Genomic DNA, 141,140 nt, shown 5'->3' with positions numbered 1-141,140 from the left:
TCTTTTTGTTTTTACTTATACTTATAAGCTAAAATTTAAATTTTTAATATTAAATTTAGAGTAAATTTTGGGATTTTTTATTATAGTTTACTTTTTAGTCTTGAATTTTAGATCGTTAAGAATACATATATAAAATTTTTATTCCTAGATTATTTTTATTTGTAAATATTTCATTTGAGTTTTTTTCCAAAACAATCACCCTTATGGTTAGATGAAATATGATTAGTGAGCTAGCAGCTAAGGCTTTGCAAAGGACAATGGGGATTATTTTTTGACGTACGGCACTGAAAACTATCATTCCTACCTGACAAAATTATCTAACGTGTATTGGTTAATCCTAACTAAGGTTTGATCCTAGGAATATACCCGATCTCCTGAGAAGAGTATGTGTCATTTGGCTGTTATTTAATCCAAGTCAACTGTTCCTGAATGCCGTGTTCCATGTAGCTTAACTAGTTAGTTCCCAGCACTACTTGCACACTCACAACAGAACAAAGTTCATTAATTTTATGAAAATGGAGATTCTTTTTCATTTCTGCAACTTACAAGTCTTTGAACTCCAAGCTTCAGTGAATTGATATGATCCGCCATAAGTTCGAGCTAGGGTGATCTAACCATAAATGGGCAAAAATGCTATTGACCTTTGTGCATGTCAGTTAAGGAAATTAATTGTGAGTTAATCACGTTGATCACATAGGTAACAAGTGGAAACGGCCGTGCATAATCTTCTCCCGTTTGTATACCAAGATATCTGTCACGCCTGAATCCCCGTGGCCGCTCACTAGGACATCACACTTAACCTCAGGGTTCTTTTAAGATAAACTTTTGAAAAAGAACTTATAACTTATTGGTATGAGTATTCTATCAAATCCTACTAATTAAGCCTTGGGATAAGATGTTACAATATCAGGGGTTGTTTAGATGGGGATAAATTTTTTAGCCCCATGCCACATCGGATGGTTAAACATTAATTTGAAGTATTAAACATAGACTAATAAAAAAACTAATTTCATAAATGAGTGGTAATCCGCAAGACGAATTTTTTAAGCCTAATTAATTCATAATTAGAGCATGTTTACTGTAGCATCGCATATGCTAATCATGGATTAATTAGGCTCAATATATTCGTCTCGCGAATTAGTCTAAGATTATGTATGAGTTTTATTAATAATCTATGTTTACTATTTATAATAAACGTCCAAACATTCGATGGGACAAAAGACTAAAAATAAGTTTCTCGTCCCAAACACCTCAACAACAGTAGGAGATACCAGCTTTGAGAAAGAATCAATGGATAGAGAATTGACCCCGGTGGAGCATCATTTGATGCCAGTAAGCAGATATGCCTTGCCTGGTCATCCAAGTCATCCGTGTCTGCAACTCATGCATATTGCAAGTCAGATTCGTAGGTACTGTCTTTCATATGATAAATGACAGCTTGGATCCAAATTAAATATTGTGCTGATGTGATTTAATTACGAGTCTCTTGTGTCGAATCATTTACTATGAGTTTGGGCAGTGAGGACCCATGAAATTAAGACCTACTACCTCCGTACTATAATAACTTTATTTTTAAAATTTATTAAAAAAACTTTAGAAAATTAGTTACACATAAAATACTATTTATGTTTTATCATTTAGTAAATATTAATCGCAAAATAAGACGAAGAATCAAAGCATTATATCTAAAAACTGAAAAATAATCTTATTTCGGGACGGAACTAGGAGGATGGAACCCATATGATATGGAGGCCGCGTTCATTGCCCTATATAAATTATCTTATCCTCTCGTTTTTCCCGCGCATATTTCTCGAATTGCTAAACAGTATATTTTTTATAAAAAAAATTCTATAGGAAAGTTGTTTTAAAAAATCATATTAATACATTTTATATTTTAATAATTAATAATTAATTACTCGTGTACTAATATATTACTACTGTCCGTGCCAGGGATAAGTTAACTTACACCCCCCATGCCGAATGTGGCTGGAGTAATGGAGAGAATGATACAGCACTAGCTTGAACTTGAGAGTATTTACCATCACAAGTTCACAACCTGATATAAAATAAGATAGTGTCATTTTTTTCATGATTTATTAAAAATGCTTAAACAATAAAAAATTCTAAAATCTACTACTACAAGGGTACCTTAGCATTCATTTTGTTATCCACCGTTTATTAATTTACCGTTTTTGAATTTATATTTGATTATTTATTTTATTTAAAAAAATATAATTATTATTTTTTTATTATTTGATTTATTGCTAAAGTAACTTTAACCCGATTTATAACTTTTCATAATTGCAAATAAAAATTTAAATAAAACGAACAATCATCAAATATATATCCAAAAGTTAACGATATCAAACAAAACAAAGCAGAGTGAGTATCTTCTTTTGTCATTTTGAAGGAAAATTTAACTTTTTGTCACTCTTACATATCAATGCCAACAAATTTGCCACTCCTCTCTCACATGTTCTGTGAGAGGGAATAAACTCATTCATTAAAGAGTGACAAAAAGTTGTGACTAATGGTTGGCAACAATGATAACCAACAAACGCTATGCGACCCATTGAAATTTTTCAGCATCACATTGCCATAGAGCAAAGTTTGACCGGGCATTAATTTTTTTCTACTGCTACAATGTTATGTTTATATATTTACCACTTGATGTGTCTATGACATGTGGGTCCATGGTCCACATCGATTAAATGCCAAATCTAAGGATGGCAATAATTAAATATCCCTAACAATGCATGGTAGTGGTGGTGGTTCAATTATCTTTTTGTGTACTCATTTGCATCTTATTGAACCAAAAGTGAAGTGAGTGTAGGTTATGTTGAAAAAAAGCCGGTTATATATTATTTTAAAATAAGATCTCTCATTCTCAATAATATAGGAACCAGAGTCTCCATTGCCGATGGAAAGAGGCATCTGAAGAACAAGGACCTCCCCAACGTGATCTACGAGATGGGGTGACGGATGGCCCTACACCCGAACCTGCCAAATCAGCAAAGGGGGCAACGAGCCGGTTGCTGCTCAATGCTTATCGCCACGTGCCCCAAATGAGTAAGGGCATGAACAACCGATTACCTATGCATCGGGTGTTAGATTGACACCACAGGGAGCCCCTATCTGCCTATGCTAATGCATTTCAATGGGTGTGTGCGCACAAAAGGAGATTTGGTGCACGCACACCCCTAAAACACCCATCCTACCAATTCCATCATCATTATTATTCGTATGTGTAAGGATAACATCTATCTTATCTAGTGAATGTGACATGACAAAGATGTCCGGTTTTGGGAGCTATGTTGACTGCCAAGAACTAGAATAGGGAAGGAATGTTAGATGACGTGTAGGCTCATTAAATGCTTCAGCAGCAACATCTCGGCTCATTAAATGCTCCCTAGGAGACCATAAGAAGCATTTATGATGTCATTGTAGTCTTCCCATCAATTGGGCATTGGACATTTATTGTTTTCATATTGCCATTTTTCATCGAGTATTGTGAAAACACTTGTAGTGTTAAAAGGAGTGCTTAGCCGGGGGGGGGGGGGGAGGGGGGACCCTATTCAGTTCATCATCATCATCATGATAGGAGCAGAGTATTATTCATCTGCACGACCTGATCTGAATACTTGCCAACTCAAATTTTTCCACTGCATTCACCTTTCTTCTCCAAAATCCCTCCTAACACCTTTTTGACCGCGTCCCTTGGGCCAAACCATAAAAGAGGGTCTAGCACGATCCCTTGTTCAAGGAGTTATCCTCCAACACTTATGAATTAATTAATATTTGTTTTAGTTCTATATTTTCTTGTAATCTTGGACATAATATCAATTACCAAGGAGTTATTAATTTATTAGGGTGTTTATTTCATGTTATGCTTATATTAAATTAATTTGATTGTTATACCTATTCAATTTAGGAGTATACCTTAGTTGGCTAGAGGCTAGAGCTCCTCTCATGAACTAAAAGGTGTAGGTTCGATTTATATCACTTATCTCATGTTAATCTCTCCAACTATGGAAATTTTTACCCAACCAACAAAAAGCTTCAAAGACATAAAAAAGATCTAGGGGAAATAGAAGATGCCATTTTCCAAGAAAGGAAAAAGTGCATACTGTCTTGTGCTTATTTCTATCTATTTCTCGGTGGATGTCTTCTTATTTGAATTGCTCTTTATTTATAATTCTTTCAAACTCATAATTTTTAGAGACGGTCTATATTACATTTAACTTAAAACTCTATGAATTCTTGCAAATCCTAGGCAGTTGGATTAAGATACCACACTCCACATGCCTACATATCTTCTTATTATCTATTTCTACCTTATTGTGGCAATGTGCAAGCACGAGGAGTTGACATTACGAGCCCTCCACAGTGCGCCCGCTTCTTCCTGAGGTCTGGCCAGATACCCATACCCTCTCCTCCACCATTGGTGAGCCATCAGATCCATCACCACCTAATCATTTGGTCGTCTTCTCGAGCCCCGGAGTGTTCTCCTGCCCTGCCCTCCTTCTCTATCCCTGGTAGCTCGCATTGCCAAATCCACCAGCGTTATCCTTTGCCTCCTAACCTCTCTATTCCCCTCGCCCCTACCTATGATGCTAGCCCACCACCCTCCTCCATCCCGGCAACTTTGGCAGCATCGACACTGCCTCATCGCCTACCCCTTTCCACCATCACCAACAATCCACTACCTCCCATGGTCATCTCTCTAAGCACGGATAAACCCTCTCATCTTTCCTGCTCTTCAAACCCCTTCCTCCCTTGATCCCAACCTCAAACCCTAATTCGTAGGTTCTTTGTGGAGTTTGGGGGTCGTTGCTGCCGCTGGTGAAGAGATGGAGATTGCCAAAGTTGGAGAAGAAGGGCACTAGAGCACGAATAGTGAAACACATCCAGTAGCCTAAAATCTGCTAGATTTGGGGATAGATTTTATGCGGAATGATGGTTAGCAATTCTATAACTTTTACTATATAATAAAGACAAAGCTTAGGGAATAAGTGCTGAATATATTACGAAAAGTGAAAAACCATCCTTTCGGAAGGTAAAGTAATGCTAATTGAACTAAGAAAACCAAATTCCAGATGAAACCCATGCATAAGTAATGGATAAAATTAATAGGGTGATGCAACATTGCCGCTAGGACAACATATTTGATGTGTACACCACTTGTTAACGGATAATCTTCTTCATTTGCCTCTATGGGAATGACATATGTTGAAGGTTTGTTTTTCACTCATGGATTTTAGTACGAGCTTCACTAGACTTCACAACAAATTTCCATGGAGTCCATCATGGAATTTAAGAAGAACTAACTGTGATCATGTGAACCTAGATTACACACGTTGTCTAACACTCAATTCGAGAACATCAAGAAATAAGTCCTTAAAATACAACCAACCTTAATCAAAAGAGGATTAGGATGCCCTAGAACTACTATGTTGCTAGAATGAGTCTAAGCTCACCAGAGGACGAGGAAAAAATAACCTAGCGCATGACTCCATCTCCTTAACAAACAATCCTCATAATCTTAGGGGGTGAATGTTTTTTCTGACATATTTACAAATAAAAAATAGTTTATGAATAAAAATTTTATATACATATTCTTAACGATCTAAAAACTAAGGTTGAAAAACAAATTTCGGTAAAATTTAAGATTAAAAATTTAAATTTTAGGTTATAAACATAAGCAGAAAAAAGATTAGGATAAGTAAATGTTATACCGACCCATCCTTTTTATTTCCTCCGTTTAATAATGTAAGATATTTAACTTTTTGGTTGCAATGTTTGACTATTTGTCTTATTCAAAAAATTATAGAAATATCATTTATTTTGCTTGTGGCATACTTTGTTATCAAAAGAACTTTAAGCATGTCTTACCTTTTTTATATTTAAACTAAATTTTTAAATAAAACAAATGATCTAATTAAAAAAATCAATCATCTTACTTTATCCCACAGAGCTAGTATCTCTCGACAATGTCAAATGCGAGTACAAACTTGTTGTGCGGCCGCCATTCTGCCATAACTCTGCCCAAGCTAACATCGACACCCACTTCATCTCCGATCCAACGGCTGACGCAGCCTCCCATCGCTCGCACACCGAACCCCACCGCGGCCGCCGTCGGCGCCGCTCCTCCAACGCACTTCCCTCCTCCGCCTCCTCCGCCTCTCTGCCCCTTCCACGCACTACCGCCGCCACCGACCCGCTCCTTCTCCGCCCTCGACGCTCTACACCGATCGACTTGGGCGTCCTCATGCTGTGGGCCGGCGGCTGGCCATGGGGCTGTCCCGCTGGCAGCCGGCCGCCGCGCCCCACGCCGTCACGTCTCGAAGTCCACGGCCTCGTTCCTTCTCGCCTTCTCTGAGGCAAAGCGTCGAGCACCACCCGTGTCCTTATGACCTCCACCATGAGAGATCAGTGCCGCAGTCTTCTCCTCCTCGACCGCCTTCTCCGCCGCCGAGACGCCCTTCGACGCTGCGCCTCAGCGGCCGGCCTCACCTCCTGCGTCGAGGACACCCCCGTCCCCGCCGCCTCCACCGGCCTCCGCGGCACTCTCGATCGCTTGGATGCTGGCGAGCTCGCCGCCACCCAACGCCTCTATCACTCGCTTATCATCGCCTGCGCGCAGTACAAGAGCCTGGGCGATGCCAGGACGATCCACGCCCACCTGGCCGGCTCCCAGCTCGCGGGCAGCGTCTTCCTGGAAAACTCGCTCATCCACCTGTACTGCAAGTGCGGCGGTGTGGCCGACGCGCGACGGGTGTTCGACGAAATGTCGAGGCGCGACATGTGCTCTTGGACCTCTCTCATTGCGGGGTATACGCAGAACGACATGCCCGATGAGGCCCTTGGGCTGCTCCCTGGGATGCTTAGAGGGCGATTCAAGCCGAACAATTTCACATTTGCAAGTCTCCTCAAGGCAGCTGGTGCTAGCGCAAGCAGTGGTATCGGGGAACAGATCCATGCACTCGCAGTGAAGTATGACTGGCACGATGATGTCTATGTTGGGACTACACTTCTTGACATGTATGCGAGGTGTGGAAGAATGGATTTGGCCATTAAGGTGTTTGACCAGCTTGAATCAAAGAATGGGGTTTCTTGGAGCGTGTTGATTGCTGGATTTGCAAGAAAGGGAGATGGAGAGACCACACTGTTAAAGTTTGCTGAGATGCAGAGGAATGGATTTGAGGCAACACATTTTACATACTCAAGTGTGTTTACTGCCATTGCTGGTATAGGTGCACTTGAACAGGGTAAGTGGGTGCATGCACACATGATTAAATCTGGGCAGAAACTGAGTGCATTTGTTGGGAACACAATACTTGACATGTATGCAAAGTCAGGGAGCATGACTGATGCAAGGAAAATTTTTGACCGTGTGGACGAGAAGGATTTAGTTACTTGGAACTCAATGCTCACAGCATTTGCACAGTATGGGCTTGGCAGAGAAGCAGTCACCCATTTTGAAGAGATGAGGAAATGTGGCATTCACCTGAACCAGATTACTTTCGTTTCCATTTTGACTGCTTGTAGCCATGCAGGGCTGGTGAAGGAAGGCAAGAGGTACTTTTACTTGATGAAGGAGTACAACTTGGAACCAGCGATTGACCACTACGTGACGGTTGTTGATCTCCTTGGCCGAGCTGGTTTACTGACTAATGCTCTTGTCTTTATATTTAAAATGCCCATGAAGCCAACTGCTGCTGTTTGGGGAGCCTTGCTTGGGGCTTGTAGAATGCATAAGAATGCCAAAATAGGGCAATTTGCAGCCGATCATGTATTTGAACTTGACCCAGATGACACTGGTCCACCTGTGTTGCTTTACAACATATATGCTTCCACAGGCCAATGGGATGCTGCTGCTAGAGTGAGGAAGATGATGAAGGCAACTGGTGTGAAGAAGGAACCTGCGTGTAGTTGGGTGGAGATAGAGAATTCAGTGCACATGTTTGTGGCAAATGATGACACCCATCCAAGATCAGAAGAGATATATAAGAAGTGGGAGGAGATAAGCATACAGATTAGGAAAGCAGGGTATGCTCCTAACACAGATTATGTGCTTCTGCATGTAGATGAACGAGAGAGGCAGGCAAATTTACAGTATCACAGTGAGAAGATAGCGCTCGCATTTGCACTGATCAACCTGCCTTCAGGGGCAACCATTCGGATCATGAAGAATATTAGGATATGTGGGGATTGCCATTCTGCATTCAAATATGTCTCCAAAGTTTTCAAGCGGGAGATTGTTGTCAGGGATACAAACAGATTCCATCATTTCAGCAGTGGCTCTTGTTCATGCGGAGATTACTGGTGATTTCGCTAATCTCAGGTATTTATGACTTAACAAATTAACTAATGGGCCATTGTGCTTATCAATCATGTTTAATGTAGCTACACCTAACAAAACTGTTTATGCAATATAAAGAATTTTGAGGCATAAATCCACTCGGGATGATTTACTTGATAGTGGAAACAGCATTTTTCACAGCTAATCAAGATCATTCATGAGACCGTAGCTCTTGGACTCTGTTGTGGCATATGGGACTCTGTTTTGGAGTATGGTGGTGCGTACAGTCTCTAGTTGGTTACACGTTTGAGATGGATTTGTTCCAGGTAAATTTTGCTAGAGTCCTGCAGATAATCTTGTATATTGAAAAATAGATAAAAAAGATTAAGACAATACTATGCATATCTGTGCGACGTATAAACAGTGCTATGATTGATTTTTCATTTTACGCATGGTGAGGTCTTTTCGTAATGAAGCCACACCTTTAAAGGCTGAATTACTTTGAACCGTTTTATTCATAATTTGCAGTAGTCCTCAGAAGTTATCTCCTTCATTTGCTCGTGGTCATCGTAAGCATCTGGGAATAGGGAATAGGCACAGGCATCGCTATTCAGCTACAGAACAGAAGGTTATCATGGAACGGGAGGATGCAGCTCTGACCATGACAAAGGAATAATACGACTGCGGACAATCTTATGCCATCACAGCTATATACGGTAATTTTCCGGACGAAACTTTTGTGAAAAATGCATGTTTGGCTACAAGATTATTTATTGTGTTTTGTATTGGCCTTGAAAGTTTGCCTCTCGATTAATGAACTTAGGTGGTGTTTGGGACAAGAGACTTATTTTTAGTTACTTGTCCCATCGAATGTTTATACGCTTATTATAAATAGTAAACGTAGACTATTAATAAAACCTATCTATAATCTTGGACTAATTCGTAAGATGAATCTATTGAGCCTAATTAATCCGTAATTAGCCTATATGATGCTACAGTAAACATGTTCTAATTATGAATTAATTAGGCTTAACAAATTCATCTCGCGGATTACCACTTATTTATGAAATTAGTTTTTTTATTAGTCTATGTTTAATACTTTAAATTAGTGTCTAAACATCCGATGTGACATGAGGCTAAAAAGTTTAGCCCCATCTAAATAATCCCTTAATCTTCTAGTGCTAGGTGTTTCTCTGCGCACACTAAACTAACTGGAAGTGCAGAGCGAAGTCGAATTGTTTGTCATTTTGTCTATAAAACATATAACAAGTTCTCGATACCCAATCCTGATGATAATACAAGATAATATTTCACAATTTTATGGCACAAGACATCACTGCTTGGAGGAACTTGAACTGTTCTACAATAACACTGATGCACCACTACCTTTATTTGGTTATACAAAATGAAAATATACAAACGGAACTTTCCTTCCCGAAAAGGTCGAGAAACAAAAGAATGGAACAAAACGACTTAAATTAGATGCAAATGAAAAAAAGGGAGCATTAACATGTAATACTGGTACAAGGAAGATCAGAAGGCAGAGTGAAGTAAGAACTAATGAACTTTGGACAGCAGAAACATCCATATCAACCAGACGGCCTCTGATAAATGTGTTTTGTTCTTGGGTCAACAATTAGGCCTCTCCCACCGTTCACCTCCAAATCATGCCTATAAAATTAAGTAGATAAATATTGCATGATTTCCAGCAAGTGCGGCAATGTGCCAAAGTCTGGAATTTGTGTAAGGGTACTTACTGGAAGACAAAATCAGGAATAGTTAGTTGTTCACGTGGTACATATCTGAACAGATGCACAAGCCTATCCACATAGACAACCTTCTTCCAAACCTAGTTTTATTGTTTTTAAAAAATGCAATGATCTCAATAAAATATTAATAAAACATAAAAGCAAAAAACAGCATGTGTTGAGCTAGGAGGTACCTCTCCATCAACAAACATCTGCATAGCCAAAATAGCTGTTCTCAAACCCAGCGTTGGGTGGAGGACATATATTGCCTGTAACAGTGAGTTCTGTTAGAAGAATGCACTTACTAGCGGATAAATGGGTTACCTACAGCACACAGACAAGATACTGACTTGAAGGTTACGCTGATGTTTCCGACCCAATATTTGTTGTATGCGCTTCATGAATCCTAAATCTGGTTGCCTGAAATAGAACAAAAGGCTCCTTTTACATACAATGCACATATGCAACAACCAAACAATAAGGAATGTCCTGACTGACATTTACTGAACACTTACGGTTGTAATGATGCAGCAGAATGAAAATAGACAATGGTATATGGCTTCTGAATCAAAGGCTCAAACTCCTGCAAAGAGTAAATAATATGAGCTTTTCAAGATTAAACTGCAACCACCAAAACAGGGTATGGCAGAAGCACATCGAGAACACCACGGCCATAATATTTTGGTAAAGCTGATATAACTGCCTAACTGAAACATGTAGTTCAAATATTTACTTACTACTGCCATCCGAAACATCAAGGCATTTTTGATATACATTATAACAAATAAAATATGACAGCATAACAACTTCAGGACAGGGCAATTACTTTTACTACGTGTAGAACAAACCGTTCAAGATCCAAGCAGCGAAGAAGAAAATGTGCACCAACAACAACCATAACTGGGCGTCCTTCACTATCAACTCCACCTCGATAACTGCAAGAGTCAATATAAAGCATCAGACTAAGGCAAGGAGCAACACCACACTGGCAGAAGAAGTAACATTAGTCAGAAGTAAAAAAAAACTTAAAGCATGAAAGACATCACATACATTATTTTCATTTCAGCAATCTCTGAAAGGTTAAGAGAATTTGCTTTAGCAAGGTATCTTGAATGAAGTGAATATTCCTCTGCAGCAGATAATGAAGGGCAAGCTAGATCTCCATATCCAAGCAACTTAGCATAATTAAATCCCTTTTGAGCTTGGGCAGATTTTTCCCACTGTTCCTTGCGCCGCAAATCTGGATCTTTGATTAACGACATAAATGAAGGATCCAAATACGAGTCCAACTTGAAAGAACTCCTGTTGAATAGATAAATAAGTTAAAAAAGATCATTCACGATTAATACTTTACTATTTTATGGTATGTATAAAACAGTAAGTTAAAGAAGTAAGGGTGAATAGCCAATCTAGTCTCTCAATTTTCACCAAAGGCTCAATTTAGCTCTTGAGGTTTCACTTTGTCCACACAAGTCCTCTACATATTTGTTTAGGCTTAAAACTGTCCTTAGACCCACATGACATGCTATATCGCTAATCACACTCTGACACTCAATATTTGTATTAGAAAATGTCCCTTTTGCCCTTAGCTAGTAATAGAAAATTTTCAGTTGTCTCTAATCAAGAAAACAGTATATTTCTGCTGAAAATTGGCTGATTAAAAAGATGAAAATGGTTGAGAAATTGATTGGCACAAATGAAAACCAAAGAGATGTGAGTTGTTATCTCAGACCACCAAGGCTACATAATGCTTAAAGTATGATCAGCAATTCAGCATTAGGGGCATATCATGTATTTGGGTCTCTGCTGGTGAACTGTGAGTCCATCTACTGTAAATAATGCAATAAAAGATTTCAATCAGACCTCTTCGATGCCAATCCAGAATCAAAAGGAAGGTCTATAGGAGCAGTAGTCGCAGTTCTGTCTGCTGCACCAGCAGGCAAAGGTCTTATTCTTATTTTCCTTTCATCTATTACAGTTTCGCCATTCTCATCCCCAACATCTGCTGGAAGTTTAGATACCGCAATCTCTTCCTCTTGTCTGTCCCGAGGGAAATATAATGGGAGCAATCTGCCAAATGCTTATTATTAGTGATGCATGAAAAACCAATACAAATCTGGGGGTTTAAGCTTAATTACCGCTTGTATATCTCTGTATCAGATGATGATACAGTACAAAAAACAACACCAGCAATTTTGCTTTTTTGTTTCTCCAGAAAACGTCTAACAGTTCCTGCATGGATAGGGTAGAGCAAGTTCATGAGTAGAACATAAAACTATCCATAACTAATATTATACTAACAGAGTAACTATGGCACAGTTTTTTTTTCTTTTGTGCAGTTCACAAGCATTTAGTTCTACATTTTTGCCAGTCAACATAAATAATATAAAATCAATAGCATGAATAAAATTAACAAATGAAGCAATGAATAGAAATAACTCACTTATTGCCACATGGGCAGCTGGCTCACGTGGGTAGTTTTTAGCCTCCGTGTAGATGCAACCCATTGCAATGCTAATGAAATAAAAGATCAATCAGAAATTACTAACCAGATGTGTTGACTCAAAACCAGCACAGTGTATGGATTTTTAAACCCAGAAAATGATGCTAACTAAGGATTAAAGCATTTGATCCAAATGATCCAACAAGTACCTTTCAAGGCCATTCTCAATGAGGAGTTCTAGACAAGAACGATAGCAATGACTAAGTGCATTCTCCGCAGCTGTGTGATACTTGACAGCATATTTGGGGCCAACTGTATGAATGACCTTCCTGGTAATAAATTGAGAAACATTTTAGTATAACAAAGAAATCACACCATTGTGAAACAGTAATCAACATCTTTTTCATGTATGTTAGATTTTTATTAAAATTGAAATTTCTAAAGTAACATCCAAACTCCACTATAATTTCAACTTTCAGGTTATGTGATTTTAACAGCCATTTGTATGATATAATTTGTACTGACAAGCAAAATTGATAGCTGGGTGAGCATATGAAGTTAGGAACTTCCAATATACATAATTGGGTACCATCTTAGTAAAATTATTCAATTGAATATTGTGGAATCAACAAAATTGAGGTCTTTTTAAATCTGGATACACAACATGCTGGAACCACCAACCTTGCAGGCAGATCATACGCATTGGTCATCTTCGCCATACCGGTTCTGCACCCTCCCTGAAAAAATTGACCAAAAAGAAAAACAAATGGCACTTCACAAACACCGCAAATTGAACAGAATCCTCTAAAATTTCAACTCAGGGTCACAATTTCCAATCCGTACCAAGGTGGAGCATTCCTCTGCAAGCCCAGACCCTGCTGCGGCGTGCAGACCAGGACTGCTGTGTGTCTCATCCAAGCTCTGCAGCAATTCCCAAAACAACAACCTTAGCATCACAGCTCCAATTCTCTTCAATTGACAACAAGCAAAGCAGAGAATCGCGACCTCGTTAGTGGAGTTGACGACGGCGTCGACCTCGAGGTTCCATGGGTGGCCCCTCCAAAGGTAGATCCTGGAGTTGATCTCGTGGTCAACAGGGAACCGCGAGGCGCCGCCGCGGCCGCCGCCGGAGACCCCACCGCCGTCGTCGCCGGTGAGGGGGTCGCAGAATGAGAGGAACGCGGACGCTGAGGGCTCGGATCCGCCACCCTCGCCGGCGTCCGCTGCCCCGGGGACACCCGAGGACGAGGACGAGGACGGCGCGTACAGGCGCTGGTCGGGGTCGCTCCATCGCGGCACCTGGTCGAGCGTCACGGCCGGCTCGACGCCGCCCACGCCTGGCGCCATGGCGGCGGCTTCGCCCGAACCCGTGGCCGCCGCCGGCGAGCGGTGCTGCATGGCGGCGGAGGCGGGCTCGATCGCGCGGAGGATTAGGCGGCTGGGGCGGCGGCGGGTGGTGGTGGCGAGGGAGAGAGGTCAAGCGGCCGTTAAGAGAGGACGAGAGAGAGAGAGATAGAGAGAGACGGAGACACCTCGTCACCGACACGTGGGCCTCAAGCCCACGCCGGTCCCACCGTGTCAGCCGGGGCACTGCCGTCTGGGTTCACGGCTCGGGTGGGCGTAGCCGCACGAGATACTCCGCACCTGTCCTCCGACCGTCAAGGGGACCCCACCATGTCTGGGTCCCTACCCTGTCAGTGCCTATACCTCCGCCTCAGGTGCACACCACGCGTGTGCGTAGCTCAGCTCCACCCCGTACGGGCTCGGGGAGCGGGATGCGATCCGGAGGCGTGCTGGACGGCCCCTGGACTCTATCGCCTCTCCCCGCTAGGCTCACGTGGCACCTCCACGTGGCTGACGTGGATACCAGCTCGGATTTGATGGGTGGGCCCACCTATGCAGGAGGAGAAGATGCTAGTGCTAGCACTAGGATGCGTTCCGCGTGAACGTAGGTTACCGGCGCGAAAAACATGAATATATAATAAATTTAAAAACGTTAATTTAAATTTTTAAAATAATTTTTTATATTTTTTTAAAAAAAGTATTGTTTACTCGTTCGGGAAAACAAGCTAATATAGTTACAATCGAACACGGCCTACGGCCTAGGCGTGAGACAACGACGACAAAGGGAAACGAGTCCGGAACAGCATGGGCCTGGGGCAACCGTGGGATCTGTCCGGAATCCTTTGGCTAGAATCTTTGAGCAGACCAGAGCATAAGATGTGATCGTCTCGTCGTCGTCAAGCTTGGGGATGGATGTCGTGCAAAGTCCAGGACAGGAACAGTTCATCGTCGATCATGCTTCTGCGTGCAAACTGATTGGGGATGGTTTGGATGAGGATGGAAGGATCTAAGGATAAAGACAATTCATGGTAGGGGGAGGACCCCTGGCCTTAATTTGATGTGTAGGTGCATTGAATTTCAGCCCTTGGTTAATACTAATGTCTAGTGCATTTTTTGGTCTTTGTCATCCGAAATGGCACATAGATTTCCTCTAAAACCATGTTCCAATTGTTCGTTAGAGCATCTCCAACAGGTTTTTCATCTCACTCTTTAAGCCAAAATTTAGTCATTTTGAATAAAAACAGCACTCCAACAGTCTCTCTATCTGACTCTTCAAGCCATCCGGATGGCTAAATCACTTCCCTCACTAGCCAAATTTGGCTAGTCCACTCTACTTACCATTCACTTGCCAAACATGGGTTCCACACATGGGTCCACAATCTTCATCTCTCTCCCTGGCCTCCACCGACGCCACCGAAAGACAGCGACAGAGCAAGACCATCTCCGCCTCCCAACGCCGCCTCCCCGTCGTCGAGGTCGCCGACGCCACTCCGCGCCTCCCCGCCTGCCTCCTCGCGTCGGCGTCGCACCGTCGCCCCGGCGCCTCCCTGCCTGCCTCCTTGCACCGACGTCACGCCGCCCCGGACGCGGTCGTCGGGTCGTCGAGGGCGTCAGCGCCGGCGCCGCGCCACCTGCCTCCTCGCACCGGTGCCGTCCCGCCGTCGAGGTCGCCGGCGCCTCCCCACTCCGCCTCCTCGCCCCGGCACCAACGCCGAGCCGGGCGGCGCCTCCCCGCCTGCCTCCTCACGCGGCGTCGCGCCGCCGCCCCGGCACCTCCCTGCCTGCCTCCTCGCGCCGGCGCCACGCCGCCCCGGACGTGGTCGTCGCTGGGTCGTCGAGGGCGCCGACATTGGCGCCGTGTTGCCTCCTCGCCCCGGCGCCGGCGTCGCTCCGGCTGCCTCCCCCCTCCGCTTGCCTCAGCCCGTGTGAGAGGAAGGAAAGAGACCAAGAGAAAAGAAAAGAGAGAGAAAGAGATTAAGAAAAAGAGAGAGAGGGAGACAAGGGGCTGACAAGTGGGGTTCTAATGTATTTATAGAGAATGAATGAAGAGATTGTTGAAGTAAAAACGAAATTTAACTTGCTAAATGGAATGGGGAGTGGCTAAATAGACATTTGGAGAGTGAAATTTGACCATACTGTTGGAGATGCTCTTTAGAGAGAGCGCGCGTGTCATATGCATACATAATTAATTTATTAAAGTTTTAGAGATACGTTGCTATGGAGTACCGTATGTCACTAGTGTATAATGCCATTTTGGATCCCAAGGTAGTAGAACTTGCTGTAGGGTGTACAGTAAAGGCAGACAGTAAGTTCGGTCCTAAATAATTAAAATATCGTATCTCTCCTTAACTGCCGCTTGCTTTTCTCTCATTCGATCCCCTTCCTGCTCCCCCTTTTTTTTTAATTGCTTATGGGCATGGCTTATGGCTAAATAGTCACTTGTAGTTTTTCTGCCATAATGTATAAGCAAACTTTATGATGCTTAAGACCCCTCATATTCATTGTGGATGCCTTAAATATAGTGTTGCAAGGCTCTGGTTGGTGGGGCTACGGCTGATGAGCAGTAAAATAATAAAGAATGAACCAAAAACAAGTCGTTAGTAAAATTATGTGTAATATTCATGATTTAAAAAGTTAAAGTTGAAAAAAGAATATAATAAAAAACCCAAAATCAACTTTAATTAAGCTTCAAATTATAAACTTCACCTACTGTTAATAAACCAACAAACAGACGATGAAAGTCATGGACATACGTATGTAGTTATGGTATTAAAAATGATCAGTAAACCATCATCTTTCTCGGCCTTTCATTTCATTTATTTACACGGCATCACGCATTTCCGTCTCTCACAGGACAGAGCATTGTTCAGTTCGCACGTTCTCAACGAAGATAATAACCGGCCGTGAGTTTGATCCCTAGGATCTGCTCATGAGCATCACCGTTAGTTTTTTATTCACTAGAGGTTAGATTCCTGAACGAGAGGGTTGGGTTAGATCCATCCTATATCGTACGATGGATTGGTTTTATTTTTCTATTTGGTTGGATGGATCGGTTGGATTTAGGGATTTAGGGCAGTACAAAGTGTCTATGGTAGCATGGAGCATGATTCTTGATATATATATATATATATATATATATATATAAAAGATATGTCTAGCCATATATCGTATACCTGTCTTAAAATATATTTTTTTCTAGGATGTTTAGCATATAGCTAAGAAAATGTTAAACAATTTTCTTTAGTTATTTGATTTATCATTTTTGAATTTATTAGATTCTCTTTCTAAGTATCTGATTGTCTATGTAACCATTAGAGCGATTAAAATCATAGGAATCAGTATATACATAAAGTTTAAATGTTAGAAATATTTATTTTACGGACGAATAGAGTTGGTCGCAGGTTTAGCATATGTACAGAAGGCATGAGTTAGCATGTGGGAGAAGTGTGTGTATGTGTGTTGTGCATGTATTAAGATAATATGGGCGCGTTTGCAGCTGCCGGCCAAGGCTAATTTTTCTTTTTTTGATGCGCACATTTTTTGAACTGTTAAAAAATAACGAGTTATATATATATATATATAATTTTGACTAATCTAATTTTTAAGTTTACAGGAGCTAGTCATGTGTTAATAACTTTTCTACGTGTGCTAATTAGCCAAAACGTGCACTTGCCAACACACCCCTTAACTTGTACCTTAGTATCAGGCCTTAAAGAAAAGTTTGTCACCTATGGCATGAGTTAGCATGTGGGAGAAGTGTGTGTATGTGAGTATGTGACTATGTGTGTTGTGCATGTATTAAGATAGTATGGGCGTGTTTGCAGCTGCCGGCCCACGCTATTTTTTTTTCTGCACGCTCTATCTAAACTGTTAAAATGTACGTTTTCAGAAAAAAGAAATTATATGAAAGTTGCTTAAAATTTTTATTAATCTAATTTTAAGTTTACAATAGCTAATACTCAATTAGACATGTGTTAATAACTTTTTTTATTTTGCGTCTGCTAATTAGCCAAAACGTGCCGTTGCCAACGCACCCTGTAACTTGTGTACCTGAGTGTTCAGGCCTTAAAGAAACGTTTCTCACCTATGGCACCATCTAGAAGTAGGATTATATAAGGCTAGAGTTGAGTGCTTGTGTATGATCTGGATTCAAAGGAGAAGGGCAAGGTGGAGTTGAACAAGTTTGCAGACAATTGAATCTAGTATTACTTTATATTCTAATAGATGACATGGTTAACTTTTTTTACACACCTTTGATCATTAGTCTTATTCAAAAAACTTTCATAATTATTATTTATTTTCTTATGATTGGATTTGTTACTGAACATATTTTGGTTATGACTCATATTTTCAAATGTTTAAACAAAAGTTTTGAATAAAACCAATGATTAAACATGCAAAATAAATCAATGACGTTATCTATTAAAATTAAAATATGGAGGGATTAGTAAGATAGCTAACTGCTATAGCGAATGGTTGGTGATTTGAGTTGAGCCAACAATCACATCTTACACCATACAGGTGATTTCCTTAATGGACATTTTCGGTGATTTCGAAGGGGCCGTGAATCATGATCATCGGAGTGTTTAGTCCAAATTGGTGCTTTAGTAGAATACTCTCAAATTGGTGAGACAAATCTTTAAAGCCTAATTAGTGCATAATTAGCTATAAGTAATATAGTAACCAACCTATGTTAATGACGGATTAATTAGGCTCGAAAGATTCGTCTCGCGGTTTTCAGATGAGCTGTGAAATTCTTTTTTTAATTTATATCCGAAAACATCGGGACTTTAACTTTTTGTCACTCTTAGTAATGACACCTAACATATTTACCACCCGCTGTCTATGATATCTGGGCCCTCATGTGTCTATAACATGTAGGCCTAGTGGTAAATGTGTTAACACCATTTTTAAAAGTGGTAAAAAATTAATTATTCCCTTAAACTCCGGTTTCGTGCGACGGCTCGAGGCATGGTCGCTTTCAGGTTTCAGCTCGGCACCGTCGTTGGGCTGCGAGCCTGCTACTCACCATGCGTCCACAAGGCGTACTGTCCGACTTCTAACAGCGCTGCCCGCACGCGCGTGTGTTTCGTGCCTTCGTACTTCGATTGTGCCGAATTTGCTTGGAGTACTGTCAGAAAACGGGTTTCCACAATCACAGAATTACACAACCACACGACCGAGAGAGGGGGCGTCGTCGTTCGAACGCTGCGTCCAATATCCAACCAAACAACGTAGGGAGGCGCGCTGTACTTTGGTCCCGCTCCGCAGGCCAAATCGCATCCACGCGACCCAGCTTTCGCCTCCACGGCCCGCGACCAAGACAAGACTTCGCCCTACGCCGCAACAGAAGTCCTCGGCCCGCTCCGCTCCGAGCCGTGCGGTGCACGTACTCTGTCGCAGTGTCGCGCCGTCCACTTCGCCCATGTCGGAGACGCGCGTCTTCAGAGTTCAGACAGGCACGCGTCTCTCGACGGAGACCGAACCCCTAGACGAAGGCCTCGACTCTCGCCCGTTCTTCGCTGCGTGGCTCTATGCCTCTATCACCGCGCGTTGTTGCACGGCAAAAACCGTGCGCGCCGCCCGCCCTTTCAGTTCGGCCCGTGCGCGCGGAAGCCCCGTTCCGCGGCCTGCCTCGCGGCTTGCAAAGCTCTTCGACGACAGCGGCAAAACTCCGCGTTCGCGCGGCACGGGTCGCTGCGCCGGCGGACGCCTTCCCGATCCGAAAGACTCGCGCGCCCTTCGACCGCGTGGCCCAACGCGACTCTGCCTTCGACGGCTCAAGGGATCGAGAGGCGAGATGCATTCGCCTCCGCCCTTCATTTCGATCGGGTTTCGACTCCGACTCTGCGGACCGCGAGGCTGCGACCACGCGTCCGCCTACAACGTTGGCCGTAACTCCGTACGTGCGGCTTGGTCCTTGGATTGCGCAGGATTCATGCAGAATTTGCTACTGCTTCCAGATAGACATGCAGTATTCCGAAAATTTATTCATTAATTAGCTGGATTACTTATACTACCTTTGATTCAAGTTACTTATTATTATACTTAAATTATGGTGTTATCTTATAGTAGTAATAACTTCGATCATAGGTCACGATTCAGATCCTCTACACTAATACTGAAGCTCTATGGAACGTGGGGCCAGATCTCATTTGCATCAGCTGTGGTCGCCTGACCTGGACGCTACGCTAGTGTTGCACAGTACCTGCCGCTAGAGATTCGTCATGATCTGAACATCAGATAGGCGTCTGCGTCTGGCAGTTCAGCTTCCAACTTGAAAAGTGTCCGATTCGTCGGTTTGGTCATTTTGGTGTAAGCTGCACCATGCAATGCAACCGGCCGGAAATCGGATGGAACAGGCCACGAGATCACAGAGACGGACACGATGCTGTTTGGTGCGTTTCTGCAAGGAATTGTGTGGCTTCACACCGACCTGGGCCTACCAAGCTGGGTGGCTACAAGAAGGCTGCTTTGTTTTGTTGTAAAAAATAAAAGATAATATATTTTTTATGTCAGTATTTAATATTATAACAGAAAACCTACCGAACGGAATGCAGCAAGAGCGCGTGGAGACATGCAACGTCCAGACGCTAGCGGATATATGGACGGTGATCTGTTTTAATTTTTACGTACTACAACGGGATTCCGTAGGGTAGTCATTCTCATATTATAAATAATAGCATTAATCATTATAAAGTTAAAAATATATGATAAACTTCTACAAAGAAACTTTTTACAAAATACATATTGTTTAACATTTAGAAAGTATGCATGTAAAACCAAGGAAAAATATGAGAAAATTCTACCAAAAAACGCAGCCAGAGAGTAATAAGACCGAAAAATGTTCTCGTGTCTAGTGACTCTAGTCATAAACATTGCGGCAATAACTATAAGCATTAAATGTAAAAGTAAGGTATAAGCTTATGGGTAGCCATAAAAATATAGTACGGAGAAACAATTGCACACTGGGAAAATGAAGCAAAGCAAGGAAATCATAGCTATCAAATAGAGGACACCAGTTAATACAAACTATCCTCTCCTTTCTAAACCTAGTATTATATTTAAATATAATTTAAAACGGGGAGAGCATTTTTTTATAACACTATGGACCCCGCCTTAACAGTTGCACCTGCTATGAACAATAAGAAATGCTTGAGAGCGTTTAAGAATCCAAGTTAGTTCCAGCTTAAGAACATCTTAGTTTTACACACGTTGAGGATGTCCCGAGCATTTTCAAGTAGTTTAAGATATTGTGGTTAAAGTTAAACTAGTTTCACGCCCTTGGTTGAATCACATCTTTTTCTCGATGGAAAGTAGATCATTAAAATAATTAAATAAGTCAAGATTGAGATATGTGTAATAAATTTCAATATACTCAATTTTGTATATATATGTGTACCATCTTTTTCTTCATATACTCCTTTATTTTTATAATAAATTGACATTTTTAGTAAATTAGTATTGGTGGTAGGTAGGTAAGTGTTGGTGATGTGGAGACTAGGTACCTTTGCTAGGTAACTTATGACGCCTAAGGCATATACAAGAAGACAGAAAGCTAGACGATGCGAGACGGTGAGCAACCTGACGGCCAACGATAGTCGGACCTTGTCGAAAGAGGTTAGACTATGTTGACGCCTTCACTCAAACTAGGGGTGTTAAGGCTACCCAATGCCTTCCACCTTGGCACGTGGCCAAAGGTTAATGGGGACCCACTAAAAAAAGGCTTCGACGTGAAGGGACCCCTCACCTACCATATTTAATATTGTGTATGCATCATGCCAGGTACGCGCCATGTCTAACATGCTCTATCCCACGCAACCGCATTAAAGGAGACAGGAAAGGAGCCCTACTTAGTCCCATCGATCCTATCATCATCATCAGCATCATCATCCCAAGCGCAAAAGGGCAAATAAGCTGGATAACGGCCAATTGATCACGTACCACTAACCGGTGGACCTCGATCAAAGATTTCTCAATGGTTGATGATGCCGTCCACCCTTTAATGAGCAGCGCATGTGGGGCCAACAAGTCTCCATGGGTTGCCCACCGACTCCCAGTGTCGCTAGTCCCAGCACCGTTAGTAGGAGCATGACGCGCCTATTAATGCCCCCTAAAAGACACAAGACACTTCTATTAGGCTCATGTAGTCATAATATACTCCCTCCACGATGTTGTGGTATCCCATTAAAACTATAAAAGAAGGCTATCGCCTAACGAGGAGGGGATCAAGAGGATTCAAGCATATCAAGGAGGTTGAGCTTTTAGCTTGATCCCTCACTATTTGTAATCGACCAAACCATAAGAACACAGGAGTAGGCTATTGCCCCGTTGTACGCCTCAAACATGTATACTCGCTTTATCCCCGTGACTTCTTTGTACATTTACTTCAACATATTTGAGCTTGCAACTTTTTCTGTGCTCCCTGGGCTAAATGCAAAAGGAAGGTCCCATAGTCTCCCTGAGGGGCTCACACTCCAACAGTGAGGGTACTGAAGTCAAAAAACTTCTTGATTTATAGACTAGCAATAAAAAAGAACTTATTTTTGGAATAAACGTTAGAAGTAAAAAATAACTTTATTTAATACCCTCATTAACTTTGATGTGACGCATCACTTGGAGTACGCAAGTTTTACGGTAGAAGTGCATCTAGTTTAATCCACGTCATCCACTTATTAATTGAAAAGTTAATATATACAATACATTACCTCTAACACACTAGGACCAATATACTATAAATTTATTTTATTCATTTGTAGCCAATCAATTTTCCTGTTTATTTATATTCATACTCTTCTTTACGTTTTAGAGAGGTTGCTCCTTGCATAAGGAGTAACTCGTCTCTTTTCTCCCTTATCTCCTCAACCTCATCATATAATCCTAATTACATCTTGGAGCGTGTTTATAGGGTCTATAGTACCTGCTCTTATACTCTATCTTAAAATATAAGAGCTTCAGAGCTAGACAAGGGTACTAATAAAGTTGGTAGTAGGAAAATATTATGCTAAACTTGTTAGTATATTTTAGAACAAGGGAAGCTGCTTATATTAATTTGGTGAAAGGGGAGACTATTGGTTGATTTTGGTATTTATTTGCTGACATATTTGTAGATGTGAAGTTTACTTAAAGATAATGTTTTTAGCGTTTAAAATTTGTTAACAAACAAAAGGATGGCTAGAGTAATACTTTCTCCTTCCAAACCATCCCCATTTATGTTTTTACTCAATCACAACCTCAACGATCCTCTATCGACAACTACCTCTTATTTAACGAGGAGCATCGCACGTTTTTCTATTTTATTCTTGATTAAGAAAAGCTCAAAAGTAATTTTATTTATTCATGAATGAAGGAACTGCAATCCTTGCTTCTGCACCATGCAAGCTAGCAGCATATAGTAAGTTGGAGCGGGTTGGCTCGTAAATAAACTAAATTTTATGTTTTAAGGTTAAAACATAAAATTTAGTTTATTTAGCAGAACTAAGCGGTCATAGTTATCCACGTAAACCGGCCCATCCATGCCTAGCTAGCATGCAATTATTGCATGCACTGTGATAGCGACAAAAGAAGGAGTTAGATATATGATTTGTGAGATAACGACGTGCGTCAACCATGTAGTCTACATAACCCATGCAGCCACGTCGATCAGTCTTTTCGTTCACGTCGGTTTCGGGCTGGATGTAAAGCATCGAACATTACTGTACCTTTTGAGCGTATAAAGAAAATCGTCCTTCTCATCAGCGAGCTACGCCATCGATATCTGAATACATCTAATGATATGATGTGACTAAATACACACTCCCGTTAACAGCCCAACTAATACGTTGTCCATTGCTAGCTGCCATGTTTCCCGGTTAATTAATTCCCTAGCAACTAATCTCAGCAATCCACGTGTTCTTGCAAGAATTATTTTTGGTGACATCCTTGATTGATTTTGTTGGGAATACTGGAAGCGGCATCCATCTTGGCCGTAGTTGATCACCACTCTATCAGTAGGAAAGTTGATATAGGAGAGTCTCTCTAAAGTCATGTTTAGTTTCCAAAATTTTCTCCAGAAAACATCACATCAAATCTTTGAACACCTAAATAAAATATTAAACATAGATGAAACAAAAAACTAATTGCACAGTTATGCAAGAAATCGTGAGATAAATCTTTTGAGTCTAATTAGTCCATGATTAGCCATAAGTGCTACAGTAACCAACATACGCTAATGATAGATTAATTAGGCTCAAAAGATTTGTCTAACGTTTTCTAGGTGAGCCGTAAAATTCGTTTTTTCATTTGTGTCCGAAAACCCCTTTCAACATCTGATCAAATATCTGATATCTGATGTGACATCTAAAATTTTTAAATGTGGCGACCAGTGTATGTAAGTAAATCTTTTCAGTCGGTACATACTACTACTGCCAGTGTCTGTGTGCACGCAGTGCGTGCATGCTAATAAAATTTGAATGTAAAATTCTTTCTTTATCAAGGGTGATTTTGAAAAAATCAAATGGTATATTCGTAAATAAAATATAATTTACGATATGTGATATAATTTTTATATAAGTATTCTCGGCGGTTTAAAAGTCAAGGCTGAAAAATAAACTTCGGCCAAAAACTCCCAAAATAACTCTAAATTTAAGATTGAAAAATTAAAATTTAGCTTATAAGTATAAATAGAAGCGGAAAGATGTGAGGTGATCTTCTCTTTAATGAATTCTCGTGGTAAGACGAATATTTTGTACAAGTTCATGCAAGGCCACTTATCTATCAAGTGTTTTGTTCGTGTTGAGATAGTGTATCTAATCATATCGTCACTCTGACACAAAAGCCAGATATAATTTTGAATTTTAAATTCTGGTTTCACAAAGTAATTTTAGGTACTCCGGCCGATACATCCGGTCACAAATATATTCGACTGTATAAGAAGATCCGGTAAGATTTTTTTTTTAGAAAATTGATGGTTACATGTTTAAATGTTTGACAAAATCTTATACTCCAGTAAACACCAAATATTTAATACAAGAGTGAGTATTTTTTTTGTATATAATTACTTCCTGGTAATGCTGAAATAAGCACATGGCAAGGAAAGTGATATGAATAACTTCTGAAATGAATCATAAAATTAAATTGTAGAACTAAAAAATTAACTGGATTACATATGATTAATCATATTATAAAGTTGTGGACAAGACGTTTGATAGAACAGAACCTTCCTAGTGCCAACTGAGAACACCTGAACCTCTCTAGAACCTAGATTATATTCCAACACACACCAACAATATGTAGTCGATTCCAGCACATCCAAAACCTCAACAGAGCCACTTGCTTCCTGCAAAGATGTAGGGGGAGCTGATTTCATCGTAGGGGTGATTGATTGATTTTTTTAATAGAGTAAGTTAAACAATATATTTATAAATAAATAATAATTTATGAATAAAAAATTTTATATACGTACTCTTAATGATTTAAAAGCCAATACTGAAAAATAAACTTCTGTGAAAAAACAAAAATCAACTCTAAATTTAATGTTCAAAAATTAAATTTTGGCTTATAATTAAACACAAGGATAAGCGAAAAGATAAGAGTTATCTGCACAATTAGAAGGCACAGTGGCAGGGTTGTCTACACAACTAGATAAAACCCCACACATCGCTACATGCAAAATGTTTCTACTTTCAACAAGAATCTTGCTAGTGGTTCCTAGTACAAACGGATTTCTCTTGGTGTTTGAGTCTAATAAATTAGTCATGTCTAAACATATGTATTTTACTGGTAATTGCTATAAGTACAATGGATTGTTTTATTTTCTTTCTGATTTTTGTGAATCATATTTGTGGTGGTGTGGATGATGAAGTCAGTGTGTAGCACTCACATTTATTTCATGTTAATTTCAGTTTAATATCTCGGCTTTCCAATAAGAATTTGATTCCAAGTTTTTTTCATTATCAAAGATTCTAAGTGTCCTATTTGTTTTCAATCAAAGCAACCTCTCAAGTCTCGTAAGGCTACCGAGGAGAGAACCTTGGTATCATTAGAACTCCTTTGTCCATATCTTTGTGAAATAAATAGGGTATTGGCGAAGGGTGAAAAACAATATTTCATGACTTTGATTGATGATTCTACGAGATTGTGTTATGTGTATTTATTGAAATCGAAATATGAGGCTCTAGACTATTTTAAAACTTAAAAAAGGCTGAAAATTAACTTGACAAAAAGATAAAAAAAGACTTAGGTTATATTATGGTGAAGAGTTTTTCTTAAATAAATTATGCAAGGATCGTGACATTATACATGATAGTACACCTCTATTTTATCATGAGTCAAATGGAATTACTAAAGAAACCGTACACTAATTGATTAAGTGAATGTCTAGTTAGATATCACGTGATTTCCTTAAGGCATGGTTGGAGATGGCCCTATTAACCTAAAATGGCGTATTAAATAGAATTCTTATCAGAAATATGGACAAAACATGAGTTGGGAGAAAACCATCACCTTTTTACTTACGCACATGAGCGTGCTGGGCAAAAGTCAATTTATCAATGAGCTTCGATAAAGACTGACGATGGTGTATTTTCGGGATACGCTCACCATAGCATTGCTTATAGTTTTTTAATAGCTAAATCTGAGATATATGACATAAATGTTAGTACCATTATATATTGATTCTCGTGATGCTACATTTTTGAAAGTTTTTTTTCAGTGAAGGATATACAAAACGTTTGAATATACTTTTGGTGATGAACATATATATGAGCGTGTCACTGAGGAGGATCAAGATGAAGCTCCTTGAAGGAGCAAGCGACAAGGATAGCTAAATCCTTTCGCAATGGCGCTGTATACCTTGTAGATGACACTCCCAAGTCAATTTCAGAAGCTTATGCATCTCTTGATGCCGACTACTAGAAGGAGGGAGGATGTCCATAGTTTGATGGATTCTATTATCCTAACGGGAATACCTGTGGTTTGTATGCGGGCGTTAAAAAGAAGACTTTATGGTACTATAAAATACAAGTCTCAACTCGTGACTAAGGGCTATACTCGAAACAAGGCGAAAATTTCTCACACTTACTCATGTGTTGCTAGATTAACCATAATTCGCGTACTATTTTCTTTGGCCTCTTTGGCCATCTCACATGGTCTTCTCGTTTATCAAATGGACAATAAGACAACTTTTCTTAATGGAGAGTTGTATGAAAAAATTTATATGGAGCAAACAAATGAATTTGTAGTAAAAGGTCAAAAGGTCAAGTACTACCTCTATTTCATAATTTAAAACTTTTTAGTATTACCTAAAATTATATGGATACTAATAAATCTAGATATAATACTTACTGTATTAAAATGAGGGAGTAAATATTTACAGTTCACTACGAAATTACAAACGAAGCTGACAATGTAAACATTAGGGAGGGGATAAACGGCTCCCCTCTTGATTGTCCTGCACTAAAATCTACTCTACTATTCATCACCCTCTATGCACTGACCTTTTGCTTTGTATTCCAAAAATAATGAATTTTCTACCTGTTGCTAACTCTTTTCTAGCACTTAGAACCCCAAATAGTAACGGTTCTTAGGAGTACTTTGGCCTTGGGTAAGGGTGTTTAGATGCTACCTGCTTGATCTGTTCAATTAACCGCGTATCCAGAGGCCGCAGCATTGTCTTTTGTGTCTTTCCCTGGTGCAAGTTAGAGAAACGTCAGACAATGAATCCTGCGGTGCTCCAAGAATGAATTCCAGAAAAACATAATTACTCACTCCGTTTCACAATATAAGACTCTCTAGTCTTACCCTGATTTATATATATATATATATATAAACTATATACATTCATCAATTTAGGGGCGGATTTGGCATGGGGCAATGGGCTCGAGCCCCTGCTACCTCTGTTAAAGCCATTAGAGCTCCCACGAATACCCCCGTAAAATTTATGGTAAGATCAATAGAAATGAGGCTGAAACTCTATCTAACTTGTTCAGACCCCTCTAATATCATTGACTAAATCCATCATTGCATTAATTGATGAATTTAGACAAGACTGGAAAGCCTTACAATATGAAACGGGTGTAGTACCTTTTTTCTAGAGGTGATGTTGATCCCACAAGCTTTCAATAAATTCCTCCATTTATCCTAGATCATGAAACAATATGAAACTAATATTGGACAACACATGATTTTTTTTCGGTGCAGTATATCACAAATAAGAATGAGTAATATAAGACATTATACCTTCAAATGAACAGCCGTTCGAAGAGATTCCGGAAAGTAGTCCCTCTTCAGCTTAGTCCACCGTGAAACCCCATACTTTGAAATGCCTTTTACTAACTTGGCCACTTCATTCAATGTCCAGTGAGCATTATTTTTTCTTTGACAATGTCTTTTTCCTCTAGCAGGTTTAGAGCAAAGGGATTTCTGTGAAAATAAAAGAAATTGTTATAAAAACACTATCCATTCATGGGTGATAATAGATCGAATTAATCAAACTCAAGGATGGTATAATGGAAAACATAAGACTCCACGATTAGAGTTCTTTGTTAACCGATCGAATGGGTTAATATCTAAGAGCACCCATTGGCCTAAGTACGATACAATCCGGTTTCAACAATGGTTTTCATAGCGTTGAAATCGAATAGTATATTTCTTGTACTCCCTCCTTTTCAAATACATGATAGAGTTAACTCTTCCACATGATATTTGACCATACGTCTTATAGAAAAATAGTGTAAACACAGCAAAATATAGGTTATGCTTAAAGTTTTTTAATAGAATAATTTTACCATTATTGAAAAATAATTGGATGTATAATATTTCCTTTTATAAAATTTGGTAACTATAGGACTTTTTAAAGGATGATAAAACTGCCATTTTTAAAGATAATACAAGTCACACAAAAAAATAATGTTCCCTTTTGTTTCACATTATAAAACTTTTTAGTTTTACCAATATTCATATGAATATTAATGAATCTAGACGAATATATGGAACATATACATTAATTTATTAATGAATCAAGACAAAATCAGAAAGTCTTATAATATGGGATTACTTCCCACTCCCATATTATAATATAATATAAACACTTCTAGCATTATTAATAATTTTATGTGTCTCATCAATCATTTCTCATTCAAATTTATTTCATGAAAATCATGGTAAGCGCATATTCCGGCTCCTACTTCACCAGAAAATTTATTTCCCATTCAACTCCATTGTCTGCTGCTTGCACGGTGAGCCCATGTGCCCTAAGCTTCATCTACTTACCTAGAATCTATAGTGGCCGAGCTGGAAGAAATCACGGGAAGCAGTCGGCCAGATAAATATTTGATAGTTCAAAATTTTGATAATGTATCCTAATTTTTCATGCAATGCCAATACATAAAAGTGCAAAATTTCCAAAAAGTGATCAATATATCTTACATGTCCATTTAAATTTTACTACACGATTCTTCACCGTATTAAAAATCATTGATAGTCGAATCTGTCGTCACCTTCGTTATAATCTCTCTCAATATATAAAGTACCAAACAATCTCTTAAAAATATATCTTCCATTTTGTTCCGTAGCCCACTCTTGCTGAGTTTCATTGCAGAAAATGCTAGCTCTATGATTGCAGCTCAAAATGACAAAATAAGAATAAGATGAACCTACAAATGAAAAAGGATTTTTTTTTTAATTGGGAGGGGCCGTGGCCCCTGCTGCCCCCCCCCCCCCAATTCGTTTAACTTTTTTGACTCTAAGTTTGACCACTCGTCTTATTCAAACATTTGTGCAAAATATCATTTTTTTTGTTGTGGTTTGCTTTATTAATAAAAGTTCTTTAAAAATGATTTAAATTTGTTTATTTTTGCATAAATTTTTTAAATAAGACTAGTGGTCAAACTTAAGGTTAAAGTCAAACAAAATATATTTTAGAACGGAGGAAGTACTATGTTGACAGAGATAGCTATGGATGTACCCTCCAATGCTACTTCTGCCCAACCACAACCGGCAAGAGGTTGCCGCAACCCAAGCCACCCCCTTGGAGGGTGCCTATCACCCTCGCCCCGTCCTAGCCATGACCCACTGTGCTTCTCATTGCCATGTGCCTAGTCCTGAGGTTGAAAACAACCTTAGTCAAAGTTCACCCAAGTGAAATGGTTTGAGCCCACCTGTGGTTGACACATACATACAATGCCCATTCCCTAAGAAAAATAGCCATTGCCACTGTGGGTTATATGTGTGTATATATATAATGTTTCTCTCTACATCTACATCTAGTTATGAAAAATAAAATAATATAAAAATGTCTATCAAATAATTACTCATATTTTGCAGTGTTCTAGAGTCAATTCATGTCTCTACGGCGTTCCACGGCTAATTATATTTCTTTGGTTCTCCTGTAGAATATTTGTATTTTTATACAAACATTTTTCTTACCAGTGGAAATATCTTTCTCTTGCGAGCACGTCGCATGCCACATCTTCTCCCATCCTTAGGTATGAAATCTGAAGCATTAGTTTGTCTCAGTGAGTCCATTTTGTGAAAAAAATTCGCTAGACAATAACAAAAACAAAAGGGCAATTACAAATTTGCCACTGGTTTAAAATGTTATTGTAAAACTATCATTACAAAATTGTAAAAATGGCACTAGAATTGTTGTTCAAGTGTCATCCTTACAATTTTTTTAAAAAAGCATGGCAAATTTGCAAAAGCCCCAAAACAAAATGTCAGGAAATGAATGCAAGAACCCATGTAGTGTATATTAACCATACCTAGAAGATTTAGTATAGGGTCTGGAGATGCTTGGACTGTCACGTGGTCTCTCATAGTGAGCGAACAAGCTTCACCTGCTAAGGCCAGTCTCAGTGGAAGTTTTATGCGCAATAAATAGGCTGTCATATAAACATTTTTGATGATGTGACAATGTATTAAATAAAGAGAGATGAAACCACGTATGTACCATTACCTAAATAGCTTGTGTCTTGCATTTAACCTAGAAAACAATAATAGATAAAACTATGCATTGAGAGAGATATTTTATCCTAGTTTCAAATATTTTTAGATGACACGTTACTCTAGATAATCGTGTCAACGAAACTTACATTGAGAATGGCCTAAGAAAGTTGTATCGATCTGTTTGGCACGTGTAAAGTTTGAAAATAGGCAATGCTTCCTAAACATAATACCTGCCAAACATTTGCTTAGGTCTCTTTCATCTCGAGGCCCATGTAACAACTGTAGGATGTCAGGCTCATGGGCTGGATAAAATATGTCCTCCATCTGCAATGAAGAAAAAAATATCAGTATATAAATAAACACTTGATAACATCAAAATAATAGTGCATATAATCATAATATGTTGATCCTGGACAAAAATTGCTTCAAATACTACTGAACACTCGGCAAAAATGTGCTTCAAATACCACTAAAGAAAAGTTTCCTATATGCAGGGCTGGTCTACGATGGGAGCGGTGGGGCCCACGACCTCCGTTAGGACCTTGGATGTCTATACTAAACCCTCCCTAAAATTTTATACCAAATACTAATAGAAAAGAATGAAATTCTATCAAGCTTATTTAGACCCTCTAGTATGTTGGTTAGATCCATACCGCCTATATACATAAGTTTTTTATATATACACCTTAAACACCAACTAATAATGTCAAAAAAATCTAAAAAGTTATGCATATACTTCCAATAATATTACATCTATGTATGAAGTACTTTCACCAAAGTTATTATATTTTAGCCGCAACAAAAAAATAAAAAATCTGGTAGTTTTAAAAGCAAAATATGTAAGAATTTGGTCGTTCTTGATGGCCCCTGTATATAACGAATTTATTTTGTGGTTTGTTTCAGTTCGAAAGGTTGGACATAGATCAGCCCAGTCGGTCAGGCCCTAGTACAGGCACAGAGCCAACGTGCTGCACCTCTGCTGCATCTCCACGCAGAAATCTAGCTACATGGGCTTGCGTGATTAGGCCATTCACGACGCAAAAAACCTCAACAAGTGGTCCCGTAGTCCATAGTGGATTAACAGCCTTGAGATCACTCCCCACATTGCATGTATTCTTAGGTGGGCCTAGGGTGTCAGCTGGCTGCTCGACTTTTCCACCCACCAACGCCTCCCTCTCCCCTCCACCGCAGACCGCACCCTCCTCTCTCGCGGCGGTAGGATGAGCACGATGGCATCCACGGCTCGGCGACAGCGGCAGGAGGATGAGCTCGGCGGTGGCGGGGGATGAGCGCGGTGGCCTCCACGACACGACGAAGACTGCTCGACGATGGCACAAGGATGAGCGCGGCAGCCTCCAGATCTAGACGACAGCGGCATAGAGACGGGCTCCCCGGTGTGGACCTGCGACGTGTCCCTCGCGACCCTCTTCCTCCTCCATGGTGGATGACGGGGGACATGGCGAGTTAAGACCACTCGCCATGTCCCCGCAGTGGAAATGGCCTTAGAGGTAGGCACATCCATGGGTTTCCACAAATATAGATAGGGGTGGATAGAAAACTCGTGACTCGTTAGCTCGCTCGATTCGTGATAAATTCGGCTCGGCTCGACCCGGCTTGTTTTAGTTTGCTAGCATTTTAGCTCGTTAGAGATAACGAGCCAGCTCGAGCTGGCTCGTGAGCTGCTTGCAAGACTAACGAGCTAGACCAAAGACACAAAATTCATCGGCGTTCATTGATTTCACCCTGAAATGCATGTGTTCAGTACTTCATAGGTTCATCATGTGATTTGTTGGTTCAAACTTTAATATTTAAATACAATTTCATATGATTTGCATGTTTGAAATAAAAATTTGCTCGTATAACCTATTGAAAAATTATTTAGATTAACTTTTTATGCATGGCTCACGAGCCTAACGAGTCAGCTCGAGCTTTATAACGAGTCAAGCCGAGCTGGGTTTTTAGCTCGTTACGATAACAAGCCGAGCCAAGCCAGCTCGTTATCTTAACGAGCTGGACCGAGCTGAGCCGAGCCGAGCCGAGCTGGGTCGTTATCCAGCCCTAAATATAGAAGAGGTTAACATGTGCTATCTTAGATAAATAAGAAGTTGTTGCTTTATCAACAAAACAACTTTTAGAGTTTAAAGTTTTATCTAAATAAAGAAGTTGTATCTTTGTCTACTTACCAATCAACGGTAATTTCATATTAATGAGGGGTATTTTAGTCTTTTTTTTCTTTTACAATATCCTTCTACCTCCCTACCAACATTAATAATAGATATTTTAGTCTTTTTTTTCTTTCCCCGCTAGTCTTGTATTGGAACTCTACAAAGCTTATTTGTTTTGGGACAGGCGCAGGCTGCGTTCTTTCTCTCCCCTTTCTAACCAGATTATCTTGTTTTCCACGAGCATATTTCCCAAACTGTTAAACAATGTTTTTTACGAAATTTTTAATAAAAAATTATTTAAAATATCATATTAATCTATTTATATTTTTTATAATTAATAATTAAGATACCGTACGGCGAAAGCGGCCGCAATATGCGACAGAAAGTTTTATCAAATATAAGTGTTAGCGAAAACATTTTTATTGGCTGGCTGGCTCCTTTATCACTGATGTGATGCAGTGATCAGAAGCTCCAATCTCAGGAGCATCACAGCAAAACATATATGAGCAACCCATAGTAATCACAATCGCATGCTGGATTTGTTTCACCAGCATCCACAATTTTTTTTGTTGTGCGTTCACCAATGACAGTGCACGCAAGCCACCTTAAGCAAATCCGTACAGGATCAAGAGGTGTGTCTCCGAGGGAGTCGCCATGTACTACCCTTTCTATCTTTTATCTCCATTTTATATAATAATATGTTTTAACTATGTTTGAATTTATCTATTAATAAATATATATATTTTTATACGTATAAATAAATTTATTATCATTCATATAAATATAACAAATGCTATAAACTCTTATATCATAAATTAGAGATAGCACTACACACAGTAAAAGCAATATTCGTAGGAGGGGAGCGATGGTTTCTTGCCTTGCTTTGAGGAAGAAAACCAGCGGCAGCAGCAGCAGAAGGATCGTCCCAGTAGCGGCGAGGATCCGGCAGAAGGAGCGCATCAACCGCCGCCAAGTGCATCGTCTCCCACTCCGGCTCGCCCTCCTCAGGTCTCCTCTTCCTCCACCCAGCTGAAGCAATGTTCTGCTCCATGGCCGCCAAGTGAGGAGCTAGCTACCCTGCTTCAAGGCTGCAAATGCAGAAAGACGAAGAAAAGACTTAATCTTTTTCACCACTGTGTGACAAAAGTGGCAACCCTCATCCATCTCCATCTGAGTTTTAGGATTTTTTTCCATAGAAGTTTATTTTTTAACCAGAACTTTTAAATTAATAAGAATACGTGTATACGGGGCTTATTTATAAATTATTTTTCGTTTACGTTTTACCCGTCATCCCATCGAATCAACGAGAAGCAGCGGCTACCTAAAGAAAAAAAAAGAATCATTTTCACCTCTCCCCATTAGTAAAGCCGAGAGCTGGGAGTGTAGGTTTCCACAAGTGGAAACAAGAGCGAACAGCAAAGCAAACCACAAATGAACAGATACCGTGGGGGAAAAGATCAGAGAAAGAGAAAAAGAAAAATCACCCGGTCGATCGATCGAGCGATCCCCTTTCACCGCGTGAGCGCCGGCGGCGGCGTGAGCGACGAGCGGCAGATCGGCGAGGAAATGCGGCCGGGGGTTCACGCCGGGAGAGGGAGGACTGGAGTGGAGAGAGAGCTCGGTTTCGGAGAAGAGCTCACGCGAGCTCGCGGGTATAAATAAGCAGCGCGATGAGGCGTGCTGACGCTGGCCGGGGTGGGAAGAGAGCAGACGAGGAGTCCCCGGCCCCGTCGGACGCCACGGCCTCCCACGGTCGGATTTAATATACCCGCCAGACGTCCATGTCGTCGGTTTATTGTCCCTATTTTCAAAGACCTATACCGGTTTTTGATATTATATTTTGAACATTAATTTTAATTTTTCTTAAAGCATAATTAATTTTTAGAATTTAAATTTGTTTTAAATATCGCTTCAACTACTTAGTTTTAAACTTTAATGATTTGTTATTTTGATCTTGAATTATAACCATTAATCTCAAAAACTTGCTAGTTAACTATATTTTTGAAATGGTGTAAAATATTAATAATAGTTATAGTCAACGGCTAGTTACACACATATGCCATATCGTACAAAACTATGCCGCGTTCGCTACGGAGGGAGATAATTTAACTTATCCCGTGCGGAAACGTAGCAATGAATTAGTACATGATTAATTAATTATTAATTATTAAAAAAATATGAAATAGAGTAATATATTTTTTGCAAAAAATACACAGTTTAACAGTTTGGAAAACGTGCGCGTGAAAAATGAGAGAGATAAGATAACTTATCTAGCTGCTGAACACGACCTAGCTATATAAGTAGACCTAGCTATATAAGTAGAGCATAGGAGGGTCATCTTTAGGGTTGTAAAAACATGACAAACAACATATTTGTAAATAGAAAATAATTTATAAATAAAACTTTTATATACATATTTATAAAAGCCAAACTAAAAAATAAACTTTGGTAAAAAATCCAAAATTAGCTCTAAATTTAAGGTTAAAAATTAAATTTTATGTTATAAGTATATCCAAAAACAAAAGATAGGGCTGTATAATGGTTAGCTCCTCATACAATAAACAAAATATATATTTTATTAATATATTTTCAACCACACCCTCGTACTCATATTTACACATAGTGACCTATAACATGTATTAATGTATTAGTGGTGTATCATATTTTCCTAGAGCTCGTGTGTTGATGTCTATGATTTTGTGTTCTTTTACACAGATTTTTCCTCAATATTTGCACGGTCGCTTTCCGATCTACTTTTAATGGTGTATTTTTTAAAAAAATATTATATATAAAAGTGCATTATCTCATATACATATATAATATTTTTTAACTTTGTAGCGGTTAATTCTATAACTCATATCGTTAAATAGATATCACAAAAATCCTAAAATTTTTCATCTTCATCCTCATCAATACAAAGAATGCAGCCCACTCAGGTCGTGTTCGTTGCTTATATAAGTTAACGTATGACATGGCACAGATGGCACAGAAAACATAGTAATAGATTAGTACATGATTAATTAATTATTAATTATTAAAAATATAAAAAATAATATGATTTTTTAAATAATTTTTCTATAAAAAAGTTTTAAAAAAATACACCGTTTAGCAGTTTAAGAAGAAAAAACGAGACAGATAAATTAACTAGCGGGGGGCTGCCGAATGCGGCCTCAATCTCTTTTCTCCCCTCTTCTCTTGTCCACGCAGACATCTTCTTACTATACTTGCTCCAATGTAACAAGAGATCACACGGAACTAGGCAGAATATCAGGAGCAAACGCGTTGCAGCTACAGCTCAACCATGGGGCATGTACGCACAAAAGAACTGTAAATCCAATGTCTTGTTTTAATTGATGTTTTTCTTTTTTTGCTATGGGGCTGTTTAGTTCCTAAAAATTTTCACCCAAAAATAATACATCGAATCTTTAGACACCTAAATAGAGTATTAAACGTAGATAAAACGAAAAACTAATTACACAGTTATGTAAGAAATCGTGAGACGAATTTTTTGAGCCTAATTAGTACGTGATTAGCCATAAGTGCTATAGTAACCAACATGCGCTAATGACGGATTAATTAGACTCAAAAGATTCGTCTCGCGGTTTACAGGCCAGCCATAAAATTCGTTTTTTCATTTATGTACCAAAACCTCTTCTGATATCCGGTCAAACGTCTTATGTAACATACAAAAATTTCATTTTACCAACTAAACATCCCCTAGATGGCTTGAATTGGTCTTGATCCATGTGATCGCTGGCTTATGCAAATGCAGTGCGTGCATAATGACTTGATGATGTGTATGTCTGTTTCACTACCTTTTTTACTTTGGTAGATGGCTTGACTTGGCCTTGACCTATGTAATAGCTGACACATCCATGAGTATGTGACACTATCATCTTCTCCCATCTACTAGTATTTGTTCATAATATGTTTTGCCTTAATTTGGTATTCCTTGTTGTACACACTAGCTATATGCCTATAGGAACATGTAGTGTGTCCTATGAGGTATGAAGCAACTTCCATGAAGCTTCCTACCTAATAGCAAGTATACGCAGAAAAGAAAATCAACAAAGAGGTGTCTCTACTCTCTACTGCTACTTTAATTAGGTAAGGGTCATATGAATTTTTTTGGTAGTTTGAATGGTAAATATGATAGTTTGGTTTAAAGCCAAATAATTGGTAATGCATATGTTCAGATTTATTAGCATTTATATGACTCTAGACAAGACTAAAAAATCTTCTATTATGAAATGAAGAGAGTATTTAATTTATCATTCACTAATTACATATCTTGTTTAGTGTGATCTTTTTCTTCTTCCATCGCTCCCGATCTCACCCTTAAGCTACCAATGGTTTATAAAGTTTGGCAAAATAATTAAGTCAACAATATAATGTATTTAAATAAGGAGGAAGTATATGGATCTGCTAACCATAAGATGAGATTTGTTTTGATCTTGAAATTGCACATTCATACCTTGCAGCTCCCTCGAAATTCTAAAGCTGGGACAACTCAATCGCTTCCAATTTGAAACATGGTTCGAGATGTAAACCTTGGCCCTACATGTCACTCCCAATTTCACGATTATAGTCACTCTGTCTCAAGTATAGCAATATTTAATGCTTAGAATTTATCCTGGAATATAATAATATCTCCACCAACTTTCTTAACTCAACTCAACCAATCTAAAACCATCTCTTGTTGAATTTTATCATCTAGTGCTTAATCTCGACCACCATCCGCTACTTGATTTTACCCCTCTCCTTAACTGTGCTTATAAATTTTAAAACGGAGTGTTTACTAAATTCTCTCAGAGGTCGACACCTTTTCATCCATTTGATCTTTCGATGAAATAGGATCCTTCGCAGTAATGTGGATGCGATACTTGCTCACTAGCATGTAAACCCCACGTGCTATTGTACTGACATATCACTAATGCAAAAGCATTACTGAGGATCTGATCCTTATATCTCGATAACTCAACACCACAAACATAATGTAAGATGGTGCAAATTCAGAACCTAAGTATAGTCCTTCGAGACTCTCTTCAAGAGCTGCAGAAAAGTTGTCTAGCAATCTTTTGCATTGGCTATCAGTCGGTCGCCATGATCACAAACTAATCGCTAGTCCAGATCGATCTTTTTCATTAGAACAGTTCTGAATATATTTGTCATGTGCGTGCCTATTTTTAGCAGGGTTCGGATAAATTTTGCAGCACCTTAAAAGCAATACTGCAGTAAGCCAGTCAGCATTAGAAAATCCAGATGAGTTTAGCCAGGGGGTCAGGAGAACACATGATGAGTCTCAAATGCCAAACCACGCGGCATAATACACCTCCTAAGCTGCCTCTTGCTTGGACTCCCCTGGTACAAGTCCTCTAATTTTCACATCATAATAAACCTCCTCTACCCTTCTCAAATCATACTTCATCCCTGCAAAACAAAGTACAAAAAGTGAGAACAGCATCACAAGGAATACCATGATAAAAGTAATGCTCCAAGTAAATAGCAAGAGTGAGTCAATTTATCATGTGATGCCCAATAATTACTACTTGACAGTTACACAGTTACTGTTATGGCAAGAGCAGAATGCACAAAACTCACCATCAAATTTCTTACGCAAGAAGTCATTTCGCAGGTTCAGCATCCTAAATGAAGCATGAAGATCTGTCAAAAATGTCAACACCTTTCTTGGACAGTCATAGTCTCCAGCAGTGACACGATTCACTACATATCTAGGCTGTAGAAAACCCATCAAGCAGTCATTAATAATTTAATACCACATCCTGGCGATTAAGCATTATATTCATGTAATACTCCCTCCAGCATTATACGTAGTAATGTATTACATAAATCTAATCTGGCAAAACCATACACATTATAAAACATTCAGTTAGAAAAACAGACAGCATCATGCAAATTGCAAAGTTCACAGATATGCTTGGCACACACAGGGTCATCTATAAGTACACCATACAGACATCGGTCTGGTACAACTGACCAAGTTTAAATGATTGGTGACTATATTTACAATTTTACATGTGTTTCTTTTGCATGCAGGTAGAGATTAGTTTGTAGGTACATAAAATGAATGAATGTATAATTCAACATTCACCAAGTTTAAATATTTAGTGTTATAGGCCTGTTGTTGTGTCTCGCAAGAAAAAGTGTTATATCACCTCAAAAGGAAAAAAGACATTACTATATTCATTTGTTCCACTCTTGATGTCAACTAGCATTTGAAACTTTAAACAAGAAAAATCAGTGTAGAATACAACTACATGACGAAAATTCAAAAGGAGGATGTGTGGGATGCTAGGATATAATATAAGATTTGACAGAACAAAATCAACAAATCTAGGAAGCATTTCAATCAAAAGTACAAATCAGAATTCACAAATTATGGATTTGGCATAACAGTCATATACTCGTATGACTGATCTTTTTTGTTTTCGAAGCAAGAAATATGCAAGAAAAAATTGGTAACCATCAATTTCATCCAAGAAATGCATTGTCGTTTCCTTATTCTTGGAAATACTCTGTTTACTTTATTGTATCTAACTTGTGGTAATTCACAGGCCTCGCAAACATGCAGTACATCAATGTCATGGAATTGCATAACCAATATCCATTTGCAGTAATAAAGTTGCAACCATAATGTTCTCTATTCTTTACATACTAAGTAGAAAACTCGAAGTTATAATTGTGAACTGAAAAGTATCAAGAACCCACACATCAATGTTTATTTTCAATGTCCATACATTATCAGCTAGCAGCCAACCAGAAAAAACTAAAAAGAAACATAATTTTTTAAAATCATCCTTGAAACCAGAGCACAGTTCAACCAGATCACATGACAATAGTTAAACTTTATCAAGCAAAAGCATAAGCGAATAATTTGTGGGTAAAACTTTTATACACGTGTCTGTAGATATTCAAAAGCAAATGTTGTAATAGACTAAGGTGAAAAAACCACAAAACTAACTTCAAAATTAAGTTCTGAAATTCATTTTTTTCCTTATAAGCATAAGTGAAACGATGAGGCCAGTGTTACCAATTTTGATCAATCCGAACTTACACAACTGCACCAGTACTATACATTGTATTTACACTTTTAGTATTCGTATGAAGTCAATAATCAAGATAAACATCTATCGCTCCCTCCATCCCAAAATATAGCAACTTCTACCATTCAAAATTCGTCCCAAGATATAGCGACTTCCCCCACATACTCCCTCATCTCAAGCAATTACCACCATCCCCCATTTAATTTCTCCACCTACTTCCTCATCTTAACCAATCACAACCATCCCTTGTTTAATTCCACCCAACTCCTTAATAGCTCGTCTAACGGCTAATGCATGGTTGGAGAACAAATGATTTTCCACACACAAAAGAAAAAAGGTGCCAAGAGGCCTATCTACCATAAAAGTACCAAGATGCAATGACCAGCTTAAAATGATTGTGATCCTATACAACAAGCAAAGGATAAAATGATTAGGCACTTAAGCTATCCAAAGTTGTATATATCGATTGATCATTTTCGATATATGATCTGGTTCTCAGATTATCTGATCAAAGTCAAATGCAGCATTCTCTCATGTTGGATATGAACTGGTATTTTATAACACCAAGTAAACAAACCTTTGGCACTATGCCGACTAGTCAAACTTATTATTCTTTCCCGATGCATGGGCAATGAAAAGGTAACCTGTTACTGAAAGATAGAATTACAAGAACAATGTGCGGAAGTAAGCAAAAAAAAATAGTTGGTGATGAACTTACAAAATCATTGGACATGAAGCACAATCCTGCAATGCAAACAAATTCTTCATGTGAGCAGGCAGTGAAATTTCCACACAACATGTCTCACCAAACATGAGTATAATAAATATTGAAGCAAATTAGTTTTTCGACACAAGCAGGTTCTGATATTTTTAGCAATTGTGTACCGCATAGTTTTCAATACCAATAACATGCTAAATGAAGCTTTCTGCATAATAATTAAAAACCAATTCCTATTCAAAAGGAGAGATTAACTCCCATTCTATTTCCCTTGTATAGTCCTGGCCCGGTTTTTCCCCATTAACCAATTGTGCTGTATAGCTCGTGAGAGAGACATTTGCCCAATAACTATGACCATTGACCAGTAGATTCCATGAATAACATCCAACCCAGAAAGCAATGATAAGAGAAGATAGCATATAGGAAACTAACCAGTAAGGTAATCTTCAACATCCAGACCAAACTCCCCCGAGCTCACTGCAAAGAGTAAAGACAGAAAACACCATCAGATTCATCACATACAAGTATACACCGCACCACCATCACAGTTCATGCCATACATCCTAGCTTCTCCTGGGCCTCGGCGTGCATGAGGAGGCCGCCAGTCTCAAGCCAGTGCATGAACGCGAGCATCGAGACCACCGCCTGCGTCTCGCTCCTCCAATCACCGTGGTACCTAACCAACAAATCCCACAAGCACAATGAGGCATTGAGCAATTCCCGCGAAATCCTACCCCCAGCATCCTCGAAAAAGGAGGAGACGAAGGGTCACCTGTAGTACTGGCCCGGGCACTCCTTGAGGATCTCCGCGAGCTGCGAGTAGAGCCCATTGATCACCTCCACCTGCGCCTTCGCCTTCCCGAGCACATCTACACACACGAGAGGGGGAAGAGGGGAGAGGAGACCACTGCGGAATCAGCAACGAGGCCAATCACCAGGAAGGAAGTGACAAAACCCTAGTGGGCGAAATGGGGGAGGAACCGGAACCTGCGAGGGGGACGGGCTGGTGGACGAGGAGGAGCGCGGCGGAGGCGAGGCGGGAGGCGGACTCGACCTCGGAGACGACGGCGCGGATGCGGTCGCGGAGGGTGGACGACTCGTCGAGCTGCGCGCGGAAGGACTCGAACTGCGCGTCCATGACGGGGGACGCCTCGGAGCGGCCGGAGGCGGCTGCCGCGTCGCGACGGGGAGGGGCGGGGGCGGACGAGCAGAGGCGGCGCAGCGGGAGGAGGAAGGTGGAGTGGCGAGGAAGGAACCTGGAAACCGCGGCGGCGGCGGCGGGAGGAGGAGGAGGAGGAGTGGAGAGGAAGGAGGCTCGGAGTCGAAGCGCGGCGGTGGCGGTGGCGGTGGCTGCGGGTCTCATCGCGGCGGAGAGGGGTTTTGAGGTGTTTTGTGCGAGGCGGCGAAGCTGGAGAGACGAGCGACGTGTCTCCGGTCTCTCGGGAGGGGGTTTTGGGCCTCGATGTGGTTGGAATCTGAAGCCCAATTGACTAGTAGGCCCATCACAGCCCATCTCCTAGCCTGAAGCATGTATTTTCTGTCTTAAATAGTTTTTTATTTTGAACTTTTATTTTTTTAAAAAAATTAGACACTAATTTTATTTTATTTTTTATATTGAACTCTACCAGAAGTTATTTCCGGTTCAAATCTGAACCTTTGGTCAAGCCAGTCTAAACAACACGACAAAATCACTGCCACACTAAATGAAAATAAGATTTGGTGAAGTTTAGTTTTAGAATTCAAAAATAGAAAAAAAATCTCTGAAATATATACTCCGTATTTATTCTACTGCTGCTGGAAATTAAAAACTTCCATTTGTCCGTTTCAAAATTTGACACAAAATGGCACGTGAAAATGTATCTCCCAAATACTCAGGAAATAAGGTTTTAACATGTGAAAAAATATTATTAGTGTAGAGGCAAATATACATGTATAACCCCTCGTGAAAAAATTGACATGTATAACAGTGTCATTTCTGTAGTATATACAAACATTTGGAAAAGATTGGGTGGTGTTCCAACTCTAAACATTTTGTAAATCTGTACAAAGTTTCTATCAGTTGCAGCAACCTTTATGTACAAATTCCACAGTGCTCCTCTGTTGTTCGGTGCTCAAGATAACAAAACGCAATCCTTGTCTTTACCTGTCAAGTCCATAAGATGATCCAATTCACATGCTCAAGATTTTTTATCCTTGTCAGTAAAAAATGTACTCTCTCCAGTCGGTAATACAATTTAGTACTCCCAATGTCAAATATTGGCGACTGGAAGGAGTAAACCATAGTGGAATGGAGATGATCTGATGATTTGCATACTTACATCTATTTTAGCTTCAACAGACTAAGCAGCGCAATAAACCGGAAGAGTACACCCATGAGCATGATAATCTCGATGCAAAGAATAAAATTATTGATATCATAACCACCTTTTAGCAATGCTCCACATCGAGTAATCAGCCATACTCCAGAATATCTGAAGGGTAAAATGCGTTAGAAAAATGTTCATATAGCTTGTGGCACATACAGACTTAATAAATATACCCATCGAATGCTGATTAGAGGACAGAACAGTACTAACTTTTTGGCTCCTGCAATGATGAAAGCCTCTAGTGTCCACTTGGGATAGCATAATCCCTTTATAAAATTTGGAATGTTTGCTTGAGTGCCTACCAAGACCAGTACCACAGGTATTAACGCAGAACACTGCAAGAGCAAAGTTCATTTAGCCTAATGACGTGATTTGGAATTGCACGCATATGCCATGATGAAAATATTGAAATTATTCTACTTACCAATTGAGCTAATCCTAGCTCAAACCAAATAGCAAAAGTATATCCTATGCCAGTTACACAATAAACTAGTGCCAAGAACACCACGTAGTTGTCAATAAATTTAGATCGTGGGTTGTTGAAGAAATAAAATGTCGAGAGGAAGACAATTGGCTTCACCAAGGTGTTGAAATGATCAATTGTATCTCTTGCAAGAAAATAAGCTAGAGTGCTCATGCCAGATTCTCTCTCCCTCCAATATTGCAATCTTTCTGGTGAAAATGACCGCAGTGCCGCAAGCTGGCATAACAATGCTGTACAAAACACAGTAAAGTTAGCTAAAATGTTACTGTACCTTTTTCAGGGAGTGCTGTGTATCATTGTCTTAAGAAGAAGAGAAATATATATGACCTGTGTGTGACTATAGTTTATTTTGCAAGGAAATACAACACTATTGTTGTATAATCATTATGTTGCAAAAATGGAACTGCTAAATTCTGGTATATCTTTATGTGACAAAAGAAAAGGTTGAGATGTATTATCCCCTATTTTTCTAACAATTCACTTTTTATGTTATCCAGGTACATGTTCGAGGGTGAACTGTGTATGTTGCTACTTGATAATTTGATACAGTTAGAAAGGTAATGATATAATGTTTTAATAAAGGATAAAGGTTCTAAAGTACGGTTAAGCAGTATTCAGGTGGTCACCTACCAGAAGTGATTTTATAGCCCAGCTACAAATTATGTGGTAGTGATATATTCTGTCCTCTATAAAGATGCATTACTTGATGGAAAATTAAGAGGTTACTAAAAACAGCTAAAAAACTGACTTACAAACTGCAATTATGGTATATCCATATGAAGCTGCACCGAATGTATCATCACTAACTTTAGCAATTGTTCCAATGCATATGCCAGCAATACACAGTATTAAGTAATCAACAGCTTGTAGTGTAGCTTCACGTAGGCGTTGCTTAGCTACCCTGAAAATATCATTTTGATTGTAGAGTTACTGATTCACCCAAGCAAATAAGAGAAATTAAAGAAATTGATTTACCTTCCTAAATAATATTTGTATTGTGCAAGTACACCGGGTGTTTTCCTGTCCAGTATACCATATGATTGCCTAACATTTTGGTGCACTGAATCTGCGGTCTCTGACTGATCTGCAAAAGACTGTTCCCTAGACATGGATCCAACGGTATATAACTCATGAAGATTATTAATATCCTCAAGATCTTTCTGCATATCTTTTGGAATTTCATATCCGTTACGTAGCATCCAAAGAAGTGGCAAGTGTTTAGGAGCAGCATGTCCCCTCATTTTAGTCTTTGCTATTCCCTCTAAGATGTCAATATAGTAGTCTGGAGGATTCTCACGCTCAGGCACTTTAATCCCCAGGCTTGAGAAGTATGTTTCAACTTCACTTATAGGACCAAGGTAAGCAATAAGACCACCTCTTGCCAAAAGAACAAAGTCATCAAACATGTTGAACAAAGTATAGCTGTGTAACAAAAAATAATAATTGTCAGATCCAAGTTTGTATTTGTGTAAAGTAAAAACAGTTTTTAAAACAAAATATTTTAGTTCACGGGGGGGGGGGGGGGGGGGGGGGGGGGGGGGGGGTAGGTAAATGACAGGTTGACCACTTCTCTTTTTCTTCTGACTATGGTATATAAAGGTTAGAATTACTATGTATGAGATTTTTTTTCCTAAATTTCGTGATACCTACTGATAGGTGACCTGGACACTGAAAAGCAGTATATCGGATGAACTAATTCATAGTAATACTTTGCTTCTGTATATCATTAGTAATGAGTCATTAATTATGTCATTTGAAGAACTGAGTGCTGATTCTTTATGAAAGGAGACAAATTAATAATGCAGTGTTTATAAGCAAACCTTGGTTGGTGAATCACTGCACAAACATTTACGCCTTGGAGTGCTTCGTGGCGAAGAGCTCTTAAAAGTAGTTGAGAGGAAGCACTGTCCAAGCCTGTGGTTGGCTCGTCTAAAATAAGAAGAGAAGGCTCCATAACCATTTCAATCCCCACATTTACACGCTTCCTTTGTCCTCCAGAAATACCCCGTTTCTCCACTGTCCCAACAAGGGAATTCCTGATTTCTTGAAGCCCTAATGATCCAATAACCCGTTCAAGAACTATAATCTTATCAGCTTTGGACATGCCTTTGCTTGACCTTACTCCAGAAAAAAAAAGATGTTTGTATAAGAAAATTAATTACTTTTATGACAATGTAGAGTACATTCATGAAAATAACTGCTAAAATAAATTTGATGGTATCATTTCTTTTTATTTATAATACTAAAGAGCATATACAGCTATCACTTGAAGTCATTAGGCAAACAATATATTTTATCTGAGAGCTAAGGCTAATTATCTATCAGGGAGGGTGGTTGGCAAAAATGAATCCCAAACATAGATGACAGATCATATTTAATACTAGGCAAATTACATTAGTCAATGATAAGTCTTGCAATGCTGTGTCATAGCTCATAAGATCTGATCTAAGCGTGCTTAATGGCATTTAATGGAGGAAAATAATGAATTATGAAAGCAAACAAGCTATACACTATATGCATGTATATAATAGTACCTGCAACATGCACTAAACCATAGGTTTTCTTCAACCGTCAGGTTCCCATGGACAATGTCATCTTGTGGCACAAAACCAATGATCTTCTTATATGACTGCATTGATCCCGATTTTCCATTTATAAGAACTAACCCCTCCTTCTTATATCCTGCTGTTTTACCTAAGACAGCATTGAGAAAAGTAGTCTTCCCTGCTCCAGAAGGACCCATGATAGCCGTTACCCTGCCTGGTGAAAGTTTCCCAGTAACACATTGCAGAAGTTTCTTTTTTCCAATGGATAGTGTTAGACCTTTGAAAACCACTTCAAACATTGGCCTTCGCTGTCTGTCTTCGGCAGCTAGATACACTACTCTGGACAGTGTTAATTTATCATTATCTGGCTGCAGAACTCTTTCCCTGCCAATTTGACTATATGCACGCCTGTACCTTTCAGTGCGCGCATGTGCTAGTTTTTTGCGATTTTTAGATCTTTTACCGTTACCTTCAGTAGCATGCCGCACCCCATTAGATGATGCAGCTATTTGTTCGGGCGTATCAAAAGACTCGGACATTTCTAACTCATGACTTAGTACAAGTTCTTTTGCTAATTTCCATCTTTCACGTGCTGTTGCTGATTCTTGTGCAATTGTTGCAGCCTTTCTACGAGATTTAGACAATATTTTAGCTCGAATTCTGATGAATTGATCAGAGCAGTTGTACACCAGTAGCAAAACAGTGGTCAAGATAACCTGCAAAAGGAACATGAAAAATAGAGAAATTTAGCACAAAATAGTAAACATTGTGCACCTTCTTTAAAATACTCTTTAAAAAATAATAAATAAATATTCATGAACATCCATCTCTCTCTTTTTTAGGTGATATTTGATGAAAGCTGACATGTGAGAGAAACTCAGATACTAAAATAAATTCATGTATTGCAGAAACCTGCAACTTATATCATTTGCATGCATTATAATGAAACAGAAGTAATGGTCATATCTACATGAAAGGAGATAGGACTTCTGTTCAAAAAAATATGAGGCGCAGATTATAAACTCAACCAGAGAACAACTATATGAATAAAAAGAAATTGAGTTAGTGATATCAAAAGGCTGTTGCTGAGAAAAATATTTCCTGCCAAAACACAAATTTTAGGACTTTATATACATTTGTGTAAAATGTCTCATCTCAAATTTGAACCATGGGAGGCATCCTTTGGGTGTAGGGTAAAAACATGCCAATTTTCAGGTAACACATAATAGTCAACACCCAAAGACAAACAGAGAGAGAATAGGAAAAGGGGTAAAAGCTGGTACATACAATTAATATGCCACCGAATAAAGCGGTCTGTTCTTTTGTTGAATTTTTCTTACATGTATTTTTCCAAATACACTCTGCAAATGTATATGAAGTTGTTGAGATTCCAACAATATATTCCAAAAGGAAACAATAGCAAATCTAATTTGTATATATGTTTATCAGAAAGTATTGCAGCAGCATTACCTAAAGAAATTTGAGACAATATTTTTTCACTAGACAATCTAAATTTAATTAAATAAATCTATATTAGACAGTGAAATTGGAATTTTGTACTTGGAGTAACTGCAACCCAGTTATTATGATTTCAAGCGATAGTTCAACTCTAGAATAAACATTAAAGTGTTAGATTTGATGTGGAGGTTTACTGATAATACAACTTTGAACTAAATCACCATAAATTAGATAAGTAATAGTTCTAAATCATGCTTCCCAATCAAGATGATGTGGAGACAAGATATACATACTATATTCATCTGTGGAACCTTTACGGCAATAGTACCTGCAAAAAGATAGTTATAAATAGCAATCAGCAACAGAACAATGTAAAAATATACTGCAGATATATCATAGAGGGGGTAAAGGGTAGAGACAGCACCCCTCAGTACAGTTAAATTTTTGGGTTGTTGTTGGACAGTAATGCCCTGGAGGGCAGAAGACATCATCAGTTGTAATCACATCTGCCCAAGAATCTGCAGTGCCACATGCATGGTTCGATCCTGGAGTTATTTGGTAAGAGTACCTGGCATTTTTTTCAAACACAAAAAAAATCAGTCATGTGCTATGAAATTATTATGAAGTGAAGAACATTTAACTGGTGATGTTGTTATGTAGTTTTGCCAATGAAAATCCCCTTACGGATCACAAAGCCCAGTAGTTTCATTCAATGTTGCTAGAGGACAATAAGCACCCAACGGACAAGCTGTGACAAAAAAGAGTGAATGTTAGCTAATCAGCAAAGAATAAGAAACTATGAATACCAACAAAAGAAACAAGGGGGGTGATTTACTATATATGATATGTAATTTCGATGAAAATAAGATGTATATTCTGTACCTATAAAGTTTCCCTAATAGGCAACGGAAAATAATAACCAAGTGCATCAAAAGAATTCCAAGGACTCTTTGCACTTACAATCTTGAACATTTAGCATTCAAAAGTCTTAGCACATTTTATAACAATGATCGACTTTGCAGGACCTTACAGAGTACAATAACATCTAGTCATGTAAAACTGACTTAATGCTGGAGTATTTGTTGGAAGGAAAGAACTTACGTATCATACAGGTCAGACCACGAGGGCAGAAGAAACCTGGACAGCATGGCCTGCAATTAACCGCACTGGATGGGACCACTCCTGATGATGAATTAGCATCCTGTCTTGAGCAAGCCCAGCCAGGCTGACACCCTAGTGCCCATGAGTTTTGGTCACAGTTCTTACTAACCCTCGTGCTGGGTTTTTTACCCAAGCTTTTAACATATATCTCTATGTCCGCTTTCTCGCACAACATTCCAGTCATTTCCCCTGCATGTATACAATATTTTGAGGGGTTAAATCATAATACATTTGCTTTGAGAAATTTTAGCATTTACCAGCACCCTAACGCTACCTCCAAAACGTTGCAGCATCAGATAAAAGAGAGAGTACAATATAAGCCAGAACTGAACTCAAAAGTCTCAAACTCCTGGATTTCGCCTTTTTCTATGGCACTAACACTTTATATCATTCTACAATCTTGATTGTGATAGTAAACTGTAAATTCCTATATTGCCTGCTTCAGTTTCATTAAGGAAAATTCAGATGAGTATTTTACGAACACATCGAACAATCACTTTGTCATCACCTAGTTAACTGTTTCAGTAATCCATTGCCTTACTCAAATGTTGGCATCAAGCTGAGCTTGCCGCATAACATAAACAGAAATTAACGACAACTACATCTTCCAGTCCCCTACTAAATTCCTAATCCCCTTCCACCATCTCACGGAGAGGACCAACGCCAACACAAAGGAACAAACCCTAAACCGTTCACCGAAGGAACTCCCAAAAAGTGCATTCCTCTCCTCGTCGCCGCTACTGCCAACCCTACTCGTGCCGAGGATTTAAGGAAATGAGGGGATCGACGGTTGGGGTTCGAGTTTACCACGGCGCGCGAGGAGCCACCGCGATGCTCTCCATCACGAAGACGAGCTGCGGTCGGGGAGGAGGGTTGGAGGCCTGGAGCGAAAGCCTCCGCCCAGCGCTTGAAGGCCGCCGCGGCCGCGCCGGCGACGCCGTGGCTGCCGGCGCATTTCCCCGCGGCAAAGCAGAGCGGCGATGTGTTGTGCTTTCCCTACTGCGGTGGTTGGTTGATCTCTACCGTTCGTTCGCGATCCAACGGCCCAAAATCACCCATACTCGTACATGCAGCAAGCTAAAAATGCTAACTCTCCTGTCCCGAGAGCGTATTTATTGAATTGTTAAACGGACATATTTTTAGAAAATATTCTTATCTAAAAGTAAAGTTCGTAACAGCTAAGGCTTAATTATTTATTATTAATATAAGAAATCTCAATTTACGTTATCATCTTCTCTTCGATCATCGCCAAACCCTACCTAAATCTATAAACAATTTGAGTTGTCATTCAAAAGCAAAATTCCTACTGAACAATTCGTTCACGGCATCCAAGTTTCAGCGTTTTCGAACAAATTAAAATACAACCAAAAATTCCTGCAACACAATCACGCGGGAACTTGACCGAGACAAACAAGAGGCAACGCCAACTACTAGCAAAAGTCGCTGGTTTTCTTGCCCAGAAGCAAATCCATTCGATCTAAGCCAGATTACGATGTGTTTTCATTCTTTCTTGCTTAATTAAATCAAAGCCAAAAATTAAATTTAACCAAGCCGAGAGAGATTACGACACCTTGAGTCTGCTCCGCGCAGTCGGAGACGAAGGCGGTGTCGGGGAAGCTGAACGCCTGGCTGAAATCCTCCTCCCTGCGATCGAACCAATCAATCAATCACCCTCTCGTCTCAGGATGGACGGCGCAAAATATATACGGCGGCGGCGGCGGCGGCGGCGGCGGCGAGGGGACACGTACACGTTGGCCATGCAGAAGCCGTACTTGGCCTGCACCTCCGCGGCGAGCTCGGCGCGGACGGCGTCGATCCTGGACATGAGAGCGGCGGGCGGGACCTGGTCCAGCGGCGGCAGCGGCGGGGCGGGCGGCAGCCGCACCGGCGGGGTGGAGTTGGACGGCGGCGGGATGACGACCTGGCACCGCGCCGCCGGGGGCAGCAGCAGCGTTGACGCCGCCAAGAACAGCGCCGCTGCCGCCGCGGCGAGGGAGCCCGCCATGGGAGCTGGCCGGTGGGGTGGTAGGTGATGACTGACAGGCACTGACCCCGTCGAGGCCAAGCCCCAGCTAGCGTAGCTTTTGTACCTTGCGTGGAAGACCAAGACCATGGCTTTAGTGGCTGCTGGCATCCGGTGACTTTTTTTTCTTGACGTTAATTAGGAGTATTAAATATAAACTGGTAATAAAATTAATTGTATAAATATAGGCTATTTTATTAGATAAATTTTTTAAGCCTAATTAAGCCACGGTTAACAAATGTTTAATGTAGTATCACATCCACTAATCATAGACTAATTAGGCTCAATAGATTCGCCTTACGAAATAGTCCAAAATACCGGTTGGGTTTTATTAATAATATATATTTAATGCTTCTAATTAGTAGCCAAATATTCGATATGACATGGACTAAAAAAAGTCAAGGGGATTCAAACACCCCCTTAGGCTCCGTTTAGTTCCCAAAATATTTTCTCAAAACAACTCATCGAATTTTTGACACATAAATAGAGCAATAAATATACATAAACATTGAACTAATTACACAATTATAAAAGAAATCGTGAGACGAATTTTTTGAACCTATTTAGTACGTGATTAGCCATAAGTGTTACATTAACCTATTTAGTACGTGATTAGCCATAAGTGTTACATTAACCTATATGTGTTAATGACAGATTAATTAGGCTCAAAAGATTCGTCTCACAATTTTTTGATGGAATCTGTACTTTATTTTTCAGTTAGACTTATGCTTAATAGTTTAAATATATGTCCGTATATCTAATGTAATGTTTTTTAAAAAGATTTTACAAAAGGAACAAGGTCTTAGTTTGTACAGTCGCTGGACGAGACACGGTCAGAGTATCACGCGAGCTTGCCTTGCGCGCGCGTGTACGTCAGAGAGAGAGGGTTTGGTTGGGTTAGGATCGGAGGGAGGAAGACGACGACATTTTCTTTCTCTGTACTTTTCTTCTTTTAAGATGAAGTGGAGCCGAGGCAATTTAATTCTGTGAGGAATTATCAGCAGGATGATGTGATTGGAGCAGCTGCCCCCACGGGATTATTTGCAAAGCCGTCTATATGCTCACGTCCTGCTCGATTGGTTAATGGGACAACAAACATTGAAAAATATGCTATGCGAAAAATCTAAAATCAACTTTAAATTTAGGTTTTTCAAATTTGTTATTAGTTTTTTTTTCTAAATTACAAGAATATCACTGGAATGACCGTTCGTAATTTTCTAGTAGCAGTCTTACGATAACGTTTCAAACCATTGATAAATTTATAATTGTCTAAAATCTAAGGTTGAAATTTAATAATTTAGCTTACAAGTATAAGTGAAAATAGCAAAATGAGGAGGTCGCATGATTTGTTTTTCCGTTTATCTCAGGTTTCATTAGCTCAATCAGTCAACCTACTCTTCTATAAAATCGTAAAGATTAGTAGTATGCATCGACTAACTAGCAGATTAAGCCTTAAGGCAGGTAAGCAGACGTACGCTGATTAATCAGTGTCCGTGAGCTTGGGAACAGAAAAGAAAAGTAGTATTAAGGAGAGAGAAAGCAATACATGGGCCTGAATGGCGGAATAGCGTAATGATAAGGAGCAAACTCTGCTTTCTTAGGGCCAGTCTAGTTTAGTATTAAGGAGAGAGAAAGCAATACATGGGCCTCAATGGCGGAATAGCGTAATGATAAGGAGCAAACTCTGCTTTCTTAGGGCCAGTCTAGTTGCCAAAATTTTTTTGATAAAAACATCATATCGAACGTTTGACCGGATGTCGAAAGCGGTTTTTGGACACGAATGAAAAAACGAATTTCACGGCTAGCCTAGAAACCGCGAGACGAATCTTTTGAGCCTAATTAATCCGCCATTAGCACATGTTGATTACTGTAGCACTTATGGCTAATCATGGACTAATTAGGCTTAAAAGATTCGTCTTAAGATTTCTTCCATAACTGTGCAATTAGTTTTTTGGTTCATTTATGTTTAATGCTTTATTTAGATGTCCAAAAATTCGATGTGATTTTTTTAGAAAAGAATTTTGAAACTAAACAAGGCCTGAGTATGGGTAATAGGACCGCGCTCCAGAGACTAAGAGAGAGTGGCATATATTTATATATTTCCTCTATCCCTAAATGTTTGATGCCGTTGACTTTTTTTATACATGTTTGACCGTTCATCTTATTTAAAAAAATTACTTAATTATTAATTATTTTTATATCATTTCGTGTATTGTTAAATATATTTTTATGCATATATATAACTTTATATATTTGACAAAATTTTTTGAATAAAACGAATGGTCAAACGCGTATAAAAAAGTCAACGGCGTCAAACATTTAGGGACGGAGGTAGTATTTAATTTTTAAAATATTTTATAAAGAGTGTATTTTTCGTTTAAAGTATTTACGTATCTATGTCCCAATACTTTCTAGGAGGGTCTTTTATTAAAAAAAACATCCTCCCATGTACCATATTTTATAATATGGTAGACGATCGTTGGAGAAGGTTGATGCAAAAGGTTATTGTGAGTGGATTTTTGCATGTGCCCCCTTAACAGCTTAACAGAGGGTGTGTTTTTTTTTCCATGAAGGGTTACACCGCTAGAGTGTCTGTTCAGAAAATGTTCCAAGGGAGGTTTTTTGCATGTTTTTATATATTAAAAGGCCATTGTCGTATTTATAAGAAAAAAAAAGAAACTCAATTTTTAGAAGCAAATGTGTATGGGCCATTTGTCCAGTTGAGATACTTTAAAAGTTCAATAGCACATATTTCAATAGAACTTATTTTTGGACCTTATATGCTTCAACCTCAAATATATTACTCCTAATGGTCCAAGATATAAGTATTTTTAGGATTTAAATTTTGTATCATAATATAAATATTTTTGCACTGAGTGATTTTAATCACCACAATTATTGTAGAGCCAATCGGATGCTTAGAAAGAAAATCTAATCAATTTAAAATTCAAAAATAACCATTAAAGTAACTAAAAGAATTTTTTAACATATCTTTAGATTAAATAACCTTAAAATATTTATATTCTGTAACAGATACAACACACCTAGAAAGAGAGCACTTATTTTGGGATGGGACGGGACGGAAGTAGCAGTAATAAAATCAAGCATGGTTGCAGGGAAGTTCATCATATTCAGTGTCCTGTCTCTTGCTGGGGCGCCAAGACATGCAGCGTCTAGATATCATTATGATACCTTGATTTGCTGATAAGATCAAACAAATTAGATGGGCAAATTAAACAAGCCATAATTTATCCAAGTTCTGGTACTAATCAAGATTCCTTGCCGGATACAAAGTTGACCAACAAAGCAGAAGCAACGGCAGCAGCCGCTGCAACTTACAAATTGAAAGATTCGATGATAGCCCATGTCCGTCTGAATCTAACAGAGTTGTTATTATTAAGGCTCACTATTTACCAATTGATCTCACCAACTACTTACCATGTGTTCTTCCTCAAAATTTTAATGCAATGAATTTGATAGTTCTCCTACCATTCTTTAAATAAGAACTAAATGGCATGTTTCGCCAATGGAATTGTAGGACTGCTGACAGTGCAATATTGTACTGGTATATAAATATTTCAGATATACGCCAAAAGAAGTGTTTTGGGCAGATCGTTTTGACCACAGCAGTTTTAAATGACTGTAGTATTAATTAGTGCCATGATTTAGTGCTTAGTTCATAGCTAATACTACATCCGTCCCAAAATAAAGTCATTTTCAGTTACTCTTCGTCTTATTTGAAATATTTTTGCGATTAATATTTTTTTACTACATGATAAAATATAAATAGTACTTTATGCGTGACTAATTATTTTAGTTTTTGTTCAAAATTTTTAAATAAGGCGAATGGTCAAACATTGGATACGGAAAAATAAAAAATAAAGTTATTATGGGACGGAAGCAGTAACAAATATATTCCAGTAAAATTGCAGCTATCTATGAAGGATTGCATATCATATATTATCATGGTCCAACTGATTTTCTATGTAATTTACTCTCTTTGTAACCATTTCAATATCTGAGCACGGGTAGTAAGAAAATATTTAAGAATGATTGAAGTGAGGTTATGAACTTATGATTAGTTGAGAAAGTAATATACATGGAAAATTTGAATAGAGAGTGATCATAACATTATGGTTGGTTAAGATGGGAAAGCAGGTAGAGAAATAGGTCTATTTTGAAAGAAAGGGTGGTTGGTACAAATAGTTTTATTTTGGAATAGGGGGCGGAGGAAGAAATAGGCAGGAAACAATGGTGGAGTAGAAGTATTCATCTATACTATTTTAAGTAGTGGTGGAAGTGAATCTGTCATCCATAAACTATATTATTTTAAAGTAGTCCTATATATTGGCTCTATTTTTCATCTCTACAAAACAAGTTCCAAACAATACTAGCATCATCTCTCTCCATAGCAAAGTACGGGTATTTAGCTAGTATACATAAAATTTGTAGAACTTCAACTCTTCAAAACTATCTGTTCAAAGACAAACAGTAAGTTTTTTTAATAGCATATGTTCCGACATCAAAAGTGAGTTTCAGGAATGCCACAATTTTCAGTTAAAAAAGAGATGGAGAATTCTTTATATGCAACTGAAACTAGACCGATTTCCTTATATGCCACTTGAAACTGGCTCTTTCTCTCCATACCATTTTTTAAATCTATCAACCTCATAATTGTTGGTTGATTTATCGACTTTGCTGAGAAACAGGACGAGATATAACCACCTAATTTCAATAATGTCACTATCGTTAATGAAACATTAGTTGACATTAAGTAAAAGGAAAAAAGGTGCATTTGCTCTCAAGGAAAATTTTATATGTGACTATCAGAATTTTATTTCTCATATGTTATATCCAAAAGTCTTATTACTTATAAATTGTTCCATACATATGCATGCAACTGTTATATTCTACCCAATTGCTATCGTTGTACAACACAATTTATTAACGGTTGGATATAACCTATGAAAAATAAAATTTTGACAATCACACATGAATTTTCTTAAGGGAAAATACGCCTTTTTCCCCGTTGATTTATTGGCCAATGGATAAATTTAAAACAATGGCATGGAGGGGAAAAGCTAACTTCAACCAGCATATAAGGAAACCTGTCTAATTTTAGTGGCAAAGAGAAAAGTCAGCAGAGACCACCAAAACACACGAGGGAGGAAGTCATCGAAAGCAAAGGTGAAAGATGGAACAGAGAGAAGTTTTGACTTTGCTGGTTGATTATTAGCAGTCATAATCGTTGTTAAAACCTGCGCAACTTGCAATAACCAGGTCAGAGCATACCGCAAGTTTTTCTCCTGAAGCGAGTACAGTGTCATCTAGTATCCAAATCATTCAGACAGGGCTGTAGCGATTAGGTAGGTAACCTGAAATCACAGGATGTAATTAATAATGTACTTTACTAGCGGAGAATATGACTGACAGACCCTCCTTTGCTTGTGCTTATAAGCAAAATTGAATTTTCAACCTTAAATTTGGAGTAGATTTGGAGGCTTTTATCATAGCTTATTGTTCGGCCTTAGCTTTTAGATCACTAAAAACACGTATAAAAGAATTTATTCATAAACTATTTATTATTTGTAAATTTGTCGTTTGGTTTTTTCGCTAAATAAGCCAAAAATCACCCCCGAGTCTCAATGAAACAGTTTCTTACCAGTAATTAAATATTGACGGTCTCCACTGATTGCTGATGAACCTAATTAATTATAGTCGGTATGGTAGCTCTCCAAGCCTCATGATAATATTATCTTTATTAGATATGTCACCCACCCAACAAAAAGAGAGAACCTACTTGGCAAGTGTTCATTGGATGAGAAGTTGATGCCTGCAAGTTTCATCAATGGACAAGTGTCTAGGTTCATTGTTCACATGCCTGGTATCACCGTATCACATGTCGCGTTTTATAATTTAGGGAACAACATGGCATGCATTATTATTATTTACTATCTAGCTGTGCATATCTAAGGAAAAATCAGCATTGTTATATATGGAGCAAAAGATAGTTTAGCGCTAAAAGCTTTGCACTTTACGATTAGGTGGCTGGGATAGAGTTGCTTTCGTACTACTATCGATTACATTGTTTATTCTCAGCAATTTGCAGCAATTGGACCAAAAAAATTCCAAATATATGGTTTATATAGTTCTTTTACAGAAATTATAACTAGTACCAAAAACATGTCGATCTAAAAATCTAAACAACTAATGCAGAAAACTACAACAATAGTGCATGTTACTTTCTTACAAATCTATATGCCTAGCATATCTGATCAGGTACGGGTGACGTTAATATTCCACCCATGACTTCACAACTAGGACCACGTGCTATATGTTGAGCAAGAATTTTAAGCAATATGACAATTTTAGTTCCTAAAGGTACACAAAAGTACTCAAAAGAAAATTCTATGCAATCTTAGGTACTAATAATAATAGTAATACCTTCATAAAAAACAGCGCGTGATACCTTGCAGGTACCGCAGAAAAAAACACGCTTCGTAAGGGCATAATTCTACGTCCACCCACCTTAGGCCTTCAGATAACCGAGATCGAAGGATTAAATAACTTTTTGCAGCTATTTGGGGTATAAACGAAAGAATTAACTGCTGCTACAAAGTTAATGTTTTGTTTTTAAAAATTTATAAGAAACTTTCATAACGAAAGGCACTGTTTAATAGCTTGCGGAGCTTAACCGTGAAAAAACCAAAACCTATCATGGGAAGCCTAGTCCATCTCAGTGGCCGGTCCAAACTAAAACCACTGCCGCTGCATCCTGCCTCCCACAGATGAAAGTTCTTCTCCTGTTGGTGAGCCCCTCCCGTTCAACTCCTTCGCCTCTGCTTCGTCTCCGCACCACACCTCGTTTTCGCAACATTTAAGCCCTCTCGCTGTCCAATCACCTCACATTTCTCTCGCCCCAAAGCAAGCAAAGAGACCAACCAAACGGAAAGAGACAACCAGAAGAGAGGCCGTGCGCTCTGGACGATCTGGACAGCGGCCGGTAAACAACCCCCCCCCCCCCCCTCCCTCCTCCATTGTTGACCCGTTAATCGCACACAAAGCGCGCCATCCTCCTCTCCCACACCTTCGCCCTCCTGGCGAGGCGAGATCCGACCATCCACGACGCCGTTCGCTGCTGTTCGTCGTCTTTTTCTTCTTCTTCTTCTCTTCCATGCGGAGGCGGCTCAGCTAGCACATGCCACACAGGTGAGCAAAGAGAGGAAGGAAGCTTTTGGTTGGTTAGTTGCTTGCTTGCTTGGGTGGGATGTGATTCGTCTGTTGGGGGTGGGTGACGGTGACGACGCCATTGACGATGATTGGCGTTGGTGTTGGAGGCTGGGCTTGAAAAAAAAAACTGGGAATTCTTCTGCCATGGCTGATTGTGTTCGTTTTCTTCTTTCCTCTTCCTTCGAGATTTGGTTGCTGTGTGATTGGTGATCGATCCGTTTCTTTGTTGGCACTCAAATGATTTCCCTTTCTCCAATCAAAATGAGATTATTATTTTTTGTTTGTTTCTTTGGAAATCATAAACTTGATTATTGGCAAATGGAGAGGTATATTGTATCATGTTCTAGAATCAAGTACTTTCCGGTTCGATTAAAACTAAAAACTCTGGGTTTTCAGTTGTGCAAGAATGGCGGTTTAGTTGTTAAATGATTGATTTGTGCTGTGTGGAAATTTGGAAAAAACATGAATTAGAATTAGTACTGTTCGGTTGGCGCGAATGGACAAGAACTGACCGTCTTCCGGTGACGCTGGTGCAGAGCAGCGGAGGCGTCTTCTCCGGGGAGCATGTCGAGGGCGATGCAGTGCTTCGGTTTCGCGGCCTGGGAGAGGGAGGAGCGGCGGGGCCGGTCGGCGGCGTCCGTGGTGGCGGCGACGACGCGGTCGCTGTCGGCGCGGTCCAACAGCAGCACGTCGACGGACCGCGACGCGCGGCGGTCGGGGTCGGAGTGCTCCCTCAACGTGTCGTCGGAGATCAGCGCCGAGTCGTTCGGCCGGTACCGGCAGCTGTCGCTGCCGCAGCGGTCGAACAACCTCCGCATCTTCACCTTCCAGGAGCTCAAGAGCGCCACCCGGGGCTTCAGCCGCTCGCTGGTGCTCGGCGAGGGCGGCTTCGGCTGCGTCTACCGCGGCACCATCCGCAGCGTCCTCGAGCCTCGCCGGAGCGTCGAGGTCGCCATCAAGCAGCTCGGCCGGAAAGGCCTGCAGGTAAATTTACCCACAACGTGACACCAGAGCTCGATAAATTCCGGCAATGCGACTATGCGAGCAAGGTGAGCTGAGGTGGTTTTCCGACGGTGGTGGTGGTGCAGGGGCATAAGGAGTGGGTGACGGAGGTGAACGTTCTTGGGGTGGTGGATCATCCGAACCTGGTGAAGCTCATCGGCTACTGCGCCGAGGACGACGAGAGGGGGATGCAGCTGCTGCTCGTCTACGAGTTCATGCCCAACGGGAGCCTGGCGGATCACCTGTCGTCGAGGTCGCCGAGGCCGGCGTCGTGGGCGATGCGGCTCAGGGTGGCGCTCGACACCGCCCGCGGCCTCAAGTATCTCCATGAAGAATCTGAAATCAAGGTCAGTGTCAGAAATGGTCTGATTTCTCTGCCTCACCTGTTTAATTTCTCCCACTTGCCTGGCATCATCAGCATTGACGTAATTGGTCTTCTCTCCAGATAATATTCCGCGATCTGAAGCCTTCCAACATTCTGATCGATGAGAACTGGAATGCGAAACTGTCAGACTTCGGCTTGGCTAGATTGGGACCTCAAGAAGGCAGCCATGTCTCCACTGCTGTACGTGATTAGACGAACTATCCTTTTTTTGCCCAGCATTTACAGTTCCTTGAGGCATCTCTTCTCACTGCAACATGCCGGCATATTTTGAATGACATATATACTATGGTTTCAGAGGTGGCACATTGGATGTTGCTCAGTAGGCAATCCACAGTAGAGCAAGCTTCGATGTAGTTCTTCCAATCTTTCTTACCTGTCATACAAAGCAAAATTAGAATGGCTATTACTGTTAGAACATAGAACAATTCTGTCGTCCTGATCTGATCGAGCAGTTTCGGTTAATGGCCTTGTGGAAACAAAAGAAATTGACACAACAGAACAATCCAAACACAGGACATGGATAGGCACTTTCGGTTAGTCTGTGTGCAAGTGCACAAGGACCGGTCAGAAAAGGCAGGTGCCTTTCTTCTGACTGGTTAATATCAACTTAGCTTTCTGGCTGTTTCCCAATTCCAACGTTTGATCACACGTGTTGCTAAGATTCTAAAATCCACTATTTTTTTCCATAGCTTCAACTGCTAGGTGTGTTTGTTAATCTCTTCTGAAAATGCTCTTTTTGTCTGACAAACCAAACAGGTGGTGGGGACTATTGGGTATGCAGCTCCTGAGTATATCCATACAGGACGCCTCAGCAGCAAGAACGACATATGGAGCTATGGTGTGGTGCTCTACGAGCTCCTCACAGGCCGGCGACCTCTAGACCGGAACAGACCAAGGGGTGAACAGAACCTTATAGAGTGGGTGAAGCCTTACTCTTCTGACGCCAAGAAGCTTGAAATTATAATGGATCCAAGGCTTGAAGGGAAGTACAGCTTGAAGTCAGCAGCCAAGCTTGCCTCAGTGGCAAACAAATGCCTGGTACGCCATGCTAGGCACCGCCCCAAGATGAGCGAGGTGCTGGAGATGGTGCAGAAGATCATCGACAGCAGTGATCTCGGAACACCAGAGCATCCCCTGATCAGCAAGTCAAAAGAATTGGTACGTGATGAAAAGAAAAGAAAAGGGATTGACCTGAAGAGAAGATTTGCTGATATTAAAGCTGGGGATCAGAGATGGTTTACATGGCAGAGATGGAGACCCAAGCTTGTGAGAACACAATGACACGGTATCAAGAGATAAAATGTTTTCTGCACTCTAACTTGCTTAGTTAGTAGCAAAAACAGCAAGGGTGAAACGTCACCTGGTATTGCCATTTACAACACAAGTCAGAGAAGACAATAACTGCAAACAAACGGTTTGGTGTAGCCCAGTGCTGGCGCCACTAAATTATGGGTAGGTCTGCATATTGTGGGTCAAATGAAGTTGGTTCTCTATACGGTTTGAGGCTACAAATTTTTACCAGAGCTGGAGAAATCAAGCTCAGTTAGTCCTTTTTGGAGTAGAAATACTACTGTACAGTCTAACTTTGCTTTGCTGAATGACTTTGAGCTGTATTTATACACCAAATAAGAATTTTCAGGCGGGGCCTGAAGCTCAGTAGTTCCACTTTGCTAGGTTTACCACTTGGTGCATCTCTTGGGATCTAGTTACATTTTTGTATATGTGTAGTTATGCAAAGTTGCATTTTCCTTTCGTAGTAGAACAATGGAGGAGCAGAATTTGCCAACGAATTATATTTGAATATGTTAGTTTGATAATCAGAGAAAAGTTCACTCTGAAAATAAAAGAAAGAAAAGATAATGTAAAGAAAAGCATGGAGGCATTGACCATGTTTCCTGACTGCTCTTTGTGTACCATTCTCTATAAGCAAGCATTGTTTGTTTAGTTAAATATCACTTGCCATTCTTTGTAAGTTATTTTATTAGGATGACACAATTCACCAATCTAACATACATGCTGTGGATGCCAAGTACGAAAATCGCTCCATGTCCAAACAAAGGCTAGGCCAAAGGCCCCATCTCAGTTACTTGTTATAAGCATTGAAAATTTAAGTTGCACTAGAGAAACACAGTAATCAGAGTGCAACATCACCTTTGCATGATGCAAACAATCAGAGGACCCAGCCATATTTGTATGAGTGACATATCAGACTTGTATGGTTTTCAAGAAACTAAAGTCCCGTCTGTTGCAATAGTCCACAAATTTTCATACTTGAAATATTCATTTGTCCTGTCTGATGATCAAATAGTCCATACAAGTTGCAGTTGAAGCCATCCATAGAAACACAGTAATAAGAGTGCAACATCACCTTTGCATCATGCAAACAATCAGAAGACCCAGCAATATTTGTATGAGTGACATATCAAACATACTTGTATGGTTTTCAAGAAACTAAAGTCCCGTCTGTTGCGGTAGTCCACAAATTTTCATACTTGAAATATTCATTTGTCCTGTCTGATGATCAAATAGTCCATACAAGTTGCAGTTGAAGCCATCTATAGAAACACAGTAATCAGAGTGCAACATCACCTTGTGCATCATGCAAACAATCAGTGGACCCAGCCATATTTGTATGAGTGACATATCAGACATACTTGTTTGGTTTTCAAGAAAGAAAAGTCCCATCTGTTGCAATAGTCCACAAATTTTCATACTTGAAATATTCATTTCCTGTCTGATGATCAAATAGTCCATACAAGTTGTCGTTGAAGACACAAGTTACTGCTCCTGAAGAAAGCTGATCCAGATGCTTTATGTTATCTGTTTTGTAACAGAAACAACCATGGAGTTACTGTGATTGTAAATGTTTTCTCGGTGCTCTGATTAGCTTATACTGAAAGGCAGCTCAGAAACATCTAAGACTATTGTCGCACCCATACTTCGATATCTCTGTTGTCATTAGCAAACATGTCTCACATGCATTTCTTCTCAAAATTCAATTATCTGCCTCCGATGTTTGCTCACAATTAGGCCGTAGCTGGTAGTTTTACTTCCTCAAAGCAATATAAAATTATAAATTCAGTGTATGCAGCCAGAATTGGGAGCTGCAAACACCCTTGCACAATTCAAATTGTGTGTGATTCTTTTAGAGAGAAGTCCACAGTTGCAACCATCTTGCTAGCAGTACATACAGGTATAATCTGGAATGGTGATATCATCCTTCATTTTCATATCCACTGCTATGAGTTTCAGCAAAGCATAAATCTCTTCTGAGCTGGGGTGAGTCTTATCTCGGGCAATGAATCTGCAGAGCCCTCTGCCAACATCAATCTCACTAAATCCAGGAACCTTTTTGACACCTCTCTCCTCCATCACCTTTCTCGCTTTTTTTGCCTCTTGCCACCGCCTAGCAACAGCATAGATATTGGACAGACCAATGTACCGGCCATCATGGTCTGGCTGCAACTGGACAAGCTGCCTGCCGACTGCCTCCCCCAGCTCCACCCATCCATGGAGATGACAGGCATTCAAGAGAGCACCAAGTACAGAAACACTGGGATTCATCGGCATAGACTTAACGACACCATATGCTTCCTCCAAACGACCTGCTCGACCAAGCACGTCGACAAGGCAAGCATAGTGTTCAACATGTGGTCTCAGCCCTTGAGCTTCAAGCGAGCGAAAGAACCTCCAAGCCTCATCCACCAAACCACCATGCACACAGGCACTTAACAGACAAAGGTATGTGATCTCGTCCGGTGCAACCCCAGAATGCTCCATCTTCTGGAACATCTGCACTGACTCCCGGCTCATCCCATGAACTGCGAGACCACCAATCACAGCGTTCCATATCAAAACATCAGTACTCTTCACCGGCACAGCTTGGAAAACCTCGAGTGCCTCAACGATTGCCCCACATTTCGCGTACATATCGATGAGGGAGGTTGCGAGTCTGAGGTTGAATGGAAACCCATTCTCCTCCAGGTACCGGTGCATCTGCCTCCCCCGCACAAGGTCCCCCAGGTGCGCACAAGCCCCCAGAACGCTGATCATTGTGACATCGTTCGCCCTGACCCCATGGCGGGCCGCTGACGCCTCCATCATCTCAAACACCGCAAGAGCCTCCCGGTGCTCGCCGCACTTGACGCACCCATCGATCATGGCGCTCCACGAAACCACGTCCCGCTGGGGCATCCCCGCGAACACCCGGCGCGCGGCGGGGAGGTCGCTGCACTTGGCGTAGCCGTCGAGGAGCGCGTTCCAGGAGACGACGTTCGGGCGGGGGATTTCGTCGAACAGGCGGCGCGCGAGGGCCGGGAGCGCGCAGGCGGCGTACGCGTGGACGAAGGAGTTGGCGACGTGGAGGTCGGCGGGGAGGAGCCCCCTGCGGAGCGGCTGCGCGTGGAGCGCGAGCGCGGCGCGCGGGGAGGCGAGGCGCGCGGCGGCGCGGGCGAGGAACGGGAAGGTGAGGTGGGAGGGGCGGAGCGCGGAGCGGAGCAGGAGGAGGAAGAGGGAGAAGGCGCGGTGCGGCGCCGAGGCGGAGGCCGCGCGGATGAGGGTGTCGAGGAGGGGAGTGGAGAGCGCGGCGCGGCCGTCGAGGCGGCGGAGGAGGAGGAGGTGCGGCGGCGGCGGCGGCGGCATCCGGCACAAGAGATCCCCGTCGAACAAAATTTATCATGCGATGATGATGTCACGGAACGATGAAGCGATTACACATCATCAGTTCAATTCAGCCGATGACCTGCTGTGAAGATTGCATGAACGAATTTAAGCAAAGTGCTCCAATGTGGTATGGTTTGAGAGCTGATGCATGCTCCAACGGTGATATTGGTTTCAGCTCGATGTGCACTGAACCAAGGTTTACAATATCGTGATTATCACCATAATAATTGGCTCTAACGTGGTTGGATACACAGAAAGTCTATATAAGAATAGATAAAGATTGGTCTTTGATTTTATAAAAATAATTTTATCCGTTAAATTAAAAAATAATAAATTAAGGATTTAAAATGAGTAGAACATGTTGGCGTCCTGTTGAGTACGTGGCAAAAGAGCATTAGCAAATATTTAGTTTCAAATTAAACCATAGTCACTTTAAATTATCGAATAAATAAGATCGAGAGATTTATAAAAATGGATCTCCAAACATATGACGTTTGCAGCTATGCTTTCCGTTCGTAAACCAACCAACAACTAAATTTTGCTTTAGCCCTCAACCGGTCCTATCTTGTCAGAGCATAGCTTCCATATCTCAAGAGCATTTAATAGTATAGCCAACTACTAGCTTTAATTTATCTATAGTCAATCTAATAGTCAATTTATACAATAGCTAGCTACAAGAAGTCCACGTGCAGCTGACTATAAATTAGTAGCTCACGTCTCTTCTCTCTTCCCTCTCCCTTCTTATCTATTTAAAATATTCTTACAGCTGTCTTCTAGCCCTGCTATTTGTACCTGCTCTGATGCGATTTTCTTTCCTGCTAGACGCAAGAAGCGGCGGCGATATCCTGTGCGCGTCGCCGCCTCTGCCGCTGCCTTGTTTCCTGCGTTCGTCGCCGCCGCCGGGCTCCTTCCTGTGCGCGCCGACGCCGAGCGCCATGCTAGCCTCAGCAAGATTTTCCCGGCAAAATTGCCGTTGATGCTAGCCCCATCCTTTTCCTAATAAAACTGGAAAAGTTGGTGTTTTGCAATATTTAGTAGATTCGTGCAATTAGGTCTTAAAATCTGAGGGAGGCCATGGAAAAAAATTTCCAGCGAGGGTGGGAAGCCGGGAAGACTACAAAACAATGCTGAAAATTAAAATTTTATGACTACTAGGTTTCAGAAGAACCAAATATCTCCGGTTTATATTTGTGCCTGTGAGAATGGTAGAATTTTGTCCTCTGTTATGCTTAAGTACTATACATATTTTTAACGATATAAAATCTAATACTGAAAAATGAATTTGGTGAAAAAACCTAAAATTAAATTAAAATTTAACAAAAGAAATTTAAATTTTGGCAGTAAACACGAGAAAAACGAAAAGATTAAGGTGATTGATTCTAATTTTGATCGGCGAGAAGTTCAATCAAGAATTCACAACAATAATGGCAACGACATCCACCTAGTACCTATTCATGCCAATTAAAGTCCTCTTTATTTGGATTTATAAGCCACTTATATAGGCCAAAAACATAAAACTAAGGAGTAAATTGTATTTTTGTTATATTTTATTATCTAGGTTTCACTTTAGAGCCTCTTAAATATTTATTTTAATTTAGGTAAAATGGTTTCGACTACCCAAACGATTTTTTATGTGCATATTAATGACTTTAATATATATATTGGCTTGAGTAAACCGAACTCCAATTTATCTCCATTTTGAAAAGTTATTTACGGTTATCCAAATCACGAAAAAATTAAGAAAGTGAAAAAATGGTCACAATTTACTCAAAACACTACGTAAACATAGACAAGTGGTTTTTATTGAGCATTCTTAAAAGCATAATCCACGCTTAAACTAATAAACTTAGGCTTGGCGCTCTTGAACCAATAAAATTACCAGTTTAAGACGTTTTTTTCTTCTAGATGGGGTTGATGTTTCCTTTTATCATTAGGGAACTTTCTAAACTGTTATTATTGTGTAAATAAACAAATAAATCTATTTTCTAAGTCCGCAGTAGCCAATACATAATTTAGCAAACCTAGTTTCATGTGGCAAGAAAAATTGGTCCAAACATTCACTAAAGAACGGTGCCTAAGTAGCTAGCGTGATTTTTAAAACTCCCATCTATATTTTGTACCTGAACCTGAATAAATTGAAGAGCAATCTCATTCTCGCCAAAATAAACTTTGACAAGTTTAATAAAAAAAAATAGGTGTATATCGTTGAGAAATTCAGAAATTGTCACCGTCCAATAGCCAGCCACAGGACTACAGACCGAGGACATCGTCATCAGCCAAGCAGCTCCCTATTTGCATTGTAAATAAATATAACCGGAGGGCTTTGCCGCGTTCTGGAGTATGATTGATTAGTTCAACAAAGGGCATGGCAAATGGAACCAATATTGAACACAAACGAGAGGCGACGAGCAAACGACGGACATAACAGGCAACCTAACTATATAAATCGTCATCATCGGCGACGGCGGCGGCAGACGCAAAAGGATCAGCCGCGGCTCCGGCGCCAGCCTCTGACCGCTCGAAGCGGAACTCGCTGCCGAATCCGCGAGACTGCTGCAACGTCTGGGCGAACGCCTGGTATTTGCGGATGTCGGCGTCGCTGACACTGCGGCGCGCGTACTTCATGGACTCCTCGAAGTGAGCTGCCTTGATCTCGGCAATTTCGTCGACTTCGTCCTCCTCCATTGCTTCTGGGTTGTCCTTGTTCCGCCTCTCCCTCTCGATGTCCTGAAACAAACATAACAGAAAAAGGTTAGAAGTTGCATGAAACAATTTACTATAACATAGTTAGAAGTTGTATGAAACAATTTATCATAACATTGCATATTCTTAATAGGCCTGTTTATAGAAAGATAAAATGTTAGAACATCCCAGGCACAACTACAAATCCAAACCTGCCCAAGAAAGAGAGAGCACTAGCATAGACAAAATTCGATTAGATCTTATCATATAATTGTGATCCTAGAAGTGGCAAATCTCAGAAAGGTAGTACCGAAAGCATGTCCTTGCATCTAGTTCGTAATAAGAATGAAATAAAAAAACTGTGCATTGATAAAAATACCTTCTCGATGTTCTCTCTAATTGCATATTTGCATGCACGCTGACAGATTTCTGTAATATCTGCACCACTGAAGCCTTGGGTGTACTTGGCAAGAGCATTCAAATCCACATCCTTTGCCACAGGGGACTTCCTCAGACAAGCTTTGAAAATTTGGTGCCTAGATTGCTCGTCAGGAAGTGGAATATAAATTAGCTGATCAAGACGCCCTGGCCTGAGCAAGGCTGGATCAATGATGTCAGGCCTGTTTGTAGCCCCAATAATGAAAACAGTCTTCTTGGCATTCATGCCATCCATCTCTGTCAGTAGCTGATTCAGCACTCTGTCAGCTGCACCTCCAGCATCGCCCACACTACTTCCTCTCTGCAACAGGGCAAGGTCATCTGTAACTCATGGAACATATGATAACAAATAAATAATAGTAGTATGGGCAAGGCAAAGTATACCTGAGTAGCAATTGAGTCAAGTTCATCAAAGAAGAGCACACATGGTGCAGACTGGCGTGCCTTGTCAAATATCTCACGAACATTGGCTTCACTCTCTCCAAACCACATGGTGAGCAACTCTGGCCCCTTCACACTGATGAAGTTAGCCTGGCATTCATTGGCAATTGCCTTGGCCAACAATGTTTTACCACAGCCAGGAGGGCCATAGAAGAGAACTCCTTTGGAGGGAGACATTCCAAATTTCTCAAACTTCTCTGGGTGCTCCACTGGATATTGAACAGTCTGCAAGAATATAGGTATATTGATAGGCTGTACAGCACAAACCAGAAGCAGCAAAGCATATTATATAAGATAAAGAAGCATGTATACCTCCTGCAGCTCCCTCTTGACATTCTCCAGCCCACCAATGTCCTCCCAAGAGACATTAGGAACTTCAACAACCTGAAGACATAAAGAAACTTTAGCACCTCCAAACAGGAAACAGAACAAACATGTGAGTAAATAAATATAACAGTACAAAGAGTGTTCCTGAAGAAACTCACAGTTTCACGAAGAGCAGACGGGTTGCTTGTACCAAGTGCAGTCTTGAAATGGTCATTCGTGACAGCCATCGAGTTCAATATCTCAGCATCTATTGTCTCATCCTCAAGATCTATGATATCCATCTTCTCACGAATGCATTGAAGAGCTGCCTCAGTGCAAAGAGCAGCAAGATCAGCACCAACATATCCATGGGTATCCTTTGCAATGAGTTCCAAATCAACCTGTCCATCAAAAACAGTGATATGTAACCAGCAAGCACTTATAAAAAGAGAAATACGAATAAATAGCACAAGATGGATGGAATCATGATTGAGCATGCTTACATCTTCAGCTAGTTTCATGTTCTTGGTGTGAATACGAAGAACCTCAAGCCGCCCAACTTCATCAGGAACGCCAATGTCAATCTCACGGTCAAACCTTCCAAACCTCCGAAGAGCAGGATCAATGCTGTTAGGACGGTTTGTAGCACCCATAACAATAACATGGGAACGTGCTTTGAGTCCATCCATAAGAGTCAACAGCTGTGAGACAATACGCCGTTCGACTTCTCCATTGGTCTTCTCTCTCTTGGGAGCAATGGAATCAATCTCATCTATGAAAATAATAGATGGTGCATTCTTCTCTGCTTCCTCAAATGCCTTCCTGAGATTGCTCTCACTCTCTCCGGCTAGCTTTGACATGATCTCAGGTCCATTAATTAAAAAGAAAAAAGCTCCAGTCTCATTAGCCACAGCACGAGCAATAAGGGTCTTTCCAGAACCAGGTGGTCCATACAGCAAAATGCCCTTTGGTGGTTTCACACCAATAGATTTGAACAGTTGAGGATGACGTAATGGAAGCTCGACAAGCTCTCTGATTTGAGCCATCTGCTTTCTAACTCCGCCAACGTCATCATAACCAACATCATCAAGCCTTTCCTCATCCTCCCTCTTAACAGGCTCCCCATCACAGAAAATTTCAGTATCCGGTGCAACAATGCAATATTCAGTAGGGTCAGTCTCTATGACTTTGAATTCCACACTTCTCATTCCACCCCTAACAAGGAAGAGATCTCCCTTTCGCACAGGGCGGTAAGCTTCTAGGAAGTATGCTGCATATTTTCAGAAGAGGGATAATAATCAGTAATAATACTATGATCTGGTTGTGTCACGTTCACGTCATACTTAAACATGTTCTGAGAAAAACAGGTTTCCATGAACATGGGTAAAAATGCAAGAATTGAGTTCATGAGTGAAAAGGCAAAGATTCTATGTCAGGAACTCACGCTTCAAAAAGGCATCAAACAGGTTCCCAGTAATGCCTTCAACTGTGTCATCAATCGGAAGGATGTGCACACGTTTCCCGTATTTCACATCCTGGCACTGATGGACAGAAACGACATCACCAAGTCGCACCCTCAGGTTCTTCCTAACAACCTTGTTCATCCTAATCTTGGGCTCCTCACAGGTTTCGTCAGCAAGGACAATGCAAATAGTATCCTTCCTCTTCTTTCCCTATAATGCAAAATATAGGAAAATTGAAAACAAAAATCAGATATCAACAGCAACAGCAGCAACTGTTGACAAAATTAGCTGCAAAGTCCATTGTCTGCTAAGATGTATAGATTAGCCTGGTCATAGAGACAAACTTGCAAACAGATGGCCCTTTACATGCACATGTTAGAGAGAATTACTCTAGCTTATTCACACCTTATATGAAATTTCTTTACTACTATAAAAGCTCTAGTGGTGGTGGCAGTGAATCTGCCACCACCATCTACTCCCATTGCCTTTTCACAATTTACCCCCTTAACTACGTAATATTAAAAATCAATCAAATCGATATGGATATCCACATAAAATCAAATTGATATGGATATTTCCTATATAAAAAAGATGGTCACATATTTCATGAAAAATATCTTTCTATTTATTCTAGGAATAATATAATATGTTTTTATCCTTTGCAAAGCACATGCATTCAGCTAGTCAACCAATATATTAAAACATGTCCAAATGTGCAAATATAATTCTTGGTCAGTTGCACACCAAAAGCGGCATTGAACACAAGTTGCAACATAATGCACGGTATCAAATTGAGAAATATCTTGCAGAAGAATTTAACAAATGGCTATGTACCAAGAACTACAACATGCAGGTAAATCATCGCCTAATATTTCAATCACTCATTCACACTGAAGCACCGCACTTTTAACCAAAGCAAGAAAATTATGGGCTGCAATCTGACTGACATCTAGCAGATAGTAGTACAAAAACTAACATCATTCTACTCAAAATCCCATCTAAACAGCGTATTGTGAGTTGTACTATGCATCAAACATGGTGGCAAAATTATGTTTTTTTTTCTCAATAGATCTGTAATCAAGACTAACTAATTCTAATTTCGTCAACAGCGGGGGCAGATCGATTCTCTGCCAACCAAAAACATATACCACGAGTTGCAACAAAGTCATCGACTAAATAGCTCCCAATCCCTAGATGGACAAAGCTCAGATCGGCCTGTCTCTTACCTTGAGAAGGACAGTGTCGCCGCGGAAGAGCTGCAGCCTCTCCATGGTGTCCGGGTGCAGCGCGACGACGGAGTTGTCGTCATTCGTGGCCTCGTCAACCACGAGCCTGTTCGGCGACTTCTTCCTCTCCAGGATCGCCGTCGAGTAGTCCTTCTTCCCCTTCCTGCACCCATCCAAAAACAACACACAACTCTCAGATCAACCCAGGGAGAAAAAAAATCCCGCCAGATCGGGAACGACAAACCCTAGCGCCCCCACACGGAGCAGAAAACAGCCCAGATCGGGGCTGGGATCTTACGGATCGGCCGACGACGAGGGCTCCCCTTGGCTCGCCATGGCAACGCCCCCGCGCCCGAGTGCCCCCCGCGCGCAGGTCTCGGCGGCGGCGGCGGCGGCGTTAATCCAACCGCGTCGCGGTGGCGGAGAAGGCGATGAGATTGGAGGAGGAGACGAGGAGGGGTGGGGGAGGGGGGGATTAGTGTTCTTTTATAAGCTTCTTTCTTGCAGCGGGGGGCGGGATTCGGTTACGGCTCGGCGTCACGGTATCCGTCACTGATGAGTGGGGCCATCGGGGAGGTGGTGGCCCACCTGGCATGGACCGGCCGGGGCTCCCCCCGAGGTCACGGTCGGTCATCGGGCCGACGTGGTGGGGCCCACGTGGAAGTGAGAGAGGCGCCGTGATGGTTGCTTCGCTGGTGGTGGATGGGGGCGTGGTTGGGTTGGGGTTGGGAAAAGGATAGCGAGAGGAGGCGGGGGGAGAGGGGTTTGGTATCTGTCTGTCCCGAACTTGTACCGGAAGGAGGGTTGGTGACGCAAAACTGAATCGAATTTTCGAGAACGGAAATGTAAATCGAATCAAACAAAATTTATACAAGTTTGACAGGGAAAGGGAGCGAGGTTTCCCTGGTAAAATAAGTGGTGTTTTTGGGATTGGTTGATCTATAGAAGTCAGAACATACGTAGAAATCAACAAACCGGTTATGATTGAACCGCATAACCATAAACATAAATGGTCTCATCTTTTTGTTTTTATACAATTAAAATAAATTTAAATTTTTTACCTTAAATTTAGAGTTAATTTTGGATTTTTTATCTTAGTTTATGTTTCCGTCTTTGCGATTATATCTTATATAACATTTTTATGCATAATTTTTTTTGTCTGTAAATATGTTGTTTAGCTTTTTTTTAGCAAAACGATGGCCCTGTAAATTTTATAGATTGGATTTTTCTAAGGGTATTCTTAATGCAAAACACCATTTATAATTTCTATATCCTCCATGTCACCAAGAAATTAGTACATGCATAACTCTTACAATTCAAACATTTTATTATTAAAGTTCTATTTGCATCATCTAGGGTTCTAGCTCTAGTTCGGTGTCTCTATTTGCATGGATCGATTTCAGTGCGTGAACTAGAGGCAGAGGTTTAGGTATAGACCAGTAGAGCCGCTTGCCGAGGAGGAAGAAAAGCTGGTCATCGTCGTCGTTGTTCGGTGTTCGAGCTGACGGCGGCAACGCTGATCGACGATGTCCCGGTGCGAGGTGGCAGTCGGCGTAGTCCCCGGCAAAGTGGCGGCGCAGCGGTGGCGTTCACGTCACTGGTTGCGCCCCCTTCTGATCGGATTAGGGTTTTCTGGGGTGGAGTGGCGACGGCAGCGAATCTCGTGATGCCTGCCGTGCCGGCTCTCCACCCTCTTTTATGGCGTAGGGTGACATGGGGCCCACCAGCCTATTGGGCTGGATGCCCCCGATGAGGACGCGGTCAAGGCCCCCTTGAGCTCTTGGGCTCAAGAGGAGGAGAACAATTTAACAGTTATTTGATATAATTTAATGTTACTTGGTTATCTCTCGTTATATCTTGGGTGTTGTTTATATAACATGTCACATGCTTGGATATTGTTTTCTTCTTTTTTTTATTTACTCGCTTGTTACATTGTATTCTGTCATACGTGGTAACTTATTTAATCTTATAGACATCATTATATTCATTGCATCGTGAATGCCCTGAACCGGTCTTCTCCAAGTTTTTTTATCTGTGCAGATAGGATTTGAGGTTCTTTTTTCTTGAACTTTGATTAGCTTTGAATTATTTGCCATTGTATATTCCCGTTACCGTCATCCTTACATAGATCAGTGTGTCCTTTTCCTCAACAACATGGATTCGTGACTCAAGCGCAGGAATATGCGGCTTTTGGGCTGGCCCGTTAAGAAAAGTTAGTTAGCTATCCTTTTCTTTTCTCCTTTTTCTTAATTTGACATGGCAATGATGGGGGTAGAACCAATTCTTCTTCTAATTGACAAAGATGAGGTACACCTTATAGAATTCGTTCACAGATTTGTTTCAAATAAGCTACGGTCAATTCTTACCGAGGTTATAAGATGAAAACCATGAATTAAAATGATGCTTAATTGTGAAGTGGTCTTAGCTTAACTAAGAGCAAGTTCAATAGTATAGTCAACTACTAACTCCAATTTATCTATAATCAATCTAATATCCAATTCATACAATAGCTACCTACAAACATATACTACCTTATTCTACATGTCATATACACATTGTGTCTTGGAGTTTATGCTGCAGTTGGCTACAAATCTGTAGTTTACTGCTCTTCTCTCATCCCTTATCTCCTTAAAATATGTTTATAACTGGCTTATAGTCTGCTATTGTACCTGCTCTAATCAAGTTACTTGTGGACCAGTCCGTCCAGATTCAAATCCTACATTTGACATGGGTACCCACGTTTATGGATTCTTTCAACAGTAGGTTCATAATGGTGAGTATGGGTAACCTGAGTCTTTGGATGTGCTTATAAGAGTAAGGTGTGCGCGCGTACGCGTGTGCATTTATAGATGTGAATATGGGCGAATGAGACATCCGTGATAAATTTATCAATCTCACAATATGAAAGACCCAGTCTTCGGGGTGTTCATATGGATAGGATGTGGGTGTGTGTTCTTCAAATATGCTCATAGGGACAGAGTTCATGTATGTGCGTTCTTTAGATGTGCTTATATGGGTAAGGTGTGAGTGCGTGCATTCATAGAGGTGAATATGGTCGGCTTAATCTTCAAAGGTGCTTGAAGGATAGGGTGTGCATATGTGCACTAAAAGAGTGACTATGTATCTATTATGAGTATCTACGTCTATATTATGTTTCGTAAAATAAATAAACTACTTACAGTACCACCTTAGATAAAAAATAATACTTATGGCTAACTACCTCCATATGAAGATAAAGCTTTGTGGCGGCAACGATATAGGTGGGAGCTTATGACAGTGACGACGACCTCAACCTTATTCCCATTGCGACCTATGGTGGAACGTAAAGCTCGTCGACCGTGACTACCAAAAGTAGATTCTATGTCACCAACGTCTTTTTCCTAACACTATCTTTGCAAAGGTGCTATAAGATAATAGTATCTTGTCAAAGACACTATGATCACAATGAAACCACCCTCTGCCCCTCTCTCCTAGATGATAGCACTATCCCTATGAGACTAACTCGGCCGACTTCTTTTCATCCGGTTACTAATATATATATATATATATATATATATATATATATATATATATATATATATATATATATATTAAAATCCTATAAGAAAGTTGTTTTAAATTCTCATCAATATAATTTTCAATTTACTATAGTAAATAATTAATAAAATGATAATTCGCTGCTATGTTTTCTCTGTTGGTTAAAAAACTACTCAATAACACGGCCAAAGTGAAACTAATTGACACACAGTATCGATGAAACAACTCTCTGCGCGCCGCACTGTTTGACTAGGCGATGCGCCCGAGCAACATCAACACGTGTGCAACGGTAACCCCTATCCCCAGGCACAGATCTCTCTAGAATCGAAACACCCCTCCTACATGCAGCCAACTCTTGGCTCCTCAAAGCAAGGCTAATAAAATAGTCAGTAAACTGGTCGTAAGACTCTTTACGGTCTTATCTTCGCTCACTCATATAATAGTTAGCTCTTTAATACATGACTTACTTTACCCTCTCACAAAGTTTACTATTCTTGTGTTTGAGCCGGCTATAAGCTTACAGCTCGTTTCTACTCTCTCTCACCTAATCTCTTTTTTATCTCAGCATTTAGCCGGCTTTCACCCTACTATTATACTCGCTCTCAGCACGGTTAAAAAGGGAAGAAAGAACCTCGCTCCCAGCGTCCCGCGACCGCGTCGGAGCCCTGCGTCGGCGCTAGCCCCAGCCATCGATCAGTAGCAGCCTAGCAGGCTAGCGGCAGCGCGCGCGGAAACGTGCACGTGCGTGTGTAGTGTAGGTACAGGGGCTGGATCGGCAGCACAGTGCCGCGTGACCGTGACAGGCGTGCGATCGACACGGTTATTCCATGGCCGAGGGCCGAGGCCAACCACGAACTGTGCATCGATGACGATGGCCGCCGGACAGCTGACCGGCCGATCGCCGTGTATATCGATTGCTGGCGATGTCTTGGCCATCATTTTCAGTTTCAATGCATCGCCTGCGTAATTAACACCCGGGGGGCTCGTGATCGTGATTCTCATTAGTTTCCCAAAACTGGCACAACCTACTGCTATATAAACTATACCTCTCTGGAATATGTTGCAGCATGAACACTTTAGTGACCATCTCATCGCTTTTATAGACAAAATATTAAAATTTAAATTTAAAGTTAATTTTACGATTTCTTTGTCATAATTTATTTTTTAGATTTGGGCGTCCTTATGGTATCTTCTAGTAGAAAGGGGAGTAGTGTAGTAAATTTAAATCTAACCATATATTTTTATAATTATGTTAAAAAATTATTTGAAATGTTGATAAGATATATTTAGTAATTCATCTATTTTAATATAAAATATATACACAAATTTATTGCAGTGTTATATATTTTAGTTTAAATTTTACTCATATAAAATTTCTACTACACTACTATCAAGAAAATCAGATCCGTTAGATCCAAAGTAACGGACGGAACACAATTATGAAATGGTACCTTCAAAATCCTTTAGTTTTTGCTTTTATACTTAATTTCAGCAAAAAAAAAAGTTGTTTGTTCTGTTCAAGTGATCACATCGGTATTAGCACACTGATTATTTTTCGGAATCAACCCGTCCAGACTGATTATTTAGCATCGACCACTCAGTTAAGCTAGAGTAAGACGAGAATCAACCTCTGTGGCTCTCTCTTGTTGCACGGGCATATCTCATACCTTACTTTCGCTGAGCGTTATTGTCGGCTTGCTTATACTGGCTTATTAGTGAAAAGAATAATTTTAATCTCAATTTTATAGTTAATTTTAAAGTTTCTTATCGAAGTTTATTATTGTCATTGGCTTTTAATTTGCTAATTATAGTAGCATGGATATAAACTTGTATCCATAATTTTATGGGTTCCCACTACTTATCGGCTATAACCCAAACAATCAGAGCATAGGGATCCGTGTTCAATCTGAGCAAATATCGAATGGCCAAAAAATGTTTCAGTTGACAGCAAGACAAATATCAAACAAAGTTATAAATAAAAAAAGTTCTACAAGCGCACAAAATATCGATGGATTGCCATCTGACCATATATATTGTATTTCTATATGTACGGGATAAATGTGATATGATGTTGCAAATGATCATGTACGGATAAATGGACTTTGTTTTACACGATTTATGCTTCTATGCTCTCCAGTAGAGTGCATAGCATGAATTATAAAAGCAGTACCCACCGGTGGAAAAACCGTACTTACCTCTTCATATTTGCCTTGAGATTAGTGCTAAACACACTATGCTAAATATTTTTATATAGGTCCAAGCTCCTTAGAGGTGATAAACTTTCACCTATTTATGTAGAAGACGGATTGTTTCCAATGTATCAATAGTTGTAAGTACAAAATAGAACCCTAATATGGTTTACTATGAAGTCGAGGTACAGTTACGGCATGGTAGCCGGCAATGAGCTATATCCGGGCTCCTCCAATATTGACTTAGGCCGTGAGATCAGTACATCATTAATTAATATTAATTATTAAAATAATATAAAATATATTAATGTGTTTTTAAAATAACTTTCTTATAGAAAATTTTTATAAAATATACACAGTTTAACGGTTCAGGAAACGTACGTGCAGAAAAGAGATTAGTTAACTTAGCAGGGTAGCCGAACGCAGACTCAATAAGGTTGGATAGCTGGCTTGTGTTTCTTCTGCTTCAATTGTGTTGGCTTGTGTTGTGTCTCACTTCCTAGGAGGCCTCGTATGTATGTGTCAGTTGCTTCTTGTCTAATAAGTAGATTTGGGGGCCAAATCAGGATGTGCATCCCAACATTATTGATTAGGTTTGAGTAGAACTTTTTCTTTCTTATCCGTGACTCCTTGCTTATCTACCATGGACTCTATTCATACACATAAGATTTGTTTTCATATAGAAATTGATATGTTGTGCTTTACCGAGGTATATGCATGTCTGTAGAATATCTCATATTTAGTACACTGACATTTTTTTTAAAAAAAACAATACATGAGAAAAACTAACATACAATAAAGTAGCATTAGAGATATATGTATCAGACACTTTGGACAAGTACTTACTCTATCTCAAAAGACTTTAACTTTTAATTTATTTTAGGGTAGAGATTAAGGAAATGAGTAGAAGTATAAAAATGACCCCGTTAAAGCTCCGAGCACAGCTGATCTCCCTGCAGGGCGTGTTTAGTTGGCGAAATAAAATTTTTTGGGTTTCATATCTAACGTTTGACCGGATGTCGGAAGAGGTTTTAGAACACGAATAATAAAACTAATTTCATAACTCGCCTAGAAACTACGAGACAAACTTTTGAGCCTAATTAATCCGTTATTAGCATATATGGATTATGGTAACACTTATGGTCAATCATGGACTAATTAGACTTAAAAAATCCGCCTCACGGTTTTCTCCCTAAATGTGCAATTAGTTTTTTTATCTATATTTATATTTATTGTTCTACGTATATATTCAAAGATTCTATGTGATGTTTTTGAGAAAAAAAATTGAGAACCAAACCAGTCCGCACTCTGCCGCCCGTGCCCTACCGCCCTTATGGTCAAACTTAGGAAGAAGATTTTTAGTACATGAGTGTATATACACCCATTGTTTGCACGTCATCTAAATAATCATAAAAAATTATGAAAAAATTGACAAGATAGTTTGATATGAGTTATATCGCTCCACCAACATGCAAGTTTAAATTTAACTTCTATAAGTTGTAGCAAAAATAACAAAAACAATTATGAATATGCGTATACTTAGTTTCAGTTTTGTTTATTTTTTTGCTACAACTTGTAGAAGTTGAATTTAACATTGCATGTTTGTGAAGTGATATAAATCATATTAATCTATCTTATCAAATTTTTTAATGACTATTTAGATGACATGCAAGCACACGGGTGTACATACACCCGTGTGCTAAAAACTGTTTCCCGTCAGACTTAGTGCAGATCAAATGGTGGGTGGAGAGAAAACCGATGAGAGGTATATTTGATCATTCACCCTATGAAAGAAGCATATTCTGTTTCAAGCTGAATGACTCGTCTTATCGATTCGTCTTATGCTTATAAGCTAAAATTTTGATTTTCTTACCCTTAAATTTAAAAATAATTTTTAGATTTTTTAATTATACTTTATTTTTTAGTATTTATTTTTAGATCATGAATAAATAAAATATTTATTTAAAAACTATTTTTCGTTTGTGCTCATTCGTTTTTTTTCAAAGAAAAAGCTAAGTAATGACCCTCAGTAATTTAAGACGGAGGAGTGGAGTATGACACCAATAAATTTCTTTATGATTGGATCAATCATGTCTGATGGTTGAAAGATGGAGAGAGAGACAAGTAGGCTATTCCACCCATCACTTTCCCACACAATAACATGCTATTGGAGTACATATGCACATTGCACGGTAGCTACCGGATTTTACACCGATCACGACTCCCCCGTAGCTCGACCAATCGACCTGCGCCGTCGCTACAGAAGTCAGGATCGCAAATTCATAACACGCGACGCACCTCGCCACGCCCCCGCCCCCTCCAAACTCCGCCGGTGAGCTAGGCGCCTAGGCGTCGACACGTCCGCCCACGCCCTCGACGTGAACGCGCCAGGTCACGGGCCCGTCCTGGTCGATGATGCATCCCATCATTTCGCTTCTTATTAGAATTAAAAACTAAGTAAAATTTTAAGATTTTTTCACTTGATTATTTTTATTCTTGGCTTTTAGAATGTCAAGAGCATATTTAAGAGATGTTTAAAATTGATCTCTAAAACCAAATTTTAGAAATTAGACTAGAAAATATATCTCCAATAGGTTACCATACATTACTAATATTTACTCATGTTTAAAATTATCTTAATTGTATCATAAATTTAGAGAAAAATATGGATTCCTAATACAAGTTATCCATTTTTAGATTTCTGTTGAAGGAGAGTGTAATTTTTATGTCCAATAATTTTTTAAGATAAACCTAATATAAATTTTTAGATAGTAAAATATTAGCATTCATGAGTGTATATATAAAAGTTTTGTTTATAATTATGTTTTATTTATAATATGTTGTTTGATTTCTTTTTTATAAATGATCTCCACCTGCCCGGCGCCGCTACAAAAACGGTGGCCACCTAGCTAGCGAGCCCTGCAAGACTTAGCCACCAGCTTAGCCAACGAGCACAGTCGCACACATACGACACCGTGCTCCTCAAGCGAGAGAAGATGGGGCAGGAGGCCGTGGCGGCGAACGGCGGCGGCGGCGGCAGGCCGCACGCGGTGGTGGTCCCGTACCCGCTGCAGGGGCACGTGATCCCGGCGGTTCACCTGGCTCTGCGCCTGGCGGCCCGGGGCTTCGCCGTCACCTTCGTCAACACGGAGTCCGTGCACCAGCAGATCGCCTCGGGCGGCGGCGGCGGCGACGACATCTTCGCCGGCGCGGCGGCGGGGGTGAGGTACGAGCTGGTGGGCGACGGCTTCCCGCTGGGGTTCGACCGGTCGCTGAACCACGACCAGTACATGGAGGGCGTCCTCCACGTGCTCCCCGCGCACGTCGACGAGCTGCTGCGCCGCCTCATCGGCGACGCCGACGCCGCCGCCGCCACCTGCCTCGTCGTCGACACCTTCTTCGTCTGGCCGGCGACGTTCGCCAGGAAGTTCGGCGTGCCGTACGTATCGTTCTGGACGGAGCCGGCGCTCATCTTCACCCTCTACTACCACATGGACCTGCTCACAAAGAACGGCCACTTCAACTGCAAAGGTAAAAAAGTAAAACCAAAAATACATACTCTAAATAGTTGAAGAACTAACATAAAACGCAAAAGGAGAAAGAACAAAAAGAACTCCAAGGAGATGACTAAATTAGAAGAGTAGGTAGGTTCCAAACGAAGCTTCAACACTTGAGCTATGACAGAAATTAACCGAGAACTGTAATCCTCATTAGATAACTTGTTCCAAGTCATAGGTTATTTTATTTCTAAAACTATTTAATCTGCCCCTATAATACGATAGATAATCTCCGGCAATACCCCGACCGATGAGTAATCTGTCCAAGTCAGCTGAAGTTTAACTCAACTAGATTTTCTCCTTGAGACAAAAACTGCATGACTAGCACACACTTTCGTTTTCGAGGGGTCTGGAACTAGAATCACTGAAGCAGAAATAGAGATGAGGCTGACGAAAGCCAGTCATGCCTGATGCGCGCATCATCGCCATCGCTCTCGCCGGCGCGCGCACATCCGCACACCCGTCAGACCACGACGCGTCGATGCCCCGCCCCCCCGGGCTGTTCAGAAGCCCAGGATGGGTGCGCCCGCGCCTCTCGTCGTCGCTGTCGACATCGTCGCCGGGGCCATGTCGTCCGTCGTCACTCGTCACGGCCATTTTCACCACCGCACCCGGGCTGATGGGACTGGCAGTGTGGAAAAAACGGTAGGAATATGGCTGCGTTCGTTTCGCCTTGTTGAGATGAATTATTGGTCGTTTTCCGTTAGCACGTTTTTCAAACTACTAGATGATATATTTTATGTGAAATTATATATAAATTATTTTAGAAGATCAAATAAATCTATTATTCAAATTTTTAATAAGTAATACTTAATAAATTATATACTAATTATGTTTATCGTTTTCCGTATTGCTAATCAGTTTTTGCAACAGCTTATTTCGAACACAGCCTATAGCCAAATGATATACTACGTATTTATATAAAAAGTAACTAATACATAAAATATATGCTCTTATTAATAAATAAAATATACGTTCTCTGTGATTTACAAGAATCTACCGATAAAAACTTCCTAAAAGTACTCCAAATTTAAAATTAAAAAAATTAGACGCGGAAGTCAAAAATGACGATGATGAGGGTATCATTCATGGAACACGGACGGTATCTTCCCCTAAAAAATCCAGAACGAGCCAACGAGAGAGGGTCAGATCGACGGCGGCAGCACTGCAGCAGCGATGGAGAAACACTACACGTCGTACGTGTTTTGCTTTCTTCGACGCACGCACGCACTGGAATCGTCGCTGGATAGATCGATGCAGCCAGGCAGGAGCTCGACGTCAATGGTAGGGGCCGTAGGGGGAGCTGGGCATGCAGTGGTGGCTGTAACAAAACGCTGTTTTTAGTCCCTACGACGACGTACGAAAGTACAGGATTCACGGAAAAATCTGATCGAGTTGTCTATTTGACATACACAGACAGCTAAATAGATAGCTTGTATAATGATTTATTTATTTATTTATCTGTAAAACATTTAATTTATCCTTTAACACATAAATCAAGGTAATTAATAGTACTAAAGAATAAACGAGACGCAGCGTCCAACAGTGCTAGCGTGTCGGTTTAGCATCGAAGCCGCAGCCCTGTCGTCTCTTTACGAAGATAAGTTGTGTTCGTGTGTTAAATGGAGAGAGATTTTTTTACAAATTTTATAACATACAGAAGACTTAAAAAACCTAAAAAAACAGATGATGTACCTGTCCTACACCAACAAGATTTATTAGACGTGCGGTGGCAGTGGATCGGAATGATGATGGATCAGCCGGTCGGGATGGGCTCACCGGCAAGGCAAGGTATGGTGGTTGCAGGTACAATTTTTTTTTGCCCTTTTCGAGAGGCTGATTAATTTGGAAAATCGCGTACAACTAGGGCCGTGTTTGGTGATAAAGTTGGATAAGTTAACTTACTCGTATGAAAAAATGTAGCAATAAATTAGTACATGATTAATTAATTATTAATTATTAAAATATATAAAATAGATTAATATGATTTTTTAAAATAACTTTTCTATAGAATTTTTTTTAAAAAAATACACCGTTCGGGAAGCGTGCGCGCGAAAAAAGTGAGGAATAAGATAACTAACCTCCGGGGACGAACGCAGCCTAGACCATTCAAGGAAATATAAATAACGTTAGGGTGATAAACTCTTATACGGATTTCTCTACGTAATATCTAACCTTCATGTGAGTGAAAATAAGAGCATCCCTAGCAGCATGGCCAAATTTAACTCTCCAAATATCTATTTAGCCACTCTTTTTTAATTGGCAAGTCAAATTTATTTTTTCTCGAACAGTCACTTCATTCATTCTCTATATTCTGAGTCTGAGGCATGGGATCTCACCTATCATCATCTTGTTTCTCTCAATCCCTCCTCTTTCCCTCCCTCTTTCTTTTTTCTCTTTCTCTTTCCTTTTCTTCCGACGAGGCATGTAGGCAGCGGCGTGGGGACGCGCCGGGGCAGCGCAGCGCCGAAGGGCACCGGAGCGGGCGACACGGGGAGGCAGAAGGCGGCAGAGCGGTGAGGTGGCTCAGCGCGGGACGGCGGAAGGCGACGGCGTAGCCGGGCACGGGGATGCAGAAGACGGCTGTGTGGCCAGGTGGAAGGCAGTGGCGCGGCCAAGCTCGATGAGGCGATGGGGTATGGTAGGTACGGGCGGACCGCGGGGCGGAAGCTCGGGGCGATCGCGGCGGGTGAGGTGCGGGTCAACGAAGGCGGCTGCGGCAAGCATCCAAGCGGAGTAGGGGCACAGATCGGGTGCCAGCGCCGCGCTCCGTCCTCCGGCCTCCCTCTCCCCCCCTCCGGCGACAGCACCACCGACACGTTCTTTGCTGACTCCAGGGCGTACCTCAGCGTTGACTTGGACTTCGCGCAGTCCATGGGGGACGACGACGGTGCCGACGCCGACGGCTCGTGATGACGACACAATGCGTAGTAGTAGTATGTGGGGGCCATTGTTTGGCAAGCCATTTGGGCTGGCCAAAGGCTAGCCAAATCTGGCCAGCGAGGAAGCGTGTTTGGCCATCCGGATGGTCAGTCTGTTAGAGCTTTTTTTTTTTGCTTTGATAGCTAAGATTTGACTTGGAGAGACTAATAGAGAGTTTGTTGAAGATGCTCTAAGGATATGTTTCTGTCAAATCCTCCACGAGTGGATCTAGACCGTGATTTGTGTTGTCGTACTTCTCCAACTCCAGTGAGAGTGCGGGGACCACCGGTGGCCCATATAGGTACTCCCTCCGTTTAATTTTATAAGAGATCTTTCCCTATTTAAATATTAAAGATGATGAGAAATGAATAGTATGACACTTATTTAAATAAGCGTTAGCATGGATTAGAAGATAGTTGAGGGTATGATATGAACATATTTGAATAAAAGGTGACTGTTGTTACACCTAGTACTATAAAATACCTTTTATCTAAGGACAATATGAATCCTTAACATATCTTATATATTGAAGGGATGAAGTAAGTTTCAAGGTTCGGAAGGTGTGGGAGGGGAGGGGAGAGGAGTTCTATGGACTTAGATAAATGGTCATACAAGGTGGTGGCCCTGGCAGTGGGTGGTGGAACGAGAGAGTAGCGGTGGCGGCATCTAATTAAGTTGCCGGGTCGACAGCAAGGTGTGAGCCTGTGTTGGTGGTGGGGCAAAATAATGCAAATAGTTACGATAGGGTTGGTGGGGAGTAGCTAGAGACGGAGAAGATGGTGTAAGTGAAAAAAAACCAAACATTCTCTATTGGGGTGGCAAACATGGAGAGTTCAAAGTCTCGAACTAAAGTCCTTTTCTTTTACCGAGCTTTATAGTAAGTGAAGAAACCAAACATTGATATGTGATCAATCGGTCGTTCAATCATTGTCACGTTGCCTCACTCCATTAGACTCTTTGTAGTTATCCATATAAAACAAACGCCTATAGCATTAAAAAATAATAGCACATCTATCATATAATAAAAAACCAAACATTTTCTATGAGAGTGGTAGATATGAAAAGTCAAAGTCTCAGACTAAAGTCCTTTTCTTTTACCGAGCTTTATAGTAAGTGAAGAAACCAAGCGTTGATACGTGATCGATCGGTCATTCAATCACTGTCATGTTGCCTCACTTCATTAGACTCTCTGTGGTTCTCCACGAATATAAAACAAACGTCTAAAGGAGGAAAAATAATCTTACACTCGTTCTAAAATAAGGCTTTGTTTGCATCATCTTGTTTGTTTCAAAATAAGTTTATTTTTTATAATTATTGCATCGAAGTATATAAGAGTAGAAAAAAATAAATACATTAAAACTAAATAAAATTTCGATAAATATATTAGAATTTGATAAAAATAAAGATTATCATAATCGGTTTTGCTTTTACGTTGTTACATATGAGATGGGTGATAAGTAAAGTTATTTTAGTCTCAAGTCCCAACTTCTCTTAAGACAGGGGGCTTAGCGTGCGCTAGTGGCTTTTTTCTTTTTTCTTTTTTTTTAGAAAAAAGGGTAGCAACCCCTTCTATTTTCATTAACAGAAAAGATAACCAAATGTTTCAACAAAACTCATGAACAAGCGCTAGTGGCTGATGAGCGAGTGTGCTGATTATTTGATTAATGAACGGAGACACGAAGGAGAAAAGAAAATATCGTGACTGCTTTGGCAGTAGCAGGAGCCAAGGGTGCTAGACACCGAAGCAGCCAGCAGTCAGCCATTCAGCCTTGCAAATCTGTCACGAAGAGCTAGCTAGCAGCTTGCGTCCAAGATAAGATACTGTACTAGATAACGAGAGAGTTTGTATGTTAGTGTGGTATATTTAATTTTTTACGCTCTTTATGGAGCCTGACTTTCAGAGTGAAGAAAAACGAAACTAGCCTTCGCCGGAGTTTCGGAGTGAAGGAGAAAAAACCAGGAGAGACCGCTTAAAACGTACGACTACAACCATTAGCGCACGATTAATTGCTTTATAATAATTATAAATTTAAAAATAGATTTTTTTATTTATAAAGCAACTTATATATAGATTTTTTTTAAAAAAACAAACGGTTCAGCAAGCTAGAAAAACGAGATACAATATACCAAAACATGCAGCACGAACACGTAACACTTATCGGTATGAGTAACACTCTTTACTTATAGGAGATGAAAAACCACGAACTCACTGAGGTCTTTTTTGGGCAAGCTTTTGACAGCTATAACACTTAACTTATGAGAATATATAGGGATAGAATTAAGAAAATGAATCACAAGTTAGAAGCGGGAAAACTCAACCTTTTCAAATTTTGAGAAGCTTGTTTTTCTCATAATCTTGAACTCTCTCAAACAGGGCCTAAGAGCGTGCCTAACGGCTTATCCATCTCATACTTCATCGATAAAATAGAGTACAAAAGATAAAACTCATGGTTCAGCGGTTCCTCCAACACATCTTTCATTTTTAGTCATCATTCATATGTTTCATTTTTAGTCATCATTCATAAGGGGTGAGAAACTCTAAATATGGAGTTTCTCTTTCCTCACTCCAAATGAGGAATGCAAAACTATCTCTTAAGTAGTGTAGGAAATATGTAGTTGATATATATTAATAAAATATAGTTAGACATGATATGGAGAAATTAATATGAATGATATATTGAACTATAATAAGATATGGATAAGAAATTTTTTTGAATGGTCATTCAAATAGAGATATAGAGGATCAAATTTAGATAAACTGTTAGAACATGCTCTAAGTACCAATGAAATGACACATACACGTAGATTGCGAAAATGTTATTCCCACGATAAAGGACCTAAGTTGAAGTGCCACACGAACGCGACACTAACATCAGTACACGATCCAAAAATCCAGACATACACTTTAGGTTTCTCGTTCAGGAGATCTCATGTCGGTGCATACTGCTCAACGATTTATGTGTAAGTTAAAATTTTAATATTTTAACTTTAAATTAAGTTAATTTTGAGGTTTTGCTTTTGTATTAGAATGGTATGACACGTATATAAAAAAATTATTTAAGAAACTATTTTTTATTTGCAATTTGACTTTTTTTCTAGAAAATGCAAAAATATTACCCCCAACAATTTAGCAATGCGAAACGATGATACGTATGAGTTTATTTTAGCTAATGATTTGTTGGGATGATTCGGTGCAGAGCCTAGGAAGGACACGATCACGTACGTGCCCGGGGTGGCGGCGATCGAGCCCCGCGAGCTCATGTCGTACCTGCAGGAGACGGACACGACGACGGTGGTGCACCGCATCATCTTCAAGGCGTTCGAGGAGGCGCGCGCCGCCGACTACGTGGTGTGCAACACGGTGGAGGAGCTGGAGCCGTCCACCATCGCCGCGCTCCGCGCTGAGAAGCCCTTCTACGCCGTCGGCCCCATCCTCCCCGCCGGCTTCGCCCGCAGCGCCGTCGCCACCTCCATGTGGGCGGAGTCCGACTGCTCCCAGTGGCTCGCCGCCCAGCCGCCGGCCTCCGTGCTGTACATCTCCTTCGGCAGCTACGCGCACGTGACGCGGGGGGAGCTGCACGAGATCGCGCGCGGCGTGCTCGCCAGCGGCGCGCGGTTCCTATGGGTGATGCGGCCGGACATCGTCAGCTCCGACGACCCCGACCCCCTCCCCAACGGGTTCGCCGCCGCCGCGGCGGGGCGCGGCGTGGTGGTGCCGTGGTGCTGCCAGGTGGAGGTGCTCTCCCACCCCGCCGTCGGCGCCTTCCTGACGCACTGCGGCTGGAACTCCATCCTGGAGAGCGTGTGGGCAGGCGTGCCGATGCTGTGCTTCCCGCTGCTCACCGACCAGTTCACCAACCGCCGGCTGGTCTCGCGGGAGTGGCGCGTCGGCGTGCCCGTCGGCGACCGCGGCGCCGTGGTCGCCGACGAGGTGAGGGCGAGGATCGAGGGGGTGATGCGCGGGGAGGAGGGGGAGCGGCTCCGGGAACAGGTGAGCAAGATGCGGAGCACGCTGAAGGCCGCCGTGGCGCCCGGCGGCTCGTCGCAGCGCAGCTTCGACGAGCTCGTCGACGAGCTGATGTGCCGCTGTGGCGGGCGCCGGTGATAATCCGGCCGGAGTCAACGGATCATGTCGCGACATCAATGATCAACGCATGCCATGCCATGACATGCCACGCGTCTCACAGCGTGTCGGCCTCTCGTATGTATCATCGTTTTCGTACGTACACCTACGTCTACATGTACTCGATCTATACTGAGCCCGAGTGTGCCCCTTTGCCGGCGACGTGCAACTGATGACTATGTGCAAGCTACTATTAAATTGGCACCTTATTTTCGCTTCTCTTCGTACTTATACTCAAATGTCAAATTTTAAATTTTTAATATTAGATTTTAATTTGTTTTAGGGTTTTTTACTAGAGTTTATTTTTAGTCTTAACTTTTGGATTACCAGTGATATATATATATATATATAATTTTTATTTATAAATTATTTTTCGTTTATAAATATAATGTTTGGTTTTATTTTTATGAGAAATCTACAATGACCTCTTGCAACTTGAGTTGTCAACTGCCAAGTTTATCTATGAGTGAGCTTTATGGTATAAGAGTATGTTTAAATTATGGATAATACCAACTATGTGCGAGAATGGAGAATGGACTGTACTTCCGTTCAATCCTTGAACTGCATTGCTTATATGTTTGAATAAATAAGCACACAGATTTGAACCAAAAACATTTTTTAGGTAGACATAATTCTTTATAAATCTTATATGCAAGTATTTTGCAGATTAACACATTGCATGCCGTATGTTGGAAATCTTTCTTCGCTAACTTTCGGTGTACATTTACTTACTGATCGTTCGTTAAATTCTCTTCTTTACAGTTTGGCGGACGTTTTTATTTGTCTTCTCATTTAGTAGCTTTTCTAATTGCATTCGACTATAGTTAGCCAAACAAATTCTAATAATGTGATATAGATTTGGTTAAAACAATGACCAGATTACCGATTAATCTTTGAAAAATATTTTTTGGGCGTTTTTTCGGCTCAGGATAAAACTCGGCCCACCCCAGGTTGAGCGAGCCATCCACCCAGGACGCCTTATCCCGTCGGCTTCCGGCCTTCTGCCGCCCAACGGCACGGTGGCAACTCCCCGCCGCGCGTCGCGGTCGCGACCTCCACTCGGACGAGAAGGCGAGCTGCTCGCCGTCCTCCTCCGCCCTCGACGGGGAGAGGCTGCAGCCGGTGGCCGCGCGGGAGCGCAGGCGCCACCGCGGGTAAGCCCCTAATCCCCCCACTCCCCCCCCCCCCTCTGTCGCTCGCCCGAACAGTCCAAGCTCCCACCCGGCCAATCGCGTCGACGCGGCGCAGGATGGCTGGAATCCGGCGCTGCTGCGGAGCCTGGTAGGCCATGGCCTGGCTTGCCAAGCTCCAACTCCAAGTGAACAATGGCCGTGTCAGCCTGGTTGCCCGTACCGCAATTGTGCTGTACTGTTTCTGACTGCTTCCATTTGTTTTTACTACTGCTGATTTAGGTTTTGGGTGCGAGTGTCTGTGTGTGAGGCACTTGAGGAAGTACGGGTTTATGCAGCAGGCTTGCAGCGTCCAGTTGTGTAGGCCATCAAGGTCTCGTCGGCAAGAATCATTGCCCAAATCGGTTGGATCCCTGGCTACAGGGCGCCCTGGTTACTTATGGGGTAAGCTGAATTAATGTGAATACTCTGTTCTGATTTTATGCCAACTGTGTTGACTCTTAGTTTGATCTTATGGTAGGGAGTCAGGGACTGTCCGGGTTGAAATGTATGGTGCTGTGTTGTCAGCTACCACAATCTGCTAGTGCGGTTCATCTTCAGGAAGAGGTACATACTAGAATGGTATAGATTCTACATATCGTGGCATAAGTCCCTCTGTGACAGTCAGTTTTTTTAGTTTGCTTTAGTTTGCTAAGATTCTACATATCGTGGCTAATACTGGTATTTATAACTGACGGAGAAGAAAAAAACTGCATGCCTTTGATGGAAGAGGATTTAATGGCCCTTTTAATTGTAAATGTACCAAGAGGTAATACTGAATATACCGTCAGGGGGTACTCAAAAGAGACTAACCGCTTCCATGTTCCTGAGACGGTGAAAATAGTTGCTAACAGTATATATCTTTAAGTCAGGTGTTTATAACTTAAGTGAGATGTTCTTAGTTTCTTCGGCTCTTAGTTTTTAAGAATATAAGATACAAAGCCAAAAGTTTTATCTCTTAAGGCTAGTCTTTTCGTACAGCGTAGAAGCACAAAACCAACACAACTTTCCTGGGGGAACAGCACTGCCATTCAACAACTCTCAGAGGAGCAAACAAAGTTCAGAGCAAGTCTGAGACAAAAGAAAGAAACTAGCTAAGACCTAAACCTCATCCTACTCCAACTCTAGTTGGTTTCAGCTTGACTGTAGATGTTTAGACTAGTTATTTGTCACCTTAACACCTCACAATTCCTCTTTTGGTCTGCACATAAGAACATACTTGTTGTTGTAGTCATGATCACTTGCCTTCTTACTAGTTTGGTATGGAACTTAGATGGCTTGTTTCTAGCTTGTGGGACATGATTACAAGCTTGATATCCTGGTGCTATACAGAATGGTGTAAGTAATGATTCTTTTTCTGATGTTCCTGTTTCCTTTGATATATTAAGCAACTTAGAATGTAAACCCTGTTGTTGTGAACACTGAACAGGCTTGCACATCATTTTCTTTACTGAATGCCAGAGCTATTCCCCATTTTTTAAATTAATAACAAAAAGGAACCTCACTCCTGATGTGGACTGTTAACTTTTGCTTTTACATCACTATTTCAGGACAAATATTCATGTATTGATCATTCAGCATCATATCTGCATGTGCAATCTGTTAGGAGCTTTCCCATTGAAAAATTCTATGGAGAGCTGGTCCTGGTGCGGCTTGATTCGGAAATCCTCTGTGATCCTCTAGGACCATTTAATTTGTCGCTGAGAAGGACTCTGTCAACTATCAAATATTTGTACAAAGCAGGTGCAAAAGTGCTTCTGATCACCAGTTGGGTTCCGGTTCTTCAATCTTTTAACCCTGTACTCAAGTCCACTGAAAGTTTTGCAGGTTAGTTGATATTCATAATTCACATTCTGATGTGCTAATCCTATTTCAGGGTAGGATAAAACACCTTTTAAGTTTTGACCATAAGTATTCATGTGCCAATTTCCTGGACATTTACTTATGCATCACTTCAAAACATACATTACATGCTTTTGAAACCTATGTAAAAAAATAGAATTTATTCATAAACATGCAACCGTCTTCATCTTGGGGGAAAACTGAGAAAGAATGCTATTGAATTCAAATGCACTAAATATCTCTGATGTGTAATGTATATATTATATGTCTCACTTGTGATGTTTGTCATGTCGATGATTATAAATTGGTTTGGGTTATTTTATGCCTTCTGACTCGTTGTAATCTGTTCTCATTTTAATCAACCATAGTGCTGTACAAGTTTGTCAACGAAGCTAATTTAAATTGTGAATCAAAATAACTTGTTTCTTTCATTATCAATTATTTAAAATACTGTCATAAATGTTGATTGCCAGACTATCTGTCATCGCTTCTTCAAGTGAAAGTGGTCCCGGTAAATGGTGTGCCTGATTTAACATCATTTAATCCAGAAAGGTGGATGCAGAATGACATTATTTTGTTTGAAAATCTTTTGAACTTCAAAGGAGAAAATACAAACTGCAATATTTTTTCTCAGAAGCTTGCTTCAGGTGCTGCAATCTTTGTCAATGACTCTTTCTCGCTGTCCCATAAGATGCTAGCATCTACTGTTGGTATCACTCGCTTCTGCCATGCATCCCTTGCTGGTTTCCATCTTGAGGAGGAGCTTATGCAATTGAGAAAGATCACAGACACCACAAGGCGCCCATACATTGCAATAGTAATAATTTAGTCTTTTTTTATTTACAGTATATACGTAACTAACAGGACCCAACTACAAGTTTCAGCCCTCAAAAGTATTATTTTTAGTTTCTATTTTACAAAATTTAGTTCTTATAGTTTGACATGTTTGTTTTTAATCCATCCACTTTTTTTGTTGTAAAATGAGAGGATGCTTTATACTTGGTCATATGAGAAAAGGGGAAAGGCACAAAATATTTTATTCCTACCTGATGTGTACACTTGTTCCTCGTTGAAAAGCCAAGTTAGTTCCTGTGTTGATGGAGTGATTTGTGAAATATCCCTTTTTTATTCTCCACATGCTTAGTTAGATGAATTTGGCTATCATTTCTTAGGTATAAGTATCTGCTTTAGCTTTTCTACATGATACCAGATGATTGTAGTTGCGTTTCTCATTAGAGCTGTAACAACATAATATTAATACTTTACACACTGATCCTGGTCTGCTATGTTATATTAAGGAACAAAGCAAGATTTTTAGTGGTATAGCAAAGCCTGCATGATAATTATTGAAAGCTTTTTATTCCTGAATTTTTATTGGAAAAATAACTGATGCATGTCAAATTGATTGCTCTGTTATATTTGCATGATAGATGACAGACAAATCCTCAGTGGTTCCCCTAGTACATGTCTTTAGAGGTCTGGCCAAGAATTTGTAAATAAATGATGGATAATGATTCTAACAGATCACAAATGAAAGGACAGTTGTGTAGCAAAGGCAGGAATCTTTGTCCTATAAAGTGTTTCCTATAAGCGCTATTTTTAGTAGAGTCCTAGAGGGGGTACCACACTTTCTAGTGTTAATTTGTAGTACCTCCTGGTACACTAACTAAGGCAGTATTAGGAGGCACTTCAAATTAATAATAGAAAGTGTGGTAAATCGTGGTTCCTCCTCAAGGACTATATAAAGATTTGTAAATCATATGCAAGCAAGATCTATGCTTTCCACTGGGAAGTCTTTTTACGAGAGCCTTAATGATATTCTTCTACAGCCATTGATTTCACGCTTATGCTGTTCCGGTAATTGCAGATTGGAGGCAGTAACTTCTTGAGAAAGGCACCTGCTCTGGAACTGTTAGCCTCTCTATGTGATGGGCTATTCTTTCTTGGCAAATTGTCATTTCAAATAATGAATGCCCTTGGAATTCCAGTGCCATCTTGTTTTGTTGAAAAAAATGCAACCAAGGAAGTGCTTCAACTTATACAAATAGCTCATAGCAGGAATATTCCTATTTATTATCCAACAGATGTCCGGTGTTTATACAACAAGAACAACAATAATGAAAATCCAGAAACCCTTGAGTCTGCTGAACTATTGTCTGGTGAATATACTTGCCATTCCATTCATTTAATTCACATGTTTTCAATACTCATGTTCTATTTCTTGACAACTTGCATGCTGCAACATCATTTCCTTAATTAGAGTTAACATCTTGTTCGGAACACATCTTTTTGATCCTTTTGAAGAACTTGCAGTTCAGACTTCAGAGTACAAATGGTTTACATAAACCACAGATTGAAATGCTTGTTGCTGAGGCCCTCTTTAGTTTCCAAAATTTTTTCCCAAAAACATCACATCGAATCTTTGGATACCTAAATGAAGCATTAAATATACATGAACATTAAAACTAATTACACAGTTATGGCGGAAATCGTGAGACGAATCTTTTAAGCCTAATTAGTATATGATTAGCCATAAGTGCTACAGTAACCAACATGTGCTAGTGATGGATTAATTAGACTCAACAGATTCGTCTCGCGGTTTCTAGGCGGAACCTGAAATTTGTTTTATAGTTAGACTACGTTTAATACTTCAAATGTGTGACCGTACATGTCGATTTGACCTCTCTTCCAAAAATTTTTGGAAACTAAATGCAGCATGAAATTACCTGCATTTATGATGAAGTTACAAAGATGCATAAATCATACAGTAAAGTAGTTCATATTAACTTTATTGTCTTCTTCTTTTTGGTTTTACTGAGATTAACATTATCAGTGGAGATGTGATTTCGTAAACTGTAGCATTTCCATTGCAATATAGATTTTCTCAAAATTATCTGACCAAGTTCTTGCGTTCACATGGTTAGTGGCATGTAAGCAATTGCCTCAGACAATAGTGAACATTTCTTATACCTGTTTTTTCCTTCCATGATTAATTTCTTTAGGCTGTACACCAGATGATATAGGGCCATCAACATTGGAGAAAATTTCCTCGCTAATACCATTATACAAGGTAAGAAAAAGTATTCATAGATATTTCCCTCTAGTTAGTTAGTTTAACAGAGCCAAGAAAATGATATCCTTTGTAATTGTAAAACATAAAAATCATGCTCTAAAATAGTTCACATACTTTGATCTTTCTATTTTTGATATGATATTTTAGCTGGGAAATACCAAAAAGTACTTGGCATACACACACATCTTTTGTGGCATTGACACATCCCATAAGTTAGAGATAAGTCAGCACATTGAACTACTACACATGATAATACACTTAAGGCAACTTGAGAGCAGCATTATGTTGATAAATGATAGTTTATGTGCAGTGCTCGTGTTGACTTTGTATAGCATCATGAACATGCATGATTGAGGTTTCTTTTGTTATCAACTTATATTTTAATTCTTAGGATAGTTTTATTTTAGTCCTAGAAAACTTTATCACATTCTTTTGTTTTATATGCCACAGAAGATCCTATGGATTGGCCCGACAGGTTATGACTTAACAGAAGAATTTTCAGTTGGGGCAACACAGTTGGGTAGCATACTGTACAAGGCAATTCATAATAGCTGTGATGTTATCGTAGTGGGGAGTGCAGCATGTAAAGCAGTAAAAGGAGTACCAGAATCCTCATCAAAATATACAACATTTAAAAATGTATCTGTCGTTTGGGAATTCCTCAAAGGAAGAATATTGCCTGGTATTGCAGCTTTGGATAAAGTAAGGCATGCTTTGGAATGATTATTTTCGTCGGTCTGTGTTTGACAACAAATCCTACGCCGAAACATATGTAGGCAGGAAGTTATTCTGATGCTCTAATGTTCACAGCATACTAGAAAAAAAGTGCATTACTATGCTGTTAAATGTCTATATTCAAGTGGTCGTATGTTGGATCTTGTGTTCTGATTACAAAATCTTCAAATGGCATGTACAGAAGATTTAATGTGTTTCTGGGTTAATATGTGACTTAATAGAGTTATATTCAAATATTTAACGTGTTATTTTCTCCTCTGTAGTACAGTGATGCTATGACGTCATGTCTTTTATACAACTTGTCCACACCATTACGAAGGTCCAGAATGCATAGCTTCAGAACTCAAAAATTGCAATACACTAGTCAGGGAATCAAGCATTAGAATTCTTTTTAATAATATCTCTAAAATAACCATCTAACCATGTTTGTGTAATAAATGACCACTGTTCCATTTAGAAATTTCTCTGCTCAGTGATTTGTAGTTAGTGTAATAAATAGGTTTGATTTGCATGTAATCTGAGCAGTGATGACCTAGTATCCTAGCCCTTTAGCGCTATTTAACCAGCTTTACCATTGCTGCAGCAATTTTATATATTGTGCTGATAAATTCATTTTGTAGCAGTAACAAAAATTGCCCATCAATGTATTATGTTCTTTTTATGTTATATCTGCTGACACACATGGAAATTACTATGATGTATTTTACGGAATAATTTGAGCCAAAAGGTCCATACTTTTAGCAACAAACATTGCACTAGTTTTCTAAAGCTGAAATATTTCTAAGTGCCTTATTTGTTATAGTGAACTAGTGATCCTGATCTTTTTTTTTTTTTTTGTGTGTGTGTGTGTGCAGAGTTACCCCTATCAGATACCATGGAATGCTGTCTTTTCTGACCCTACACAACCGTTGGTAGTTGATATTGGAAGTGGTAGGCATCCCTCCTACAATGTTCAACCTCTGATCAAGTAATCGGTATATGTTACTCATGAATACAAATGGGAGGAACAATCCTCTTGAATTCATCTTCTCTTCTCCTCTGTATCGAACAGAAAGTACAAGTTCATTCCTTATTGTGATTGCCTGATTGGCTTGCTGTCTTGTCAGGGTGAATGAAATTACCTGTGGAAATTCATCTTACTATATAGAATACCTATTTTGTTGAATATTCCGGGATCATGTCTCTGATTCTCGCACCCTCTCATGTTCTTTTTTATTTGGGCAGGAAATGGTTTGTTTCTTTTTCAAATGGCTAGAAAAAATTGGGAAGGCTCCAATTTTCTTGGGCTTGAGATGAATGAAAAGGTAATGACTGCCCTGTAGTTTCTATTGGCATTAGTGCTTGAACTCCTTGTAATCTGATTTTCATGTAGCTTGTTACAAGGTGCCTCCAGGATGTCGCTTCAGTTGATAAAAGGAATCTGTAAGCATCTTTACAGATCTGGCTTTAGTCCGTAGAACTGTAGCCATATTTTTTTTTTCATTTCCTAGCACATTTTTTTTTCATACCTCTGGTCCCAGACTCTCGTTTCCACCAACAAATGCGTTCATAAAACAACTGAAACAAAGAGTGGAACTATCTTGTCTCTACCCACCTGCCCACCTTGACTGGAAGTACTTTTCTTATGTGGCTATTCTGGATAGCTAGACTATTTGTGGAGGAATCACATGATTGACTCACAGAAGATGGTTTATAAAATCTAAGATATATATATTTTTTTTTGTGAGGGTCTCATGTAACACTCTATACAAGTGTCATTATGCTATCAAGCTCAAACATCATACTATCTAAATAACAAGTGTATGCTTTGGCTACCAGCTAGTAATCTTTAAATATAACGCTTTTCTGATGACATTCTTTTATTTACTCTAACCACTATATGAATCAATCTGTTATTCTTGTAATATGTTTTGGACCTTTTGGCAATTGGCATTAATGACGTAGGTGGTTTCTTTCTGTCAGATATTTTGTATCAACAAACGCAACATCCACATTTCGATCAATAGTGTCAAGTTACCCTGGACACTTGACTCTCGTCACAATACAGGTACTCTTATAACTCTTTCGTATTTCTGGTACTGGTTTATCCTGTCTCCTTACAATCATGCTACATAGCCACCTGCTGGAAAGCTTACAGATAACAGTAAAAAACTTGCACATCATGTTCTTAATTTGGTATTGCTCTTATTTGCATTTCTTGTATGCAAGGTCAGTATACATCTATACTGATTGCGTATCTCTACTATTATTCTCTCCTCTTTACAGTGCCCAAATCCTGATTTCAACAAAGAGCGAAATAGGTGGAGAATGGTACGAAGAATGCTCGTTGAAGCAATTGTTGATCTTCTTCAGACCAATGGGAAGGTACGGTGTGTTCCTCGCCTGCCCATTTCAGATGTTGATCAAGGTTATATATATCTTTGCGTAACAGTACATAAATGATAACAAATCTAGTTGGTCTTCGGTAACACAGCAGCACAGCTGTTAGTTCGTAGAAAATATAGGTTGACTTTAGACGCACATATGGGCAACTAGTGTGTTTTCTAATCACGGCACAAATTTCGATACAATCTAAGGTCAGCTGCAAAGTCCCATATTGTTACTTGGTGAATGACCTTAGAGGGGACCAGTCTAATACAAAATGGAGACACCATTCGAGAAGATAGGAAAGTTTTAGCCTCTAATTAATTATTTCCTCCGTTTTATAAGACTTTCTGATATTGCCTATAATTCATATGTGTGCTAATGAATCTAGACGACTAGAAACATATATAAAACATATACATTAGTATATGGATGAATATAGACAAACTCAGAAAGTATTATAGTATGAAACAGAGAATAGAATACAAGTATACGACCAGTCAGGCTCAGTGCTTACTAGTAGTAAATTTATAAGGGCGCTTTTACCGTCCACAAGAAAACACGAAAACACATATAGGTACCAAAATTTACCTTCAGGTAGGTATCAAATTCTATGTAAGGTATCAAATTCTACGCTATAAAATATGTTACAACCTGCTATCTAAGAATGGTAAAATTCCCATTTTATAAAGCAAGGGAAAGAAGACGAACTAACCATACTCTGAACTTCTCTATTCCAGGTTTACCTGCAGTCTGACGTGGAGTCCGTTCTGCGCGGAATGAAAGAGCAGTTCATGACATACGGCAAGGGCCGGCTGGTAGTGGACGGCGGCCAGATGGAGAACCCGTTCGGCGTGGCGTCCGACTGGGAGCGCCATGTGCTGGCTCGTGGAGCTCCCATGTACAGAACGATGCTACGCAAAGTGTGACAGGACCGGAACAATGCTGCTTTTGGCGTTTTGGTTTGCCCCCATTGCTCGTCTCTGTACAACTACTTCGTCATTACATTTGTTTCACAGAAGATGTTTAAAAACCGGAATCCGATCTTCATAACCAGAGAACAAGTTAACTGTTTATATCATGTATCATTCAGATCAAACTGAAGGAATCCTAGAAACTATTCAGATCAAGATGTAATATGTCAAACATCATCCTGCCCGAATAACATCTGTTGCTAATTGCAGGCTCAAAAGTCAAGAGTCACAGCCTAGCTACTATACCTACCAGCATCAAGTTGCTGTCAATCAGCTGGAGGAGTCCTAATGAGGTGGAGCACCTGGGTTACGTCATCTTCCGCCGGAGAGGCCGATGTCAGACACGGTGGCGACGCTCATCGCCGACGACCGCCGGACCGACCACGCGCCGAAGACGTTCTGGTGCGTGTCCATGGCCGCGAGCATGTTGAACGTCACGTACGTCGGGGGCAGCTCCGGTAGCTGGGCGCTGCCGTCGAGGTACTGCATCACCTGCCGCATGCTCGGCCTCGCCGCCGGCGACGGGTGCAGGCACGTCAGCCCCAGCCGCAGCACCAGGTCCGCCTCCGCGGCGTCGTAGTCGCCGCCGAGCTTGGCATCCACCGCGTCGGTGATGGCGCCCTTGCGCCAGTGCCCGAGCACCCAGTCCACGAGCACGAAGCGGTCGTCGTCGTCAGCGCCGGCGACGACCTCCTCCTCCTCCTCGATGGGTCTCCTGCCGCAGGTGACCTCCAAGAGAAACGCGCCGAAGGCGAACACGTCAGAGAGAGTGGTCGCCTTGCCGGAACGCACCATTTCCGGTGCCAGGTATCCCATGGTGCCGACCACATGTGTGGTCTGCGGGTCGGCGCCATGATCATACAATCTTGCGAGTCCGAAATCACCAAGCCGTCCGTTCATCTCGCTATCAAGAAGCACGTTGCTCGCCTTGATATCTCGGTGGATGACAACTTGCTCCCATTCCTCGTGCATATACAGTAAACCTGATGCGACGCCTTTGATGATGTAAATCCTTCGATCCCAACCAAGGACCTGTTCCTCGTCGCACCCGTATAGGTACCTATCGAGGCTACCATTTGGCATTTGGCATGTAATCGTAGACGAGCAGGAGCTCCCCTTTGCGCCGGCAATACCCAAGCAATTGCACCAGGTTGCGGTGCCGAATGCGGCCAATGCTGACAACCTCCGCGATGAACTCCTTCATCCCTTGCCTCGACTCATGGGACACCCTCTTCACGGCGACCTCGGTTCGCGATCCGGGGAGCACGCCCTTGTACACGCTCCCGAATCCTCCGGCGCCGAGCAGCCGCTTGTCCTTGAACCCGCCGGTGGCGTCGTACAGGTCCTTGAACGCGAACCGGTGAGGCCCGAATTCCACCTCCCAGTCTTCGCGCAGCTCGGCGTACTTGAGCCGCTGGCGGAGGAGGACGAAGCCGACGGCGACGGCGGTGAGCACGATCACCGTGGTGGCTATCGGCAGCGCGACGGTGAGCGCCTTCGACCGAGGCTTCGGGCCAATGCGGGGCAGCTTCGGCAGCTTGGCGTAGTCGAGCGCCGGGGCGGCGCCGCCGCCGAGGCGGAAGCTCCAGCTGAGGACGTAGTGCTTGCACAGGACGATGCTGGACGCCGACGAGAAGCCGACGTACGCCGCGTCGGCGATGACCGTGGAGAGGTTGACCCTGGTGGTGAGGAGCGGCGTCTTGGGCCGCGGCCACCGCGCCGGGGCCATGGCCACGGTGACCTCCGCCGCCGCGGCGTCGTAGTCCACCCACACCTGCATCGGCTGCCGGCTTATCAGGCTCAGGTTCTGGAACGCCGCCGTGGCGTCGTCGTAGTAGCCCGCCGTGGCGGCCGCCGAGGAGTTGAGGCTGTTGACGTCGACGCCGACGTGGTTGTTGTTGATGTCCGCGAACTCCGGATTGCGCACGGTGTCGAACTCGACGGCGAAGACCCGGTTGCGGGGGTCGCCGTTGCTGCTGGCGTTGAACATCCCGAGGTACTGCTGCGGCATCGCCCCCGACAGGTCCCTGCTCGGCGCAACCAGGAACGCGAAGCCGCTGGTGCTCAGGTCGAGGAACTCCGACACGATGGCGAACACGAACGTCGTCGAGAACGACGACACCACGCCGCCGCCGCCGCCGCTGAACCTCACCGGCTCCGGGTGAAACGCGTGGCCCTTGTTCATGTCCGTGTCGTTCGTCAGCAGCAGCAGCCCCCCCGACGTCACGGCGGCCATGCCGTCCAGCGCCAGAGCCGCGCCACCAAACCCATCATACACGAACTCCTCGCCGGCGGCCTCGACGCCCACGGCCACGGCAAGAAGCAGCAGCACCAGCCACGGCAAAGAAACCATGGCGCGCCACCGGCGGCCACTTTGCCCACGCCATTTGACCCGCGGAGCCATCGCTAAACCCACACGCAAGAGGCCAAGAAGAGAGTAGGTCTAGGTGTCCATGCTTCTCTTCTCTCACTAGCAGCTACTGCTCCTAGCTTGCGACTGCAAGAAAGGGAGGAGAAAAGAGAGGGGGAGAGGCCGCCATGAGAGCGACCTGCCGTGATTTGTCGCCCACAGACGCGTGCGACGGCGACGGATTTGAATTGAATCGAATAATAAACTGTCTGTCCGGTTTGCATTGCACTCTTGCAGATGAGAGCGCCGCGCGATGCCGCTGGAGAGATTAGTAGTAGTACCAGCTTTATGTTGCCACCAAATACCAAATTTCGTTAAATTTTAGTTTTCAAACCCGGTCGTGCTGTCCACTAACGGAAGGGGTGTTTAGTTGGGGAAACAAAATTTTTGGGTGTCACATCAGACGTTTCACCAGATGTTGAAAAGGGTTTTCGGACATGAATGAAAAAACGAATTCCACAGCTTGCCTAGAAACCGCAAGCTGAATCTTTTGAGCCTAATTAATCTATCATTAGCGCATATGAGCTACTGCAGCACTTATGGCTAATCATCGACTAATTATACTCAAAAGATTTGTCTCACGATTTTCCACATAGCTGTGCAATTATTTTTTCATTTTATCTTTATTTAATGCTCTATTTAGATGTCTAAAATTTGATGTGATGTTTTTTGGTGAAAATTTTGGGAACTAAACATGACCTAAGGCACCCATTGGAGGCGGGATTGTCTGTCAGCGCATGTGTCATCAAAAAATAATTTATAAATAAATATTGTATATATGTATTCTTAGCCATCTAAAAATTATAGCTGGAAAATAAGCTATGATAAAAAACCTTAAAATTAATCTTAAATTGAAGCCTGAAAATTTAAATTTTGATTTATAAGCATAAGAGAAAAGATGGAGGCGAGAGCTTAAAAACTAACATGCCATCATCACATGATTAAAAATGATTTTTTGGATTTTTTAAAACTTATATTACCCCATATATATGTGGTATTATTTAGTAGTATTTTAGAAAATATGCTCACGAAAAATAAGGGTGTTCTTTTTAGTCGCTTATATTAAACGAAGAAGTTTTAGTACCGTTTATTTTCCTAGAAAATCCGAACTCATACGCCAAAACAGCGCTGTCTATGACGATTGATGCGACTTTTTTATTCTCAAATCTGAACGAACGGACCGCTAATCTAAGACGATTGATGTGATGTTCTACTCGCTAAAACTCACAAAATTTGGTCAATAAAAACAGCTGCAATGTGGGCCTAGGAGGTTGGACCTTGAACAAAGAACGGGAGAAATCACTGTTGTTTTGCCTTCTTTTTAGGGGCAAAACACACAGCAAGAGGACAGAGATACTATACAACCTTCTCTTTAGTAGCTGCAAATTGCATTGCCAGCATTGCAATGTTGGGACAGAAAATTAATACTCCTGCTAGTCCAAGTAGTAGTAATAATAAAGCGGTGGGTTGATTGGACCATGACCAAAATTGTTGACCCAAATGCCAATTCTCCGTGACCATTACTGAGGCACAGTGCCGGTACACGTCACTGAGCGTGAAATGTGAAGTGAGTGGATTTTATGTGAGCACTACTGATCGATCTAAGAGCCACGGGTTCGGATCCTCTACATTACAGCAGAGGATCACTGTTAACGTGAGTGACGTAGTAAAAAAATTTCATAAACAGTGATTTAGTACTGTAGCCACAGTGCCTTGGGTACGTACAATCACCGTAGCAGTACTGTAGCGATCAGATCTGATCCAACGGTTAAAAGCTAGTGTAAATTCACTATATTGTTCACCTCTACAGTAGTACATGCTACTGCAGAGGATCCTAGCTCAAGATCCATGAATCGAGATCATCTGAGTAGCATATCTCTCCTGCAAAGAGCTACGATACACAATACTTGGGCTATTTTTTACCGTTCTATTAACCGAGCGGTTTAGATCAAGTGCTATAATCGCTACAGGACTAAGGCCGCGTTCGGCCAAGGCACGTTAGTGAACTTATGTATGGCACGAAAAATGTAGTAATAGATTAGTACATGATTAATTAATTATAAATTATTAAAAAATATAAAATAAAATAATATGATTTTTTAAAACAACTTTCTATAGAAAATTTTTGCAAAAAATATATCGTTTTGCAGTTCGAGAAGCGTGCGCGTGAAAAACGAGACGGATAAGTTAACTTATGGAGGAGAAGAACATGTCCTAAACAATACTTGAGACACTATGGTCTCACCTATACAGTGCAAGTCTACATTAATGCAGATGATCTCAGCCTAAGATCCACATATTCTCTACCTTCTATATAGGATTGGCAATTCTCTCGATGGGGCCGAGGCCTCGGCGGGGATGGGGACATGACATATCTTCAACCCACGGGGAACCGGAGACATGACTCTAATAAATTTCATGGACGAGGCAGAGATATGAAGCCCCCGCGAGAAACTCACAGGGCCCCAAAGTCTAACTTACTTGCCTAAATACCCAACGGCCTAAGTCCACTAAAACCCTTTTCCTAATTGGCTAACTCCCTCCATCTCCCACTGCCGCCTCCCCTCTATGCTGGCACGGTCGCCGCCTCCTCCCGCACGACAATTGTCACCGTCTCCCCTCCGTGCCGGCGTGGCGGTGCAAAACGCCACATCCTCCTCCACCTCCGTATCTTCTCACACAATACCTCCTCTACATTGTTGCCAGGTTGTAGTCGCCCATGATGTTGCTGCCTCCTCCCAACACTTGTAGCACAGGACGTTGCTTTCTCCTCCACGTCGTCAGCAAGCCGCTATTACCCAAGACGCTGCCACCTACTCCCCAAACCGGCAGCCACACTCCTTTTGAGGTTTAGTGATAATATTATTTATTAAAAAGTTCAAAAGATAAAAAATTCTCCAGTAGCCACGCTCCTTCCGATGCATGTTGTGTCCTATTAACACTGTAAAAGGAGAACCTAGCTCAACAAGAAAGAGACCGATCCGAACCAAGAAAGAGGATCCAGAGGACCCAAACTCAACCAGTTCCATAAACACCAAGGAGTTCGAAGCTTAAGCTCCTTAACTCATAATCTACTAAATCATAAAAATACAGCGGTAGAGTAATATCTTTGCAAGGCCTGAACTTGTATAGTTGTTTTTGCCTATGTTCTTTTTAAACACTTTTACCTCACCACATTCGAACCAGCAACCATTGTCACACACTTGAGCCGAACTCGAAAGGTAGTCACACGATCTCCAGCTGGTGGAGTCCATCCTTTTCCAATTAACATCGCTATAGATCTACGGAGTAGATGGAATTTCGAACAAAAATTACACGAAGGGGTCATCTTTGGGTTGTAAAAAGAAAGAGGCAAACGAAATATTTGTAAACAAAAAATAATTTATAAATAAAAATTTTATATTTGTGTTTGTAGCGATCTAAAAACCAAAGCTAAAAAATAAATTTGATAAAAAATCTTAAACTCAACTCAAAATTTAAGATTGAAAATTCAAATGTCCAAAGCTAGAAGACTGGGCGGAAATCGTCTGTAAGCTCTAACATTCTGATTAGAATATTGCTTTCTGAATGAGTATGCTTCGAATAATCTATAAACTAGTATATGAAATTTCTGTGTTCCAAATGTGTGTAACTTGTTCTAAAATTCTAAGGAGGGTCAGCGTTGGTGTCAGGGATGAAGATGCGTCCTTGATGGCTTGATCGGTCACCTTCCTCCGGAGAGGACGGAGGGCGCGCCGTCGATGCTCGTCGACGTCGACGGATACGACACGGCGCAGGAGTCGAAGCCGTCGGCGTTCTGCATCATGGCCAGCGTGGTGAAGCTCCGGTACGTGGGCTCCGGCTCCGGCAGCGCCACGTCGCCGTCGAGGAACTGCACCACCTGCCGCATCGACGGCCTCTCGGCGGCCACGGGGTGGGAGCAAAGGAGTCCTAGCTTGAGCACCAGCGCCGCCTCGTTGGGGTCGTAGTCGCCGCACAGCCGCGCGTCCGCCGCGGCGGCGATGTCACCCTTGTGCCACCGGTCGAGCACCCAGTCCGCAAGCACGAACTGGCCGTCGTCGTCGTAGGCGGCTGCGGCGGCGGCGGCGGCAGCGGAGCGGTGCTCGATGGGACGCCGGCCGCATGCGGCCTCCAGGACGAACGACCCAAACGCGAACACGTCGGTCGCCGGCGTGACACGCCGCGTGTGCGCGAGCTCCGGCGCGAGGTACCCCATGGTGCCCACCACCCGCGTCGTCTGCGGGTCGGCGCCGCGGTCGTACAGCCTAGCCAGCCCGAAGTCTCCGAGCCGCGCGTTCATCTCGCCGTCGAGGAGCACGTTGCTCGCCTTGACGTCGCGGTGGACGACCACCTGCTCCCAGTCCTCGTGGAGGTAGAGCAACCCGGCGGCGACGCCCCGAATGGCGTGCAGCCGCTGCGCCCAGCTGAGCGGCGGCGCGCCCTCGTCGTGCAGCCACCGGTCGAGGCTGCCGTTCGGCATGTAGTCGTAGACCAGCAGGAGCTCGCCTCGACGGCGGCAGTAGCCGAGCAGCGGCACGACGTTGCGGTGGCGGAGGCGGCCGATGCTGACGACCTCCGCGACGAACTGCCTCATCCCCTGCTTCGCGTCGTGCGACACGATCTTCACGGCGACCTCCGTCCCGGACGCCGGGAGCACGCCCCTGTACACTCGGCCGAATCCGCCGACGCCGAGCAGCCGCTTGCCGTCGAAGCCGCTGGTGGCGACGAACAGGTCCTTGTACGCAAACCGGTGCGGGCCGAACTCCACCTCCCAGTCCTCCCGGAGCTCGGCGTACCGGATCCGCCGCCATACGAGGAAGGAGACGCCGGCTACCACCGCGAGCGCGAGGAGAGGCGTGGCCACCGGCGCGAGCACGTCGAGCACCTTGGACCGCCGCTTGGCGCTCACGCGCGGCAGCTTGGGGAGATTCGCGTAGTTGAGCGGCGGCGCTGGCCCGTCCATGGCAAAGCTCCAGCCGAGCACGTAATGGCGCGTGTGGAAGGGCCCCGTCGACGAAGAGAGCCCGACGTACGCCGTGCCGTTCACCACCGGGGAGAGGTCAACGGCGACGGAGATGAGGGGCTTACTCGGCTTGGGCACCTCGACGGGCGCCAGCGTCACGTTCACCACCGTGGAGCGGCCGTCGTAGTCCACCCAGACCTGCATGGCGTCGCCGCTGAAGAGGGTCAGGTTCTTGAACGCGCCGGCGTCGTCGTCGGCGTAGTAGCCGGCGGGCTTGGAGGCGACGGACACCAGGCCGTTCACGTCGACGCCGACGTGGTTGCTGTTGATGTCCCGGAACTCCGGGTTGAGGATGGTGTCGAGCTCGACGGCGAAGATGCGGTTGCTCGCGTTGCCGTTGTTCTCGCTGTTGAAGAGGCCCAAGAACTGGCTCGGCGACGCCGTGGACAGGTTCTTGCTCGGCGCGACGAAGAAGGCAAGCCCGTTGCCGCTCACCGTGACATAGTCCGCCGCGATGGCGAACACGAAGGCTGTCGAGAACGACCTCACCGCGGCGGTGCCGTTCGCCGGCGCATGGAAGCGGAGCGGCGCCGGGTGGAACGCGTGGCCCTTCATCTGGGACGTGACGTTGGTCAGCATGAGCTTGCCGTCCGGCTCGACCACGGCCATGCCGTCGAGGTCGAGCCACGCGCCGGCGAACCCCTCATACATGAACTGATCACCACCACCGGCAGCCACCGCCGCCGCCGCATGGCTGAGGCCAACCAGAACGTGGAAAAGCACCAACAGCGCAAGGAAGGAGACGAAGGATTCGAGCTTGAGATGCATGGATGGATGAATCATCAAGGGATGGCAACCTGAAGAAATGCAGAGCAGCTGATGTGTCCTAAGCAATTCTAGGTAGGTAGGAGACTACCAGCATGTTTCTGATTAGGTATTTGGTTAAGCAAGCAACCAACCATGTAAACCTTTTCCAAGTTTTGATTAGTAGTAGAAAACTATAAGTATATCTATTCCAAGTTTTCTATCGCTTGTCCATTTCTTGATCTTTTCCTACCTTATCATCACATAAAAGAGAAACATTTTCTCTGTTTCTCTTCTCATTCTTCAGTAGAAAGTCAAACGCAGATGTGTGTGTGACGCCAAACCAGCGTCTTTTTTATCTAACATATACTTGTCTGAACTCCTAAATCTTTGCTGGAGTGACATATATTAGAGAGAGATTCACAGTAAACATGAAGGAAGCAATTGCACATGGTTATAGCATCTAATTTTCATATGTATGTGTGTGTATATATATATATATATGATATTTATTCTTTAATTATAGGGTGTGATTTTTTAGCTTTTTTATGAAAATACTCAAATGATATATTAATAAAAAAATAGTTTATGGATAAAACTTTTATATATGTATACTTAGCGATCTAAAAATTAAGGCTAAAAAAGAAACTTCGGCGAAAAACCTAAATTTAACTCTAATTTTAAAGTTAAAAATTTAAATTTTAACTTATAAGCATAATAACGAAAAAGATTAGGGGCTATAATAGGATACTACTGGAGGTAGGCAGCAGGTCAACTGAGTCACCACTAACTGGCACAGAGAAAAATCCAAAGCCAGGAAGGACAGACGAAAATTCCCGGTTGATTATTAGGATGGCCATGAGATGTCCTAATCCTTACGATTCTTTCTGTGGAGTGCTATTTAATTGCACATGGCCAGCGTTGGAATTCGAGAACCTGTTGAAGCATTCAGGTGATGTTTAGATTGCAAAATTTTTTGGCAAAAACATTGCATCGAACGTTTAACCGGATGTCGGAAAGAGTTTTCGGACACGAATGAAAAAAATTTTAGATTCTGCCTGAAAACCACGAGACGAATCTTTTGAGTCTAATTAATCCATCATTAGCACATGTTGGTTACTGTAGTACTTATGGCTAATCATGTCCTAATTAGACTCAAAAGATTCGTCTCATAATTTCCCTCATAACTGTGTAATTAGTTTTAATGTTCATGTATATTTAATACTTTATTTAGATGTATAAAGATTCAACGTAATGTTTTTGGAAAAAGTTAAACTAAACAGGGCCTCAAGTCAAGGCCGAAGAACAAAACGAAGCATTGATGATACATGTGTGTGCTTTGGGGCAGCCTTAAAGTGCATTGATCAGATGGAAATGCCATGAGCCACCACTGATTAAGGAACTTTCTCACTATTTAAACACTGGGTTTCAGAATTTTTTCCATTTGGAATGCAACAATTTCACAAGATGTTCAAAGTGAGCTTCTCAACCAGTATCGCTGCTAATGAGTGTCCATACGTAAGAGCAATGCTAATAATATAGCCAACAAGTTTTCTTTTATCCCATTCATATAATAGTTAGCTATTTATCATTACTACAGAGTCCACGTGTCTCTCATAGAGTTTTTTGGTTCTTCTGCCCAAGCTGACTATAAATTTACAACATGCTTCTCTCTCCTCCACACCAGTATTTAGCTAGCCTATAGCATGCTATTATACTTGCTTTATACTTGCTCTAATACACTGCCAAGCTGATACTTCAGAACAGCCCTCAGCTCATTTAACTTGCCAAGCTGGAAACAGGGTGCAGCAAGGATCAAAACAGACAAGCTTAACATGGCAGTTTGTTGCATTTCCAATCAATGTGCATACAGAGCTTGAACTGGCATGTTACATCTGCCACAAGGCTCAAGCTTTTACTGCTATTGTACATTACACAGTGGCCAGCCTGTTTCATGGGCCAGTTACCAATCAGAATGGTGCTGACCTGGGCAACCTCTTTGCAATGCCATTATAATACAACATGTTAAGATGGTTTCCCAAATATCTCTGTAGGTTAAACCACAAGAATGGAAAACTGGAAAAAGTTATTCATGGTTGATGCTACGAGGCTTCTTAATTTCTCTTCAATCTAAACTGAATTCAAGATATTCCTGAATCCTCATACATGCCTCGGATAGTTAGTTTATGTTATCTGCCGTTTTCGCTGATGTCTCCATGAAAAACATGTTGTTCATTTCTGCATACTCTTGTGCATCCTTCAGAGATCAGAACCATAGGATACAGTCAAAAATTTCCTAAAAGTAACTTCATCTAATCCCAAATTAACAGTGCAACATGTTCTCTCAGAAATATATGCACACCTGAGAGGATACACCGCGATTGTCATGTAGATCAGCCTTGTTTCCAACCAAAGCCATGATCATATCTGGACTGCCGTGTTTCTGAAGTTCCTGAAGAATGTAAAAGGCAAATTGTGACGAAGCTGCATTTTCCATTTTTCCTCATACAAAAACAGGAAATATCGTCTTCATATACTTTTGATCAGAGAAAAAAAATATAACCCACAGCTCATACTGGCCAATAAAGGCTGTAAAATTCATGCTAAAGTAGGCAAGTAACAACAGTTAGCCTCTGCATTTGCCATGCTGCTGCTCGCAGAACTAACATAATTTGTTGAAGCCAAATGTTGACCGTGGTCAACACACATTTCATTGTTTACAAGTGCATTCATACTAAACACTACCATAAAAGGAAGGGTTGGAAAGGGCACAAAATATAATGACAGACAATGAAACGAGTTCCCCAATTATACCAACATTCTAAACTAACAGTGTCTTTTTGAAGTATTCCCAACATGCTATGGTAAAATACAATTACTCTCTCTGTTTCATATCATAAGGCATTTTGGCTATACTTAGATTCATCTATTAATCAATATATATTATTTGTATATATGTCTAATTCATTAACGTCCATATGAAGCTGACGAATGCTAGAAAATCTTGTATTGTGAAACGAAGGCAGTACAAACAAACAAATCTAACCACAAATTCTACAAATGTAGATTACAAAAGCCTTGAGAAAATTTATTAACTTGTTCATCCATGCACTTAAAGCAGTCCATAAACACAACCGATAAGTACAACAGAGCAGATAGGAGAAGAATATATATTGAGCTTTGTTAAACGATTCTGGACTTGTTATGTCGTACACAGCAATTGCAGCACCAGCTCCCCAATAGTAGTAAGAGGTGCCAGTGCAGCATACCTGACAGTTCACCAGTTCTCATGACTTCTATGTACAAAATATGCAACAAAATGCTTGCAAACAACGTATCCAGCCCATCTGACTACCACCGTGGCCCAATATGTTGCTATGCTACCTTTTGGCTTACTCTGGTAAAGCGAATAAGGGCGCTTTGAATCACATGAATAAAAAACAAAGAAATAGAAAAAACATAAGATTCTGATAGAAATGTAAATGTAAAACAGAGGATTGCAAAACACAAGAAAAATGTAGGAATAGCCGTTTGATTGGAGCACATGAAAAACAAAGAAATTTGACAAGAGATAAAGACTCAAATGATTTTGTTGAAGATGTTTTCCCTCTTGTTAAATTTATTCCAAAACTTGTATGGGAGGCATTTCATAGGAATTTCATAGGATTTCATAAGGTTAATTCCTTTGATTCAAAGGGCTTTGTAGTAAAAATTCCTATAGAAATGAAATACTCTAAAATTCCTATGAATTTCCTTTGAATCAAAGGGGGCATCATCCAAATCGAATAAGTTCAGTTTATTCGGCGCGGTTTATTGTTTTCACTATAAACATCTCGGCTTAGTTTTATCGAGAACCGATATTTTGGAAAACCGAAGAAACTGCACCAAATATCCGAGGAAACTGAACACCCACCCCTAGTAGCAGGGGCGTTCCTATGTACATTTACTCGGGGTCAGATGACATTGGGTAGGATTCTAATATTTAGTTGTTATAATCTATATTAATCATATTATTAGTTAAAAATAAAAATATTATATATGTTATGACATGTAAAGAACGTCCGGTAATTTTTATTCTGGGTTCTAGCCGTGTCCCATGTTTCAAACTTCACTGTTGCGGAATCCTCTGGCGCCAATCTTTGTGACAAAAATGGTGCACCAACAGTCACCAAAGTGCAATGGGTAATAATGGGAGTATGTGGGGTGACAGACTCTTTAAAGGAGTATAGATAACCGAGTAAAATATGTATTGTGGGGAAACGTCAATATTGCTCTAGATAGCGGACATAATTATGCATGAGTTTCAATCAGGCTGATGAAGATGACTTAGCAGCGGTTCAGAATGTTACATGAAATACGTTGCGATCAAGGATCTAATACGATCAAATCAAACGACGTTAGTGGGACGACATTTAGGCCCGGAGACCACTGCGTAGGCTTCGCGTACAGTGGGCTGATTGAGCCCCTTTGTTTGCACCGTCCTCAAATCCCAACCCATTCATGCCAGTGGGCCAGGTAGTTTTCGAATAGGCCTGAGATCTTGTAAGCCCATCCTAACGAGTAGTGAGCAATCTGGCCCATGTACTAACACAAGGCCCGATTCCCATTTCTTGAAAAACCCGCCTGCATCACGAGACGAGGCGCACTCCACTCCACAACTCCCCCGTCCGCTCTCCACGTGCCGCCCATGCCCACCCATCCACGCACGCACGCACGCCCGCGCGCCGGCGTTCCGCGAACCTAGCCAGCGGCCATGCCATGCCATGATGCAGCCGCCCATCACGGCAACACCGATACGCTCTGGGCGGGCGGCAGCGCAGCGCAGGAGGCCGGTTGCGTGCCACGGCGCGCAAGCGAGCTCGGCCTCGGCCTCGTCACGTCCGCATCGTCAGCGCGATCGGCTCGGTCCCATTCACCGATCACGCAGCCATCACACGACCCCGAAACCGGCGGCGTACGGGGCGGGCGATGAGAAGCGAGAAGGCCGTCCAACAAGCGGGCTACCGGGCGCACGCGCGCCCCGCCCGGAGCTGTCGAAAATCCGCGGGGAAGCGGACGGGCGCGTCGCGCAGGGCCCCCGGTACCAGTGGTACTTCCTCATAACGCCGTTGACTTTGATCATCCGTTTTATTAAAAAAATTATATAATTATTTTATTATAATATAATTTATTATTATATAAACTTTAAGTATACATTATAATTCTGTATATTTGATATAAATTTTGAATAAGATGAATGATCAAACGTAATTCTAAAAGTCAACGATATCATACCTAAAAATACGGAGGGAGTACTAAAAATCCCACCAAAAAAAGTGGGTTTTCTTTTTTCTTTTTTTTTCGAGAAAGAAACCCGACACCAACTATTGATGATTTTGCGAAAATCGCATGACTTCAATTTCACACAACAAAGTTAAACTGATGCGTGTTCGAAGATGAATTCATGACCAGGCAAATCTCTCTGTTCTCGTCGGTCAGGACGTACTCAGGACTGGAAATTTTGACGCTCCGGGAGTAGGCATTCTGCATGCATGGCTATGGCTTCCAGGGAAACACACGTGCGTTGAGCGATCCATAGCGTTTCAACTCAATCACCCCTACCATTTTTAATACTTCAATCACCTAACTAGTCACAGATGGAGAAGTCGGCACAGGAGCTTATCCCTCGAATTGAACCCGTTCCCATGCATGCCATTTCACATTGCGATCTCAATGCTATCACACATACAGTCATACTCAATTCGATGGAATTGTTTGATCTTAAAGGGGATCTTCTATAATTTCGCACATAAAGGGTTATTTGTTGGTTTCGTCCAGTCATTAATAACTTGACTATTTTTAGATAATAGTAGATAGAAAGAACGCTCGTAAGGAGTCCTGCATCGATCCATCCATCCATCTCTTTCGCTGCTGACTAGCTGGATTGTGAGAGAGAGAGAGAGAGAGAGAGAGAGAGAGAGAGAGAGAGAGTCCATGCATGGACGCATTCGAGTAAAAGTCAAGGTAGGCTGCGAGAGACAGATCGTGATGGACCGGGAAGCACTGCCCGTCTACTATCTGGCCACGATTCTTGGGAGGAATTAAAACGTACAAAAATATTGGATTGAATTCGGATATCTGGTTGGACAGCGTAACACTAACCGTTAAAAAAAGAGAGAAAAAACACACACACGGAAATTGATACTTTGCTACAGAAAAAAAATATCATAAGTGGCGTTTCAGACCTTCCGGCCGAGTTTTTTTTCCTCCTTAAAATAAGAGGTTGCAGCACAGGGAGTGATAACGTTGATATTGCTTTGGTACGAAGCAACTCAACCATCAATAAACTCCAAACGGTCCGTCACACTTGCACTTGAACAACAACAAAAATGTACAGCAAGTTCGGATTTGTTCAATACTACTAGACTGATATAGGCATGTTACTCCACTGAAGAATTAACAGTTAGCTCAGCATCAGACCATCAGTCACTCACCATCGTCTGTCAGGTCGATCTAGTGCAGGCCAGGGGTCGCTCTCTCCACGAGAAAAAAGAAAGGTGGGGACTATACATTTAAATATTTGTCTTATTGAAAAATTTTACATAACTAATTATTTTTTATAATTTTATCTATTACTAAAGACACTTTAAGTTGACTTATAATTCCACATTTTTATTGAAAAATTTCACACAATTAGTTATTTTTGTTATAATTTTATCTATTACTAAAGACACTTTAAGCTGAATTATAAATTTGCTTATTTATATGAAGTTTTTAAATAAAATAACTAATCAAACGAAGAGAAAAACAATAGCATCAAATAAAAAAACAAATAGTAACCAAACATTTTCCGCACTCCCGTTAGCGAGAAGAGCTAGGTGAACCTCCCCCACTCCATTCCGACGAAACGGGTTCGTGCTGTGTTGACATCACGGCCACACTGCCCGCGCACTCAGCTCGCGCGTCGATCAGTTGCCGGCCCGTGTCGCTGCTAGCCCGCAAGTCGGCAACCCAAAATATATGAGAGATCGACTCTGATTGAAAACTCTTTGAAGAATAATATATCACCCTAGCTCGCTTAAGGCTTACGTAGTAATAGTAGTATGGTTTAAACCATGTTGCTTAGAAGTGCTTGTCTCGTGATGATTTAGTATTGCTTTAGAAGTTTAGGTGGTTGAGAACTGATTTATTGGTGCTCTGATTATGACATCGATAACGAAAGTGTAAATGTTATGGTATTCGAAAATGGACCAATATAAATTTAGAGGCATGATGTTATAGTCAGTATGTACCGGAGGATTCTGTAAATCTATCATGTAAACGGACCCTAGCATATTTTTAGCGCACAATGAGAAAGTCTTACGATCTAATCTGTTCATTTTTCTTATGCTCATAAGACAAAATTTAAATTTTTAAACTTAATTTTATGTTTATATTATAGTTTGTTTTTTTAGTGTTGGCATTTAGTTAGCCAAGAACACGTATATATAAAAAATTATTCACACATTTTTATTTACAAATATACCGTTTAATCATCGCTTCCTGTTTGATACCAGCATCACGGAGGTTATTTAACCAGTAGGGATCTCAGCTCAACTCCAATGGTAAATTTAAGCCAACTCCAATGGTAAATTTACGCCATGTTCTATAGTTACTTTTTAACACGACTGGTTCTACAATAAGCTATGCAAAAGTTCCAGTCAAGAAATTTAACTTTTTGCCACTCTTACAGCGGCCAAAACAAATTTGTCACTCACTGTCTATGACATATAGGCTCTTATGAGTCTATAATAGATAGGTTCAGTGATAAATTTGTTATGAAAATCCGTAAAGGTGGCAAAAAGTTAAAAGCCCCGTTCCGGTCTGTCAATTTTTCTGGAGGTAGCGACGGATCGATGGGCGCGCCCGTCTGCTCGCCGGCGAATTTGCGCAGTTGGGCGTTTTTCCGGGAGGCTGTTTCTCATCAGGCGGGCTGGTTTGTTCCTTGGCGTCTCGTCCGCATTATATCTCCGCGAGTGCCTGGCGTTGTCCGGCACAGGTTAGTATTCTCTCGCTCCTAAAGTAACTTTATTTTAAGCTTACCACGCATGCATTGATACAAAATCTAAAAAGACTAAAAATACCCTCTAATTTATTAAATCTTAATACAACCGTCTCATATACTTTATCTATCCTAATGTATTTATGTCTTGTTTTGTAAACTCCAATGCAGTGATTAATTAAAAATAAATTTATTTTCAAACAGACTAAAATACTAAAATACTACTTTATTTCGAGGAGTCAGTACTACCACTACTAGCATGAAATGGGAGGGAGAAGGGGAAAAAAAGGGAGAAGGAGACAGTCGGTGTAAGTTCAGTTGTACCTGACAAAATTAATTTCCAGTAGTGTTGGACTGATGTGTACGACCTTTGTTTTAAAATAAATAATTTTTTTAGTTTTTAAGATATATAGAAATTTGACTCTCATCTTATTTAATTTTTTAGATTAATATTTATTGTTGTTAGATGATAAAATATGAATAATACTTTATGCATTAATTTTTTTTATTTTTTAATTAAAATTTTCAAATAAAAAACCAACCAACAATTCAGGGGTGGGGGTAGCATGTGTTTGTAAGAGCATCCCTAACAACTCATCTATCTCATCCTCTATCCTGAAAATAGGGGATGAAGACTACAAATTAAGTTCCAACAAAACGGTCATCATATAATCTATTTTTAGATGTCATCTATATTAGGAGAAAGAACCTTCATATTTGGATGATCACTCAATCCTCCAAAAAGATATGGAGAATGTCATATATGACTGATCTAGTGGAGTAGAAAAAGATATGACGGATAAAACTAGTTTAGATAATCATCCAAATAAAGATATGAATAACTAAATTTAGATAAAATGTCGGAGATGGTCAACGTCAAAGTATAGCTCTCGTCGAACAGAGAGGTCGATTGTGGCGTTGTTGGGAAAGACGCTGGTACGGTAGTGCTACTGTTGGTACTCCAGAAAAAAAGTAGTCTGATACTAATAGCCTAGTGATTAAGGTGGTGTTTAGATTAAGAAATTTGTTGAGGAGAAGTGTCACGTCAAATGTTTAATCAGATGTCGGAAGGGGCTTTTGGACACAAATGAAAAAACGAATTTCACGGCTAGCCTAGAAATCGCGAGACGAATCTTTTGAGCCTAATTAATCCATCATTAGCACATGATGGTTACTGTAACACTTATGGCTAATCATGAGCTAATTAGGCTCAAAAGATTCGTCTCAAGATTTCTTCTATAACTGTGCAATTAGTTTTTTTTTCCTCTATGTTTAATGCTTTATTTAGGTGTCTAAAAATTTGATGTGATGTTTTTGGAAAAAAAATTTAAGAACTAAACAATGCCTAAAGCTAAGCTAGCTAGGAAATACGTAGCAGGAATTGAACCTGCAGCTTCGTACGCATTGTACGTGCTATTTGTGCTCTTTTTAATTCTAGATGTACTCCCTCTATCTTATAAAAAACAATTCATAGATATGTTTATACTCCCTTCATTTTAAAATACAAAGTATATTTTATTTTTTAAATAAGTCTTTAATCAAGTATTAATTTATTAAATATATCACAAATGCGATACAAAACCATAATCGTAAGTAAAAGTTTTTAATACAAATATATTCTAAGGCCCTCCACAGTGTGTGCTGGGAGTGATGCCTAAAGAGGAAAGAGAAGGTTTAGGCATCACTCCACACACTGTGGCAAGTGATGCCATCTCTAGCTGATGCCAAGAAAAATAGGAGCGGAGCTCATTCATGCACCGATACTTATAAATTAAACAAGTATATATTCACTGGGCAGTTGAAATCTGAATCACGTACACATCAGCCAACCCAACATCCATACTCAACGGTCACAAAGTGAACTTTACCGTTTGCTCGTCCAGCCAAAGTCATATATATACACATATGCCATATACATGAACATACAAATAAAATTGCTGCTCTCCTATTGTAGACATGGAGAACACTTCTTCATCCTTGACAAATCTCCTGAATTCTGCAAACACAAGTGGGAATCCACAAAATCCAATTAGTCAACAACATCATTTCCCTTCACCCCAATACCCCATGAACTATCCACCAACACAGTTTCCTCCCAATTTCCACCCTCAGTATTCACACATGTTCAATCCTTTTGGAGCTCAATCAAGCTATCCACAATTCCCATTCACACCAGGAAGCTATCAAGGTCCTCCTTACCTGGGCAATACGGGACAAGGAAGTGGTCAAGCGTCACCAGTTGGATCCATGGCTTTCTTCCAAGGTAGTCGAGGTACTAATTCACGAGCTGATGAAAATAGCCCTGTTGGTTCAGCTTCTCCAGTGTCCCTAGGGCAACAGATTGCTTGTGATCCTATTGACACAACAGACTGGAGTGAGAGAAGTGAGAGTAGTCCTGAAGAAAGCGAAAAGAAAGAAGGGCGTGTGCATTGGAGTGAGGAAGATAACCTTCGGTTAGTAAGTGCTTGGCTGAAAAATTCCAATGATCCAATTATTGGAGTTGATAGAAGAGGAGATAGGTACTGGAATGATGTTGCAGCAGAATACAACTTGCACACGGTCAAAGAGCGAAGAAGAAAAGCTAGTCAGTGCAAAAACCATTGGAACAAGACTATCCCTTTCATTACCAAATTCAATGGATGCTATGACAAGGCAAAAAGAGAGCATGGCAGTGGTGAATCTGATGATCAAGTCATGGACAGAGCTCGTCAAGACTACAAAGGACTTGTGAAGACAAAGAGGCCTTTTGCACTGGAGTATTGGTGGAGAGCAGTGAAGGATCAACCTAAGTGGAGCAAAGCTTACCCAATTGAAGAGATGATGAACAAGAGAAGCAAGTTGAATGCATCAGGAGCTTATACTTCTTCAAATCAAGACAGTGAAGATGCAGATCCTGCAGCTAGGTGTCGACCACCAGGGCGAAATGCAGCGAAAGCTAAACAGAAAAGCAAGGGCAAGTTAGTACATTCAGAAGACAGCATTTCAAATGAAAATGTGAACCTCTTTAATGAACTTCAATTACGAAAAACTATTGCTGCTGAAAAAATGGCTGAAGCAACACTTGTCAAAGCTGAAGCTGCAAAAGTTAAAGCGGAAGCTGAAAATAAGATGGCAGAAGCTGAGAAGGAAAAGGCAATGCTACAAAAAATGGATAAGTACATGGCACTGCTAGATAAAGACACTACTGGTTATGATGAAGTTGCCAAGACAAGACATGAACAAATATTGGTTTACTTAGCTAAAGAACTTTTTAGTTGAACTGATTTCCTTTTTATTTGGTTGATTCCCTTGTAGTACCTCTTTGCATTAGAATATATATGATTGTACTACCTCTATAAATAAGTTGTTAAATCAATGTACTACATTTGCAGGCAAGCTCTGTACTACAATCTAGTTGTTCTGCCAAGCTAGCATTTAATAAGAAAACATTTTTATAATAGACTACACTAATAAGGAAGTAGTTATTGTAAAACTAGCCGTTGTAAAAACTAGTTGTTGTGAGCTCCCTGCTACAAAAGGAGGACCCTTTAGTCCACCATGCCTAGACCATTTGAAACAATAGGAGCATTCCATACTCTTTTAGCCAACAATCTAGTTTCAACAATCTAGTTTCACCACGGAGGTGTCCATGGAGCCAAACTTCACCATGGAAACCCATGAAGAATCTGATAGTGATGCAGAAGTTGAGCAATTCTTTTGGGACTTCATGAATGATCCCACTGAAGCTCAGATTGAGGCACAAATCAAAGCTCAAATGGAGGCACAACAACGAGGTACGTCTACTCAATACCGAAGGTTCCATAGAAGGCATATAGAAAGAGATCGTGGAGCTGCTAGGGACCGATTGATGCTTGATTACTTCTCAGAAAATTCAGTATATGATGATTTCCAGTTTCGACGGAGGTATAGGATGAAGAGACACCTATTTCTACAAATTGTTCAGACCCTTAGTTCTTGGTCTCCTTATTTTTGCCAAAGGAGCGATGCATTTGGAAAGGTGGGCTTTACACCCTTGCACAAATGCACTGCTGCTATGAGGATGCTAGCATATGGAACACCTGCTGATTTGTGGGATGAAAATCTGCGAATAGCTGAAACCACAGTTATTGAGTGCATGAATACCTTCTGTAGAGGTGTGATTGAGTGTTTTGGTCCTACATACCTAAGAAAACCAACTAGAGAAGACATCCAAAGGTTACTTCATATAGGCGAAGCTCGTGGTTTTCCAGGCATGTTGGGAAGTGTAGATTGCATGCATTGGCAATGGAGAAACTGTCCAGTGGCATGGAAGGGGCAGTATAAACGTGGAGATCAGCCTGGACCTACTGTCATGTTAGAGGCTGTTGCTTCACACGACCTTTGGATATGGCATGCATTTTTTGGTGTTGCTGGATCAAACAATGATATCAATGTCCTTAATAGATCACCTTTATTCACTGAAGTAGTACAAGGAAGAGCTCCAGAGGTTCATTTTACGGTTAATGGCAATGAATACAATTTGGGCTACTACCTAGCAGATGGTATTTATCCGGAGTGGGCAACATTTGTGAAAACAATTCATTTGCCTCAATGTGACAAAGACAAATTATTTGCAGAACACCAAGAGGGAGCAAGAAAAGATGTTGAACGCGCTTTTGGTGTTTTGCAAGCTCGCTTTGCCATTCTACGAAACCCAGCACGTATGTGGCAAGTGCGATCACTTGCTGAAATCATTTATGCATGTATTATATTGCATAACATGATCGTGGAAGATGAAAGAGATTCTTTTGGGGTTCGCTACGATGACAACTATGAGCATGAGTATGATGCTGGTAGCTCATCCACACCATTGTTAGGATATGGACATGGGCCAATTCATGGATTCTCTGGGGTTCTAGAGATTGAAGAAGATATTCGGGATCGAGATATGCATCGTCGTCTCAAGACAGACTTGGTTGAGCATATATTCCAGCGTTTTGGGGTGGTCAAGCTTAGACTTGTTTAGTTCGGTATCAAATGTCTGTACTCTAATTTATGCACTCTATGATTTCAAGGTGTAGTAGTTAAAATGTAACATTTTAGTTTATGTTCTTGATGTAATTGCAAGCATGTCATGTTCTCTTAAATCTCAAAACTATCCATTTGTACTAATTTTCAGATAAACGTACTTCATATTGATCTACAGTTGGTGCTTGCTATATCCATGTATACGTACTGCTAATTCATATACCTTTGGAAACCAAATCTGACTAATGCAAGCAGTAGCTGCCATGGTGCCTTCCATGTCTTACTAACCTGCAGCAAGAAGAGCAGTTGCATGCCAAGCAAGAGCATGAATCGGCCAGGCCTGGCCGTGCAGATCTGTCACACGGCCGTGCCCGCGGCAGGCTGCGTAGATCCGTCACATGGCTGCGTCGGGCCTCTCGTCGCCAACAGCACATACCAGGCACACGAATGGGGGCAGATCCATGGTCTCTGCACTGGCTGCCGACCGCTGCGGTCCGCCGGCTGCTATCTTGCCGCAATCGTCGCCCCCCGATACTTTCTCCATCCATCTCCTTCCAACGTTGCTTCTTCTTCCTGTGAGATTCAGAAAACAAAGCAGTTAATATTAACAAGATCTAGAAGAAAGGCAACAAATTTGGTCTGAGACACAACGTAATCATGTGGGGAATTTTCTCTTCTGGACGGAGGGAGGAAAGACGAAGAGGATTTTTTTTCATCGCGCCAAGCAAACCGACGGAGACGACGATAGCGATATTTTATCTACGTGTAGGCCCCATATCTCACGGATAGACGATGCTTATTTTTTTTACACGTTGCAGCCCACGTATAGATCGATGCTTATTTGCTGTAGTGGGCCTACAAATTTACTGGCTACACTAGTACATTGTGGAGGGCCTAATAAAGCCATGGTTAATTAAACGGTTATCCTAACGAAATAAAATAAGCAGTATATTTTAAAACGGACGTTGTATTTGTCTCTCAGGAAACGGTTAACTCTGAAACAAATGGTATATGCCTAGCTGTACAGAAACCTACGACTTAGGGAGAGCTGGCTTTCCCTATCTTTCTTTTGTTGGACAGTGATTTCCATAGCCAAAGGTGGTGAAAAAGCCCCAAAGCCGGGTTACTATATCCTACGCATTATATATGCTTTTTTTTTTTGGCAATTTTGCTTTGATCCCTTCATGATTTGGTCACTGGAAAGGAAAATTAATCACAGGTTTTGTTAGGGAAATTAAGCAATACCCGAGATAAAGATTTAAAGTGGAAAACCCTTACGGGAAAAATCACGGTTGTCAACCGACAATAACCACTATAAGGTGATGATTACGATGTAGGGGAATACACCGGACTGTTATATCCTACCCATGCAGTTTACGAGAGAGATTTATATAAGGAGAAATCTAAAAATACTAATAGAAAAAAGACTATAGAATCCTATTAGTAAACTAATCCTACTACTTAGTAGAGACTTACTTGGAAACTAGTAATATAATCCAAATACATTATAGATGATAATTCGGATCATATCTCTAACATGTTTAATTTTTTGCTATTAGTTTGTGACAGTGAGAGGTGTAGTGTGTATACATAGTTATCCTCAAATGGAGTGGGTACTGATCCTATGATATGCTGATATTATTTCGTATTTACAGAACTCGACTAACAACAACTCCAAATCATAATTGCCGATCACTTTCTACTCACCCCATTCGCTCACCAAACATGGATAGATACAATAATAATAATTTGGGAGGCATTCATGCAGATCGAGGGTGTGTGTGCACATGATATATCATCATTTCCAGGATGAAAGTCGAAAAGGGCTTCAATAGGTAGCTATAGGCATGCATACACGGTGACCCTAATGTGGGAACCTTCAAAGTTGAAACAACGCATCGTCTTTTTCCTCAAAACCGAAATATTCTCCAGAATCTTTCGCCTACGGGGTCGATCGGTCCATCGAGTACTTAATTACTTTGGAAATGCACGGCTTGTCCTGATACAAACTGTCAACTGTATAGCAGAATAAATTACTGCAGAAGCCCCTCCTATATGTATTGTCACTGTGTAGCTAGCATGATTATAAGATTAGTTAGCTGGCTAGGAGCAAGTTGAATAGTATAGCTAACTACTGGCTCCAATTTATCTATAGTCAATATAATAGCCAATTCATACAATAGTTACTTATAAAACATTAATACATGGTCCCGCATATCGTACATACACCGTGTCTTAGAGCACGTGCTGCAGTTGTCTACAAATTAGTACTCCCTCTATATTTTTAGGTAGACACGTTGACTTTTAGAATCACGTTTGATCATTCGTCTTATTCAAAATTTATATCCAAATATGCAAAATTATAATGCATAATTAAAGTTTCTATAATAATAAATCATATTATAACAAAATAATTAATAATTATATGACTTTTTAATAAGACGAATGGTTAAACGTGGACCTAAAAGTCAACGGCGTCATATAAAACAATATGGAGGGAGTACCTCACTTGTCTTCTTTTCTCCTATTATCTCTTTAAAATATGCGTATAGATGGTTTATAGACTTTTACTGTACATGCTCTAGCTGCTATATATGTTTGCTAGATATACCGTACAGTAATAAACTACGGTTAACTTGAGAAACTTTATAATTCTTTAGAAAGTATATAGATACTAAAACTTTATGAAAAATTTTGGTAACTTTGTATACATAATAACCGAAACCAGAAAGTACTCATTTTTACGTAGTATCTCATGGTATCGTCTTGCTCAAAAGGATAGTAAAAATCTATGTCAATAAATTATTATAACAATATATATATATATATATTCCATAAATCCAGAATATTGTAGTAACATTTTCTAATCTAAATTTATAAGACCAATGCTGTTATATTTTAAGGCAGAGGGAGTAGCTATATTAATTCATTTTGACAAAATTTGTTACAGGGCATCGAAAAAATACGTAATTAGCCGTTGGACACCGTAAGATCATGAATTTACTGCATGACACCATAAAAATATATATATGGTAATTAGCTGGTAGACACTTCAGTCACTATTTTATTAATTTTGGAGTAAAAAAATTAAAAATGACGAGATTGCCCTCGGTGGCCGGGTCACCACCGCCCTCGCCGTAGTTGGGTCGCCGTCGTCGCCACCTGCTTAGTCACCCTATAGGCTACAGTTCAAGTTGGGTGCGGCGCCGAGACCAACTGGATCTAGTTCGACCGGACTCAGTCGGCATAACGAGTTGGGCACCGAGAGCAATCTCGCCATTTTTAAAATTTTTCACTCACAAATTAATAAAATAATGGCCGGAGTGTCTACCAGCTAACTACCATATTTTTGTGGTGTCCTACAGCAAATTCATGATCTTACGGTGTCCACTGGCTAATTACGCGTTTTTTTGATGTTCTATAGCAAATTTTACCATTCATTTTTACTGTCACTTTCTCATATCTTCTAATTTCTAGACATTATTTTCAGGTTGGTGTATTCATATGACGAGTGGTGACAAATTCGGTTGAGTATTCTTTTGCCCACACGCTAGTGCCTGTGTAAGGCAATATATATTACGGAAGACGATGTGAGCCCCGTAAAATTTGTTGCTAATATTTAACTCAATTTTTCATGTACCACTTTCATAGTAAATTTTCCATGTATCACTTTCATAGTAAAATATAAGTATTGTCAGATTGTTCGATAGAGATTAATGTTGATAATAAAATACTATACGCAACCCTCAAAATGAACAACATGGGTGGAAAGTACCTAGGAATAAAATAGGAATAATTTTGAATCGAAAGCAATTGGTATATAGTATTAAAATTATATATATTTTGAGATCTAAATTCTAAAAACATTTATTCCCTCTGTTCCACGTTATAAGATTTCTTTTATTTTACCTAGATTTATATGTGTGCTAATAAATATGGACATATATATCGATACATATATAAATTTAAATAAATCTAAATAGTCTTATAATATTACACGGAGTGATAGTAGTACGTTCTGAGTAATCATCAATCGTACTACTGTAGAGCAGAGATGTACGATGTCAAGGTAATCGTCGATCGTACGTATAGATGCACGTAGGCATGTACTCCTACCTGAAGAAAGGCAATGCAGGTGATGCCGTCATCATGTTCATGCGAACCCGAAGAACTGGAGTATACTGCCGCGTACGTCTCGCCTGACTGCCCTAGCTGTAGTAGCTGCCATCATTCCTCGGCTCTTCTTTTCAGCACATCTACTACAGCTAGCCTCAACCCAACGACGCATGCATGGACCCAAAACCACACCCTGCACCGGGGCAAAGCCAGAAAGGGATGCCTGGTTCAGAAAACTTTGATACATTCAGAAGAAATCAGAAAGAAAGAAATGCAATGGCAGTCTGCTTCTGCTGCTGGTATAGGTATAGGAAGCCACACCATGATACACAGCGTACACGCAGCAGCAGCAAAATTCTGAAAGCTTTGATACACAGTGACACGCGCACACACACACACACGGCTCGATCGGCACAGGGAGAGATCGAGGAAGAGAGTGTGTGAGAGAGAGAGAGGGAATTGGAAAGGAGATAGACTGACCTGCTTGTCTCAGTTCGCCGCCGTCAAGCGCATGGAGGTTTCCTGGAAGTGGCAAAAGAGGAGGAGCTGCAGGCATGTGAGAAAAGTGTTGCGCCCTGCCACTTACTTCCGTCCCAAACCAAATCAACTTTTTAGTTTTTAGATATAATGTTTGACTCTTCGTTTTATTTAAAAAAATTACGATTAATAATTTTATTTTTATTAGATAATAAAACATAAATATTACTTTATGTGTAACTAATTTTTTTAAAAAATTTTTAAAAGTTTTTCAAATAAAATAGATGGTTAACGCGACACAGAACTGAAAAGTTAATTTTTAGTACGACGGGAGAGTATTTCGCAAAAACTGCAAATGTTGCATCATCGCTGCACATGAGCAGCTATGGATGGAACTTGTGTTGTCTGCTTCCCTCCTGTCCTTTTGGTAGATTCCCTGGTCAGTGTAGGTGAGGGTAGGGATCCCCATGCTTTCATGATGAGAGGCTTTTGCTGATGGAGATAAAGGAAAGGGGAAAAGAGGTAAAGGGAAGGAGGATTTTGGCAGCTGGAGGAGGGTGGCAGGGTTTTGGAGGGCGCGCGAAAACGGAGTATACTCTTCTGCCCGTAAAGGGATTCGTGTCTTTCTGCCTCTTTTGGCGGGAGTTTCGATCATGTATAGATCGTCCATTCGTCCCAGCTAGCATTCTAACTGCAGGACATGTGTAGTAAGCTTCTTTAGCCGTAGCTTTTTTTCAAAAATTGTTTCTGCCAGAAGCTGCCCTAAACGGTCCACGGCTTCTAAGAATCTATAGTTACACATTCTGGAATCCAGAAGCTAAAGAAGCTGGGTTTAGGAACTTTTCTAGATTCTCAAAAAGCTAGTTACCAAGCAGCTGGTTCTCAGAATCTAAACCTCTCCAAACAGGCACATAATCTACGTTGTTACTACATGGCTAGTAAAAAAGGTTTCAAGCTGGCGCCAGTGATTGTTTAATACTACGTGGCCTCCGTAGGCTCCAGGCTCCGTGGATAGTCATGCATCCATAGTAACGAAAATACTTCTAGATTATTTACTATAGACTAATAAAATTTTAAAAGATTATCTTTAAATCACTTCCGTGGTTAAATTTTAAACTTCAAATTGATTAGATTCGCTTTCCAAGTACTCCATCCATTTCAAAATGTACTCACTTTTAAGATTCAAAATTTGTACCACCGTATAAGCATTTTCGCTCTAATCATTTCAAAATGTATATGTTTGTAGGATTCAAATTTTATATGACAATATAAGTATTTCTTCTATAAATGTCATGATTTTAATCATTTCAATGATTCTAGAGCCAATCAAACACTTAGAAGGGAATGTAATCAATTTAATGTTTAAAAATTGATCACTGAAGTGATTATAAAAGAGAATCTTTTGACATCTCTTTAATACATGCTACATAAAGTAGAAATACTTATATTTTAAAATATATGTAGTATCTGATTGTCTCTGGAATATTTATATGGTGGTAAAAAAATGAATTCTATAAATATTAATATTTTGGAACACAAAGTGTTAGTGTGAAAGGTGGAAGAAACCATTTTAGGGAGTTGGATGTCACTCCCAGCGGTAGGCTAGTTATTGTGTAGTAATCGTGGCTACCGTGAAAACCACGATAAGTTTGAGATCCAAAATTTACATTTAAATTACACGGTAAGGATGATTGAGCTAGTATCCTAGAAAGATTCAAATTCATCTGGCTATTATTGTCGGTTCCATGAAACCAAACACTAAGAGGAAGTTCAATAGTATAGCCAACTACTAGCTCTAATTTATCTATAGTCAATTTAATAGCCAATTCATACAATAGTTACCTACAAATCATTAATACATGATCTCACATGTCATACATACTGAGTGTCTTGGAGCCCGTGCTGCAGCTGGCTATAAGCTGATGTGGAGGAAAGAAGTAATGAAAAAGAAGTAGGGTTGGCGGCTCTCATGCAAGAGCTAGCTATACACCAGCTTTAAAAATGCATTAAATGTAAAGGTAAGAGAAAGAGATAAGAGATAAAAAAATATAGCCAACCTTATAGCCAATCTATTATATGTGTTGACTATAATATAAGTTTATAGCTAGTAAATTGGCTTTACTATTAAACTTGCTCTAATAGAATCAACCATTGGGCCTTGCATGCTTAAAAAAACCGTCACAAATGCTCCCTCATGCCGGTTGTAAGTAACAAAGAGCACAAAGAAGGACCCATATGTATGGGTTTGCTTAATTGTTGAATCCCCCCAAAAGGCGGAAAGTCCTTTTGTGCGAGCAATGTACCACACTCGACACAAATAGCTACGTTATTTGTGCTGATTTTATTTATAAATAACTATTTATGTCGGTTTTGGTCCAACCCAACACAGATGAGCTCCCAACCGAGCAAATTAACCGAGCCGTGGTAGAGCCAAGCAGATGGCGCCGGAGGCTAGGCATCGATGGCGGTGAAGGGCACCTCCCTCTCTCCCTCGTTTTGCGCTTCTGGAATCTACCTGAGCTAGGTGAGAGGCGTCAGTGAGCTGAGGGAGGCTACGGGGATCCGGATTCAGTGATATTGTTCTGTGATATTTTTGGTAACATTGAGCCATTGACGTATGGGACCCATATATTCCTGGACTCACATAAATCCTACACGTCATTACTTAATGTCACCAAAAATATCACGGGACACTACCACTAAATCCGCGTCCGGCTACGGGCGGAGTTCCTGGTGGCTGGTTCCAACGGTGTAGAAGCCAGCGCGAGCGGCGCCAGCCCCCATCTCCCCCCTCTGTTGAATATATTTGTTATGATGTTCTTTGAAAACGTGTTCTTGATCTGTTACAGCGTGAGAAACTGAGAATGACCTGTGTTTTTTTTTTATCTGCATGAATTATTTTGGATTCAGCTTAATGCCATTTTTTTAGAGCATCTTTAGTGCCGGGTATTGGAACTGTCATTGAAATTTCCCTTGAAAACCATGATCATCAATGTCGGAGATTTAGTGTTCTGTCTATACCCAACAACGATGACGCGTTTTTCCTACTATAACCGCACGATTACCATATGATTACAGGTTAAAACCATGGCGTTTTAAGCACATAAAAATATTTATTATGCTTGTTGACATTATAGTGTCCTACATTAATGAATCTCAAAGGTTAATTCTGGTATATATTGATTGCTCAATTATGAAATTGTGATTTATAATTGTTTGAATCTCTAACATTTAGCAAAGGTCATGTTGAGTTTTTCAATTCAACAATCAATATGTCCTTCACGTACCGTACATATATATCATAGTTTTATTTGTATTTTTTCCTTAAATGTATACACTCCATAGTTTATTTATTCATTCTCACTATTTTTTTAATTTTGAGCTAGAATTTAGTGTTACCTATGTAATTTTCACAAGATTTGTTTATCAGAGGGCTCTACAAATTGATAGCTACTACCATGATATTTTTAGAATTTTATCATTATTTGAAAACATTTGAAGTTGGTTAAATTTTATCCAAACTAAATTGCCAGCTACTGATACTGCACCATAGTGATGAGTCCAATTACCGCGGTTATTGTGGCAGTAACTAGCGGTTTCATGAAACCTATTGTGTAAAATGTAGAGGTACTCTTTACGGCTCCAATTTGCCAAGAAGACCTCCCATAACCCGTTAGTCAATCTAGAGAATGCAATGGTTAGAGAATTTATTCTTTTATGCTGAATAGCTAAATGATTTATAATAATTATTTAGTAAGATATAAATGAATAAATTCACTATTATAAAGTTAAAAATATATTATTTTCAAAAACTTACCGTTAGAAGTTCGAATAGCATGTCGCTGTTCCATTCGATTCAGAGAAAAATAGCATGCCTATGGGCACTAGCCGAAAGGAGTAAAGCAGAATGAATTTACTGTTTTTTAGTAAGACCTGGTTTCAGGATTTCACGGGGCAATGCCGAAAATTTTGTTTGCATCCAAAAGCACAGCTTGTTTCTAATTAACGCATACGAGCTGTGGTTTCCTTCAGAACTAACATTTCTCTTCAATCTTTCAAGCTTCAATCTTTGAGTCGTGGATGATACTAACCATAAGTTATTCGGTGCAAATCCATATAGCAATGCATATATAAACAATCGAGGAAATGGCCTCGAAATACTTGCTACCTCTCTTCTAAATCTAAAAATATAGTAATTTTTGTTTCTTTTAGCATGGATGCACTTCTTAATAAATATGAAGTGAATGGATGTGAGAGGATAGACGAGAGTAATCTGAAAATAATTTTAAATGTGAAATGATTGAGGAGATAAGTAATACTGTAAATATCAGATATCTAAATTTCTTATATTTTAGTGTGAGAAAAATATTTATATTTTGAAGCCAAAGGAGCCGTGTTTGTTGCAAGCAAGCAGGTGTACGAACGTACGGTTGCTCGCGGGAGAGCATACTAGATGGGTCACCAGGTAGCGGCGCGGTCACGCATGCCTGCACGCGCGCGCACGATGCATGTGTGGTGGTGGTTCGCGCTTGGAACTTGTGTGCGGTTGCTTCCGCTTGTCATCCCGCCGCGCGCGTTACGTACGTTCCACCCTGTTCTCCACTTCCCTGCGCCGTCGTACAAAACGTAGGATTCCGGGAGGACCGATCGATCACCGGCCGCCCGCGCCCCCCGCTGCTTAAAATTTGGTCCTCGGAATTAAGGATAGCAATAAGTCGCGTTGGGTACGGACGGAGCAGGACCACGCCGGATCCAATACCCATCATAAATACTTAACCCGTTTCTGAATTTCTTAACGGACAAAATGTTATGTCTAGACTCATGCCTAACGGCACTTGGGTATTCAGTAGGTATTTTGACATAAACACATTCTTAATTACTTATCAATATCAATAAAAAATAGTAAGAAAATAATAAACTAAAAATTACAAATAAAAGAACAATAATAGCAAAATCTTAAGTATCACACAACTACCAATCGTACCACAATGATGTGTGTGTGTATATATATATATAAGTTTATTTTTTAGTTTTTATATAATGTTTCGACTCTTCGTTTTATTTTGAAACTTTTTTACGATTAATATTTTGATTGTTACTATATGATAAAACATGGATAATACTTTATGCATGGATAATTTTTTCTTAAGTTTTTTTATAAAATTTTTAAATAAGACGAATGGTAAAGGTTGAACACAGAAATCGAAAAATAAAATTGTTATGTGATACAGGTAGTATCGAGTTTCTAGTGATATGTCCGTGATAGATATTATCTCACCCACGATGAGTTCAATAGCAATTTTGACAACGTGGAATAGTTGGTCTAAAGGAAGAAGCTTAAGGGATTCATGTGTAAGCTCAAAAACGCTATTGCAGATGAAGATAGTTGGACTTAAAGAAGAAACTAGAGAATGAAATTGCGATAGGGACATTATGGTCTTGACGTTCATCGAGTGGTCGTCGAGAACGACTGGTGGATAAGAGAAGTATACATAGGCAGGTCCGTTGTTTAGCCGTCGAGATGTTGACATACGGGGATGAACCATTTTCACCCAAACCGATCGGTTCTACTTGTCTGAACTATGATACCCTAAATTAGGGGATAATGGTTGTGTTCTTATGCACTGAAACATCGTAGATTATTTCAGTCTTCCCCGCGTACGTTTGTTAAACTGCTATACGGTGTAATTTTTAATAAAATATTTATATATAAGTGGATCGTCTCATATTTCTAAATTATATTTTTAACTTTACAGTAGTTAATTTCATTGTTATATCATAAAATAACTATTAAAAATAAGATATTTTTCATATAAAGCCTATCCAATAGGAGGGTTGAATTCAAAAGGAGAAACTAAAATATTATAGATGCTTGTGTTAAAAATATACGAGAACTAAATGGAGTTGTCAAACTACCTATGGGTCTTAGGTCTTACCCCGCCACCACCCCTACTAGGGACGGAAGCACGAACTGACCATGTATAGGTCTAAGTTAGCATGTGCTTCGTAGTTTTAAGAATTTATTTATACATAGTAAATTCAGAAGATGTAAGTAAGATTACAGAGATAAGCCTAACTACCCTACCCTTAATTCCACCCGAGTCCCCTGCACAGTAAATTGATAAAATGTAACTAAGATGAGTATATTACATCTTAACTTCCAAGTTACAAGTCATGGCCAAATCTTGACGAACCAGCAGAAAAGTTCAATATAAAATCTCATACATCCAATTCCAATTCCTCAATTCAATCCAAGCTCGTGCTTGAAATGCAAACGTTGAAAACTCTTGGGGTACTACCATTCTAGCTTATCAAAATGAACACTTTTTGGCATTTCGATCAACTGGATGTAAAATACGTACGCCAACATTTCGACAGAGCCATTTAGAGCAGGGCTAATAATATAGCCAACAAGCTGGTTATAAGTCTCTCTGTAGTCTTCTTTTATAGTAGTTAGTTCTTTATCATCAATATAGGACCAACATGTCTCTCTCACATAATTTCTTTATTCTTGTGTCCAAGTTGGCTATAAGATTACAGCCCACTACTTTTCTCTCTCCTTCACATAAGCATTTAGTATGCTATTATATTTGCTCTTAGAGTAATTTTAATGGTAAAGTCAACTTACTAACTATAAGCTTATATTAAAGTCAACGCATAAATACATAATATATAAGCTATAAAATTGGCTATAATTTTTATCTTCTATCTCTTTCTCTCGCATATACATTTAGTATATTTTTTTGGAGTACGCCTATAGCTAGCTATTGTATGAGAGCCCACTTCAATTTTTATTTTCATTTTCTCTCATCCATATCAACTTTTAGCCAATCTAGAGTGAGGTCAATAAAAGAGCAACTATTAGCTCCAAAATCTTTCCATATCATATAATATAGAACCAACTTAGACAATAGTAACATATAAGCATATAGTATATCATGTATGGTTCACCTCTCACGCTCAGTATCTTAAAACTTATGTCGTACCTGGCTGTAAATCTGTTGCTCTTATTTTATCCCTTCTCACGTAAACATAAACATAAAGCGTTAATTTTAGAGTCGAATTACATGACTGATGTACTCCTTGTCATAGTATACTGCTCTTGCCCGCCTAGAGATGGAACTAATGAAATGAAACTCGAGCTACCAGTACTACTACCTGACAAGTCTCGATGACCTAACACACCACACACACACACACATCCGATTAAAAGAAATCACAGCAACAAATCAAAAACACACGTCGCGTCGATCTCACTCGCTCCCTTCTCATCCGGGACAGCTGGTTGTCGGATCGCCGCCGGCTTTGCACCCTTGCACACGGCGGCGCTAGGGCCACGACGAGCCGGAGAAGAAGAAGAAGAAGAAGAAGAAGAAGAAGACACCGAGACAGCGGCTGCTGCGATCACTACGCGAGCAGTAGAGCCCCAGGATAGGTAGGAGCACGTACTGACGTCGTGCGTACGGCTAGAATTTAATTGCTTGTCTTTAGCTTCTGACGCTAATTGATCACCCACGGTTTGATCAGTTCCTGCCAGTTTGTGCCTGCCATTTTGATTATTCAAATCAAACCATGTTAACCATTTCATTATTTTTTTAATAAAGTAAGGTCGTGTTGGTCAGAGCGGTACGTACGACCACGACCAGTCCGTACGGCCGGTCAAACTAGAGCCAGATGGATGCAAATTGCAAAAATTGAAAAATCTGGTTTGAAACGAATTTTCAGGGGACAAGAAAGGGGGATTTTTTTTAAACAGATTTTCGCTGAATTTGAAATATCCCGTCCCCGTAAACGACGGTAGATTTGAAATTTGTAACGAGATACCAAACCATGTTTAGAGTTTAGACACAGTTTGGATGCTACGGCTCGCCGGCGGCGGGAGGGAGGGAGGCTTGTTGAGTGCACGTCTCCGTGACGTTGATTGCGGCAATAATGTTGATTATATATCAGGATTTTCTCGGTCCAGGTGACATGGATGGTAGATTAATTTCGCCGATGTGGTCAAACACCCGCAGAATTTATCATCTGAATGAGACTGTTGGAAAATCGGAGTACGAATTTAGATGATGCACACATGGGCTCTTGACTTTGGAGTATTGTGGTAGCATATGGAAACCAAGTTTGGTTTTACTTCGAAATCATAGTTATTGAACTTTTTGCGACATTAGGAACCCTCCCATTTCTTTATTTTGACTCTGTCTTCTATTTTCGTCTTAGTATATACACTAAATAATAAATATTATCTATTAGATATACACAGATAAGTTACATGGGTTTATTTAGTCATCCGTTCTATATTTAATACATTAACTTATATATTTTATTGCACGTAGACTTATGGACGAAGTTTTTCTATAAGGCCATTCTTAGTGGTCTCTTTCATTTCACGGTTTTCAATTTTGACACGTCAGCGTTCTAGTTTTTTTAATTGAAATAAAATGGCATTCTTATTGGTCTCTTTCATAGTTTCATAGACTTGATAGATTATTAAATTGTTGCATGAGAGGAAAATAGAATGTGGACCCAACATAGAATCTATATGAAAGAAATGTTTGGCCTCAATAGACTCATTTGGTTTTCATTTGCTTGGAAACAACGCCATAAGCCTTACACTAGGATGAAAGGATTCTCTTCTCTTTTTAATCAAATTCTTATCATGTCATTAAAAAAATCTAATGTGACACCTAATTAATACCAAATGAAAGTACCACTGAAAATGACCTAAGACATGCTGCATATAACATGGGGACATGTACGCGAGTGGTAAACAAACGAAACAACGATGGCCAATTTTTTCTTAAATTAATGATGTTACACAGAATGATTAATTTAACGTGGATATATATATATATGTATATATATATATATATATATCCATCGTCTAAATCTTTTTGTGATACTTATCAATACCAACAGCAAGCAAGAAAGAAAGAATGCTATGCATCTTGTTGCCAGTGAGGAGGAGGCAAACCAAAGAAAGAAGGGGAAGACGAAACTATCTCTGGCCAAGAGAAAACCACCAGCTCTTGCCCCTGTTGGAGAAGCAATGACGAGAACCGAGCGGTGCTTGGGCGGTCAGCCGCGCGGGCACGCGAGCTGTCGGTATGAGTTCGATCCCTGGGATCGTAACTCGCGTCTCTCACCATTCATAGAGACGCGTGACATAACTAATAATAGTGAGTAGCAGAGATATGTTTACCAACTCGAGCTCACAGTGGCAGCACGCACCCGCTCCTATTCACGCCCTCTCGTTGATAAAAGAGAGAAGGATACAGTGAAAAAGACATAATGAGATAGGATTGCTAGGTTATTACTCCCTCCGTTTTATAATGTAATATATTTAACTTTTTTACTCGTAATATTTGACTATTTGTCTTATTCAAAAAATTATAAAAATATTATTTATTTTGACTGTGACTTACTTTATTATCAAATAAACTTTAAGCATAACTAATTATTTTTTATATTTATACTAAATATTTAAATAAGACAAATGATCACACGTTACAACTAATAAAGTCAAACATCTTATATTATAAAACGATATTACCGTAATCTTATATCGTCCGCCATAAATACAACGGAAACCCGTCGATTCACATTTCTCATTCACGATACGACTCCTTTTAACCATTCATAATATAATAAATATATCACGGAGTAAAGACAGTTCCCGATCTTCAGTACGTACTTGGTCAATGCACGGTAAAAGTGTGGCCAATGCTCGAGACAGTTGAGAGGCGATGCACACGCAGTGCGGCACATCGTTCGTAACCACAGTGCTCTCTCTATTAATGAAAACACAAATATATATACACAAGGGGCGAAACAAAGAACAAATCAAGTATAGGGCTGAGTTAACATGTCCTATATTATTTCTAAAATTTTTATGATAAATTGATAAGATATAAGTGTGATCATATAGCTAAGAGTAGGGCTTAAGCCCTAATTGCCCTACCCTTGATTCCGACCCTAGCACACTCCTATATATGAGAACAGAGGAAGGAGAAAAAAAAATGCCAACGATGCGGCCAACGCCATCAGGTCCACAGGTCCACAATTTCGGTGGTTACAAAACCACCTTCAGAAAAAAAAATCGTGATAAGGACTTGAGTAAAAGTGTTAAAGTGGTTAAACGAATGACCGCAAAGATGAGACCACCTCTTTCTTCTTCTCCAAAGGGAATAGCAAAGGGCAAATTTCTTTGTTACCGTTTTAGCTTTAGCGATTTGCAATATTTGGCTAAAGTGTTACATAATGAAAGCAACAATAATTATTTCTTCAGCATTTTGGGTATGGTCAGAATTACCCTAAAGTTATCGCCTCATTGAATTACCGACCTACAACCTCTGTTTCATATTGTAATACTTTTTAGTTTTGTCTAAATTTACCAAACGATGAATGTATATAATTTATATATATACGTATAGATTTATTAGCATCCACATAAATCTAGACAAAATTAGAAAGTTTACGTTGTTAAACACATAAATCTAGACAAAATTAGAAAGTTTACGTTGTTAAACACATAAATCTAGACAAAATTAAAAAGTTTACGTTGTTAAACAGACGGAGTAATATATATGCCAGACATTGTATGCTGATTAACTTTTCGAAGTACTCCCAAAGCTCAATCAAGAGCGATTTTGCTCCTACGTGGTGGTGCACGTGTGACCATGACCAGCTATGATAGCGGATAGCCCATCGTGACTATGTAATGTTAGCCGAAGTAAGGATGAGACCATAGGCATCATGGACTTCCTGCGTGTGACTTGGAGATACATGAAGAGATAGAAAGAAGAATTGGGTGAGGAAGAAATGGATTGATTGATACGTGGATAGTGATTTTTTTTAATTAACTTCTTGACTTGGTTAACTGTGTATGCCGTATACTGAACTTCTCAATTATAAGTTGACAGGGTGCCGAATGTCTGAGGTATCAAAGTTTGAGGGAGTTAAAAAGACAAAATGCGATATTTTAAGGGTTTTACATTTTCTCAAAATGATACTGAAATTACCGAGTATTCAACCTACGGAGATGGATAACAAACGCTTGATAGTAACCCAAGGACGTCACTAGGTTTAGTGGGAGATCATCTTGTGAGCACCCTCAGAAATGTAAGTATATATAGGGTTTGACCGAACAAAATGTATTGGATGCAAAGGATAGCCGAGAGTTGTGAGAGACAGAGTACACCTTTGACTTCATAGCTCTCTAGAGTAATGAACTGCATGAATTCAGAAGTCTATAACAAAGGAATGGAAGTATACTCTACAGAACAAAATGATCTCTCTACAGTTTCAGATTATACTATCAAAGGCAAGTAGCAACATTTAATTAATTAGCGACAAGACAAAAAAAAAATCTACATAGAGTTAAACTCAACATGGTACCATTTAAAGCATGGAGCAGTCGAGCACCAATAGTATGGCTGTGTTATTTTCACATTTTATTCTCGTTTATTTCCTCCGATTTTACACGATGCTGCTCAAACTGCTAAACGCTTTTTCTAAGAAGTCTAAATAGAAATTTATTATCTCACCTTTCTAATTCGATAATTTTTTATTGTTTATACTTCATAAAAAATACTACACAGCTGATATAATTTTGTACTAAGGATGAGTTCTATTGTTACTTTTTTTCGTAGGTTTTTTTTTTGGCTTCTGCGTATGTATTTTTTCGAAACGTCAAGTAGTCCATTGAAATCGGTAGTCTTTCATACTGTTTTTGGCTGCAGATGCGCAATGTTTAGGAAAAATAAATATTAAGCCACATGCCATGGCGGCATTGCCCACACCACATAAATTTGAATTTTCCATTAGAAAAGTGATGCATTTTTTTTTTAACAAAGATTGTTCCATATACCCGCAGTCGCAATCGCAACACACAGAAAAATTAAGAAATGCGACATCAACCATAAGAAAAAAAATGAAAAATAGTCGCCTACGACACGAACGCCAAAATATTCCAAGGGCCCCTTCTTCTGGTTCACGCCAGATCGTTGCAAATAAACTACTCCCAACATCGCCATGGCGTTGTTTGACACGGGAGATCTTTCTTGCCCCAGAAAGATGAGGACAACCAGATTACCCATTAATCAAATCCTAAGGATAACGCTTAATTACCCCCAACCAGGCCATTACCCACGAGATAAGACACCATAAACCATATTTAATACATCGTAAGATCAGTCTCAATGCATAATTTTATGGTAAAATAAAACTTCTTCATTTAATTACTATGACTCGTGACAAGTCAATAATTTTTACTAATCATTAATGTATATGATATCTTTGAGACTGGCCTAATGCGACACCGTAACTAGGTTGAAAGCAAGCACAATGTCCCCATCGCACGCCATTAGCCGCACTTCCTAACCATCCAGATTAAAGATGAAAAATATTTGTTAATCTCGCCGTGGCTAACGGCGAGCGGCAGCGCCGTCTCGAACTCTCCTGAAGAAGAAATGGAAAATGGCTTCGTGGTGGCTGGCTGCTTGTCGACGTCGGTGACCTCACCGGCGACAGCTACCCGTCACCGAGGTATAGCACACTTGGATTAATCATGGTGAATTACCGATACAATAATGGCGGTGATTAGCAGGAACAACAAAATTTTATCAGCTTGTCCATGGATGGATCGTTGCATTGCGGCCTCAACTGCTGTTATTTACAGGTCTAAAATACTAGTAATCCTCGGAGCGACATGGCTAAAGCTAAGCTACGCTAGGGTGGCTAATGAGGAGGAGGAAGACGACGAACTGAACCGCTAAGACCAAGCCGTGGTTTTCTCATGGTTTGATACAGCGGGTGGTGGAGCGGGAGCCGCGGAGGCGGGAGGAGTCGCCGGAGTTCACATGACGGAGCAGGCGTTGGGGTTCTCGTCGCTGAACATCTGGGGCGCGTGGACGTTGTACGGGTAGGGCTGGTACTGGGCGGCGGCGGGGTTGGGGTGGTAGAAGGCGGCGGGGTGGGGTGCCGGGGCGCCGCCGTAGTAGCCGCCGGGGTGGCCGTGGTACGGGTTGAAGCCGTACTGCGGTGGCATCTGGTACATGCCGGCGTCGGCGAGGGGCGCCGGTGCCACGGACGCGGCGGCGGCGGCGGCCGCCGACTTGTCCTTGTCCTTCTTCTCCTCGCCCCCGCCGCCGTCCTTCTTGTCCTTCTTGTCGCCGCCGCCGTCCTTCTTGTCGCCGCCGCCGCCGCCGTCCTTCTTGCCTGGCGCGACGACCTCGACGGGCCGGCTGAGCTTGTCCTTGAGGTAGCCAGGCAGCGCGGCGGCGTCCATGGTGCCGGTGACCTTGACCAGGTCCTTGGCCGCATCGAACGCCACATCCTTCACCCCTGCAGCCGCGTCAAACGGAACAGGGCGTCAATCTCGGCCAAAAAAAAAAAGTTGAATCGATTCGTGATTCCCAAGAGCAGAAAAATCCCGCCGCAAAGAACACACCTTTGATCTTGGAGATGCGGCGCTTGATGCGGTCGATGCATCCGTCGCAGTGCAGACGGATCTTAAGCGTCACCGTCTCCTGACGGAATCCAAAAGCAGGGGAATTTCAGGAACAGTTGCATGGGCATCAGCCATGGCGGAATTGGCAGCGGAATGAATTCCATTTAACCAAACTGACCTCTTTGGGCTCCTTGGGTTTCTTCTCCTCCTTGGGCTTGTCGCCGCCGCCCTTCTCCTTATCGGCCTTCTTATCGCCGCCGCCGCCTTTCTCCTTGTCCGCCTTCTTGTCGCCGGAGTCAGCCTTCTTGTCCTTGTCCTTCTCCTTGTCCTTCTTGGGCGGGCCGGCGCCGGCGGAGACGATCTGCACGGGCTTCTTGGTCCTCGCCTCGACGCGCTCCTTGAGCTCCGCCGCGTCCGCCGCGCCGGTCACCACCACCTTGTTCCCCGCCGTGTCCGTCGTCACCGACTCCACACCTGCACCGCACGCCGCAACAACCCGGTCAGCCACATCACACCCACACCCAAAACCTCAGTCAGAAACACGGCGCTCACGTACCGGAGGCGCGCTTGATGGCCTTCTTGACCTTGCTGGCGCAGCCGGCGCAATGCAACTCGACCTTAAGAACAATAGGCCCCGGCGCCGCCGCCGCCTTCTCCTTGTCGCCGCCGGCGTCCTTCTTCTTGTCGCCGCCGTCCTTCTCCTTCTTCTTCTCCTCACCCATGGCTGGTGGTGCGTGTGTCCTCCTGTCCGCGCAGACTCCGAGGAAGCGGTGGTGCGCTGCGGTGATGGTGGTGGTGGTGGTTACTGCTGGGGGGAGGGACGCGCGTGGTTCGAGAAGCGGAGGTTTGTGCGGAGGTGGGGGTAGGGGAGCGGAGTTAAATAGCGGAGTGAAGTGAAGAGGAGAGTGCGCGGTACGTGTTCCGGGTTGGGTTGGTGGTCGCAGTTAATGGTGGGAGCGGGTTCGGGTTAACGGGCCGGACCCGGTAAGGCTGGTGGCTGACTGGCTGGCTGACTGCTCGTCGGGAATGGTGAGGCTGTCATGGTGGGGTCCACCGGGGCGTGTGCCGCTCTCTTCGTACTAATTTATTTTTAAATTAAATTTTTAATTTTTAATATTAAATTTAATGGTGATTTATTTACTGAATTTTACTGGATTACAAAGAATATATATGTAAAATTTTATTTATAAATTATTTTATCTTTGTAAACAGTCACACCTTTCTTCTTCGCCCCCTTTCATTTAAAGGAAATTCATAGGAATTATAGAGAACTTTTTTCATATAGAAATTTTTTCTACAAAGTTCTTTGAATCAAAAAATGGACCCTATGAAATTTCATACAAAGTTTGGAGAATTTAACAAGAAGTAGAACCTCATGAAAAAATTCTATGAGTCTTTATCTTTCCTTAAATTCCTGTGTTTTTTCTATGGTCCAATCAAACAGTAATTTCTATGTTTTTTTTGTGTTTTATAACCTTTTGTGTTTACGCTTACACTACTGTTAGAATCATATACTTTCTTATTTCTCCCTTTTTTTTATTTATACGATTCAAAGGGCTTTTCTTCTTCTGGTCTCTGCTGGATCTTCTGGGTCGTTGGTCTTCCTGGCTGGTTCGTGTTTCCAGCCAGCCCGTTGTTTTGGAGCTCTTGTGTGGTCGTGGACGGATCGTGGGGTTTGTGCTACTAGTGACGCTAATTGTATTTTTCACGTGCTGCTGCGTTGAAGCGAAAAAAATATTGGGTTTCTGGTGTGCTATGGACCAAGGAAGCAACGTCGAATGGGAGATCGTACGGACGATGCAACATCAACATAGGTCCCATGACATGCTCAGTCTGCTACCAAAATAAACCATCCTAAATACTGACATTGCTAATTTTTTTAGTTAACAAACTAAGGCCCGATTTAGTTTCAAAATGTTTTTTAAAAACATTACATCAAATTTTTGACATATAAATAGAACATTAAATATACATGAATCTTAAAATTAATTGCATAATTATGAGGGAAATCGTGAGATGAATCTTTTAAGCCTAATTAGTACGTGATTAGTCATAAGTGCTACAATAACCTATATATGCTAATGACGGATTAATTAGGCTCAAAAGATTCGTCTCGCAGTTTTTTTAGCGGAATCTGTAATTTATTTCGTACTTAGACGTGCTTTAAATGTGTGCCCGTATATTCGATGTGATGTTTTTTAAAAATAATTTGCAAACTAAACTAGGCCTAAAATAACTTTACCATCATAGCATTATCCATACTTATTAATTTGGTAAGGCATAAAACTAAATATAACTTTTAACCATATTAAAATTCTGTAAATTTTGGTAACACCTAATATTGGATTTGTCACCAGATGATCAGTTTTATTCGGGCAACAAACTGAACATGCTATTGGTTCATTTTTCACGGGTAGTAGGGCCCAAAATATTGAAACAGACTATGCGCGCGGTGGTGTTGGTGCGCCGTATATACGCGAAGCCTCGTTGCCTCCGGCGCGCGGGAGGGAGGAGGCGGTTTCCTCAATGGAATTCGCCGCCGCCGCCGCCGTAGTTTTGACTTTTCTACCGCCGGAGACACGCGTCACGGCGCCAGCGAGGCTGAGCGGCCGTGAATGTCACGTCGGCGCCCACGTGGCCAGCGAGCTGTCCGGTGGGCCCCAGGAAAAGCAATCGACGGCGGGAGTGGCGCTGCGCCGAGGAGGAGTGGAATTGGAAGTTTTCAAAACCGGGCACCCCTCTTCGTCCAAATGAGTGAATTCATCTCCCGCGTGGGCCCGCGGTGGTGGGCTGGGCCGGATCGTGCCTGCGAGTCTGCGACGTGGTCCGTGGGCCCAGGAGGGCAGAGGCGGCCCGCGCCTGCAGGTTTGACCGGGTGCTGGGCTGTTCCGTGCTGCGGTTAACCGAATTAAGGCTCCGGTTGGTGCGGCCCTCATGTCGGCCTCGTGAATGCGTGACGCGGCGTAAAGTGTGTCTGGTGGACTGGATTCTGACACGGTGGGCCCGTATCGATCTTATATTTTTTACATTTTGTCAGGGTTGCAACAACGGGATCAACGGATGGTACACAAACCTCCGGTCCTACAAACCGATCAACATGTGTAAATATTTCTTTCTATTTAGAAAAAACTAGGAATCGTGCACGTACGAGTTCTCCACCATATCATGACAATCACAACATGTCACACGAAATATATAAAAAAAAATTAATATGCCACTAAACTCTCTCTTTCCACTAACTATAATAAATGTTAGGAAGCCTCAAGCAAGATAACTATGTATATATATAGCATTCAAACAACTCCACTACATTAGAGCAAGTTTAATGGTATAGCCAACTGCTAGCTCCAATTCATCTATAGTCAATCTAATAGCTAATTCATACAATATTTATCTACAAAACATTAGTACTTGGCCTCACATGTCATACACACACTGTGTCTTAGAGTCCGTATGCAGCTGGCTATAAATTAGTAGCCCATCTCTCTTCTCTCTCCCCTATTATCTCTTTAAAATATGTTTATAGTTGGCTTATAGCCTGCTATTGTACCTGCTCTTATAGTTTCCTTGGTCTCTTTCTTGTTGACTGTTGTTAGGTCTGAAAACCCTAAAAATTACAGAGAATGGGAAAAAAAAGAGGCAAAAATACATTGTTGATATAAAGTGTAGTTTCTCTATAATAACAAAACAAACGTTCTATTCTTTCTAGAATGATGTATTTAGCATAATCAATTACTATTCTTTTGGGGAATATACAAATTAAACTAAGGATCAATTAATCGTGTCGCACCAAACATGTTAGATCAATTGTTTTTTCATTAATCTACACTGATTACACCACAGGTTTTCAACATTATCTTGCTACTGTCATTTTGAATTTTGGTGCTAAATCCACATCTACACTAAAGGAATATAATAAACTGACTTCAAGGTAACCATCCTATAGTAAATCCAATCCAAAGTAGCCACACAAGTCTTTTTTGAATGGGGGAGTACATTTTCTGTCTGAACGTTTACGTTCATCAGCATAGTTTCAAGTCATCTTTACCAACCCAAGTAATTAATTATCAAGCATTGTTATTAAAGTAACATAGTCCTATTCAAAATGATGATAATGAAATCAAGTTAGACATATGACTTATTGTTGTATAAAAAAATAATATGAGATTGTTGTTGAATCTCTTACTTGAACAAACTTAAAAGCCAGACATAAACCAGTCAACCTTTCTTCTCCCATCCCTCCAGCAACAACATATTGGACAGGAAATTGTCTGTCATGTATATATACATGCTTGATAATTTGTGATAAAAAGAGCATGATATCTAAATATTTGACAAATAGGTTCACTCTTTATCATGGGAGTTATATGGAACCATACCAGATTTAAATTCATAAGGCAGAGTGCTCAGCTGCCAATGTGAGCAACATTATTTTCCCTCAAGAACACTTGAAAAGGATACAGTGGTTTGCATAAACGGACGCTGAGTCACTAAGAAATCGAAATGCAATACTTGAAGGGGAAAAAATTAAGAACTTTGCAATCAGTAACTTGAAACACAGGAACTTTATTTGATGAATGGCAGATACATCCAGCACCAACAGTCTATCAAGGCCAAGCCCTGTAGCATGATTTACTAATGCTGAAAAATCTACATCTACACAAATTTTGGTTCCATGTTCTTCCCAATAAAAAATATTCATATTGTGCTTAAACATATGTGCCTATTGAGCTGTAATTAGCAACAAAATTACTGCTGGTCATATGCTTAAGGTAATCAACATGAAGGATTCTTGGTCGAACATGTTCTACCGCGGTAGTCAAAAGCTGTTAAACTGAAGCTTACATCAACT

The 141,140-nt window shown here is 40.9% G+C and overlaps 14 protein-coding genes and 2 pseudogenes across 22 annotated transcripts; 6 read left to right on the top strand and 10 right to left on the bottom strand.

The window, feature by feature from the left end:
- Positions 1 to 6,232: 6,232 nt before the first annotated feature.
- On the top strand, positions 6,233 to 9,174 carry LOC102701583 (pentatricopeptide repeat-containing protein At3g24000, mitochondrial). 6 transcript variants are annotated; one of them, XR_005812574.1, is made up of 3 exons: positions 6,233 to 8,344; positions 8,532 to 8,628; positions 8,831 to 9,174. XR_005812574.1 is itself a non-coding variant. In XM_040527973.1 (2 exons), the coding sequence occupies exon 1, from the start codon at positions 6,410 to 6,412 to the stop codon at positions 8,327 to 8,329; it is 1,920 nt and encodes a 639-aa protein (XP_040383907.1). In that variant the 5' UTR covers positions 6,233 to 6,409; the 3' UTR covers positions 8,330 to 8,344; positions 8,834 to 9,174. The 6 variants fall into 6 exon arrangements, 2 of the variants coding, with proteins under 2 accessions (XP_040383907.1, XP_040383906.1); XR_005812573.1 differs by having other exon boundaries at positions 8,504 to 8,628; XR_005812575.1 differs by having other exon boundaries at positions 8,492 to 8,628; positions 8,834 to 9,174.
- A 415-nt stretch (positions 9,175 to 9,589) lies between these two features.
- LOC102701303 (protein GDAP2 homolog) lies at positions 9,590 to 13,988 on the bottom strand. The gene is made up of 14 exons (XM_015841520.2): positions 13,499 to 13,988; positions 13,337 to 13,414; positions 13,175 to 13,230; positions 12,703 to 12,822; positions 12,494 to 12,564; positions 12,189 to 12,282; positions 11,914 to 12,120; positions 11,101 to 11,352; positions 10,877 to 10,985; positions 10,566 to 10,633; positions 10,401 to 10,470; positions 10,245 to 10,319; positions 10,060 to 10,151; positions 9,590 to 9,973 (listed from the first exon to the last, which is right to left on the bottom strand). Exons 1-14 carry the CDS (start codon positions 13,889 to 13,891, stop codon positions 9,892 to 9,894), a joined length of 1,767 nt encoding a protein of 588 aa, XP_015697006.2. The 5' UTR covers positions 13,892 to 13,988; the 3' UTR covers positions 9,590 to 9,891.
- Positions 13,989 to 27,177: 13,189 nt separating this feature from the next.
- On the bottom strand, positions 27,178 to 34,488 carry LOC102701027. The gene is made up of 8 exons (XM_040528003.1): positions 34,410 to 34,488; positions 33,757 to 34,013; positions 30,991 to 31,122; positions 30,577 to 30,651; positions 30,242 to 30,309; positions 28,055 to 28,237; positions 27,899 to 27,955; positions 27,178 to 27,503 (listed from the first exon to the last, which is right to left on the bottom strand). Exons 2-8 carry the CDS (start codon positions 33,974 to 33,976, stop codon positions 27,399 to 27,401), a joined length of 840 nt encoding a protein of 279 aa, XP_040383937.1. The 5' UTR covers positions 33,977 to 34,013; positions 34,410 to 34,488; the 3' UTR covers positions 27,178 to 27,398.
- Positions 34,489 to 37,834: 3,346 nt separating this feature from the next.
- Positions 37,835 to 42,108, bottom strand: LOC102702412 (translin). The gene is made up of 7 exons (XM_015841718.2): positions 41,695 to 42,108; positions 41,480 to 41,576; positions 41,268 to 41,383; positions 41,140 to 41,184; positions 40,708 to 40,733; positions 38,527 to 38,662; positions 37,835 to 38,355 (listed from the first exon to the last, which is right to left on the bottom strand). Exons 1-7 carry the CDS (start codon positions 42,068 to 42,070, stop codon positions 38,261 to 38,263), a joined length of 891 nt encoding a protein of 296 aa, XP_015697204.2. The 5' UTR covers positions 42,071 to 42,108; the 3' UTR covers positions 37,835 to 38,260.
- Positions 42,109 to 42,537: 429 nt separating this feature from the next.
- On the bottom strand, positions 42,538 to 50,727 carry LOC102702133 (ABC transporter G family member 25). Its single transcript, XM_040528002.1, has 15 exons — positions 50,471 to 50,727; positions 50,293 to 50,366; positions 48,663 to 48,911; positions 48,246 to 48,309; positions 47,986 to 48,129; positions 47,855 to 47,889; positions 47,391 to 47,464; positions 46,092 to 46,819; positions 45,378 to 45,674; positions 44,533 to 44,979; positions 44,310 to 44,458; positions 43,498 to 43,787; positions 43,284 to 43,408; positions 43,026 to 43,178; positions 42,538 to 42,850 (listed from the first exon to the last, which is right to left on the bottom strand). The coding sequence occupies exons 1-14, from the start codon at positions 50,725 to 50,727 to the stop codon at positions 43,028 to 43,030; spliced, it is 3,084 nt and encodes a 1,027-aa protein (XP_040383936.1). The 3' UTR covers positions 42,538 to 42,850; positions 43,026 to 43,027.
- Positions 50,728 to 57,774: 7,047 nt separating this feature from the next.
- On the top strand, positions 57,775 to 60,746 carry LOC102700743 (serine/threonine-protein kinase PCRK1-like). 2 transcript variants are annotated; one of them, XM_040528135.1, is made up of 5 exons: positions 57,775 to 57,954; positions 58,512 to 58,959; positions 59,064 to 59,324; positions 59,423 to 59,542; positions 60,119 to 60,746. In XM_040528135.1, exons 1-5 carry the CDS (start codon positions 57,944 to 57,946, stop codon positions 60,641 to 60,643), a joined length of 1,365 nt encoding a protein of 454 aa, XP_040384069.1. In that variant the 5' UTR covers positions 57,775 to 57,943; the 3' UTR covers positions 60,644 to 60,746. The 2 variants fall into 2 exon arrangements, with proteins under 2 accessions (XP_040384069.1, XP_040384070.1); XM_040528136.1 differs by lacking the exon at positions 57,775 to 57,954 and adding an exon at positions 58,003 to 58,131.
- LOC102701858 (pentatricopeptide repeat-containing protein At5g08305-like) lies at positions 59,538 to 64,204 on the bottom strand. The gene is made up of 2 exons (XM_015841985.2): positions 61,514 to 64,204; positions 59,538 to 59,735 (listed from the first exon to the last, which is right to left on the bottom strand). The coding sequence occupies exon 1, from the start codon at positions 64,001 to 64,003 to the stop codon at positions 62,540 to 62,542; it is 1,464 nt and encodes a 487-aa protein (XP_015697471.2). The 5' UTR covers positions 64,004 to 64,204; the 3' UTR covers positions 59,538 to 59,735; positions 61,514 to 62,539.
- A 1,997-nt stretch (positions 64,205 to 66,201) lies between these two features.
- Positions 66,202 to 71,031, bottom strand: LOC102700464 (cell division cycle protein 48 homolog). The gene is made up of 9 exons (XM_006662329.3): positions 70,879 to 71,031; positions 70,581 to 70,743; positions 69,336 to 69,564; positions 68,395 to 69,161; positions 68,071 to 68,292; positions 67,898 to 67,969; positions 67,529 to 67,810; positions 67,086 to 67,445; positions 66,202 to 66,751 (listed from the first exon to the last, which is right to left on the bottom strand). The coding sequence occupies exons 1-9, from the start codon at positions 70,914 to 70,916 to the stop codon at positions 66,458 to 66,460; spliced, it is 2,427 nt and encodes an 808-aa protein (XP_006662392.1). The 5' UTR covers positions 70,917 to 71,031; the 3' UTR covers positions 66,202 to 66,457.
- Positions 71,032 to 79,215: 8,184 nt separating this feature from the next.
- On the top strand, positions 79,216 to 87,167 carry LOC102700183 (UDP-glycosyltransferase 86A1). Of its 3 annotated transcripts, none has more exons than XM_040528375.1 (3): positions 79,216 to 79,837; positions 81,550 to 81,654; positions 85,983 to 87,167. In XM_040528375.1, the coding sequence occupies exons 1-3, from the start codon at positions 79,303 to 79,305 to the stop codon at positions 86,888 to 86,890; spliced, it is 1,548 nt and encodes a 515-aa protein (XP_040384309.1). In that variant the 5' UTR covers positions 79,216 to 79,302; the 3' UTR covers positions 86,891 to 87,167. The 3 variants fall into 3 exon arrangements, with proteins under 3 accessions (XP_040384309.1, XP_040384308.1, XP_006662391.2); XM_040528374.1 differs by having other exon boundaries at positions 81,550 to 81,669; XM_006662328.3 differs by lacking the exon at positions 81,550 to 81,654.
- A 697-nt stretch (positions 87,168 to 87,864) lies between these two features.
- On the top strand, positions 87,865 to 97,288 carry LOC102701580 (phosphoglycerate kinase-like). The gene is made up of 14 exons (XM_006661735.3): positions 87,865 to 88,062; positions 88,321 to 88,482; positions 88,559 to 88,644; positions 89,628 to 89,904; positions 90,393 to 90,736; positions 91,787 to 92,078; positions 92,922 to 92,989; positions 93,443 to 93,694; positions 94,582 to 94,657; positions 94,952 to 95,031; positions 95,100 to 95,149; positions 95,690 to 95,774; positions 95,993 to 96,091; positions 96,832 to 97,288. The coding sequence occupies exons 2-14, from the start codon at positions 88,371 to 88,373 to the stop codon at positions 97,018 to 97,020; spliced, it is 2,010 nt and encodes a 669-aa protein (XP_006661798.1). The 5' UTR covers positions 87,865 to 88,062; positions 88,321 to 88,370; the 3' UTR covers positions 97,021 to 97,288.
- A 72-nt stretch (positions 97,289 to 97,360) lies between these two features.
- LOC102699901 lies at positions 97,361 to 99,515 on the bottom strand (annotated as a pseudogene).
- Positions 99,516 to 102,977: 3,462 nt separating this feature from the next.
- On the bottom strand, positions 102,978 to 105,278 carry LOC102699627 (L-type lectin-domain containing receptor kinase SIT2-like). Its single transcript, XM_040528211.1, has one exon. The coding sequence runs from the start codon at positions 105,264 to 105,266 to the stop codon at positions 103,179 to 103,181; it is 2,088 nt and encodes a 695-aa protein (XP_040384145.1). The 5' UTR covers positions 105,267 to 105,278; the 3' UTR covers positions 102,978 to 103,178.
- A 2,143-nt stretch (positions 105,279 to 107,421) lies between these two features.
- On the bottom strand, positions 107,422 to 110,022 carry LOC102699345 (annotated as a pseudogene).
- A 5,196-nt stretch (positions 110,023 to 115,218) lies between these two features.
- Positions 115,219 to 116,520, top strand: LOC121055496 (glutathione S-transferase T3-like). Its single transcript, XM_040528001.1, has one exon. The coding sequence runs from the start codon at positions 115,219 to 115,221 to the stop codon at positions 116,518 to 116,520; it is 1,302 nt and encodes a 433-aa protein (XP_040383935.1).
- A 550-nt stretch (positions 116,521 to 117,070) lies between these two features.
- Positions 117,071 to 118,246, top strand: LOC102722616. Its single transcript, XM_006662325.2, has one exon. The coding sequence runs from the start codon at positions 117,110 to 117,112 to the stop codon at positions 118,244 to 118,246; it is 1,137 nt and encodes a 378-aa protein (XP_006662388.2). The 5' UTR covers positions 117,071 to 117,109.
- A 16,867-nt stretch (positions 118,247 to 135,113) lies between these two features.
- Positions 135,114 to 137,128, bottom strand: LOC102722336 (heavy metal-associated isoprenylated plant protein 5-like). Its single transcript, XM_040527967.1, has 4 exons — positions 136,845 to 137,128; positions 136,467 to 136,762; positions 136,289 to 136,367; positions 135,114 to 136,182 (listed from the first exon to the last, which is right to left on the bottom strand). Exons 1-4 carry the CDS (start codon positions 137,008 to 137,010, stop codon positions 135,695 to 135,697), a joined length of 1,029 nt encoding a protein of 342 aa, XP_040383901.1. The 5' UTR covers positions 137,011 to 137,128; the 3' UTR covers positions 135,114 to 135,694.
- Positions 137,129 to 141,140: the final 4,012 nt, after the last annotated feature.

The sequence above is a fragment of the Oryza brachyantha genome, chromosome 10 (assembly GCF_000231095.2).
Source record: "Oryza brachyantha chromosome 10, ObraRS2, whole genome shotgun sequence".
NCBI classification, from domain to species: domain Eukaryota; kingdom Viridiplantae; phylum Streptophyta; class Magnoliopsida; order Poales; family Poaceae; genus Oryza; species Oryza brachyantha.
The sequence above is the reverse complement of the archived record's forward strand: the minus strand, read 5'-3'. Positions and strand labels throughout refer to the sequence as shown.

What these genes read in the sequence shown, in the direction of transcription:
- LOC102700183 (XM_040528374.1), top strand. Translation starts at nt 79,303, where the DNA reads ATGGGGCAGGAGGCCGTGGCGGCGAACGGCGGCGGCGGCGGCAGGCCG. An exon ending in CGGCCACTTCAACTGCAAAG is followed by an intron (nt 79,838 to 81,549) that starts GTAAAAAAGTAA and finishes CTAAAAAAACAG; the next exon opens with ATGATGTACCTGTCCTACAC. An exon ending in GCAAGGTATGGTGGTTGCAG is followed by an intron (nt 81,670 to 85,982) that starts GTACAATTTTTT and finishes GATTCGGTGCAG; the next exon opens with AGCCTAGGAAGGACACGATC.
- LOC102700743 (XM_040528135.1), top strand. An exon ending in ATGAAGAATCTGAAATCAAG is followed by an intron (nt 59,325 to 59,422) that starts GTCAGTGTCAGA and finishes TCTTCTCTCCAG; the next exon opens with ATAATATTCCGCGATCTGAA. An exon ending in GCAGCCATGTCTCCACTGCT is followed by an intron (nt 59,543 to 60,118) that starts GTACGTGATTAG and finishes CAAACCAAACAG; the next exon opens with GTGGTGGGGACTATTGGGTA.
- LOC102699627 (XM_040528211.1), bottom strand. Translation starts at nt 105,266, where the DNA reads ATGCATCTCAAGCTCGAATCCTTCGTCTCCTTCCTTGCGCTGTTGGTG.
- LOC102701580 (XM_006661735.3), top strand. Translation starts at nt 88,371, where the DNA reads ATGCAGCAGGCTTGCAGCGTCCAGTTGTGTAGGCCATCAAGGTCTCGT. An exon ending in CGGTTCATCTTCAGGAAGAG is followed by an intron (nt 88,645 to 89,627) that starts GTACATACTAGA and finishes TCACTATTTCAG; the next exon opens with GACAAATATTCATGTATTGA. An exon ending in GGCTTGAGATGAATGAAAAG is followed by an intron (nt 95,032 to 95,099) that starts GTAATGACTGCC and finishes ATTTTCATGTAG; the next exon opens with CTTGTTACAAGGTGCCTCCA.
- LOC102701303 (XM_015841520.2), bottom strand. Translation starts at nt 13,891, where the DNA reads ATGCAGCACCGCTCGCCGGCGGCGGCCACGGGTTCGGGCGAAGCCGCC. An exon ending in TTGTTCTACACGTAGTAAAA is followed by an intron (nt 10,634 to 10,876) that starts GTAATTGCCCTG and finishes TACTCTTTGCAG; the next exon opens with GAGTTTGAGCCTTTGATTCA. An exon ending in AACATCAGCGTAACCTTCAA is followed by an intron (nt 10,320 to 10,400) that starts GTCAGTATCTTG and finishes TCACTGTTACAG; the next exon opens with GCAATATATGTCCTCCACCC.
- LOC102700464 (XM_006662329.3), bottom strand. Translation starts at nt 70,916, where the DNA reads ATGGCGAGCCAAGGGGAGCCCTCGTCGTCGGCCGATCC. An exon ending in GCGACACTGTCCTTCTCAAG is followed by an intron (nt 69,565 to 70,580) that starts GTAAGAGACAGG and finishes TTTGCATTATAG; the next exon opens with GGAAAGAAGAGGAAGGATAC. An exon ending in TTAGAGAGAACATCGAGAAG is followed by an intron (nt 66,752 to 67,085) that starts GTATTTTTATCA and finishes TGTTTGTTTCAG; the next exon opens with GACATCGAGAGGGAGAGGCG.
- LOC102701027 (XM_040528003.1), bottom strand. Translation starts at nt 33,976, where the DNA reads ATGGAGCAGAACATTGCTTCAGCTGGGTGGAGGAAGAGGAGACCTGAG. An exon ending in GAATATTGCTTTTACTGTGT is followed by an intron (nt 31,123 to 33,756) that starts GTAGTGCTATCT and finishes GATGTTATCAAG; the next exon opens with TGTTTATTTATATACTGATA. An exon ending in AGAGAAAGATATTTCCACTG is followed by an intron (nt 28,238 to 30,241) that starts GTAAGAAAAATG and finishes TTATTTTCACAG; the next exon opens with AAATCCCTTTGCTCTAAACC.
- LOC102701583 (XM_040527973.1), top strand. Translation starts at nt 6,410, where the DNA reads ATGACCTCCACCATGAGAGATCAGTGCCGCAGTCTTCTCCTCCTCGAC.
- LOC102702412 (XM_015841718.2), bottom strand. Translation starts at nt 42,070, where the DNA reads ATGAGACCCGCAGCCACCGCCACCGCCACCGCCGCGCTTCGACTCCGA. An exon ending in GGCCCAGGAGAAGCTAGGAT is followed by an intron (nt 41,185 to 41,267) that starts GTATGGCATGAA and finishes TACTCTTTGCAG; the next exon opens with TGAGCTCGGGGGAGTTTGGT. An exon ending in GCTTCATGTCCAATGATTTT is followed by an intron (nt 38,663 to 40,707) that starts GTAAGTTCATCA and finishes GGTTTTCTACAG; the next exon opens with CCTAGATATGTAGTGAATCG.
- LOC121055496 (XM_040528001.1), top strand. Translation starts at nt 115,219, where the DNA reads ATGGAGAACACTTCTTCATCCTTGACAAATCTCCTGAATTCTGCAAAC.
- LOC102701858 (XM_015841985.2), bottom strand. Translation starts at nt 64,003, where the DNA reads ATGCCGCCGCCGCCGCCGCCGCACCTCCTCCTCCTCCGCCGCCTCGAC.
- LOC102702133 (XM_040528002.1), bottom strand. Translation starts at nt 50,727, where the DNA reads ATGGCGGGCTCCCTCGCCGCGGCGGCAGCGGCGCTGTTCTTGGCGGCG. An exon ending in ATATACCATAATTGCAGTTT is followed by an intron (nt 43,788 to 44,309) that starts GTAAGTCAGTTT and finishes TGTTTTGTACAG; the next exon opens with CATTGTTATGCCAGCTTGCG. An exon ending in AGCTAGGATTAGCTCAATTG is followed by an intron (nt 43,409 to 43,497) that starts GTAAGTAGAATA and finishes TTGCTCTTGCAG; the next exon opens with TGTTCTGCGTTAATACCTGT.
- LOC102722616 (XM_006662325.2), top strand. Translation starts at nt 117,110, where the DNA reads ATGCTTGATTACTTCTCAGAAAATTCAGTATATGATGATTTCCAGTTT.
- LOC102722336 (XM_040527967.1), bottom strand. Translation starts at nt 137,010, where the DNA reads ATGGGTGAGGAGAAGAAGAAGGAGAAGGACGGCGGCGACAAGAAGAAG. An exon ending in AACCCAAGGAGCCCAAAGAG is followed by an intron (nt 136,368 to 136,466) that starts GTCAGTTTGGTT and finishes GGATTCCGTCAG; the next exon opens with GAGACGGTGACGCTTAAGAT. An exon ending in CCGCATCTCCAAGATCAAAG is followed by an intron (nt 136,183 to 136,288) that starts GTGTGTTCTTTG and finishes ACGCGGCTGCAG; the next exon opens with GGGTGAAGGATGTGGCGTTC.